At 43.4% G+C, this 144,179-nt stretch overlaps 1 long non-coding RNA gene across 2 annotated transcripts; it reads left to right on the forward strand.

Annotated features, from left to right (window-relative positions):
* The first annotated feature begins 26,865 nt into the window (after positions 1–26,865).
* LOC135057654 (uncharacterized) lies at positions 26,866–104,336 on the forward strand. Of its 2 annotated transcripts, none has more exons than XR_010244267.1 (5): positions 26,866–27,000; positions 46,670–46,881; positions 59,130–59,337; positions 95,688–95,895; positions 104,133–104,336. It is a non-coding gene; the product is annotated as an uncharacterized LOC135057654 (long non-coding RNA). The 2 variants fall into 2 exon arrangements; XR_010244268.1 differs by having other exon boundaries at positions 46,675–46,881.
* The last annotated feature ends 39,843 nt before the right edge of the window (positions 104,337–144,179 follow it).

Raw genomic sequence — 144,179 nt, forward strand, 5'->3', positions numbered from 1 at the left:
TATTATAAATCCGTTGGCATTCTCCACGGTAGGGATGGACTCTACGCCCCCATCAGGGAAAAGTTTTGTGAAGCCGATGCTAAGGAAGAAGCTCATGCATTGGGCCCATGCTTCCCGTTTTGCTGGACATACAGGTATCCAAAAAACCCTGGAGTTTATCTCTAGGTCCTATTGGTGGCCAACTCTGAAAAAGGACGTCTTGGAGTTTATTGCATCTTGCCCAAAGTGTGCCCAACATAAAGTATCCCGCCAGTCGCCTGCGGGGCAACTGGTTCCACTATCCGTTCCCCGTCGACCATGGACCCACTTGTCGATGGATTTCATTACAGACTTACCCATGTGCAACAAGTTTAATACCATCTGGGTGGTAGTTGACCGGTTCACCAAGATGGCACACTTCATTCCTCTCACCGGTCTTCCGTCAGCTTCCAAGTTGGCTCAAGTATTCATACAAGAGATCTTCCGACTCCACGGTCTTCCTGAAGAAATTATCTCAGATCGAGGAGTTCAATTCACAGCCAAATTCTGGCGAAGTTTATGTCAAGTCCTCCAAGTCAAGCTAAAGTTTTCCACGGCTTACCATCCTCAGACCAATGGTCAAACCGAGAGGGTGAATCAGGACTTGGAGGCCTTCCTCCGCATCTATGTGTCCTCCTCTCAAGATGACTGGGTTCAATTACTTCCCTGGGCCGAGTTCTGTCATAACAACCAGTATCATTCTTCATCTGCTTCAACACCATTCTTCACTAACTTTGGATTCCACCCTAAAGTCCCTGAGTTCCAACCGCTTCCAGCAACTTCTGTTCCCGCAGTGGATATCACCTTGCATCAGTTTGCCAATATCTGGAAGAGCGTACGATCAGCTCTGCTCAAGGCATCGTTCAGGTACAAGAAGTTTGCGGATAAGAAGCGTCGAGCAGTTCCTGCTCTCAAGGTGGGTGATCGGGTATGGTTATCCACGAAGAATTTGAGGTTAAGAGTTCCCAGTATGAAGTTTGCACCTCGCTATATCGGTCCTTTCAAGATTGAACAAGTCATCAATCCTGTTGCTTACAGACTTCAGTTGCCTCCCTTCTTAAAAATACCCAGGACATTCCATGTTTCCCTGTTGAAACCGCTGATCTTGAATCGGTTTCATTCCTCACTTCCTCCAAATCCGAAAGTCCAAACTCAACGAGGCGTTGAGTATGAAGTGGCCAAGATCCTGGACTCACGTCACCGTTACGGTCAACTACAGTATCTTATTGACTGGAAGGGTTACGGCCCTGAGGAACATTCATGGACCAATGCTTCTGATGTCCATGCTCCTGCCTTGGTCCGGAGATTCCATTCCAAGTTTCCTCAAAAGCCAAAGAAGTGTCCTGGGGCCACTCCTAAAGGGGGGGGTGCTGTCACGATCCGGGTATCTGGACGCCATTTCTTACCCATCAGATGCCTCCTAAGGCTGGCTCAGCGCTCCAGGACCGGATCCCATCTGTTATCCTAATGTTCACATTCCTGCATCCTCTCCTGTCTCTCTGAGACGCTGTCACAGTAACGCCTTATTACATCTGGCATGGCGTCTCCCGCGGCCTCCGCCGCCGTCCCTGAGCTTCTGCATGCAGAGTGTCAGAGTGGCGATTACGTCAGCCGCGGCCTCCGCTGTGTCCGCGTGGTTGGATGTGCACTTGTCAGCCTGGCGTCTCCTGTCTCCAGTGGCCGGCGCCGCCATTACTGTTTTCATTACCACATGGATTACAAACCAAACTTCCCTCCAAGTGTCTGCATGGGCGCAGCCATCTTGGATTCTGTCAGCTGATCATTTCCTCCAATCTGTTGTCAGTATTGTTAATCTGCATAATTGCCTAGCCAATCCCTTCCTTGCTGCAGGTATAAATACACTGTGCCTGAGCAAGGAAGGCGTCAGTGCTTTGGTTGTCAAACCTAGTTCCTGTTTGTCTCTCTCCTGTGATTGTCTTCCAGGTTCCAGCTCCTGTCTCAAGACTTCCACCATAGAGACCCGCACCAGCATTCCACCTGCGGTGTAGCCTGACTCTCCAATCCATTGTGGATTCATCTGTTTCCAGCTACAACATTACCTGCTTCCAGCTCAGCTTCCAGCAGAGTACAGCTTCCCTTAAAGGGCCGGTGTCCTTTCTACACTTTACCACTCTCCACCGGTATTATTATTTCTCCGCTCTCAAGTTCTACATTTCAGTTCATATTTCATCGCTCCCAAGTTCATTTATTATTTAACTGGTTCCAGCCAGTATCCACTCCGTGCTAACAACAGTCTGGTTCCAGCCAGTATCCACAGCAGCTGTTTTATCTCCAGCAACCCAGCTTTTCCTGGAACACCAGCTGGCACAATCCTGGGTTATCTCCATTGCTACAGTCGGGCCTGGTAAGGACTTTCCATCTAGAAGATCATAAGAACTATCTCACACTACCAGTGCCCTGTGGCTCCTGCCATCCTGTAGTACCCAGGAACTGTATTTATTCTTTGCTGACTTTTACGTTTTCTTTTACTGCTGCTGTGTTGCGGAGTTGTCATAATAAACATCATTGACTTTTTATCCAAGTTGTCGTGGTCACGCCTTCGGGCAGTTATTATTCATGCTACTTACATGTCCAGGGGTCTGATACAACCTCCCAGGTTCCGGTACATCTCAGCCCCTACAACTGAGGCTGCCTCCCGTCAGCTCAGGCCCTCAGTTGTGACAGCTGCGTCTTTTATATGGGCTAGAGTTAGGAATATAGTATCCTTATCCATAGTATCAAATTGATCTGTCAGCTCATCTGTCCAAGCTGCAATTGCGCTACCCATGCCGACGCAATCGTCGGTCTAAGCACAGCACCCGTATGAGAATAAATACCCTTTAAGGTAGTTTCTTGCCTGCGATCTGCTGGGTCTTTAAGAGCCGCTGTGTCAGGAGACGGTAGCGCCACTTTCTTGGAGAAGCGCGTCAGGGCCTTGTCCACAGTGGGGGGTAATTCCCAACTCTCCCTGTCCTGCTTAGGGAAAGGGTATGCCATAAAAATTCTTTTGGGGATCTGCGGTCTCTTATCCGGAGTCTCCCAAGCTTTTCCAAAGAACTAATTTAATTCATGAGATGTGGGAAAATTAATAATCTGTTTCTTTTCCTTAAACATGTGTACCCTTGTGTCGGGGACTGAGGGTTCATCCACAATATGCAACACATCCCTTATTGCCACAATCATACACTGAATAGTTTTAGTCACCCTAGGGTGCAATTTTACTTCGTCACAGTCGACACTGGAATCAGAATCCGTGTCGGTAGTAGTGTCTTGTGTTAAGGGACGCTTTTGAGACCCCGACGGGCCCTGTGAGTTGGTCCAATCTGAGGATTGACCGCCTGATGTCCCCCCTAAACCAGCCTTATGAAGCCTTTTATGTAAAGATGCCACACTTGCATGCAACGTATGCCACATGTCCATCCAATCAGGAGTCGGCACAACCGACGGGGACACACCACTCATTTTATAATCGTAATCTTCACTCACTGCGTCGCCAAAGTGCCCCCCTCCTCCTTTTTCCAACCTGTGAAGCTCAGCAGGGGAGAGAACAGGGAGCCAGCGTTTTCTCATGCAGCCTCTGTGGAGAAAATGGCGCTGGTTAGTGCTGAGGATCAAGCCCCGCCCACCCGACGGTGGGCTTCGGTCCCTTCATCATATATTAATAAAATGGCGGGGGTCCGCGGATTAACTGTCCTCCAGCCTAATCCACCTTATTTATGGCCAAAACGAGGTTTATTGCTGCCCAGGACGCCCCCCCCCCCTGCGCCCTGCACCCTTCAGTGCCTGCTTTGTGTGTGTGACTGGGAGCAATGGCGCGCAGCTTACCGCTGCGTGCTTACCTCATTAAGATCTGATGTCTACTGCCACCTGAAGTCTTTTCCTCAATACTCACCCGGCTTCTATCTTCGGCATCTGTGAGGAGGACGGTGGCGGCGTGGCTCCGGGACGAACCCCAGGTGAGACCTGTGTTCCAACTCCCTCTGGAGCTAATGGTGTCCAGTAGCCTAGAAGCAGTGCCCAACTTTACAAGCCAGCTCTGCTTCTCTCTCCTCGGTCCCACGATGCAGGGAGCCTGTTGCCAACAGGACTCCCTGAAAATAAAAAACCTAACAATTATTTTTCCACAGAAAACTCTGGATAGCTCTCTACAGTGCACCCATTCTCCTCTGGGCACAAGATCTAACTGAGGTCTGGAGGAGGGGCATAGAGGGAGGAGCCAGTGCACACCAATAGTCAAAGTTCTTTTTAGGTGCCCAATCTCCTGCGGAGCCCGTCTATACCCCCATGGTCCTTACGGAGTCCCCAGCATCCTCTAGGACGTAAGAGAAAGGCTGCTGACCTCTTACCATTTCACCTTCCTCTACCTGCAAAGAAAGGGAAATCCGTATCCATTCGGTCGAAAGGACTGCACCCCACAAAAATGCGTCACCAACCATTGTGAGGGAACATAGGTCAAGAAGGTAGACTTACCAGTGGTATCTGCCGAGATCAACTTAACAAAGCCATCCCCAAACCAGGTTTCACCTTCATAGGAAAGATACTCCAGCTCTTCTCGGAGTCAGCCTCAGCATTCCATTGGTGAATCCACAACGCCCTCCTAGTCGAGATCACCATGGAAGTGGCCCGTGAAAACAAGAGTCCTATTTCCCTTGTAGTCAAACGGCAGTATGCTACAATGATATAGACATGACTCAACTTAAGTTACATACAACTACTCCCCCATGCGCATGTAATGCAAGTATAATCAACATACATGCGGACACATAATTAGAGCATCACATATCTTCTTGCATATGATCCTTTGTGACAGGGCCCCGTGCAGAACAGGGGGTGACTCTCACCTTCTATCCAATGAGAAGGACAAACTTTACCTCAGCATTCATTACAAATATCCTTATATACATACATATATACCTTCCAATGCACCTATACACACATATCTATATATCTATATATTTACCTATACATATTTTTTGTCAGGAACAGCAAGGTCCCTAGTGACGTTAATACGTTCTAATGTGTATGAACAGGTACTAAATGCCAATTTTTGAGGATCTGATCAGGAAACCTTATGGACGACCTAAGAAAGATTTTCGAGTCTATCTCAAGGAGTAGTAACTGGGCAAAAATAAGATTTTAAACCTACCGGTAAATCTTTTTCTCCTAGTCCGTAGAGGATGTTGGGGACTCCGTAAGGACCATGGGGTATAGACGGGCTCCGCAGGAGACATGGGCACTAAGACTTTAGATGGGTGTGCACTGGCTCCTCCCTCTATGCCCCTCCTCCAGACCTCAGTTAGAGAACTGTGCCCAGAGGAGACAGACAGTACGAGGAAAGGATTTTTGTTAATCTAAGGGCAAGATACATACCAGCCCACACCATCCGCACCGTACAACTTGGAACATACGAACCAGTTAACAGTATGAAACAAAACAGCATCAGCCAGAGACCGATCAAAACTGTAACATAACCCTTATGTAAGCAATAACTATATACAAGTCTTGCAGAATTTAGTCCGCACTGGGACAGGCGCCCAGAATCCTCTACGGACTAAAGAAAAAGATTTACCGGTAGGTTTAAAATCTTATTTTCTCTCACGTCCTAGAGAATGCTGGGGACTCCGTGAGGACCATGGGGATTATACCAAAGCTCCAGACCGGGCGGGAGAGTGCGGATGAGTCTGCAGCACTGATTGAGCAAACATGAGGTCCTCCTCAGCCAAGGTATCAAACTTGTAGAATTTAGCAAAAGTGTTTGAGCCCGACCAAGTCGCCGCTCGGCAAAGCTGTAACGCCGAGACGCCTCGGGCAGCCGCCCAAGAAGAGCCCACCTTCCTAGTGGAATAGGCCTTTACAGAATTTGGTAACAGCAATCCAGCCGTAGAATGAGCCTGCTGAATCGTGTTACAGATCCAGCGAGCAATAGTCTGTTTAGAAGCAGGAGCACCAAGCTTGTTGGCTGCATACAGGACAAACAGTGCCTCTGTTTTCCTAACCCGAGCCGTCCTGGCTACATACATTTTTAAGGCCCTGACTACATCAAGGGACTTGGAATCCTCCAAGTCACCCGTAGCCACAGGCACCAGAATAGGTTGGTTCATTTGAAAAGATGAAACGACCTTACGCAAAAATTGAGGACGAGTCCTCAATTCTGCTCTATCCACATGGAAAATCAGATAGGAGCTCTTGTGAGACAAATCTGCCAATCCGGACACCTGCCTTGCAGATTCCAAGGCCAACAACATGACCACCTTCCAAGTGCGAAATTTTAATTCAACTGTTTGAAGAGGCTCAAACCAGTGAGATTTTAGGAACTGTAACACCACGTTATGGTCCCATGGTGCCACTGGGGGCACAAAAGGAGGCTGGATATGCAGCACTCCCTTTACAAAAGTCTGGACTTCTGGGAGAGAAGCCAATTCCTTCTGAAGAAAATTAATAGGGCCGTAATCTGTACCTTAATGGAGCCTAACTTTAGGCCCATAACCACTCCTGTCTGTAGAGAGTGGAGAAAACGGCCCAGATGGAAATCTTCAGTAGGAGCATTCTTGGCTTCACACCAAGATACATACTTCCTCCAGATGCGGTGATAATGTTTCGCCGTCACCTCCTTCCTACCCTTAATCAGTGTAGGGATGACTTCCTCCGGAATACCTTTCCCCGCTAGGATTTGGTGTTCAACCGCCATGCCGTCAAACGTAACCGTGGTAAGTCTTGGAACATGCAGGACCCCTGCTGCAACAGGTCTTCCCTGAGAGGAAGAGGCCACGGATCTTCTGTGAGCATTTCCTGAAGATCTGAATACCAGGCCCTTCGAGGCCAATCTGGAACAATGAGTATTGTCTGCACTCTTTTTCGTCTTATGATTCTCAGTATTTTTTAGATGAGCGGAAGAGGAGGGAACACATAGACCGACTGAAACACCCATGGTGTCACCAGAGCGTCCACCGCTACTGCCTGAGGGTCCCTAGACCTGGCACAATACCTCCGAAGCTTCTTGTTGAGGCGTGACGCCATCATGTCTATTTGTGGAAGTCCCCACTTACTTGTTATCTCTGCAAAAACTTCCTGATGAAGTCCCCACTCTCCTGGATGGAGATCGTGTCTGCTCAGGAAGTCTGCTTCCCAGTTGTCCACTCCCTGAATGAAGACTGCTGACAGAGCGCTTACGCGATTTTCTGTCCAGCGAAGAATCCTGGTGGCTTCCGCCATTGCCACTCTGCTCCTTGTCCCCCCTTGTCGGTTTACATGAGCCACAGCTGTGACGTTGTCTGACTGAATCAGAACCGGTAGGTCGCGAAGAAGATTCTCCGCTTATCGTAGGCCGTTGTATATGGCCCGCAATTCCAGTACGTTGATGTGTAGACAAGCCTCCTGGCTTGACCGTAGGCCCTGAAAATGTCTTCCTTGTGTGACTGCTCCCCATCCTCGGAGGCTTGCGTCCGTGGTCACCAGAACCCAGTCTTGAATGCCGAACCTGCGAGCCTCGAGAAGGTAAGCACTCTGCAGCCACCACAGGAGAGACACCCTAGCCCTGGGGGACAGGCTTATTTTCTGATGTATTTGTAGATGGGACCGCGACCACTTGTCCAAAAGGTCTCACTGAAACGTCCTTGCATGGAACCTGCCGAAGGGGATGGCCTCGTAGGTCACCACCATTTTTCCCAGTACTCCAGTGCATTGATGGACTGACACTCTTTTCGGTTTTAACAGGTCTCTGATCATGTTCTGGAGTTCCTGGGCTTTTTACATCGGGAGAAAAACCCTCTTTTGTTCCGTGTCCAGAATCATGCCTAAGAAAGATAGCCGAGTCGTTGGAACCAACTGAGACTTTGGTAGATTTAGAATCCAGCCATGCTGCTGCAGCACTCTCAGGGAGAGCGACACGCTCTTCTGCAATTGATCTCTCGATCTCGCTTTTATCAGGAGATCGTCAAAGTACGGGATAATTGTGACTCCCTGCACCATCATTTCTGCCATTACCTTGGTGAAAATCCTCGGGCCGTGGAAAGCCCAAACGGCAACGTCTGAAACTGGTAATGACAGTCCTGTACAGTGATCTCAGGTACGCCTGATGAGGGGGATATATGGGGACATGAAGGTATGCATCCTTTATGTCTAGTGACACCATAAAATCCCCCCCTTCCAAGCTGGAGATAACTGCCCGGAGCGATTCAATCTTGAATTTGAACTTTTTCAAGTACAGGTTTAGGGATTTTAGATTTAGAATGGGTCTGACCGAGCCATCCGGTTTCGGGACCACAAACAGTGTTGAATAGTACCCCTTTCCCTGTTGAACTAGGGGAACCTTGACAAACACTTGTTGTTGACACAGTTTTTGAATTGCAGCTAAAACTATGTCCCTTTCTGGGGGAGCAGCTGGTAAAGCCGATTTGAAAAATCGTTGAGGAGGCACCTATTCGAATTCCAGCTTGTAGCCTTGGGATACAATTTCCATTGCCCAAGGATCCACGTCTGACTGAACCCAGACGTGGCTGAAGAGTCTAAGACGTGCCCCCACCAGCGTGGACTCCCTCAGTGGAGCCCCAGCGTCATGCGGTGGATTTAGTAGAAGCCAGGGAGGACTTCTGCTCCTGGGAACTAGCCGTAGCAGGCATTCTTTTCCCTCTACCTTTACCTCTGGCGAGGAAGGAAGAGCCCCGACCTCTTCTGGACTTATGCGACCGAAAGGACTGCATCTGATATTGTGGTGTTTTCTTTTGCTGTGGGGGAACATAAGGTAAAAAAGTAGATTTACCCGCAGTAGCTGTGGAAACCAGGTCCGCTAGACCTTCCCCAATAAAACCTCACCCTTGTAAGGCAACACTTCCATATGTCTCTTTGAGTCGGCATCACCCGTCCATTGGCGGGTCCACAGGGCTTGACTAGCAGAAATTGCCATGGCGTTGGCTCTTGAACCTAACGGCCCAACGTCTCTTGCAGCGTCTCTCATATATAAGGCTGCGTCTTTAATGTGACCCAAGGTCAATAAAATGCTATCCCTATCTAGGGTATCAATGTCAGATGACACGTTATCTGCCGAAGCTGCTACTGCGCTACAAACCCAAGCCGACGTTATTGCCGGTCTGAGCAAGGCACCCGTATGTGCATAAATTGATTTTAAGGGAGTTTCCTGTCTGCGATCAGCAGGATCCTTGAGGGCTGCCGTGTCTGGAGACGGTAGCGCCACCCTTTTTGTACGAGCGCGTTAAAGCCTTGTCCACCCTGGGTGAGGATTCCCACCGTAACCTGTCCTGTGCAGGGAAAGGATACATCATAAGAATTCACTTGGGAATCTGCAGTTTCTTGTCTGGAGTTTCCGAAGCCTTTTCAAATAACGCGTTCAGCTCATGAGATGGGGGAAAGGTTACCTCAGGTTTCTTTTCCTTAAACATGCATACCCTCGTGTCAGGGACAGAGGGGTCATCTGTGATATGCAAAACATCTTTTATTGCAATAATCATATAATGAATACTTTTGGCCACCCTTGGGTGTAACCTCGCATCATCGTAGTCGACACTGGAGTCAGAATCCGTGTCGGTATCAGTGTCTGCTACTTGGGACAGGGGACGTTTCTGAGACCCTGGAGGGCCCTGTGATACAGCAAAAGCCATGGATTGACTCCCTGTCTGTTCTCTGGACTCTGCTTTGGCCATTCTCTTAAGACACATTTGCATTTAAAACATTCCACATAACCAGCCAATCAGGAGTCGGCGTCGCCGACGGAGACACCACAATCATCTGCTCCACCTCCTCCTTAGATGAGCCTTCCGCTTCAGACATGCCGACACACACGTACCGACACCCCCACACACTCAGGGATAGATATATATATATATATATATATATGGAGACAGTCCCCCAATAAGGCCCTTTGGAGAGACAGAGAGAGAGTATGCCAGCACACACCCAGCGCCACCGGACACTGGAATAAAATCCCAGTCAGTACAGCGCTTTTATATAAATATACTCACTGCGCCAAATAAATGTGCCCCCACCCCCCCTCGCAGGGGAGAGTCCGGGGAGCCAGCTTCTCTGCAGCGTGTTGTGGAGAAAGTAGCGCTGGTTAGTGCTGAGGAATCAAGCTCCGCCCCCTCACCGGCGGGCTTCGATCCCGCTCAAATCTTTATACTGGCGGGGTTTTTTGTAATATACTGCCTCCGCAGTATATATCTATGCCAGTGTCCCTAGAAGTTTAATAATTGCTGCCCAGGGCGCCCCCCCTGCGCCCAGCACCCATACAGTGCCGTCAGTGTGTGTGTTAATGTGGGAGCAATGGCGAGCAGCGTTACCGCTGCGCATTACCTCACAGAAGATCTGAAGTCTTCTGCCACCTTTGAAGTCTTCTTTCTTCTCATACTCACCCGGCTTCTATCTTCCAGCTCTGTGAGGACGGCAGTGCGGCTCCGGGACGAACGGCGAGGGTGAGACCTGCGTTCCGACCCTCTGGAGCAAATGGTGTCCAGTGGCCTAAGAAGCAGAGCCTATCATTTAAGTAGGTCTGCTTCTCTCCCCTCAGTCCCAAGATGCAGGGAGCCTGTTGCCAGCAGTGCTCCCTGAAAATAAAAAAACCTAACAAAAAGTATTTTTCCGAGAACCTCAGTAGAGCTCCCCTGCAGTGCTCCCGTGAACAAGCCCGTCGGTGAAACGTACATAGGGACTGACGTCATCAAGGGACGTCGTACGGCCACGTCCCCCGTTTGGAATTCGGGTGGCCGCAGCACCTTAACAGTGAGGTTACACGTAAGAGTTGTGTGGGGGAAAGTAGGAACGGGTTGGGCCGGATCTGCGGAGATGACAGAGTAACGCCGGCATCCAAAAACTGCTGGAGCAGCGACTAGTAACACTTTGGTCTATATCTTTTACAAAGTACTCACGGTCTCCATCCTCCCCCCTTTTCACTCCCCCCCCCTCCCTCCCCCTCGCCCTGCGCTGTGCGCCCACGCCTGGGGACCACCAACGGGGATTCTTGTGTATCTTGTGTCCCGCTGTATGGTGGAGGGTGTGCGAGGGGAGGCGGGAGCAGGTCGGGCCGGAACTCTGGAGGTGATTGATTGACGCCGGTATAAAAATTGGGCTGGATTTGTGACTGGTTAAACCCTGTTTAATACCCTTAAACAGATCTCCACCACGGCTTTATTCAATACGTCTCCCCATCTTTTTCCCCCACACCATATGTTAAACAATTGAGGTGCATGATTCAATATTTAAATGCACTAATATATTCTGTTTAGCATCCTCACTATTCTAAATTATTCATTGTTGTCCTCATTTAATGCACAAAAACGAAAGCATTAAAAAGGTGCATTTATTTTATATTTTATATGTTGCATATTTACGAGATACTTTGTTGTATTTGATTCATATGTTGTATATTATTTACAGCTATGTGGTTTATCTTATGTCTGAACTGCCATAGGTTCAATATACTAACTAATGAAATTCTATAATAAATTGGCAGATTTCTTGCACCTTTGTGCTAGTAAAAGACATTGCTGTACCTGCTATTCATGCTGCACATTACTTTTATATATATGTGGATTTTTCATTTTTCATATTTGTTTAAATTGAAATGAACTTGCAGATTTACTGCACCCCTTGTGCTAGCAAAGGATAACAATTGTTGGAACTAATCAGTATAACAAAGTCTGATTATACTTCCATTGTAGTATTGTGCGATGTAATGAATATAAATGATCAATTTTTGAATTAATCAGTGTATCTCATGCTGCTTTCACATCGCAAAACCTGCTTTTGAAATGGTATTTGAAACGGTTCTTAAAACGGGTCTGAGCAGTTAAACCCCTTTCACATCTCATGTTGTAACCAGTAAATTACCATTTTATTACCGTTTTGGTACCTTTCACACTGAACCCGTTTCACCCATAGAAAACAGTGGTTGTCATTATAAATGAACTTTTCTGGCCCACACATTATTAATAATTATTAATTAATTCATTATTAATAATTTGGATAGTCGTATCGATGGAACCCAGCAGCTTGAAGCATATCTTTTTATATTAGAAGGGATTAGGTACTTGGTTTGTCTTTTTTGGAGGCACAAGTATTATTTATATATTTAAAAAAATTTTTTTTTTTTTTTTAGATGGAATGGTAAAATTCAGAAAAAAAATGGCGTGGGGTCCCCCCTCCAAAGCATAACCAGCCTCGGGCTCTTCGAGCTGGTCCTGGTTCTAAAAATGCGGGGAAAAAATTGACAGGGGATCCCCCGTATTTTTAAAACCAGCACCGGGCTCTGCGCCTGGTGCAAAAAATACTGGGGACAAAAAGAGTAGGGGTCCCCCGTATTTTTTACACCAGCATCGGGCTCCACTAGCTGGACAGATAATGCCACAGCCGGGGGTCACTTTTATACAGTGCCCTGCGGCCGTGGCATTAAATATCCAACTAGTCACCCCTGGCCGGGGTACCCTGGGGGAGTGGGGACCCCTTCAATCAAGGGGTCCCCCCCCCAGCCACCCAAGGGCCAGGGGTGAAGCCCGAGGCTGTCCCCCCCATCCATTGGCTGCGGATGGGAGGCTGATAGCCTTGAGTAAAATGACAGAATATTGTTTTTTCCAATAGTACTACAAGTCCCAGCAAGCCTCCCCCGCAAGCTGGTACTTGGAGAACCACAAGTACCAGCATGCGGAGGAAAACAGGGCCCGCTGGTATCTGTAGTACTACTGGAAAAAAAATACCCAAATAAAAACAGGAGACACACACCGTGACAAGTACAACTTTATTACACACTGCCGACACACACATACTTACCTATGTTGACACGAAGCAGTCGGTCCTCTTCTCCAAGTAGAATCCACGGGTACCTGAAAATAAAAGATAATTATACTCACCTGATCCATGGTCCAGAGATAAATCCACATACTTGTCAAAAAAAGAAAACGAACACCCGACCAGCGAACTGAAAGGGGTCCCATTTTGACACATGGGACCCCTTTCCCCGAATGCAGAGAGACCCCCCCCGTGACTGCTGTCACTGAAAGGTCTCGTAAGCCAATCAGCGAGCGCAACGTCCTTGCACTCTGCTGATTGGCTCTGTGCGCGTCTGAGCTGTCAGCGCATCACACAGCTCCCTCCATTATATTCAATGGTGGGAACTTTGCGGTTAGTGGTGGGGTCACCCGCGGTCAGCGGCTGACCGCGGGTAACCCCACCGCTGACGGCAAAGTTCCCACCATTGAAAGTAATGGAGGCAGCTGTGCGATGCGCTGTCTGAGCTTAGACGCGCACAGCCAATCAGGTGAGCGCCACGGAGTAGCGCTTCCTGATTGGCTGAAGGGACCTCAGTGACAGGAGTCACGTGATGTCCCGGCATTCGGGGAAAGGGGTCTCATGTGTCAACATGGGACCCCTTTCAGTCCGGTGGTTCGGGTGTTCGTGTTTTTTTTTTTGCCAAGTACGAGGATTATCTCTGGACGTGGATTTATCTCTGGACACTGGCAGGTGAGTATAATTTTTTTCACAGGTACCCTCGGATCGTCGGAGACTGTGGCAGTCGGCGTGTCAACATAGGTAAGTATGTATGTGTGTCGGCAGTGTGTAATAAAGTTGTACTTGTCACGGTGTGTGTCTCCTGTTTTTATTTGGGTATTTTTTTTCCAGTAGTACTACAGGTACCAGTGGGCCCGGTTTTCCTCTGCATGCTGGTACTTGTGGTTCTCCAAGTACCAGCTTGCGGGGGAGGCTTGCTGGGACTTGTAGTACTATTGGAAAAAACAATATTCTGTCATTTTACTCAAGGCTATCAGCCTCCCATCCACAGCCAATGGATGGGGGGACAGCCTCGGGCTTCACCCCTGGCCCTTGGGTGGCTGGGGGGGGGGACCCCTTGATTGAATGGGTCCCCACTCCCCCAGGGGTGACTAGTTGGATATTTAATGCCACTGCCGCAGGGCACTGTATAAAAGTGACCCCCGGCTGTGGCATTATCTGTCCAGCTAGTGGAGCCCGATGCTGGTGTAAAAAATACGGGGGACCCCTACTCTTTTTGTCCCCCGTATTTTTTGCACCAGCACCAGGCGCAGAGCCCGGTGCTAGTTTTAAAAATACGGGGGATCCCCTGTCAATTTCCCCCCCGCATTTTTAGAACCAGGATCAGCTCGAAGAGCCCGAGGCTGGTTATGCTTTGGAGGGGGGACCCCACGCCATTTTTTTCCGTGTTTTTCCCGTTTAAACGTTTATAAAGCCACTCTCACATGTGTCTCCTGTGTTTTCCAAGCTGTTTCCTGGTTGTGGCTGCTGACATCACACATGGAGACAGCCTATGACCTGCTGGGGCTTGCAAATACCGTTTCAGACCCTTTCACACTGCACAGTGAAATGGGACTGAAACGGGTAGGACCCTTCTTTTTTACCGTTTCAAAATACCGGTATTTTGAAAACGGTAAATTGAAGGGGACCCTTTCACATCGCAGCTTGACCAGTTTAGGAAGCCAGTTAAAACGGCAAAATACCGGGTATAATCTGCGGTGTGAAAGGGGTAATAGTGTGCTATTTAAAGAGCCTACATAACTATGCACACTTGGGACTACTCCTTTTGTTACAAGCTTAGGAGATAGTTTTTCTTCTGCCCCACTGCTGAATTGTTACAAATTTAATATACCAACTAACTGAATTTGCAGATTCACTGCTGGAGAATTTTTCTGCAACATTGTTTCTTTCAATACTTTCATGTGAGAGATTAGGAATTTTTTCTGCTTACCTTTATTATCTAAGGTGTTTTAGGTGCTTATAATTTTGTTAATTACCACAGTGTGCCATCTCTGTTCAATTATCTTCAATGGAATCATTAGCACATGTTGATTGATTAATTAATACTCAGGATATAATATAACCAAAGTGTGTGAACTTTATTAGATTTCTTGTATATTTAATTACCACAGTGTGCCATCTCTGTTCAATTATCTTCAATGGAATCATTAGCATATGTTGATTGATTGATTAATTAATACTCAGGATATAATATAACCAAAGTGCGTGAACTTTATTAGATTTCTTGTATATTTAATTACCACAGTGTGCCATCTCTGTTCAGTTATCTTCAATGGAATCATTAGCATATGTTGATTGATTAATTAATACTCAGGATATAATATAACCAAAGTGTGTGAACTTTATTTGATTTCTTGTATATGGAAATCAGCCATAACCTTAATACTCCTATGTATATCGGTATAGGAGTATAAGAGGAGATTAGTCATATAATGTAGAATGTTATCTGTATGAATTAGTTCAATTTAATCATACATTTCTGATTATTCCCATACTTACTAGAACTTTATCTCCTCTTCTTAGCACTCTCTCATCTGGCTGACAGCTGTGCTGGCAAGGGTTCTGCCCTTATCAGCGTACATTTGGCTGTCACAACAGAAAGCAGAAGTGCTTCTTCCTTTCTTCTGCCCTATTCTTAAGTGGAAGTAGAATAATCAATTTCTGATCTACTCCATTTAAAAACTGGTAGTGGCTCTCCCTTCCAACACTCTCTCATCTGGAAAAGCCTGGGGCCAATTCATCCAGTGACGTCAGACAGCAGAAGTGGGTTCTCTCTTCCTTCATACGTCATCTTTACTATTCAAGGTCGTACTATCCTGAGAGTAGCCCGATCTTCTACCTCGGAAGCTGATAGGATAGACCTGGCTAGTACTTTGAAGGGGGACAGCTTAGGAATACCAGGCACTGTGGATATCACCAAGATGATCACTTATATTTTCATGTGAAAGCACTGGTGGAGCAGTTCTATTCTGCTTACTCTCACTTATTCTATACTTCACCTTTCTTTCTATTTCTATTTTGAATAATTAACTAGATATTTTCAAATAAATTTTGGACCATATAGGTCGATATTTTAATGGAACAGCAATAAAAGTTACGTTTTAGATCATCCATCATCATATCATTTTACTGTATATTGATTGATTATTATCACTAATTTCAATAAGAGTGCTCCCAAAAAGGATTTCTTTTGTCTTGTCCTTTCCTCATTACGTGTAGTTAAACTACAAAAAGTTTTGGGAGCACCACCAATAGATAAGGTGCTATCCAAAGATTTGGGTATTAGCACTATTTATATTGGTTATTTTCAGATTTTTCTATATTTAAATGTGGCTTTATAGTCAGAGCCGGCCATAGGCATAGGCAAACTAGGCAATTGCCTAGGGCATTTGATATGCCTAGGGGCATCAGCAGCTTCTGCTGATTAAAATGATATGTGGCATGCCTATATTCTGTGTGTAGCATTTCATATGCAGATACAGCCACAGTCTCACACAGTATATAGGCATGCTGCATATCATTTTAATCAGTAGAAGCTGCTTGTGCATCCTAGCCACATAGCAATGCAAATAAGATGCATTTTCATTAGAAAAAGGTGCCAGACGTTAGCATTGAGGCAAGATTTATGAGGACACATCTGTATCCAAGCAGAGGCAGAGGTCACAGTGTTAGTGGCAGTGTGAGTGCTGTGTGCATGTGAGTGGGTTGGTTGTGCAGTAGTGTTCAGAATATGTGTAAGGAGCATTGTGTGTCATGTAAAAATGCATTAATAATGTGCAACATATGTGTAAGGGGCACTGGGGGTCATTCCGAGTTTTTCGTTCGTTATATTTTTCTCGCAACGGAGCAATTAGTCGCTAATGCGCATGCGCAATGTCCGCAGTGCGACTGCGCCAACTAAATTTGCTATGCAGTTAGGTTTTTTACTCACGGCATTACAAGGTTTTTTCTTCGTTCTGGTGATCGTAATGTGATTGACAGGAAGTGGGTGTTTCTGGGCGGAAACTGGCCGTTTTATGGGTGTTAGCGAAAAAAACGCTACCGTTTTTGGGAAAAACGCGGGAGTGGCTGGAGAAACGGAGGAGTGTCTGGCTGAACGCTGGGTGTGTTTGTGACGTCAAACCAGGAACGAAACTGACTGAACTGATCGCAGTTGCCGAGTAAGTGTGGAGCTACTCAGAAACTGCTAAGAAGTGTCTATTCGCAATTTTGCTAATCTTTCGTTCGCAATTTTGATAAGCTAAGATTCACTCCCAGTAGGCGGTGGCTTAGCGTGTGCAAAGCTGCTAAAAGCAGCTTGCGCGCGAACAACTCGGAATGAGGGCCCCTAAGCGTGTCCTTACGTGTATAAGGGCATTAATAATGTGCGGCATATGTGTAAAAGTGTACTACTGTATGTGTGTCATTATGTGTATAGGGACTCTAATAATGTGCAGCAAATGTGTAGGGGCACTATGTGTAAAAGGGCATTAATAAAGGTTGTCATAATGTGTAAGGCGCATTATGTTTATAAGGACATTAATAATGTGTCTCATATGTGTAAGGGGCATTACTGTGTGGAATTATGTGTATAAATGCAATACTAATGTGTGGCATTATGTGTATAAGGTGCTCTACTATGTGGCGTTGCGTATAGAAAGGGCACTACTGTCGTCTAATGTGAATAAAGAGCAATATGGTGTGGTGTAATGTGAATAAGGAGCAATTCAGTGTGATGTAATGTGAATAAGGGGCTCTACTGTGAGGAGTAACGTTTATAAGGTAAAATGATACTACTGTGGGATGTAATATGAATTATGGACACTATCACATGATCAAATGTGAATGAAGTTGCAGTACTGTGTGGCATAATTGGAATTGGGGTTACTATTGTGTGGCCATGCCCCTTGCCAGCAAAAACACACCCCTTTTTGGTCTGTGCGTCAAATGTGCAAACTGTTCCTATTTAAAATATAGGGGGTGCAAACACCAAAATAAGGACTGCTATGGGTGAGGGGTGATGGTGCTGGGAAAGAGGTGCAAGGTCAGAGGCAGAACCAGCGGTGGTGCTAGGGGGCACAAGCCAAAATCTTGCCTAGGGCATCATATTGGTTAGGGCCGGCTCTGTTTATAGTACACAGCTAGTGCGGAACTGACAAACTTTTTCTTTAAGTGCATCCAGTCTACTCTGGGCACAGGATCTAACTGAGGTCTGGAGGAGGGGCATAGAGGGAGGAGCCAGTACATACTCATCTAAAGTCTTTAGAGTGCCCATGTCTCCTGTGGAGCCCGTCTATACCCCATGGTCCTTACGGAGTCCCCAGCATCCTCTAGGACGTAAGAGAAATAAAATGTTTGCGACCGTGAGGGGTCTGAGAGAAATCTATTCTATGAATATGACTCCCTCCATAAATATTATCACGTCTGTGATCGTGCCACAGACCTATATAATCATGCTATACATACATATTACATATAGGTATAGTTCTATCTGATATCACATTATCATGTCCATATCCACCCAGTCAGACAGTGTTGGTGCCGACAGGGACACCCCCCCATGTCTGTGTCTCCCATATAGTTTTCTATTGGGAAAAATATACCTCTACTGACATGTTGACATATTTACATGTACCAAGTACCATTAGGAGTCGACAGCCCCGACATAGTCATTCCCTTTGTGGCAGTGCCCTCAGCCTCAAATATGCCGACACACGTGTACCAAACACCCACCGACATTACACTGGCTATAAGGGATAGACCCCAGTACATTCTGTCATGGAAACACAGAAGGAGTTTACCAGCTAATTTCCTCCAGCGCCCATGATATAGTGTTTTTATTTCAATTTATATTACACCAAACCACTGTGCCCCACCTCGTTTTTCACTCTGATCTACACAGCAGTGTTTAGGAAGGACCAGCGTCTCTGTGAGGAGAAAATGGCGCTGGATAGAGCTGTGAGGGCTAAGCTACGCCCCCCTCACCGGCGCGCTTCAGTCCCGCTCAAATCTACATATTTATACTGGCGGGGGTCTATATTTAGTGCCTAGGCACTTTAAAATAAGATTTTACTTAGCGGTAAATCTATTTCTCGTAGTCCGTAGAGGATGCTGGGACTCTGTAAGGACCATGGGGAATAGATGGGCTCCACAGGAGATAGGGCACTTTAAGAAAGCTTTGGACTCTGGGTGTACACTGGCTCCTCCCTCTATGCCCCTCCTCCAGACCTCAGTTAGGGAAACTGTGCACAGAGGAGATGGACAGTACGAGGAAGGATTTTTGTAAATCTAAGGCGAAATCCATACCAGCCACACCAATCACACCATATAACTTGTGATAAACTTACCCAGTTAACAGTATGAACAACAACATAGCCACGGTCCAACCGAAAAACTATAACATAACCCTTATGTAAGCAATAACCATATACAAGTCTTGCAGAAGAAGTCCGCACTTGGGACGGGCGCCCAGCGTCCTCTACGGACTATGAGAAATAGATTTACCGCTAAGTAAAATCTTATTTTCTCTAACGTCCTTGAGGATGCTGGGACTCCGTTAGGACCATGGGGATTATACCAAAGCTCCCAAACGGGCGGGAGAGTGCGGATGACTCTGCAGCACCGATTGAGCAAACAGGAGGTCCTCCTTAGCCAGGGTATCAAACTTATAGAACTTTGCAAAGGTGTTTGACCCCGACCAAGTAGCTTCTCGGCACAACTGTAATGCCGAGACCCCTCGGGCAGCCGCCCAAGAAGAGCCCACCTTCCTAGTGGAATGGGCATTAACCGATTTAGGCAATGGCAATCCTGCCGTAGAATGCGCCTGCTGAATCGTGTTACAGATCCAGCGAGCAATAGTCTGCTTTGAAGCAGGAGCGCCAACCTTGTTGGCCGCATACAGAACAAACAGAGCCTCAGTCTTCCTGATCCTAGCTGTTCTGGTCACATAAATCTTCAAAGCCCTGACCACATCCAGGGACTCGGAATCTTCCAGGTCCCTTGAGTCCACAAGCACGACAATAGGTTGGTTCATATGAAAAGATGAGACCAATTTTGGCAGAAATTGAGGGCGAGTCCTCAACTCTGCCCGATCCACGTGAGAAACCAGGTATGGGCTTTTATGTGATAAAGCCACCAATTCTGAAACACGCCTTGCCAAAGCTAATGCCAACAACATGACCACTTTCCAAGTGAGGTATTTCAACTCCACTGTTTTGAGTGGTTCAAACCAAGGTGACTTGAGGAAACGTAACACCACGTTAAGATCCCAAGGCGCCACCGGAGGCACAAAGGGAGGCTGAATATGCAGCACCCCCTTCACAAAGGTCTGTACTTCAGGAATAGAGGCCAATTCTCTTTGAACGAAAATGGATAAGGCCGAAATCTGGACCTTTATGGACTCTAATTTTAGCACCAAAGTCACTCCTATTTGAAGGAAGTGAAGTAGACGGCCCAAATGGAATTCCTCCGTAGGAGCAGCTTTGGCCTCACACCAAGAAACCTATTTCCGCCATATACGGTGATAATGTTTTATCGTCACGTCTTTCCTATCCTTGATCAGGGTAGGAATGACTTCCTCCGGAATCCCTTTTTCCGCTAGGATCCGGCGTTCAACCGCCATGCCGTCAAACGCAGCAGCGGTAAGTCTTGGAACAGACAGGGCCCCTGCTGCAGCAGGTCCTGCCTTAGAGGAAGAGGCCACGGATCCCCTGCGAGCAACTCTTGCAGCTCCGGATACCAAGTCCTCCGTGGCCAATCCGGAACAATGAGTAATGTTCTGACCCTGCTTCTTCGTATTATTCTCACCAGAGCGTCTACCGCTACCGCATGAGGGTCCCTTGACCTGGCGCAATACCGCTTTAGCTTTTTGTTGAGACGGGATGCCATCATGTCGATTTGAGGCAGTCCCCAACGATCCGTGATCTGTGCGAAGACTTCTTGATGAAGTCCCACTGTCCCGGATGCAGGTCGTGCCTGCTGAGGAAGTCCGCCTCCTAGTTGTCCACCCCCGGGATGAACACAGCTGATATCGTGCTTACATGGCCTTCCGCCCAGCGTAGAATCCTGGTCGCTTCTGCCATGGCCATTCTGCTCCTTGTTCCGCCTTGGTGGTTTATATGAGCCACTGCCGTGACATTGTCTGACTGAATCAGAACCGGTTTTGTCCGAAGCAATTCCTCCACTTGACGCAGGGCGTTGTATATGGTCCTCAACTCCAGGACGTTGATGTGGAGACAAGACTCTAGGCTTGACCAGAGACCTTGGAAATTTCTTGCCAGTGTCACTGCTCCCCAGCCTCGGAGGCTTGCGTCCGTGGTCACCAGGACCCAGTCCTGAATGCCGAACCTGCGACCTTCTAGTAGGTTAGCACTGTTCAGCCACCACAGGAGAGATACCCTGGTCCTGGGAGACAGGGTGATCCTTTGATGCATTTGTAAATGGGACCCGGACCACTTGTTCAAGAGGTCCCATTGAAAAGTCCCCGCATGGAACCTGCCGAAAGGGATGGCCTCGTAGGAAGCCACCATCTTCCCCAGGACCCGCGTGCACTGATGCACTGAAACCTTTTTTTGGTTTTAATAGGTTCCTGACCATGGCTATGAGTTCCTGAACCTTTTCGATCGGAAGAAAAACCTTTTTCTGGTCTGTGTCTAGAATCAGCCCCAAAAAGGTCAGACGCGTTGTAGGGACTAGCTGGGACTTCGGTATATTGAGAATCCAGCCGTGTATCTGCAACGTCTTCATGGACAGAGACACGCTGTCCAGCAACCTCTCCCGAGATCTCGCCTTTATGAGGAGATCGTCCAAGTATGGGATAATTATGACCCCTTGCCTGCGCAGGAGCACCATCATTTCCGCCATTAGCTTGGTGAAAATTCTCGGGGCCGTGGAAATCCCAAACGCCAACGTCTGAAATTGGTAGTGACAGTCCTGCACTGCAAATCTCAGGAACGCCTGATGCGGGGGGGAATATCGGAACATGAAGGTAAGCATCCTTTATGTCCAGGGACACCATCCAATCCCCCCACTCCAGGCTGGCGATGACCGCCCTGAGTGATTCCATTTTGAACTTGAACCTCTTCAAGTACAGGTTCAGAGATTTCAGGTTTAAAACTGGTCTGACCGAACCGTCCGGTTTCGGGACCACAAACAGGGTTGAGTAATATCCCTCTCCTTGCTGGAGATGAGGAACTGTGACAATCACCTGTTGAATATACAATTATTGGATTGCTGCCAACACTAGCTCCCTCTCTGACGGGGAAGCCGGCAGAGCAGATTTGAAAAATCGGCGAGGAGGCAAGTCTTCGAATTCCAGCCTGTATCCCTGAGAAACAATCTCTAATGCCCAGGGATCCACCTGCGACTAAACCCAGACATGGCTGAAAAACCGAAGACGAGCCCCCACCAGATCTGCCTCCCCTCTGGAAGCCCCAGCGTCATGCGGTGGACTTTGCAGACGCAGGGGAGGACTTCTGCTCTTGGGAACTAGCTGTGTGCAGCTTTTTCCCCTGCCTTTCCCTCTGGCAACAAGGGATGATCCCCTTACCTACTTGTTTTTATTGGAACGAAAGGACTGCATTTGATAATGAGGTGCCTTTTTTGTATGCTGCGGGGGGACATAAGGTAAGAAATTTGACTTACCAGCCGTAGCCGTAGAGACAAGATCCGAGAGGCCATCTCCAAACAACTCCACCCCTTTGTAAGGCAAGGACTCCATATGCCGCTTTGAATCGGCATCTCCCGTCCACTGTCGGGTCCACAAGAGCCGCCTAGCAGAAATAGACATAGCATTTATTCTGGAGCTTAATAAACAAATGTCTCTCTGAGCATCCCTCATATACAAGGCAGCATCTCTGATATGCTCTATGGTCATTTGAATGGCGTCCCTATCTAAGGTGTCAATTTCAGTAGATAAGGAATCTGCCCATGCCACAAGCGCACTACAAACCCAGGCCGACGCCATAGCCGGTCGAGCAATAGTACCGGAATGATTATAAATGTGCTTTAAGGTATTTCCTGCCTGCGATCAGCAGGTTCCTTGAGGGAAGCCGTATCCTGAGAAGATAGTGCCACTTTTTTGGACAAACGTGTCAGCGCCTTGTCAACTTTTGGCGAAGATTCCCAGTGTATCCTATCAGTTTGTGGAAAAGGATACGCCATGAGAATCCTTTTGGGAACTAGTGGTCTCCTATCTGGAGATTCCCAAGCCTTTTCGCACAAGTCACTTAATTCAAATGAGGATGGAAAAGTGACTTCAGGCTTTTTCCTTTTATACATGTGTACCCTCGTGTCAGGGACAGGGGGTTCCTCAGTAATATGCAAAACCTCTTTAATGGCAATAATCATGTACCGTATACCCTTTGCCACCTTCGGCTGTAATTTTGCATCTTCATAGTCGACACTAGAGTCAGTATCTGTGTCATCGATCTGGGATATGGTGCGCTTCTGAGACCCCGAAGGACCTGGCGCCCCAGGGACAGGCATGGACTGGCTACCTGACTGATCCGTAGCGTCTGCCTTGTCTAACCTTTTATGCAATAGATCAGTGATTTTCAACCTTTTTTCACTCGCGGCACAACGACCAATATTTTAAAATTGCCAAGGCACACCATCCGTTCCCCACAGGAAAAAAACTAAAAAACACACATTGGCCCTCACAGTAATAAAAAACCCACACATACATCGGCCTACACAGAAAAAACAATCACATTGCTCCCCACATCAATCATGTTGCTCACACACAAATCAATCACATTTCTCCCCACATAAATCCTATTGCTCCCCACATGAATTATTCACATTGTTCCCCCCCATAAATCCATAAATCCTATTGCTACCCACAGGAGAAATAACATAACAAATATTAGCCCCTACCGGTCAGCTGTCCTCCCTGTCCCTCAGTGGCGGTCGGCCAGGTGTGCATGTGGGTAGGCAAAGAAAGCTGTGGATGCAGGCGGGAACTGGAAGATGTGTATGCAGGTGGGTGGGCTGGCTGGGTGGTGAGACGCGGTGGCCGTGACCTATGATATCACACTGCCGCGTCATCAAGGCACAGGTCACAGCCGGAGCATGAATGATCCTCTAACAAGAACCCGGGCCAACAGTTCACTCTGAAGGTGAGGGAAGCTGCTCTGACTCCGCGGCACACCTTGCAACTGGTCGCGGCACACTGGTTGAAAAAGCCTGCAATAGATTGACATTTGCATTCAAGACATTCAGCATATCCACCCATTCCAGTGTCTGCGTTTCCGATGGCGACCTGACATTCAAGCACTCCCCCTCCACATTAAGCGAGCCTTCCTCGTCAAACATGTCGACACACGCGTATCGACACACTTCCCACACACACAGGGAACCCCTTTCCTGAAGACAGTATCCCTGTCAAGGCCCTTTGGAGAGACAGAGAGAGAGTATGCCAGCACACACCCCAGCGCAATGACCCTGGACACCAACACAAAATGTTTTCCCCCAGCAGCGCTGTATAATATGTAAACCGCCAATTATGTGCCCCCCCCCCCCCCTCTCTTTTAAGCACCCTTTCAACGTGTAAGCAGGGGAGAGTCCGGGGAGCTTTCTCTCAGCAGTGCTGCGGAGAGAAAATGGCGCTTGTGAGTTCCGAGGGAGAAGCCCAGCCCCCTCGGCGGTTGGCTTCTGTCCCGCTCAAACTTAATAAAATATGGCGGGGGCTCTTTTATATACATGTACAGAGGCCACCTGTACATGTATATAGTCTTTTTGCCATGCTGAGGTTTATATTGCTGCCCAGGGCGCCCCCCCCACCCCCCCCTGCGCCTTGCACCCTTACAGTGACCGGAGTATGTGAGGTGTATGGGAGCAATGACACACAGCTGCAGTGCTGTGTGTTACCTCAGTGAAGCTGAAAGCTTCTGCCGACTGACGACTTCTGTCTTCTGTACTTCTAGCTCTGTGAGGAGAACGGCGGCGCGGCTCATGGGGTGGACGCCCAGTAAGAACCTGCGTTCACCCCCTCTGGAGCTAATGGTGTCCAGTAGCCGAGGAAGCAGAGCCTATCTTTGACAAGAAGGTCTGCTCCTCTCTCCTCAGTCCCTCGATGCAGGCAGGGCCGGTTCAAGGCCGCTCTGCGCCCCGGGCAGGAAACGGGGTGTGGCCTAATACAGGGGGCGTGGTCAGTTACGCCCCCTGTACATTGCTAGCGCCGCTTGAATGCTGAGCGGTGCGCGATGACGTCATCGCGAACCGCTCAGCAAAGTTACTCTCCATGAAGGGAAACTAGACGCGTAGCGTCTATTTCCCTTCACAGGAGGCGGACGGGGGACGGCAGCGGACACAGCGGGCAGCAGTGGCGGATCTTGCCACGGTGCGGCGCCCTCCGGATGGCGGCGCCCCGGGCAAAAGTCCTGCTTGCCCGTGGCAAGATCCGCTACTGGATGCAGGGAGCCTGTTGCCAGCAGTGCTCCCTGTCAAAAAGTAGTAAAAGGTAGAAAGAAATCCAAACAAAAATGCTTCTAGGCAGAGAACTCTGGAGAGCTCTCTGCAGTGCACCCATCTTGTTCTGGGCACAGTGTAAAACTGAGGTCTGGATGAGGGGCATAGAGGGAGGAGCCAGTGCACACCCAGAGTCCAAAGCTTTCTTAAAGTGCCCTATCTCCTGCGGAGCCCGTCTATTCCCCATGGTTCTTACGGAGTCCCAGCATCCTCAAGGACGTTAGCGAAATATACTTATTTGCCAGTGTAAAAACCTCAGTGTTCATGCTGCCCAGGGCGCCCCTCCTGCGCCCTGACAGTGCCGCTGTGTGTGTGGGAGCATGGCGCGCAGCGTGACCGCTGTGCGGTACCTCAACACTGAAGTCTTCTGCCGTCACTGAAGTCTACTTTTCTTCCTTTACTCACCCGGCTTCTTTCTTCAGGCTCTGCAAGGGGGGTGACGGCGTGGCTCCGGGAATGAGCAGCTAGGCGTACCAAGTGATCAACCCTCTGGAGCTAATGGTGTCCAGTAGCTTAAGAAGCAGAGCCCTTGAAATCAGAGAAGTATGTCTGCTTCTCTCCCCTCAGTCCCACGAAGCAGGGAGCCTGTTGCCAGCAGGTCTCTTTGAAAATAATAAACCTAACATAAAGTAGTTTCAGAGAAACTCAGTAGAGCTCCCCTGTGTGTGACCAGTCTTACTGGGTAAAGAATCTAAACTGGAGTCTGGAGGAGAGACAAACCAGTTCACACCCAATCAAAGTCTTAAAGTTTGCCTATGTCTCCTGCAGATCCCGTATATACCCCATGGTTATTGAAGCAACCCCAGCATCCTCTAGGACGTATGAGAAATCATAAATTATGAGGGAAGTCCAGGAGCAGAGTGTTTTGTACCTAGTGGAATGGGTCATGTTGGAGGGTCTGCATACAGAAATCTAAACAAGTACTGGACCAACATACTGCACAGGCACTATGCATCGCGCGATGGTTGTGTCTATGTTGCCTTTGTGCAAAGGACCTGGACGTGACTAAACGAGTGGGCAGGAGACAACTTCCGCCCTTACAGCTCCTTAATGTTTTCTTCATTCTCCGTTCCTTTGGGGTATTTTTGTTTCTTCTATGCAGCATTGGACACTCGCCATGCATCGGGCTCAGTGTCTCGCTTCGCTCGCCACACTTTTCTATTCCAAATAGATTGTTTGTGAGTGACATGGACCCAGGGGATTATGGGAAAGGTCCTCTGCACGAAGAGAATCTAGACGCTACCCTGCATCCAATGCTGCATAGAAGAAAAAAAAATACCCCAAAGGAACGGAGAATGAAGAAAACATTAAGGAGCTGTAAGGGCGGAAGTTGTCTCCTGCCCACTCGTTTAGTCACGTCCAGGTCATTTGCACGAAGGCAACATAGACACAACCTTGGATGCAGCGATGGCTGCAGTCACATGAGCTACTGACGTCAGACTTGTAGCTGCACGGGGGGGGGGGCGTTCCCTCTCTTCCTGTTATGTGCGTGTCACGCCGCAGTTACGTTGCCTGGAAGACAAGTTGACTAGGAAGCCAGCGTGTGACGTCAGATGGAACGTCACTTCCGTACAGTATTTAAAACGCCGTGAAGTGGCGCGCATTTTCCTACAGAAGAAATGTATACACGTGCTGCACTGCAGTAGCCGGTGACCGGAAGTAACGTAACACCCAGGAAGCGGCGTGTGAGAAGACCGATGCGAATGTTACCCGCTGCCGCCGGCACCACACCAAGGCGGCCAGGTGAGCTTATTGTGGCGCAGTGGCCGCGGAGCATGGGGTAGTTTGTCAGGTGATGCCGGTAACATGCCGTAATGCGGGAGCTGCGCACCTAGCCGCATTGTCCCAGTGACTCTGTCCCGCTGACTTTGCGTGTGTGATACGCCAGGCCCAGCGGTGTGCGGGCCGGGTGAGAGACTGCTGCTGTGTGTGTTATCACCTCCCAGTACCGCCCTCCGCATATGTCACCGCCTGTGCCGCTTTCGCCCGGGGAGACCGCCCCGGGGATGTACTAACAGCAGGGATACACGGGTTGGTTGTGTGTGTGTGGTGGGCAGTTACCACCTTCGCTTTACTTTATGTATATATATAACACTCCCCCTTACAATACAGTAACAGCACACACGTATAAAGCTGTTCCCTATAGGTAGAAATAAGCAAAGAACGTATAAGTTTGACTCCAGTGACATGATATCCATATTAATAGTTCGGGGTCTAGTCATGAAGTAGTGAAAAGAGTAGAGAAAAGGACCAGTGGAGAAGTTGCCCATGGCAACCAATCAACTTTGAAGGAAGCATTTATCAGGTACATTCTATAAAATGTAAGAGAAATGTTGATTGGTTGCCATGGGCAACTTCTCCACAGGTCTGTTTACTGTTTTCACTGCTGTATGAATAGACCCCTAAGTGCATTGTCCCATATATATATTTATATCCTGCTAAGGAGACTGTTGTGTTTGGACCAGCAATATGTAGCATGTAGACAGGACATGGCATGGGGTGCAATCTTAAATAGTAATAATGTAGACTTTATTATGAATTGTGTTAACATAGTTTTATTTTTTTCCGTTAGTGTGATGCTATTTTCAGCATAAACATGTACAGTACATTTGGAGCTGTTTTCTGTGTGTTTTCAGCTTGCTGTATGTATTTTTGTTTTGTGATGCTAACTGCATTTAAGCATATCTACGCCTTATAGCCTGACATTTATTTTGTGTATGTGTGCAGAGATATTGATATAATATGCATATAATACATAAATATGTAACATACCTTAACCGCTAAGGTGGCACTAATGTATTTGATACAACCGCAGCCAGGAGTGTGTTACCTGACCAGGTCGTATCCGGTATGTCAGTGCTACCCTGCAGCATTCCAGTATGTATTTAGGAAATCCATTATGCATAAGTGCTGTTACATCGTGCCTGGGCTCCCTGGTGAGGCAGTTCTGGTTTTAGCAATAGATGTGACCTCTTAGCATATTGATATGGTACCATGACGCTTGGCCTTCACTGGACAACAGAAGAGAGCAGTTTAGAATTGCCATAGCTATTTAGAATTGAGATTTTGGTGTAATTACAATGGGGTCAATTCTGTTCACCGACAGTTGAATAGTGCCGGGAGTTAGCTCCTAGCACTATTCAATACAGCGCCAAGTGACACCAATTGTCTGGAATTCTTCTCTCACCCCCGGGGGATGAGAGAGGAAATCCGACAAAAGTGCGGCCGGCAAGAGGCTGATTCTGTCGGGCATCAGAATCGCGTCGGGGGGTTAAGTTGGAGAATGCCTGTTCTCCCGACTATTCAACCTGGTAAGTCGGTGAGAACGGGCCTTTGCCGACTTAACATGAGCTGAATTGAATAGCGGCGGGATCCAACTCCCGGTGCTATTCAACTGTTGCTGAATAAAATTGACCCCAAGGCTCCTATTCCTTGCGTACCTCTTACTGTATGGCTGCAGCAAGAGAAACCTGTTGCTGTCTATCACCTAGTAGTAATTTATTTGTTCTAAATCAGTATAGAACACATACAAAGGCCGATATTCTATTGCTTATCATGCCCGATCTCCCGTCTAAAGTGACGGGAGATCGCGTGGATGATATTCAATTGTGTGTCTTTTTTGCTCATAGAAGTCTGGTTTTGCCGGCTAAAGCAACTAAACATTACCAAAGTGCTGGGTGCGATTGCGAAAAGTGCCATTTGTGCGCCCAAACGGGTCACTTCACACATTTCTGCATGCCACACCCGGATGATCACTTTTAACCATTAATTTAATCCCACCAGATCTTATTTTGATTCAACAATATACTTATGCAGCAAATGTCCAGCACTTGCCTATATTGACTTGCATGTGTAAAGAGGGCATAATAGACAATCAACAACTGAATTTAACTTTAAACAATTTGTGGTGTAGTTCAATATCATTGTAACAATACATCTCTGGTACTATTTCAGCGATATGCATAATATGACACGTTAGGAACAAATTGTTGAAAAAATATCAAAATCATGGAAAAAAGGTTTTATTGAAAATATATATTGAATAGTTTGACGGTATATGAGCAGATTACAGCGTAGTGATAACTGTCCTTGGTATTGAATATCTGACAGGCACTTATTTAAAAGGTTGCTTTGTGCAGAATATTGTTACTTCCACATAAAATTTGTATAATTTTTGTCCTATGTGTAGAATTTGTGCCATCAGTGGCTCGATTCAGTCTGATATCCTGTTGACATGTACAGTTCCATGTTGGTTGGTCCAGTGCATGGAAACCACTTTTGTTATATGTATGGGCTGAGCCACTTTATTGTCTGGCCCAGTCACCTGCATCTTTGCCAGTGACTTTGCTTCTCCATGAGTGGTTGGACATGCCAGGCTAATATTGGGTGCTTTGATGTATAGTAATATGATGGAAGCAGTTTCTGTGTTAGTCATATTTTATAATCATCCTTGTCTAAAGAGCAAAGGTCTCGATTCAATTCTAAGCGAGTTGAATAGTGTTGGGAATCCACTCCCAGGGCTATTCAATAGAGCTGTTACATCCGATGACGGGATTTCTTCTCGCACCCCCAGAGGAATGCAAGCAGAAATCCAACAAAAGTGCCGGTGCAATGCTGATTACTGCCCGTAGCACTGTGGAAAAATCATTGCGCTGGACACTTAAGTTAAAGAATGCTGGTTCTCCTGACAATACACCCTGTGTAGTCTGGGAGAATGGGCATTAGCCCCGGGAGCTAATTCCCGGCGCTTAGAATTGTATCGAGCCCAAAGAGATGCTTTTTCGTGCAAACCCTACATACCTTGTCTTCCATGAGGACAGAGCGAAGTTTTGCACGCAGGCTACCTTCCTACCAAAGGTTGTGTTGGCCTTTCATACAAATCAGATCAAATGGTTGGAGACAATAGTCTCAAACCAGATAAACCGGCGCTGATTAATTATGTTTCATTAAAAACCAGTGTTTCTTTAAAGCTGCTGAGTAAAAACAGCTTGCTAGGCTGCACAACAAAAAAATATTAGAACAAATGGGAATTACTCTGCGTTCAGAAACACTATAAATTATATGTGTGGTCTGTCATGAAGAATAAATGACTCAGTGAGACTTAATATATAGATTAATAGTTTTATCTAAAAATATTTACGATTGACATATAACATGTAACACAACACACAAATAGTAACAAGTTAGTAGCTATTCAGCATAAAGTATCTAGTTAGTATTAAGTAAGTAGCTAAAAGCTTATAAATAAGCACTGAAAGTTATTCTTTAGATAAGAAATATCTAAGTATTTGTAAACATATAATGGTAAAATATGGAATGTTGCACTCCTCGTAGATATTTATGATTACACTGGCGTCCCAGTGTGTTGCTGAAATGAATGTTCCGCAAATGATTCACAATAGTTAGTCTAATGAAGGCAGCATAGACTTAGATATATTTACCCACGTGTTGGTTCCTAAAAGGTTCCGTTGGCCATAATACACGTGGTATGTCTGTTGGGATGTAATTGCTGCTTGATAGTGCTGTACATAAAAGCCCCGCTGGGAGGTAAATACGTCCCTGCTCTCCCGTGAGCGCTGCCCGCTGATACACTCTACGGCTTTTTATGGGAAAAACTGTGCAGTATGATGAAGCCCTCACGGCGGAGGTCAGCCCGGACTCACCCAGCGTGTAGCAGCAAGTCCTTGCGGCGGTATATGATAGTGCTATCTGCTGGGATACTGTGTAGTCACCGGTAATATTACTGGGTGATCTGGACCTCACATCAGGGGTCAAGCAATGTTCAGCCGGGGAATAGCCGGGTGTATTTTCAGCGGTGTGCGGGAGCTGTAAGAAGAAGCGGTTAATAGTAACTGGAGAGCAATTTCAAAAGAGTGGGCGTCAACACGTTTTGTCTCCTAGCAACCGGAGACTTCTTCATAAAGGCGAGATCTCGGGAGAAGTTGCTGGACAGCGTGTCTCTGTCCATGAAGACGTTGCAAATGCACGGCTGGATTCTCAATATAAAGAAGTCCCAGCTAGTCCCTGCAACGCATCTGACCTTTTTGGGCCTGATTCTAGACACAGACCAGAAAAGGGTTTTTCTTCTGATGGAAAAGGCTCAGGAGCTCATAGCCCTGGTCAGGAACCTATTAAAGCCAAAAAAGGTTTCAGTGCATCATTGCACACGGGTTCTGGGGAAGATGGTGGCTTCATACGAGGCCATCCCCTTCTGCAGGTTCCATGCAAGGACCTTTCAATGGGACCTATTGGACAAATGGTCCGGGTCCCATTTACAAATGCATCAAAGGAACACCCTGTCTCCCAGGACCAGGGTATCTCTCCTGTGGTGGCTGAACAGTGCTCACCTACTGGAGGGTCGCAGGTTCGACATTCAGGACTGGGTCCTGGTGACCACGGACGCAAGCCTCCGAGGCTGGGGAGCAGTCACACTGGGAAGAAATTTCCAAGGTCTCTGGTCAAATCTAGAGACTTGTCTCCACATCAACGTCCTGGAGTTGAGGGTCATATACAACGCCCTACGTCAAGCGGAGGAATTGCTTTGGGACAAACCGGTTCTGATTCAGTCAGACAGTGTCACCGCAGTGGCTCGTGTAAACCGCCAGGGCGGAACAAGGAGCAGAGTGGCCATGGCAGAAGCGACCAGGATTCTACGCTGGGCGGAAGGCCATGTAAGCGCACTATCAGCAGTGTTCATCCCGGGGGTGGACAACTGGGAGGCGGACTTCCTCAGCAGGCACGACCTGCATCCGGAAGAGTGGGGACTTCATCAAGAAGTCTTCGCACAGATCACGGGTCGGTGGGGACTGCCTCAGATAGACATGATGGCATCCCGTCTCAACAAAAAGCTAAAGCGCTATTGCGCCAGGTCAAGAGACCCTCAGGCGGTAGCTGTAGACGCACTGGTGACACCTTGGGTGTTCAGATCGGTCTATGTGTTTCCTCCTCTACCTCTCATACCCAAGGTGTTGAGAATAATAAGAATAAGCAGGGTCAGAACAATCCTCATTGTTCCGGATTGGCCACGGAGGACTTGGTATCCGGAGCTGCAAGAGTTGCTCACAGAAGATCCGTGGCCTCTTCCTCTAAGGCAGGACCTGCTGCAGCAGGGGCCCTGTTTGTTCCAAGACTTACCGTGGCTGCGTTTGACGGCATTGCGGTTGAACACCGGATCCTAGTGGAAAAAGGGATTTCGGAGGAGGTCATTCCTACCCTGATCAAATCTAGGAAGGACGTGACATCGAAACATTATCGCCGTAAAAATTGCTGTGAGGCCAGAGCTGCTCCTTTGGCGGAGTTCCATTTAAGCCGTCTACTTCACTTCTTTTAAACAGGAGTGAATTTGGGCCTTAAATTAGGGTCCATTAAGGTCCAAATTTTGGCCTTATCCATTTTCTTTCAAAGAGAATTGGCCTCTCTTCCTGAAGTACAGACTTTTGTTAAGGGGGTGCTGCATATTCAGCCTCCTTTTGTACCTCCGGTGGCGCCTTGGGATCTTAACGTGGTGTTACGTTTCCTCAAGTCACCTTGGTTTGAACCACTCAAAACAGTGGAGTTGCAATACCTCACTTGGAAAGTGGTCATGTTGGCATTAGCTTTGGCAGGGCGTGTTTCAGAATTGGTGGCTTTATCACATAAAAGCCCATACCTGGTTTTTCACGTGGATCGGGCAGAGTTGAGGACTCGCCCTCAATTTCTGCCAAAAGTGGTCTCATCTTTTCATATGAACCAACCTATTGTCGTGCTTGTGGACTCAAGGGACTTGGAAGATTCCGAGTCCCTGGATGTGGTCAGGGCTTTGAAGATTTATGTGACCAGAACAGCTAGGATCAGGAAGACTGAGGCTCTGTTTGTTCTGTATGCGGCCAACAAGGTTGGCGCTCCTGCTTCAAAGCAGACTATTGCTCGCTGGATCTGTAACACGATTCAGCAGGCGCATTCTACGGCAGGATTGCCATTGCCTAAATCGGTTAATGCCCATTCCACTAGGAAGGTGGGCTCTTCTTGGGCGGCTTCCTGAGGGGTCTCGGCATTACAGTTGCGCCGAGAAGCTACTTGGTCGGGGTCAAACACCTTTGCAAAGTTCTACAAGTTTGATACCCTGGCTAAGGAGGACCTCCTGTTTGCTCAATCGGTGCTGCAGAGTCATCCGCACTCCCGCCCGTTTGGGAGGTTTGGTATAATCCCCATGGTCCTTACGGAGTCCCAGCATCCTCTAGGACGTTAGAGAAAATAGGATTTTACTTACCGGTGTTAGGGTATGTTAACCTATTCAGGTCTGGTCTATAAACTCTCTTCAGTAATCAGTCAGAATTCTGTTCCTTTTACAACCGGTTGGAGATCAATGAATGATAAGATGACACAGATTCATGTGTAACCTAAGCAAATCATAAATGACCTGCTAGGGGCCGTCATAGCTTTATTATTTATAGCTTAAATAAAATCACGCTTGCCAATACATTTTAGCCAATCAGAATATACCATGTATGTCTTGAAATACATCGATTGTCATACAATGTTCCAAGTGGCAACTAGAACAGCCTTGAAAATGGTTATTGTTTCGTTTATCAGTCTTTCGGACATAAACTCAAAAGATTTCTTTCAACATTCTTCTTAATTAGCCTTGGATATATCTGGTGTTTCTTTGTCCGCCTTGGATACATTTAATGTTGCATTGTCCTTGTACAAGTCATGCTTTAAAACAAGATATTCAGCAAATATAGTATTCTGACCAGCTCTGCAATATTTTTAAGGACACATGAACCTATTTTGTGATTAACAGTAAATATCTTAATAAATGCGAAAAAGCGTGAATCAATATATTTGCTATACTGCGGAAGCTCCTACACCATCATTTCCCCTCTTTTTGATTCCACTTTTTCTCCCTATTCTACCTACACTAGGCCTGAACTATTCCCTTTCAGTAAACCAGTTGCCTGAACTTATAGTCCAAACCTTGGGGATTACCCTTAACAACAACCAAAGGATAAGCAACTTCATTCTTCTGGCTGGAGAGTCACTGTCAGCTTCTTCGAGTGGGATGCATATAATCAGGTATCACGACTTTTCACCTTAATTTGAGGTAGGCATGGGTAGCAGCACTTGATATGGACCATCCTATCTTGGTTCAAAGGTCTTTCTCATGTCTTTTTAAATAGACCCAATCTCCTGGATTTAGCTTATGCGTAGCTGATCCTTCTGGGTCTGGAATGGAAGAAAACACTCGGCAATGGAGGTTAGTCAATGTTTTACAGACCTCCTGTACATAACCTGTTAAATCACCATGATTATGTTGTAATTGTTGTGGATAATAACCTGTTCTTGGAGCTGACCCAAACAATATTTCATATGGAGTCAGTTTACTAGGTCTCATAGGTGTGGTCCTAATATTGAACAAGACTATAGGTAGGCATTCTGGCCAAGTTCTTTTGGTTTCTGTCATCATTTTCTGTAGTTTTAGCTTAAGGTCAAAGTTCAGATGTTCCCCCTCCCCACTCGCCTGGGGACGGTAAGGCACGTGGAAGGCCTGCTGTACCCCCAAATCTTTCATTATATGCTGCATGACTTCTCCTGTGAAATGTGTACCTCTATCTGATTCTATAACCTCAGATATCCCAAATCTACATACTACTTCTGCTATCAGTTTCTTTGCAGTGGTTTTTGCTGTGGCTTTGCCTACTGGCCAGGCTTCGGCCCAGTGACTAAACATGTCCGTTGCTACTAGTACATATTCATATGGACCGCTTCGTGGCAACTGTATATAGTTGATTTGTAGTCTTTGAAATGGGTAAGAGGCTTTGGGTATAGTTCCTAGAGGTGTCTTGGTTCTTTGTCCTGGATTGCTGATTCCATAGATCCAGCATCCTGCTACAAAGTTTGTTGCAGCTTTATTGAAGCCTGGAGCTATCCAATGCTCTTGTACTCTATTCACCATGGCTTCCTTTGAATGATGTACTTGTCCATGAGCTACTTGTAACATAGGTGGAAATAGAGCTGCTGGTAGACAGTACTTTAATTCTCTTGACTTCCAAAGTCCATGTTCATCTTTTTCTGCCCCCAATCGTGTCCATTTCTCCTTTTCTCCTTGTGATGCTTGTTGTTGAATTTTGATCAACTCCTCTTCACTGGGCATTTGTTTCACATCTTGAGCTACTAAGACTTGCTCAGGTTCTTTTGATTGTAAGGCAATTCTCTTGGCTTCTGCATCTGCAAATGCATTTCCTTTAGCTTCCATGGTTTGGCTCTTAGTATGTGCTTGTACCTTGATTATGCCAATTCTTTTAGGTAGTTCCATAATCAAACTGGCATGTTTGATGGGTTTTCCATTTGCACCTTTTGAAGTCCCTACTTTTCCAAATAACAGCGTAATCCTGGGACACCCCCCAAGCATAGCGTGAGTCCGTGTAGATGTTAGCTGTCATGTTTTCAGCATGTATGCAGGCTTTGGTCATTGCTATGAGTTCTGCTTCTTGTGCTGACATTCTTGGTCCAGAATCTATGACTTCAGTTTCAGTTGTTACTGCATATCCTGTCCTTGGGGATCCATTATCATAATATCTTGATCCATCGACGAACAGGTTCATGTCTGGATTGTCCAGTGGTGTATCTTGGACATTAGGAAGAGGTAAAGTCTCTAATTCCATGAGGGCTAGGCAATCATGTGGAAATGTTTGTGTTGTATTTTCTGCGTCTGTAGCAGCATTTTCCTCCTCATCTAACGATTTACCATCATTACCATTTCCCCCTCTCCTCCCCTCTTTTGAATCGTTGATGGGAAGGAGTGTAGCTGGGTTTAGTACAGTGCATCTTGTGATGGTGACATGGGAGGCGCTTAATAGTGCTACTTCATATTTGGTAAGTCTGGCTGCAGAAAGATGCTTGCTTTTTTCTTGACTTAGTATTTCTGTTACAGCGTGCGGTACTTGTATACACAGTGGATGATCAAGCACAAGGTCTGTCACCTTTTCCCTCAGTATTGCTGCTGCTGCCACTGCTTGGACACAGGATGGTGCTCCTCTGATAATCGGATCCAGCTGGGCTGAATAGTATGCCACTGGTCTTTGTTTTGGTCCGTATTTCTGGGTGAGCACCCCTAAAGAATGCCCTCTGTTTTCATGGCAGAATAGGTTAAAAGGCTCTTTGTAATCAGGCAATCCTAATGCTGGGGCTGTTATTATTGCTTGCTTTAGTTTTCTTACTGCTTCTTCAATGGTGTCCCTGTTTTCTGCTGACGCCTCCTTTTTTGTTAATTCATATAGGGGATGCATCAGTAATGAGGCTGAGGGTATCCATTCTCTGCAATAACCAATAAGGCTCAGGAAAGCTCTGATTTCTTTAAATGTTCTTGGGGTTTTTGCTTGAGTTATTGCTTTTGTTCTTTCATCAGTAAGATGCCTTGTTCCTTGAGATATTCAGTGTCCTAAAAAGATAACTCTTTTCTGTACTAGCTGTAGTTTGGCTTTTGACACTCTGCAATCTTCTTCTGCCAAAAAGATGAGTAGTGATGCTGTTTCCTTTTTGCACTTCTCTTCTGTCTGTGCAGCAATAAGCAGATCATCGACATATTGAACTAACTGGGTGTCTGTAAAGTGCGGTCTCCATTTCTGCAGGATTAATGCCATTGCCTCTGAGAAATCTGATGGACTGGTTGCTCCCCCTTGGGGTAATCGTGTCCAACAATATTGTTTACCTTCGTGAGTGAATGTTAGAAACTTCTGGCTTTCCCATTCATCAGTAGATAATCTGTTTTTCCCTCCTTTTGAATCTTGAGATTCAACACCTTTATTGATTAATGCTAGAAAAGGGTTGCTGAGTTGAGGGTAATACATCTTCTGATGGTTACTTGTCGCACTTTGGCAGTGCTGCTTCATACATGGTCAGCCTTGCCACTGACAGGTGTTTGGTTCTTGCTTGTTGAAGCTTCTCTGTACCTGCATGTGGACCCTGGATGATAAGTTCATGATTCAGCACTATGCTTGTGCTCTTGTCCTCTTCTAGGACTACTGATTCAGCACTGTGTCTGTGCTCTTATACTCTTCTAGGACTGTTGCTGCTATCACTGCTCTGATGCCGGTAGGTGCTCTTTGATTACTGCGGTCAAGCTTGCTTGAGTTGTAGGCCACTGGTCTTCACCTCAGTCCATGATTTTGCATAAGGACTTCTATGTATGGCCTCCTTCTTTAATAGACAGGTAGTTCTAGGGCTTGAGATGAGGCAACTGCTGTTTCCAATTGTTTAATTGCTTCATTCATCTGTTGCTGTATGTAGGATGCGGACCCTCCTCCCTTTCAGTGTTGTCATACAATGCTTGCATGTAGACTGGTGCTAGAGGTATCCATGTTCTGTAGTGTCCTACTAGGCCCAGGAATGATCATCTGACTTGCTTGACACTAGTTGGCATCTTAGCTTGCAGTATAAATCTTTTCCTTCTCACTTTTGTTAGATGTTGGGTACCTTGAGTGTCCTAGGAAGATTAACTCTTGCTTGACTAGCTGCAATTTCTCCTTTTGAGGCTCTGCAGTCTTGTTCTTCCAGAAACTTCACTAAGGACACTGCCCCTTCTTGGTACTTCTTTTAGTAGTGGTGGCAATCAGCAGTTCATTCACATCCTGTATTTAGCTGTGTGTTTTGTGGATAAATCACTTGGTGATATAGCCCCTCCACAGGGCTATCCTGGTCCAGTAGTATTGCTTACTTTCTTCTACAACTGGTACTGCAGGAATGAGTCAATACTGAACTTCTGTTCTAACTTGCTTCTAAATGGCTTTTTTGTTCTTTCCTTTGATAAGTTGCTAGAAAGTTAAACTTCTGCTGGTGTGTACTGTATTCTCCTTGGATAAGCTTTAGTACATTGTGCTTCAGCAAAGTCACTGGACATGTACTCTGAGGTTAAGAACTGGGCTGGTATTGGTGACTGTAGTTCTTGCATCTCCTGTCCTTTTAAGAATTTCTGATATCATCAGTTCTTGTGGTATCTCCCTTTGCTGTCTTCTGCGTGTGCTGGCTCCAGTATTCATTAGGCACAAACGTATTTCTCCAGTGGGCAAGGTGACTGTAATCATACCTTCTGCTGTTTCCTCTGGAGACATTATGTTCACTGGGGAGTACCTGAAGAAGCTTGTACTTCATATTGGCAGAAGAAGCATCATTCATTTGTCTTCTGGAACTTTTTCTGTCTTGTTCCTTATTATTTGCTTAAACCTCGGAGCTTCTGTTGCTTTAAATCATGGCATTATCTCTGTAATCTTGCCATGTAGTACTGACCACTTGTCAGATGTCTTTCTTTGTCCTTTTTAAAGCAGACTTCCTTTAGTCTCCAAACTTTCATGCGACCTTCATATTGTTTCTCAACTTTTCTTTTTCCAATCACCTCTTTATGATTCATTCATTATTCTTCATACTTTGTCCTTTCTTTACTTGCATATTCTTTCTCACTGCTGCTGGCATGTCATCTTCTTAGTCCAAGTCCACCCAGGCTGGTGTTCAACATAATGATGTTCATGCTGGGAGTTGTTGTTCCTCTTTGTCTTACTTTTCCTGTGAGAGACAGACTTGTATAGCAGCTTGTATTTTAGGTTACATCTTTGCTTTCTTGCAGGGGTAGGGCTTAACCTCCCAATCCAGTCGTTGCAATGGCTTGATCTGTAAGTAAACGTAGAGGAATCTGGTTGTGCATAAAAACAGCTCTTGAAACCCTTGTGTCTCCTGTGGGTAAAGTCACTTTTATCGAACTGCCAGTGGTGACTGAGTACACTGTTGCCGACACGGGAGTTGCACACCCTCATATTCTATCATCTTGTGTGTCGTATAGTGACTATCATAGTAAGTTCTGATGGACTCAGTCTTCTCCTGTTTCAAGTCTGGGGCTGCTGGTGCCCTGAGTGTCTGTGCATGACACCATCTCTTAAGTCTTGTCATGTACATCTTTCCACTTTCAAACGTTCTATTTTCCTCTGTTGGAGCATCCGTTATGGCTGGGCAATCATCTACTGCATCTGCTTTTAACATGGTACTGTTTGGGCAGTTCCTGGTCCTAGTATAGCCTCACACAACTGGTGGTAGTCGACCCATGCCGGTGTCCATATGGTTTGAATTCTTTCCATATAGGCAAAAAAATGCTGCTGGATTTTTTTTCTCGGGTCTGGGGACTTGGCAACTATACTTGCGAGGTCGTTGCCATACCATGGTTTGTGGTGTTGACTGTACGATATATGGTTCGTTCGTCCTGGCTGCATTATCTGGGTTGCATATTCTCTGTACTTGTGCTGGATACAGAGAAACAGGCAATGATGACCGTCTTTCAGCATTTCTAGTTGCATAGATATCTTGGCATGGTGGTTCATGGGGTGAAATCCAGTTTCCACAATTTGGGCAGTGTTCATATCCTTCTGGAATGCAAAACTGACATACCGGACACAATCTTTCTGGAAAATATGTCACTTTATTTTGTACATTATGTACCTGGGCATGAAATGCTGTAGAGGCTGTGTCTTGATCCCTTGCTTCTCCTCTGCGCCTGATTTGCACCCTTTCGCCTATAGTTCCTGATTGTGGACAATTGTTTACTGGACTCATAGCTTGATTCCAGGTGTCCACCTATCGTTTAAACATGAGGGGAGCTTTAGGTGCCCAGTTTCTTTAGTTTGATCTTGTTGGGGTTTCTTGTGATAAAGTATCAGGACACTGGGGCATACTCTGTACACATAGCTCAGGTAAATCATTTGGGTTTTCAACCACAGATCCTTCCAAGATAGGGCTGATTATTCGCCACTCTTTTCCTGGTTCATCTCTCTTCAATTTCACTGTTAGTGAGCTTGCAGATGATTCAATTCTGTTCATACTAGGGGTACCTGGGTGTGCATGCATGTCTGGGTATAGGGGTGGGGTATAGTGTGGAGGTGCTGTTGCTGGAATCACAGGCAGTGAGTTTAACGCTGGTTGTGGTGCTATTGAGTACTCTGGTACAATGGGGAAATCAATTTCCTCATCTCTTATATTTTCTGCTTCTAATTCTTGTGCTACAGTGATCCAGATGGATACTTAATCTCTACAATTATGCTTAATTATCCAACTCTTGTTACAGAAGGCAAATGTTTTTTTTTTTTTTTTTTCTCTCGGTCTAGTGTCCCTTCTGACGGAAAACCTGCTGTTTTGTAAATTTTTCTTATTCCTTTCAGAGCTTTCCTCCCCTCCCTGTTACTAACAATATCCACGGGTTTGAACCCATCCTGATGTGGTATTTTAGTAACCCCTTATGAGGGACTTAAAATCTCCTTTCAGAGCTTTTCTCCCCTCCCTGTTACTAACAATATCCACGGGTTTGTCGGGCCCTGACATCTTTACAGACCGAGCTCCCATGCCTGGGTGAACGTGCGCGGAGCCCCTCCTGATGTGGTATTTTAGTAACCCCTTATGAGGGAATTCAAATCTCCTTGTGAGACGCTGACTCTGAAGAATCTCTTCTATCCTTGTACCTAAAGAGCTCCTTAAATCCGTCTGTGGACAAATGACTGGGGTTGTAGTGTTGTAGGAAGCTCCCTGTATTGGTGGAAAATCTGTTAGTACTGCTCCCCAAGTGAGACCTGCATAATAGATTATTTCTTCTGGATCACTGAGATGCGTCCCTAATAATATTAAGTCACTCCAAGGGTCTATACCTCTGCATATATAGACTCCTGCTTGTACCAGTACCCCTGTTGTTCCTTGTGTTCTTGGTAAACTCCCCACTATTTTTGGAATATGTTCACCTTGTGTCTCTTTCAGACAGTAGCTGTTATTTATTACTGACCCAATCCTACCCCTTAACTGTCTTGCATAGGGACATACAATATATACAGTACAATGTGTGCAGGAGAATCTAGTTACTGACACTGGTTTCATTATTCAGCAGACACCCCGACTCCCCCCCCCCCCCACCTTTTCAAAAGCATATTGGCAGAGTACATACAACAGTGCAAGGATCCAAAAACAAGGATGACAGTAAATGCTATATCTGTTATCTGTGTGCACGGCATCTGTTTGAGGCTGCACGGGCAAATGGGTCTTAGACCTGGGATTATGTGGTTCCTAGGCCAACAGGTTATGATGTTAGACCAATCATTCTCAATGTAATGTTCCAACAATTTCCTTTTTTAAAATGACAACCTATTGTACAATAAAATTCATCATAATTTTCCACATAACCAAATGAGACTTCAGTGCTTGTAATTGCCACCAATCTCGGTGCTACAGACCCTTTGTATTTTCTTAACACAACAACACAGGTACAAGATTTGCATACACCTCTTTGGTTATTTCTCAATTCAAACTGTTTATCAGCATTAGAATACACCTTGGCCATACGCCACCTTTTAAAAATGTAACATTTTTCTGGATATTTGATTAATTCCCCCTGTACACTTGTGACAAATTAGCTGAAGATATTTACCCACAATTCAACAATATGACATACAATATATATTTTACCTTAAAAAAAAATTCTTCTTCTGACTGATACTGGGCTCTTTAAGATATTCTCTGATCTTCTCGACTGGACTTTCTCAGATGCATTCAAGAAACGCTGAGCCAAGTGAGCAGGTAGAAATCTACACATTAAAGCTCACTTACCGGTTTTTGTTATCAGCGGTTCCTGAAAGATCAGAGGATTTGTTGCCAGTGGAGGAGATGCTGGAATATCCCCGGACGATGCTCCCAAAATGTTAGGGTATGTTAACCTATTCAGGTCTGGTCTATAAACTCTCTTCAGTAATCAGTCAGAATTCTGTTCCTTTTTACAACCGGTTGGAGATCAATGAATGATAAGATGACACAGATTCATGTGTAACTTAAGCAAATCATAAATGACCTGCTAGGGGCCGTCATAGCTTTATTATTTATAGCTTAAATAAAATCACGCTTGCCAATACATTTTAGCCAATCAGAATATACCATGTATGTCTTGAAATACATCGATTGTCATACAATGTTCCAAGTGGCAACTAGAACAGCCTTGAAAATGGTTATTGTTTCGTTTATCAGTCTTTTGGACATAAACTCAAAAGATTTCTTTCAACATTCTTCTCAATTAGCCTTGGATATATCTGGTGTTGCTTTGTCCGCCTTGGATACATTTAATGTTGCATTGTCCTTGTACAAGTCATGCTTTAAAACAAGATATTCAGCAAATATAGTATTCTGACCAGCTCTGCAATATTTTTAAGGACACATGAACCCATTTTGTGATTAACAGTAAATATCTTAATAAATGCGAAAAAGCGTAAATCAATATATTTGCTATACTGCGGAAGCTCCTACACCATCACCGGTAAATCTATTTCTCGTAGTCCATAGAGGATGCTGGGCGCCCGTCCCAAGCGTGGACGACTTCTGCAAGACTTGTATATAGTTATTGCTTACATAAGGGTTATGTTATAGTTTTTCGGTTGGACCGTGGCTATGTTGTTGTTCATACTGTTAACTGGGTAAGTTTATCACAAGTTATATGGTGTGATTGGTGTGGCTGGTATGGATCTCGCCCTTAGATTTACAAAAATCCTTCCTCGTACTGTCCATCTCCTCGGTGCACAGTTTCCCTAACTGAGGTCTGGAGGAGGGGCATAGAGGGAGGAGCCAGTGTACACCCAGAGTCCAAAGCTTTCTTAAAGTGCCCTATGTCCTGCGGAGCCCGTCTATTCCCCATGGTCCTTACGGAGTCCCAGCATCCTCTACGGACTACGAAAAATAGATTTACCGGTAAGTAAAATCCTATTTTTCTGCTACTATCTCACTGCTCTTCCCTCTGTTCCACACTATTAGGTAAATGTATGAAGCAGTGATAAGAGTGGAGAAGTTAACCAGTGGAGAAGTTTCCTATGGCAACCAATCAGCATTGAAGTAACATTTATAATTTGCATGCCATAAAATTATACAGAGCAGTGGATTGGTTGCCATGGGCAACTTCTCCACTTGCTCACTTCTCCACCCTTATCACTGCTTCATACATTTACCCCTATGTCCTTGCTGTTTCCTTGGTTCCACACTACCATGTCCCTGCTGTACCCACTAATCCCTGGTACTGTGTCCCTGCTGTTCCCCCTATTTCCTGTTACAATGTCACCGCTGTACCCTCTGTTCCCTGCAATTATATATCCTACTGCTTTGCCGTCTATTCCCTGCTACTCTGTCACACTGATGTTCCCTTGATTCCCCATTACTGTCACAGTACTGTTCCCTGCTACTATGTCACTGTCAATCCCTTTATTCCCTGCCACTGTCACACTACTGTGCTTTCTATTACTCATCACTGTCACATTACTGTTTCACCTATTTTCTGCTACTATGTTGCTACTTTTTCCTCTACTTCCCATTAATATACCACACTTGTGTCATAATTTGACCCAAAAATAACATGACATATTAGTGACTCTGTCAGGCATAGCTCTAGTGCCTGCGCAGACAGCAGATTGTATGTCCTGTGTACACATAAAGCTGATTGGCCGTGGGTACAGCTGGGTTGCACTGCATTCCCCGCATTGATGTTAGTTTCTAGTGCAAATTGCCACTCGGCTCAGTGGAAACTGGCTTCTCCTCCACCCCCTCCTCTGGTGCTTTGGCCGGCAGTGGGCTCTCCAGCACCAAGCAATGCTGCTACTATTCCTTGCTACTATGTAACATTACTGTGTTATGTAGTGTTCATGCTGGGCTGTTTTAGCAGGGTGCCGCACCCTGCCTGATTTTTTTAAGGGCAAAATCCGCCCTTCCCTTTCCGCGGCGCCCTGCTAGAACAGCCGCCCGCTTCCTGTCCTCCCAGCATGTAAAGCTGCCGTACAGATGCGCGCTGCATCCATTCACGCTGATAGAGCACGCTTTGGGGAATCCCGGCACCTCCGTAGGTGCTGGGCACGCCCCCAACAGTGTCGCCACCGGCCGCCCACGCCACCTGTTTTATGGTCTGTGGGCTGAACTGCACACTTTTATTACGGAAAATGATCACGCCCCCTATTTTGCGTGGCCATGTCCCTTTTTCAGCTCGCTGCGCGCACACGCTTGTGCCCTTAACAGTCCGGCACCCTAACCAAAACTTAGCGTTAACACTATTGTGTAAGCCCGGGGAATGGTTACCGTCTGACAGCAGCAAGCCACAGGGACCTGGCGGATGTTTCCAGCTGCTGCAGCAAGCTGCATGGGTATTGGAAGAGGGGTGGCAGCTATTACCGTCCATGACAGCATGGTACTTGGGGGTGGATGGTGGTGGCTGCTACAGTAGTGGGAGGGGTGTTGGGCCTCATTGCCCGCAATCAATATAAGCTCCGGCGAGAAGAGGGGTCAGGCATCAATGCCCGCGCTCAATGTAAGCTCCGGCAGGAGGGGGTTCAGGCATCACTTCCTGTGGCTGAATTTAAGCTTTGGAAGAGAGGGAGGTTTCGGGCATTTCTGCCCGGCTGTACTGGGGCAAAGAAATGATCAGTGTGTAAATGTTGAGAGTCCCATAGGTGTCAGGGGGCTAGCGGAGGTAGGCAGCCTGTCAAACAAGACAAGACGCCAGAGAGGGCTGAATTTGGAGACGTCTCCACATGAAACCCCCTGACCCGTGGCCACACAGCTGATAGGGTAAACCACAGCTACCAACCTCCACAGCCACAAGGCGCACAACACAGCCCCTCAGCAATACTAGACCATGCATACCAGCTGAAATTGGGGAAGAGGCCAGGACAGTAGGCAGTCAGCACATGCACTCTTGTGTCCATACAATGGCGACTGCAATGATAGAGGCATGCTCACGTGCGGGATCTGCTTCCTCCCTCTCTGCAAAAAATGTTTGCCAGGAAACAGAATTTGATCGCCATTGGCGACCTGGCATCCAGGATTAGTCGAGCCCTGCACTAAGTATAGCATCATGCTGTATGATGCCTACCTGATGTCACTACCATAACCAGCTTGCTTTTTTGTAAGAGTATTTATTTTTTTTATTGAAGAAAAAGAGTAGCACATATATACATAATATAAACAGTGTCACATAGTTGTCGATTCAAGTCGGCAGCAGTTAAATAGCGCCGGCAATTAGCTCCCGACGCTATTCAATTCAGCTCCAGTTAAGTCGGCGATGGCCTGTTCTCACCGACTCAATAGGTTGTTTTGTCGGGAGAACGGGCATTCTCCGACTTAACTACCCGCGGCGATGCTGATTCCTGACAGAATCAGCCTCGCGACGGCCGCGCGGCAGCAGTTTTGTCTGGTTTCTTCTCTCATCCTCCGGGGATGAGAGAAGAATTCCCGAGAATTGAGGGACACTCGTCACTGTATTACATAGTGCCGGGAGCAAACTCCCGGCGCTATTCAACTGTCGCTGAATAGAATTGACCCCATAGAGGGAAAAGCTGTATACATAGTCAATTGCCAAAATATTCAGCAAACATAAAACAAGTCAACAAAACATTAAATCTGTGATGCAATAAAAGGATCAAATAAGAAAGAACTATACGTGTATTATTATACTCTCGTCAATATAATTTTTGTAAATTTTTGAAATTTATAACTAACCTAAGGTGATCCAAAGATCCCAACTAGCTGACGTAAACCTTAACATTCAATATCAAATAAAGTATAAACCGAAAGACCAAGACTATACGCTCTGAACTGAGCATGTCTTCACATAGATAATATAGAAATGAAATATCCGGTGCTGAATAAGGAGAATCAAGCCAAAAGGACCATATTCTCTCAAACTAGAATTAGCATTATTCTGCATATAAACATATCGTTCCTTAAAAACGGTGTCATTAACAAGTGCTCTAAAAGCGGATTATGTGGGACCTTTATGTGCCATCCATCCCCTAGCAATAAACATTTTCTCTAATGCACACACATTATGAACATACATCCCCTCCCATTTGGGGGAGAGCTAGAAGCATCCACTCCAAGAACACATAATTTCGGAGTTAGTAATATTAAAGGAATACCTGTGTCCCCCATGATCGACCTGACCCCCATCCAGAATATCTGCAAAGTACTGCAGTCCCACAGCAAATGCAGAAAGGTACCCTGGGCAGCACCGCATTTAGGGCACATTGCGGAATGACCATCCCCAATCCTGCTTAGTGTCACAGGGGTCATATAGGTACGGTGGAGTATATAAAACTGGATCTGCTGAAATCGAAGAGATTTCGTAGCCGTACGAGGGTATTCCCTAGCGAGATCCCACTCTTCGTCATCCAAACAACTAACTTGCTTTTAATTGAAATCCTAATGCAGAGGTTCCCAAACTTGGCCTTCAAGGCACCCAAATGGTCAAGGTTTAAAGTATATCCAGTTCTGTAATTTGCCTTGCATCTTGGCATCATGTGATATGTAGACTTCCTGTAGAGTGTGGTGCATTTAAAATGGTCTGTTTTATATTGTTTACAGACTTACTAGTATTGTTTCCACTTCTCACTAGGGCAGCTACTCTATTGAATATTGAGGTTTTTGGGTACCAGAAGGAAAATGGTTTGCTTCATCCATTAGCAAATTTGCAAGAGGAAGCAAATGTCTTGAAACACGGAGAACAGCTGTGTGGGTGACATTAAAAGCAAGCATCAGGATCCAGTGCTGCAGACTATTTTGTCTCCGAAGCTGCCAGACTCGATGTTTATTGACTTCGGTGCACAGGTAAATATCTTTTGTATTCGTTTTAGATAACTATATTCCTTTCATATTGTAATAGTTAGTATTGCTGGGTATAACATGTTTTGATGGCTGTATTGTGCCTTGCTGCAGTTGTCAGCCCATATCCATCTTGCTTTTTCTTCATATTCTAATAGTTTGAATATCTGGTTTAAACCAATATTCAGCATCCCTACAATCTTTAGACTTAATTGCTGTTGCGCCGCTGGTTTAAGCTTGATGTGGGTATAGCATCATGCTGTGCCGTATAGTGCCATGTGGCATTGCATTGTGCTATATGGTGCCTTCCTGACATCAGTCCCATTTGCAGCTTGCTTTCATTTAAAATCCCTAATAGTTTGCATTTCAGAATGTAATGCATCTCTAAAACTATGATGTGTTACATGACATGACAATGTGCTGTGTTTGGTGCTTTCATACCATTTTAAGTCCCTATCCAGCTTCCTTCTTAATATCCTAATAGTTTGAATATCTGGGTTAATCCAGTATTCAGCATCCCTACAACCGTTAGACTTAATTGCTGCTTGCGCCTCTAGGGTGAGCTTGCCATCACCGTTAGTATAGCATCATGCTGTGCCGTATAATGCCATGCAGCATGGCATTGTGCTATATGGTGCCTTCTTGACATCCGTCCCATTTACAGCTTGCTTTCATTTAAAATCCTAATACTTTGCATTTCAGAATGTAATGCATCTCTAAAACTATGCTGTGTTGTATGGCATGGCAAAGTGCTATATTTGGTGCTTTCGTACCATTTTAAGTCCCTATCCAGCTTGCTTTTTCTTAATATCCTAATAGATTGAACATCGGTGTGAAACCAGAATTCAGCATCCCTACAACCGTTAGACTTAATTGCTGCTTGCGCCTCTAGGGTAAGCTTGCCATCACCATTAGTATAGCATCATGCTATGCCGTATAGTGCCATGCGGCATAGCATTGTGCCTTCCTGACATCTGTCCCATTTGCAGCTTGCTTTCATTTAAAATACTAATAGTTTGCATTTCAGAATGTAATAAATCTCTAACAGTATGCTGTGTTGCATGGCAATGTGCTGTATTTGGTGCTTTCGTACCATTTTAAGTCCCTATCCAGCTTCCTTCTTAATATCCCAATAGTTTGAATATCTGGGTTAAACCAGTATTCAGCATCCCTTCAACCATTAGACTTAATTGCTGCTTGTGCCTTTAGAGTAAACATGCCATCTCCATTAGTATAGCATCATGCTTTGCCGTATAATGCCATGCGGCATAGCATTGTGCTTTATGGTGCCTTCCAGACATCCGTCCCATTTGCAGCTTGTTTTCATTTAAAATCCTAATATCCTCTCTAAAATTATGCGGTGCTGTACCGTTTGCCATGGTACTGTACTGTTATGGTGCTTTTGTACCATTTTAAGTCCCTATCCAGCTTGCTTCTTCTTAATATCTTAATAGTTTGCATTTAAAAATGTAATACATCACTAAAACTATGCTGTGTTGCATGGCAATGTGCTGTATTTGGTGCTTTCGTACCATCTTAAGTCCCTATCCAGCTTTCTTTTTCTTAATATCCTATTACAGGTTGAGTATCCCATATCCATATATTCCGAAATACGGACTTTTTTGAGTGAAAGTGAAATAGTGAAACCTTTTATTTTTGATGTCTCAATGTACACAAACTTTGTTTAATACACAAAGTTCTTAAAAATATTGTATTAAATTACCTTCAGGCTGTGTATATAAGGTGTATATGTAACATAAATGCATTCTGTGCTTAGATTTAGGTCCCATCACCATGATATCTCACTATGGTATGCAATTATTCCAAAATACGGAAAAATCCCATATCCAAAGTACCTCTGGTCCCAAGCATTTTGGATAAGGGATACTCCACCTGTAGTTTGAATATCTGGGTTAAACCAGTATTCCGCATCCCTACAACCGTTATACTTAATTGCTGCTTGCGCCTCTAGGTTAAGCTTGCCATCACTATTGGTATAGCATAATGCTGTGCCGTATAATGCCATGCGGCATAGCATTGTGCTATATGGTGCCTTCCTGACATCTGTCCCATTTGCAGCTTGCTTTCATTTAAAATACTAATAGTTTGCATTTCAGAATGTAATGCATCTCTAAAACTATGCTGTGTTATATGGCATGGTACTGTGCTTTTATAGTGCTTTCGTACCATTTTAAGTCCCTATCCAGCTTGCTGCTTCTTAATATCCTAATAGTTTGCATTTCAAAATGTAATGCATCTCTAAAACTATGCTGTGTTGTATGGCATGGCAATGTGCTGTATTTGGTGCTTTTCGTACCATTTTAAGTCCCTATCCAGCTTCCTTCTTAATATCCTAATAGTTTGAATATCTGGGTTAATCCAGTATTCAGCATCCCTACAACCGTTAGACTTAATTGCTGCTTGCGCCGCTAGGGTAAGCTTGCCATCACCGTTAGTATAGCATCATGCTATGCCGTATAGTGCCATGCGGCATAGCATTGTGCTATATGGTGCCTTCCTGACATCCGTCCCATTTGCAGCTTGCTTTCATTTGAGATCCTAATAGTTTGCAATTCAGAATGTAATGCATCTCTAAAACTATGCTGTGTTGTATGGCAATGTGCTGTATTTGGTGCTTTCGTACCATTTTAAGTCCCTATCATGCTTTCTTTTTCTTAATATCCTATTAGTTTGAATATCTGGGTTAAACCAGTATTCCGCATCCCTACAACCGTTAGACTTAATTGCTGCTTGCGCCTCTAGGTTAAGCTTGCCATCACTATTGTTATAGCATCATGCTATGCCGTATAGTGCCATGCGGCATAGCATTGTGCTATATGGTGCCTTCCTGACATCTGTCCCATTTGCAGCTTGCTTTCATTTAAGATCCTAATAGATTGCCTCTCTAAAACTATGCGGTGCTGTACCGTTTGGATGGTACTGTTCTGTTATGGTGCTTTTGTACCATTTTAAGTCCCTACCCAGCTTGCTTCTTAATATCCTAATAGTTTGCATTTCAAAATGTATTGCATCTCTAAAACTATGCTGTGTTATATGGCATGGTACTGTGCTTTTATAGTACTTTCGTACCATTTTAAGTCCCTATCCAGCTTGCTGCTTCTTAATATCCTAATAGTTTGCATTTCAAAATGTAATGCATCTCTAAAACTATGCTGTGTTGTATGGCATGGCAATGTGCTGCATTTGGTGCTTTTCGTACCATTTTAAGTCTCTATCCAGCTTCCTTCTTCCTATCCTAATAGTTTGAATATCTGAGTTAATCCAGTATTCAGCATCCCTACAACCCTTAGACTTAATTGCTGCTTGCTCCTCTAGGTTAAGCTTGCCATCATTATTGGTATAGCATCATGCTGTGCCGTTTATTGCCATGCGGCATAGCATTGTGCTATATGGTGCCTCCCTGACATCCGTCCCATTTGCAGCTTGCTTTCATTTGGGATCCTAATAGTTTGCATTTCAGAATGTAATGCATCTCTAAAACTATGCTGTGTTGTATGGCAATGTGCTGTATTTGGTGCTTTCGTACCATTTTAAGTCCCTATCCAGCTTTCTTCTTAATATCCTATTAGTTTGAATATCTGGGTTAAACCAGTATTCCGCATCCCTACAACCGTTAGACTTAATTGCTGCTTGCGCCTCTAGGTTAAGCTTGCCATCACCGTTAGTATAGCATCATGCTATGCCGTATAGTGCCATGCGGCATAGCATTGTGCTATATGGTGACTTCCTGACGTCTGCCCAATTTTCAGCTTGTTTTCATTTAAAATCCTAATAGATTGCATCTCTAAAACTATGCTGTGTTGTATGGCATGGCAATGTGCTGTATTTGGTGCTTTTCGTACCATTTTAAGTCCCTATCCAGCTTCCTTCTTAGTATCCTAATAGTTTGAATATCTGGGTTAATCCAGTATTCAGCATCCCTACAACCGTTAGACTTAATTGCTGCTTGCGCTTCTAGGGTAAGCTTGCCATCACCGTTAGTATAGCATCATGCTATGCCGTATAGTGCCATGCGGTATATGGTGCCTTCCTGACATCCGTCCCATTTGCAGCTTGCTTTCATTTAGGATACTAATAGTTTGCATTTCAGAATGTAATGCAACTCTAAAACTATGCTGTGTTGCATGGCAATGTGCTGTATTTGGTGCTTTCGTACCATTTTCTCTGACGTCCTAGTGGATGCTGGGAACTCCGTAAGGACCATGGGGAATAGCGGCTCCGCAGGAGACTGGGCACAAAAAGTAAAAGCTTTAGACTAGCTGGTGTGCACTGGCTCCTCCCCCTATGACCCTCCTCCAAGCCTCAGTTAGATTTTTGTGCCCGAACGAGAAGGGTGCAAGCTAGGTGGCTCTCCTGAGCTGCTTAGAAGTAAAAGTTTAAATAGGTTTTTTATTTTCAGTGAGTCCTGCTGGCAACAGGCTCACTGCATCGTGGGACTAAGGGGAGAAGAAGTGAACTCACCTGCCTGCAGAGTGGATTGGGCTTCTTGGCTACTGGACATTAGCTCCAGAGGGACGATCACAGGTTCAGCCTGGATGGGTCCCGGAGCCGCGCCGCCAGCCCCCTTACAGAGCCAGAAGAGCGAAGAGGTCCGGAGAAAGCGGCGGCAGAAGACGTTCCTGTCTTCAAATAAGGTAGCACACAGCACTGCAGCTGTGCGCCATTGCTCTCAGCACACTTCACACTCCAGTCACTGAGGGTGCAGGGCGCTGGGGGGGGAGCGCCCTGAGACGCAATAAAATCGATATAAAAACTTATATGGCTAAAAAAATGCATCACATATAGCTCCTGGGCTATATGGATGCATTTATCCCCTGCCAGTTTCCTGAAAAAAGCGGGAGAAAAGGCCGCCGTGAAGGGGGCGGAGCCTTTCTCCTCAGCACACAAGCGTCATTTTCTTTCACAGCTCCGCTGGAAGGACGGCTCCCTGACTCTCCCCTGCAGTCCTGCACTACAGAAACAGGGTAAAACAGAGAGGGGGGCACTATTGGCAGCTAATATATAAATACAGCAGCTATAACAGGGAGTAACACTTATATAAGGTTATCCCTGTATATATATAGCGCTCTGGTGTGTGCTGGCAAACTCTCCCTCTGTCTCCCCAAAGGGCTAGTGGGGTCCTGTCCTCTATCAGAGCATTCCCTGTGTGTGTGCTGGGTGTCGGTACGATTGTGTCGACATGTATGAGGAGGAAAATGATGTGGAAGCAGAGCAATTGCCTGTGTTAGTGATGTCACCCCCTAGGGAGTCGACACCTGACTGGATGGTAGTAATTAAAGAATTACGTGACAATGTCAGCACTTTGCAAAAAACTGTTGACGACATGAGACAGCCGACAAATCAATTAGTGCCTGTTCAGGCGTCTCAGACACCGTCAGGGGCGCTAAAACGCCCGTTACCTCAGATGGTCGACACAGACCCTGACACGGATACTGAATCCAGTGTCGACGGTGACGAGACAAACGTAATGTCCAGTAGGGCCACACGTTACATGATCACGGCAATGAAAGAGGCATTGAACATTTCTGACACTACAAGTACCACAAAAAAGGGTATTATGTGGGGTGTGAAAAAACTACCAGTGGTTTTTCCTGAGTCAGATGAATTAAATGAGGTGTGTGATAAAGCGTGGGTTTCCCCCGATAAAAAACTGCTGATTTCTAATAAATTATTGGCACTATACCCTTTCCCGCCAGAGGTTAGGGCACGTTGGGAAACACCCCCTAGGGTAGATAAGGCGCTCACACGCTTATCAAGACAAGTGGCGTTACCGTCTCCTGATACGGCCGCTCTCAAGGAACCAGCTGATAGAAGGCTGGAAAATATCTTAAAAGATATATACACACATACCGGTGTTATACTGCGACCAGCGATCGCCTCAGCCTGGATGTGCAGCGCTGGAGTGGCTTGGTCGGATTCCCTGACTGAAAATATTGATACCCTGGATAGGGACAGTATATTATTAACTATAGAGCATTTAAAGGATGCATTACTATATATGCGAGATGCACAGAGGGATATTTGCACCCTGGCATCTAGAGTAAGTGCGATGTCCATTTCTGCCAGAAGAACGTTATGGACGCGACAGTGGTCAGGTGATGCGGATTCCAAACGGCATATGGAAGTATTGCCGTATAAAGGGGAGGAGTTATTTGGGGTCGGTCTATCGGACCTGGTGGCCACGGCAACGGCTGGAAAATCCACCTTTTTACCCCAGGTCACCTCTCAGCAGAAAAAGACACCGTCTTTTCAAACCCAGTCCTTTCGTCCCTATAAGGGCAAGAGGGAAAAAGGCCGCTCATTCCTGCCTCGGGGCAGAGGAAGGGGAAAAAGACTGCACCATGCAGCCTCTTCCCAAGAGCTGAAGCCCTCCCCCGCTTCTGCCAAGTCCTCAGCATGACGCTGGGGCTCTGCAAGCAGACTCGGGCACGGTGGGGGGCCGTCTCAAGAATTTCAGCGCGCAGTGGGCTCACTCGCAAGTGGACCCCTGGATCCTGCAGGTAGTATCACAGGGGTACAAATTGGAATTCGAGACGTCTCCCCCTCGCCGGTTCCTGAAGTCTGCTCTACCAACGTCTCCCTCCGACAGGGAGGCAGTATTGGAAGCTATTCACAAGCTGTATTCCCAGCAGGTGATAATCAAGGTACCCCTCCTACAACAGGGACAGGGGTATTATTCCACGCTGTTTGTGGTACCGAAGCCGGACGGCTCGGTGAGACCAATTTTAAATCTAAAATCTTTGAACACTTACATAAAAAGGTTCAAATTCAAGATGGAGTCACTCAGAGCAGTGATAGCGAACCTGGAAGAAGGGGACTATATGGTATCTCTAGACATCAAGGATGCTTATCTCCATGTCCCAATTTACCCTTCTCACCAAGGGTACCTCAGGTTTATGATACAAAACTGTCATTATCAGTTTCAGACGCTGCCGTTTGGATTGTCCACGGCACCACGGGTCTTTACCAAGGTAATGGCCGAAATGATGATTCTTCTTCGAAGAAAAGGCGTATTAATTATCCCTTACTTGGACGATCTCCTGATAAGGGCAAGGTCCAGGGAACAGTTAGAGGTCGGAGTAGCACTATCTCAGGTAGTGCTACGTCAGCACGGGTGGATTCTAAATATCCCAAAATCACAGCTGATTCCAACAACACGTCTACTGTTCCTAGGGATGATTCTGGACACAGTCCAGAAAAAGGTGTTTCTCCCGGAGGAGAAGGCCAGGGAGTTATCCGAGTTAGTCAGGAACCTCCTAAAACCAGGACAAGTGTCAGTGCATCAGTGCACGAGAGTCCTGGGAAAAATGGTGTCTTCTTACGAAGCGATTCCATTCGGAAGATTCCATGCAAGAACTTTTCAGTGGGATCTGCTGGACAAATGGTCCGGATCGCATCTTCAGATGCATCAGCGGATAACCCTATCTCCAAGGACAAGGGTATCTCTCCTGTGGTGGTTACAGAAGGCTCATCTTCTCGAGGGCCGCAGATTCGGCATTCAGGATTGGATGCTGGTAACCACGGATGCCAGCCTGAGAGGCTGGGGAGCAGTCACTCAGAGAAGAAATTTCCAGGGCTTGTGGTCAAGCATGGAAACGTCTCTTCACATAAATATCCTAGAGCTAAGGGCCATTTACAATGCCCTAAGTCAAGCAAGGCCTCTGCTTCAGGGTCAACCGGTATTGATCCAGTCGGACAACATCACGGCTGTCGCCCACGTAAACAGACAGGGCGGCACAAGAAGCAGGAGGGCAATGGCAGAAGCTGCAAGGATTCTCCGCTGGGCGGAAAATCATGTGATAGCACTGTCAGCAGGGTTCATTCCGGGGGTGGACAACTGGGAAGCAGACTTCCTCAGCAGACACGACCTCCACCCGGGGGAGTGGGGACTTCATCCAGAAGTCTTCCAAGTGATTGTAAACCGTTGGGAAAAACCAAAGGTGGACATGATGGCGTCCCGTCTCAACAAGAAACTGGACAGATATTGCGCCAGGTCAAGGGACCCTCAGGCAATAGCGGTGGACGCTCTGGTAACTCCGTGGGTGTTCCAGTCGGTATATGTGTTCCCTCCTCTTCCTCTCCTACCAAAAGTACTGAGAATCATAAGAAGGAGAGGAGTAAGAACGATACTCGTGGCTCCGGATTGGCCAAGAAGAACTTGGTACCCGGAACTGCAAGAGATGCTCACGGAGGACCCGTGGCCTCTACCTCTCAGGAAGGACCTGCTCCAGCAGGGACCATGTCTGTTCCAAGACTTACCGCGGCTGCGTTTGACGGCATGGCGGTTGAACGCCGGATCCTGAAGGAAAAAGGCATTCCAGATGAAGTCATCCCTACCCTGATCAAGGCCAGGAAGGATGTAACTGCAAAACAGTATCATCGCATTTGGCGAAAATATGTTGCGTGGTGTGAGGCCAAGAAGGCCCCTACGGAGGAATTTCAACTGGGTCGTTTCCTACATTTCCTGCAAGCAGGATTGTCTATGGGCCTAAAATTAGGATCCATTAAGGTTCAAATTTCGGCCCTGTCGATCTTCTTCCAGAAAGAACTGGCTTCACTACCTGAAGTTCAGACGTTTGTCAAAGGGGTACTGCATATACAGCCTCCTTTTGTGCCCCCAGTGGCACCTTGGGATCTCAATGTAGTTTTAGGGTTCCTAAAATCACATTGGTTTGAACCACTTGCCACAGTGGATTTGAAATATCTCACATGGAAAGTGGTAATGCTGTTGGCTCTGGCTTCAGCCAGGCGCGTATCAGAATTGGCGGCTTTATCCTATAAAAGCCCTTACCTGATATTTCATTCGGATAGGGCGGAATTGAGGACTCGTCCTCAATTTCTCCCTAAGGTGGTTTCAGCGTTTCACATGAATCAACCTATTGTGGTACCTGTGGCTACTAGGGACTTGGAGGACTCCAAGTTGCTGGACGTAGTCAGGGCCCTGAAAATATGTTTCCAGGACGGCTGGAGTCAGAAAATCTGACTCGCTGTTTATACTGTATGCACCCAACAAGCTGGGTGCTCCTGCTTCTAAGACGATTGCTCGTTGGATTTGTAGTACAATTCAACTTGCACATTCTGTGGCAGGCCTGCCACAGCCAAAATCTGTAAAAGCCCATTCCACAAGGAAGGTGGGCTCATCTTGGGCGGCTGCCCGAGGGGTCTCGGCTTTACAACTTTGCCGAGCAGCTACTTGGTCAGGGGCAAACACGTTTGCTAAGTTCTACAAATTTGATACCCTGGCTGAGGAGGACCTGGAGTTCTCTCATTCGGTGCTGCAGAGTCATCCGCACTCTCCCGCCCGTTTGGGAGCTTTGGTATAATCCCCATGGTCCTTACGGAGTTCCCAGCATCCACTAGGACGTCAGAGAAAATAAGAATTTACTTACCGATAATTCTATTTCTCATAGTCCGTAGTGGATGCTGGGCGCCCATCCCAAGTGTGGATTGTCTGCAATACTTGTATATAGTTACAAACAAATCGGGTTGTTTATTGTTGGAAGCCATCTTTTCAGAGGCTCCTACGGTTATCATACTGTTAACTGGGTTCAGATCACGAGTTGTACGGTGTGATTGGTGTGGCTGGTATGAGTCTTACCCGGGATTCAAGATCCTTCCTTATTATGTACGCTCGTCCGGGCACAGTATCTTAACTGAGGCTTGGAGGAGGGTCATAGGGGGAGGAGCCAGTGCACACCAGCTAGTCTAAAGCTTTTACTTTTTGTGCCCAGTCTCCTGCGGAGCCGCTATTCCCCATGGTCCTTACGGAGTTCCCAGCATCCACTACGGACTATGAGAAATAGAATTATCGGTAAGTAAATTCTTATTTTAAGTCCCTATCCAGCTTCCTTCTTAATATCCTAATAGTTTGAATATCTGGGTTAATCCAGTATTCCGCATCCCTACAACCGTTAGACTTAATTTCTGCTTGCGCCTCTAGGTTAAGCTTGCCGTCACTATTGGTATAGCATCATGCTGTGCCGTTTATTGCCATGCGGCATAGCATTGTGCTATATGGTGACTTCCTGACGTCTGCCCCATTTTCAGCTTGTTTTCATTTAAAATCCTAATTGCCTCTCTAAAACTATGCGGTGCTGTACCGTTTGGCATGGTACTGTACTGTTATGGTGCTTTTGTACCATTTTAAGTCCCTATCCAGCTTGCTTCTTCTTAATATCCTAATAGTTTGCATTTCAAAATGTAATGCATCTCTAAAACTATGCTGTGTTATATGGCATGGTACTGTGCTTTTATAGTACTTTCGTACCATTTTAAGTCCCTATCCAGCTTGCTGCTTCTTAATATCCTAATAGTTTGCATTTCAAAATGTAATGCATCTCTAAAACTATGCTGTGTTGTATGGCATGGCAATGTGCTGTATTTGGTGCTTTTCGTACCATTTTAAGTCCCTATCCAGCTTCCTTCTTAATATCCTAATAGTTTGAATATCTGGGTTAATCCAGTATTCCGCATCCCTACAACCGTTAGACTTAATTGCTGCTTGCTCCTCTAGGTTAAGCTTGCCATCACTATTGGTATAGCATCATGCTGTGCCGTTTATTGCCATGCTGCATAGCATTGTGCTATATGGTGCCTCCCTGACATCTGTGCCATTTGCAGCTTGCTTTCATTTGGGATCCTAATAGTTTGCATTTCAGAATGTAATGCATCTCTAAAACTATGCTGTGTTGTATGGCAATGTGCTGTATTTGGTGCTTTCGTACCATTTTAAGTCCCTATCTAGCTTTCTTTTTCTTAATATCCTATTAGTTTGAATATCTGGGTTAATCCAGCATCCCTACAACCGTTGGACTTAATTGCTGCTTGCGCCGCCAGGGTAAGCTTGCCATCACCGTTAGTATAGCATCATGCTATGCCGTATAGTGCCATGCGGCATAGCATTGTGCTATATGGTGACTTCCTGACGTCTGCCCCATTTTCAGCTTGTTTTCATATAAAATCCTAATAGATTGCCTCTCTAAAAATATGTGGTGCTGTACCGTTTGGCATGGTACTGTTATGGTGCTTTTGTACCATTTTAAGTCCCTATCCAGCTTGCTTCTTAATATCCTAATAGTTTGCATTTCAGAATGTAATGTATCTCTAAAACTGCTGTGTTGTATGGCAATGTGCTGTATTTGGTGATTTCGGACCATTTTAGGTCCCTATCCAGCTTCCTTCTTAATATCCTAATAGTTTGAATATCTAGGTTAAACCAGTATTCAGCATCCCTACAACCGTTAGACTAAATTGCAGCTTGTGCCTCTAGGGTAAGCATGTCCCTATCCAGCTTGCTTTGTCTAAATATCCTAATAGTTTGAATATCTGGGTTAATCCAGTATTCAGCATCCCTACAACCGTTAGACTTAATTGCTGCTTTTGCGCCTCTAGAGTAAGCTTGTCGTCACCGTTAGTATAGCATCATGCTGTGCCGTATAGTGCCATGCGGCATAGCATCGTGCTATATGGTGACTTCCTGACGTCTGTCCCATTTTCAGCTTGCTTTCATTTAAAATCCTAATAGTTTGCCTCTCTAAAACTATGCGGTGCTGTACCGTATGGCATGGTACTGTGCTGTTATGGTGCTTTCGTACCATTTTAAGTCCCTATCCAGCTTGCTTTTTCTTAATTGCCACTTGTGCCGGTAGGTGCAGTTGTGCCATATGGTGTGACATTGTGCTGTATGGTGCTTTCCTAACATTTGGAGTCCAATATCCAGCTTGCTCTTAATATCCAAATAGTTTTCATGTCAGAATGTACTGGTTCTCTAAAACTATGTGGTGGTGTTGGTGTGGCATGGCAATGTTCTGTATGGTGCTATCTAAAGTTTTCACTCCGATTTCTAGCTTGCTTTTACTTAATATCCTAATACAGATATTCTCAAACTTGTTTTTCAAGGCACCTTAATTATTCCAAGTTTTAAGTATATCCAGTTCTGTAAGGTGTCTTGCATTATGGCATCATGTGATATGTTGACTTCCTGTAGGGCAGAGCTGGCCAAACCAGTCCTCGAGATCTACCACAGGTGTAGTCATTACTAATTAAGATGTGCTGCATTCATTCCTAACGGACCATTCTACAGATCTCCAGGAGGCCTGGAAAAAATGAACTGTTGGTAGATCTCGAGGACCGGTTTGGCCAGCCCTGCTGTAGGGTGTTGTGCGTTTCGTTTAAAATTGTCTGTTTTATATTGTTTACAGATTTTACTTACTAGTATTTCCACTTCTCACTAGGTCAGATACTCTATTGAATGTTGAGGTGTTTGGGTACCTGAAAGAAAGTGGTTTGCTTCATCCATTAGCAAAATTGCAAGAGGAAGCCAATGTCTTGAAACATGGAATACAGCTGTGTGGGTGACATTAAAAGCAAGCATCAGAATCCAGTGCTGCAGACTATTGTCGCCGAAGCTGCCGTACTCTGTTTATTGACTTCGGTGCACAGGTAAATATCTTTAGTATTCGTTTTAGATAATTATATTCCTTTCATATTGTAATAGTTTGTATTGCTGGGTATAACATGTTTTGATGGCTATATTGTGCCTTGCTGAAGTTGTCAGCCCATTTTCAGCTTGCTGTCATTTAAAATCCTAATAGTTTGCCTTTCTAAAACTATGCGGTGCTGTACCGTATGGCATGGTACTGTGCTTTTATGGTGCTTTTGTACCATTTTAAGTCCCTATCCAGCTTCTTCATATCCTAATAGATTGAATAGATGGGTTAAACCAGTATTCAGCATCCCTACAACCGTTAGACTTAATTGCTGCTTGTGCCTCTAGGGTAAGCTTGCCATCACCGTTAGTATAGCATCATGCTATGCCGTATAGTGCCATGCAGCATAGCATTGTGCTATATGGTGACTTCCTGACGTCTGCCCCATTTTCAGCTTGTTTTCATTTAAAATCCTGATTGCCTCTCTAAAACTATGCGGTGCTGTACCGTTTGGCATGGTACTGTACTGTTATGGTGCTGTTGTACCATTTTAAGTCCCTATCCAGCTTGCTTCTTCTTAATATCCTAATAGTTTGAATATCTGGGTTAATCCAGTATTCAGCATCTCTACAACCGTTAGACTTAATTGCTGCTTGCGCCGCTAGGGTAAGCTTGCCATCACCGTTAGTATAGCATCATGCTATGCCGTATAGTGCCATGCGGCATAGCATTGTGCTATATGGTGACTTCCTGACGTCTGCCCCATTTTCAGCTTGTTTTCATATAAAATCCTAATAGATTGCCTCTCTAAAACTATGCGGTGCTGTACCGTTTGGCATGGTACTGTACTGTTATGGTGCTTTTGTACCATTTTAAGTCCCTATCCAGCTTGCTTCTTCTTAATATCCTAATAGTTTGCCGTTTGCATTTCAAAATGTAATGCATCTCTAAAACTATGCTGTGTTGTATGGCATGGCAATGTGCTGTATTTGGTGCTTTTCGTACCATTTTAAGTCCCTATCCAGCTTCCTTCTTAATATCCTAATAGTTTGAATATCTGGGTTAATCCTGTGTTCAGCATCCCTACAACCGTTAGACTTAATTGCTGCTTGCGCCTCTAGGTTAAGCTTGCCATCACCATTAGTATAGCATCATGCTATGCCGTATAGTGCCATGCGGTATAGCATTGTGCTATATGGTGCCTTCCTGACATCCGTCCCATTTGCAGCTTGCTTTCATTTAGGATACTAATAGTTTGCATTTCAGAATGTAATGCAACTCTAAAACTATGCCGTGTTGCATGGCAATGTGCTGTATTTGGTGCTTTCGTACCATTTTAAGTCCCTATCCAGCTTCCTTCTTAATATCCTAATAGTTTGAATATCTGGGTTAATCCAGTATTCCGCATCCCTACAACCGTTAGACTTAATTTCTGCTTGCGCCTCTAGGTTAAGCTTGCCATCACCATTAGTATAGCATCATGCTATGCCGTATAGTGCCATGCGGTATAGCATTGTGCTATATGGTGCCTTCCTGACATCCGTCCCATTTGCAGCTTGCTTTCATTTAGGATACTAATAGTTTGCATTTCAGAATGTAATGCAACTCTAAAACTATGCCGTGTTGCATGGCAATGTGCTGTATTTGGTGCTTTCGTACCATTTTAAGTCCCTATCCAGCTTCCTTCTTAATATCCTAATAGTTTGAATATCTGGGTTAATCCAGTATTCCGCATCCCTACAACCGTTAGACTTAATTTCTGCTTGCGCCTCTAGGTTAAGCTTGCCGTCACTATTGGTATAGCATCATGCTGTGCCGTTTATTGCCATGCGGCATAGCATTGTGCTATATGGTGACTTCCTGACGTCTGCCCCATTTTCAGCTTGTTTTCATTTAAAATCCTAATAGATTGCCTCTCTAAAACTATGCGGTGCTGTACCGTTTGGCATGGTACTGTACTGTTATGGTGCTTTTGTACCATTTTAAGTCCCTATCCTGCTTGCTTCTTCTTAATATCCTAATAGTTTGCATTTCAAAATGTAATGCATCTCTAAAACTATGCTGTGTTATATGGCATGGTACTGTGCTTTTATAGTACTTTCGTACCATTTTAAGTCCCTATCCAGCTTGCTGCTTCTTAATATTCTAATAGTTTGCATTTCAAAATGTAATGCATCTCTAAAACTATGCTGTGTTGTATGGCATGGCAATGTGCTGTATTTGGTGCTTTTCGTACCATTTTAAGTCCCTATCCAGCTTCCTTCTTAATATCCTAATAGTTTGAATATCTGGGTTAATCCAGTATTCAGCATCCCTACAACCGTTAGACTTAATTGCTGCTTGCGCCGCTAGGGTAAGCTTGCCATCACCGTTAGTATAGCATCATGCTATGCCGTATAGTGCCATGCGGCATAGCATTGTGCTATATGGTGACTTCCTGACGTCTGCCCCATTTTCAGCTTGTTTTCATTTAAAATCCTAATAGATTGCATCTCTAAAACTATGCTGTGTTGTATGGCATGGCAATGTGCTGCATTTGGTGCTTTTCGTACCATTTTAAGTCTCTATCCAGCTTCCTTCTTAATATCCTAATAGTTTGAATATCTGAGTTAATCCAGTATTCAGCATCCCTACAACCGTTAGACTTAATTGCTGCTTGCGCTTCTAGGGTAAGCTTGCCTTCACCGTTAGTATAGCATCATGTTATGCCGTATAGTGCCATGCGGTATAGCATTGTGCTATATGGTGCCTTCCTGACATCCGTCCCATTTGCAGCTTGCTTTCATTTAGGATACTAATAGTTTGCATTTCAGAATGTAATGCAACTCTAAAACTATGCTGTGTTGCATGGCAATGTGCTGTATTTGGTGCTTTCGTACCATTTTAAGTCCCTATCCAGCTTCCTTCTTAATATCCTAATAGTTTGAATATCTGGGTTAATCCAGTATTCCGCATCCCTACAACCATTAGACTTAATTTCTGCTTGCGCCTCTAGGTTAAGCCTGCCGTCACTATTGGTATAGCATCATGCTGTGCCGTTTATTGCCATTCGGCATAGCATTGTGCTATATGGTGACTTCCTGACGTCTGCCCCATTTTCAGCTTGTTTTTATTTAAAATCCTAATAGATTGCCTCTCTAAAACCATGCGGTGCTGTACCGTTTGGCATGGTACTGTACTGTTATGGTGCTTTTGTACCATTTTAAGTCCCTATCCAGCTTGCTTCTTCTTAATATCCTAATAGTTTGAATATCTTGGTTAATCCAGTATTCAGCATCCCTACAACCGTTAGACTTAATTGCTGCTTGCGCCGCTAGGGTAAGCTTGCCATCACCGTTAGTATAGCATCATGCTATGCCGTATAGTGCCATGCGGCATAGCATTGTGCTATATGGTGACTTCCTGACGTCTGCCCCATTTTCAACTTGTTTTCATTTAAAATCCTAATAGATTGCCTCTCTAAAACTATGCGGTGCTGTACCGTTTGGCATGGTACTGTACTGTTATGGTGCTTTTGTACCATTTTAAGTCCCTATCCAGCTTGCTTCTTCTTAATATCCTAATAGTTTGCATTTCAAAATGTAATGCATCTCTAAAACTATGCTGTGTTATATGGCATGGTACTGTGCTTTTATAGTACTTTCGTACCATTTTAAGTCCCTATCCAGCTTGCTGCTTCTTAATATCCTAATAGTTTGCATTTCAAAATGTAATGCATCTCTAAAACTATGCTGTGTTGTATGGCATGGCAATGTGCTGTATTTGGTGCTTTCGTACCATTTTAAGTCCCTATCCAGCTTCCTTCTTAATATCCTAATAGTTTGAATATCTGGGTTAATCCAGTATTCAGCATCCCTACAACCGTTAGACTTAATTGCTGCTTGCGCCGCTAGGGTAAGCTTGCCATCACCGTTAGTATAGCATCATGCTATGCCGTATAGTGCCATGCGGCATAGCATTGTGCTATATGGTGACTTCCTGACGTCTGCCCCATTTTCAGCTTGTTTTCATATAAAATCCTAATAGATTGCCTCTCTAAAACTATGCGGTGCTGTACCGTTTGGCATGGTACTGTACTGTTATGGTGCTTTCGTACCATTTTAAGTCCCTATCCAGCTTGCTGCTTCTTAATATCCTAATAGTTTGCATTTCAAAATGTAATGCATCTCTAAAACTATGCTGTGTTGTATGGCATGGCAATGTGCTGCATTTGGTGCTTTTCGTACCATTTTAAGTCCCTATCCAGCTTTCTTTTTCTTAATATCCTATTAGTTTGAATATCTGGGTTAATCCAATATTCCGCATCCCTACAACCGTTAGACTTAATTGCTGCTTGCTCCTCTAGGTTAAGCTTGCCATCACTATTGGTATAGCATCATGCTGTGCCGTTTATTGCCATGCGGCATAGCATTGTGCTATATGGTGCCTCCCTGACATCCATCCCATTTGCAGCTTGCTTTCATTTGGGATCCTAACAGTTAGCATTTCAGAATGTAATGCATCTCTAAAACTATGCTGTGTTGTATGGCAATGTGCTGTATTTGGTGCTTTCGTACCATTTTAAGTCCCTATCCAGCTTCCTTCTTAATATCCTAATAGTTTGAATATCTGGGTTAATCCAGTATTCAGCATCCCTACAACCGTTAGACTTAATTGCTGCTTGCGCCGCTAGGGTAAGCTTGCCATCACCGTTAGTATAGCATCATGCTATGCCGTATAGTGCCATGCGGCATAGCATTGTGCTATATGGTGACTTCCTGACGTCTGCCCCATTTTCAGCTTGTTTTCATTTAAAATCCTAATAGATTGCCTCTCTAAAACTATGCGGTGCTGTACCGTTTGGCATGGTACTGTACTGTTATAGTGCTTTTGTACCATTTTAAGTCCCTATCCAGCTTGCTTCTTCTTAATATCCTAATAGTTTGCATTTCAAAATGTAATGCATCTCTAAAACTATGCTGTTATATGGCATGGTACTGTGCTTTTATAGTACTTTCGTACCATTTTAAGTCCCTATCCAGCTTGCTGCTTCTTAATATCCTAATAGTTTGCATTTCAAAATGTAATGCATCTCTAAAACTATGCTGTTGTATGGCATGGCAATGTGCTGCATTTGGTGCTTTTCGTACCATTTTAAGTCTCTATCCAGCTTCCTTCTTAATATCCTAATAGTTTGAATATCTGGGTTAATCCAGTATTCAGCATCCCTACAACCGTTAGACTTAATTGCTGCTTGCGCCGCTAGGGTAAGCTTGCCATCACCGTTAGTATAGCATCATGCTATGCCGTATAGTGCCATGCGGCATAGCATTGTGCTATATGGTGACTTCCTGACGTCTGCCCCATTTTCAGCTTGTTTTCATTTAAAATCCTAATAGATTGCATCTCTAAAACTATGCTGTGTTGTATGGCATGGCAATGTGCTGTATTTGGTGCTTTTCGTACCATTTTAAGTCCCTATCCAGCTTCCTTCTTAATATCCTAATAGTTTGAATATCTGGGTTAATCCAGTATTCAGCATCCCTACAACCGTTAGACTTAATTGCTGCTTGCGCTTCTAGGGTAAGCTTGCCATCACCGTTAGTATAGCATCATGTTATGCCGTATAGTGCCATGCGGTATAGCATTGTGCTATATGGTGCCTTCCTGACATCCGTCCCATTTGCAGCTTGCTTTCATTTAGGATACTAATAGTTTGCATTTCAGAATGTAATGCAACTCTAAAACTATGCTGTGTTGCATGGCAATGTGCTGTATTTGGTGCCTTCGTACCATTTAAAGTCCCTATCCAGCTTTCTTTTTCTTAATATCCTATTAGTTTGAATATCTGGGTTAATCCAGTATTCCGCATCCCTACAACCGTTAGACTTAATTGCTGCTTGCTCCTCTAGGTTAAGCTTGCCATCACTATTGGTATAGCATCATGCTGTGCCGTTTATTGCCATGCGGCATAGCATTGTGCTATATGGTGCCTCCCTGACATCCATCCCATTTGCAGCTTGCTTTCATTTGGGATCCTAATAGTTTGCATTTCAGAATGTAATGCATCTCTAAAACTATGCTGTGTTGTATGGCAATGTTCTGTATTTGGTGCTTTCGTACCATTTTAAGTCCCTATCCAGCTTTCTTCTTAATATCCTATTAGTTTGAATATCTGGGTTAAACCAGTATTCCGCATCCCTACAACCGTTAGACTTAATTGCTGCTTGCGCCTCTAGGTTAAGCTTGCCATCACTGTTAGTATAGCATCATACTATGCCGTATAGTGCCATGCGGTATAGCATTGTGCTATATGGTGCCTTCCTGACATCCGTCCCATTTTCAGCTTGCTTTCATTTAGGATACTAATAGTTTGCATTTCAGAATGTAATGCAACTCTAAAACTATGCTGTGTTGCATGGCAATGTGCTGTATTTGGTGCTTTCGTACCATTTTAAGTCCCTATCCAGCTTCCTTCTTAATATCCTAATAGTTTGAATATCTGGGTTAATCCAGTATTCCGCATCCCTACAACCGTTAGACTTAATTTCTGCTTGCGCCTCTAGGTTAAGCTTGCCGTCACTATTGGTATAGCATCATGCTGTGCCGTTTATTGCCATGCGGCATAGCATTATGCTATATGGCGACTTCCTGACGTCTGCCCCATTTTCAGCTTGTTTTCATTTAAAATCCTAATAGATTGCCTCTCTAAAACCATGCGGTGCTGTACCGTTTGGCATGGTACTGTACTGTTATGGTGCTTTTGTACCATTTTAAGTCCCTATCCAGCTTGCTTCTTCTTAATATCCTAATAGTTTGCATTTCAAAATGTAATGCATCTCTAAAACTATGCTGTGTTATATGGCATGGTACTGTGCTTTTATAGTGCTTTCGTACCATTTTAAGTCCCTATCCAGCTTGCTTCTTCTTAATATCCGAATAGTTTGCATTTCAAAATGTAATGCATCTCTAAAACTATGCTGTGTTATATGGCATGGTACTGAGCTTTTATAGTGCTTTCGTACCATTTTAAGTCCCTATCCAGCTTGCTGCTTCTTAATATCCTAATAGTTTGCATTTCAAAATGTAATGCATCTCTAAAACTATGCTGTGTTGTATGGCATGGCAATGTGCTGTATTTGGTGCTTTCGTACCATTTTAAGTCCCTATCCAGCTTCCTTCTTAATATCCTAATAGTTTGAATATCTGGGTTAATCCAGTATTCAGCATCCCTACAACCGTTAGACTTAATTGCTGCTTGCGCCGCTAGGGTAAGCTTGCCATCACCGTTAGTATAGCATCATGCTATGCCGTATAGTGCCATGCGGCATAGCATTGTGCTATATGGTGACTTCCTGACGTCTGCCCCATTTTCAGCTTGTTTTCATATAAAATCCTAATAGATTGCCTCTCTAAAACTATGCGGTGCTGTACCGTTTGGCATGGTACTGTACTGTTATGGTGCTTTCGTACCATTTTAAGTCCCTATCCAGCTTGCTGCTTCTTAATATCCTAATAGTTTGCATTTCAAAATGTAATGCATCTCTAAAACTATGCTGTGTTGTATGGCATGGCAATGTGCTGCATTTGGTGCTTTTCGTACCATTTTAAGTCCCTATCCAGCTTTCTTTTTCTTAATATCCTATTAGTTTGAATATCTGGGTTAATCCAATATTCCGCATCCCTACAACCGTTAGACTTAATTGCTGCTTGCTCCTCTAGGTTAAGCTTGCCATCACTATTGGTATAGCATCATGCTGTGCCGTTTATTGCCATGCGGCATAGCATTGTGCTATATGGTGCCTCCCTGACATCCATCCCATTTGCAGCTTGCTTTCATTTGGGATCCTAACAGTTAGCATTTCAGAATGTAATGCATCTCTAAAACTATGCTGTGTTGTATGGCAATGTGCTGTATTTGGTGCTTTCGTACCATTTTAAGTCCCTATCCAGCTTCCTTCTTAATATCCTAATAGTTTGAATATCTGGGTTAATCCAGTATTCAGCATCCCTACAACCGTTAGACTTAATTGCTGCTTGCGCCGCTAGGGTAAGCTTGCCATCACCGTTAGTATAGCATCATGCTATGCCGTATAGTGCCATGCGGCATAGCATTGTGCTATATGGTGACTTCCTGACGTCTGCCCCATTTTCAGCTTGTTTTCATTTAAAATCCTAATAGATTGCCTCTCTAAAACTATGCGGTGCTGTACCGTTTGGCATGGTACTGTACTGTTATAGTGCTTTTGTACCATTTTAAGTCCCTATCCAGCTTGCTTCTTCTTAATATCCTAATAGTTTGCATTTCAAAATGTAATGCATCTCTAAAACTATGCTGTGTTATATGGCATGGTACTGTGCTTTTATAGTACTTTCGTACCATTTTAAGTCCCTATCCAGCTTGCTGCTTCTTAATATCCTAATAGTTTGCATTTCAAAATGTAATGCATCTCTAAAACTATGCTGTTGTATGGCATGGCAATGTGCTGCATTTGGTGCTTTTCGTACCATTTTAAGTCTCTATCCAGCTTCCTTCTTAATATCCTAATAGTTTGAATATCTGGGTTAATCCAGTATTCAGCATCCCTACAACCGTTAGACTTAATTGCTGCTTGCGCCGCTAGGGTAAGCTTGCCATCACCGTTAGTATAGCATCATGCTATGCCGTATAGTGCCATGCGGCATAGCATTGTGCTATATGGTGACTTCCTGACGTCTGCCCCATTTTCAGCTTGTTTTCATTTAAAATCCTAATAGATTGCATCTCTAAAACTATGCTGTGTTGTATGGCATGGCAATGTGCTGTATTTGGTGCTTTTCGTACCATTTTAAGTCCCTATCCAGCTTCCTTCTTAATATCCTAATAGTTTGAATATCTGGGTTAATCCAGTATTCAGCATCCCTACAACCGTTAGACTTAATTGCTGCTTGCGCTTCTAGGGTAAGCTTGCCATCACCGTTAGTATAGCATCATGTTATGCCGTATAGTGCCATGCGGTATAGCATTGTGCTATATGGTGCCTTCCTGACATCCGTCCCATTTGCAGCTTGCTTTCATTTAGGATACTAATAGTTTGCATTTCAGAATGTAATGCAACTCTAAAACTATGCTGTGTTGCATGGCAATGTGCTGTATTTGGTGCCTTCGTACCATTTAAAGTCCCTATCCAGCTTTCTTTTTCTTAATATCCTATTAGTTTGAATATCTGGGTTAATCCAGTATTCCGCATCCCTACAACCGTTAGACTTAATTGCTGCTTGCTCCTCTAGGTTAAGCTTGCCATCACTATTGGTATAGCATCATGCTGTGCCGTTTATTGCCATGCGGCATAGCATTGTGCTATATGGTGCCTCCCTGACATCCATCCCATTTGCAGCTTGCTTTCATTTGGGATCCTAATAGTTTGCATTTCAGAATGTAATGCATCTCTAAAACTATGCTGTGTTGTATGGCAATGTTCTGTATTTGGTGCTTTCGTACCATTTTAAGTCCCTATCCAGCTTTCTTCTTAATATCCTATTAGTTTGAATATCTGGGTTAAACCAGTATTCCGCATCCCTACAACCGTTAGACTTAATTGCTGCTTGCGCCTCTAGGTTAAGCTTGCCATCACTGTTAGTATAGCATCATACTATGCCGTATAGTGCCATGCGGTATAGCATTGTGCTATATGGTGCCTTCCTGACATCCGTCCCATTTTCAGCTTGCTTTCATTTAGGATACTAATAGTTTGCATTTCAGAATGTAATGCAACTCTAAAACTATGCTGTGTTGCATGGCAATGTGCTGTATTTGGTGCTTTCGTACCATTTTAAGTCCCTATCCAGCTTCCTTCTTAATATCCTAATAGTTTGAATATCTGGGTTAATCCAGTATTCCGCATCCCTACAACCGTTAGACTTAATTTCTGCTTGCGCCTCTAGGTTAAGCTTGCCGTCACTATTGGTATAGCATCATGCTGTGCCGTTTATTGCCATGCGGCATAGCATTATGCTATATGGCGACTTCCTGACGTCTGCCCCATTTTCAGCTTGTTTTCATTTAAAATCCTAATAGATTGCCTCTCTAAAACCATGCGGTGCTGTACCGTTTGGCATGGTACTGTACTGTTATGGTGCTTTTGTACCATTTTAAGTCCCTATCCAGCTTGCTTCTTCTTAATATCCTAATAGTTTGCATTTCAAAATGTAATGCATCTCTAAAACTATGCTGTGTTATATGGCATGGTACTGTGCTTTTATAGTGCTTTCGTACCATTTTAAGTCCCTATCCAGCTTGCTGCTTCTTAATATCCTAATAGTTTGCAGTTTGCATTTCAAAATGTAATGCATCTCTAAAACTATGCTGTGTTGTATGGCATGGCAATGTGCTGTATTTGGTGCTTTTCGTACCATTTTAAGTCCCTATCCAGCTTTCTTCTTAATATCCTAATAGTTTGAATATCTGGGTTAATCCAGTATTCAGCATCCCTACAACCGTTAGACTTAATTGCTGCTTGCGCCGCTAGGGTAAGCTTGCCATCACCGTTAGTATAGCATCATGCTATGCCGTATAGTGCCATGCGGCATAGCATTGTGCTATATGGTGACTTCCTGACGTCTGCCCCATTTTCAGCTTGTTTTCATATAAAATCCTAATAGATTGCCTCTCTAAAACTATGCGGTGCTGTACCGTTTGGCATGGTACTGTACTGTTATGGTGCTTTCGTACCATTTTAAGTCCCTATCCAGCTTGCTGCTTCTTAATATCCTAATAGTTTGCATTTCAAAATGTAATGCATCTCTAAAACTATGCTGTGTTGTATGGCATGGCAATGTGCTGCATTTGGTGCTTTTCGTACCATTTTAAGTCTCTATCCAGCTTCCTTCTTAATATCCTAATAGTTTGAATATCTGGGTTAATCCAGTATTCAGCATCCCTACAACCGGTAGACTTAATTGCTGCTTGCGCCGCTAGGGTAAGCTTGCCATCACCGTTAGTATAGCATCATGCTATGCCGTATAGTGCCATGCGGCATAGCATTGTGCTATATGGTGACTTTCTGACGTCTGCCCCATTTTCAGCTTGTTTTCATTTAAAATCCTAATAGATTGCCTCTCTAAAACTATGCGGTGCTGTACCGTTTGGCATGGTACTGTACTGTTATGGTGCTTTTGTACCATTTTAAGTCCCTATCCAGCTTGCTTCTTCTTAATATCCTAATAGTTTGCATTTCAAAATGTAATGCATCTCTAAAACTATGCTGTGTTATATGGCATGGTACTGTGCTTTTATAGTACTTTCGTACCATTTTAAGTCCCTATCCAGCTTGCTGCTTCTTAATATCCTAATAGTTTGCATTTCAAAATGTAATGCATCTCTAAAACTATGCTGTTGTATGGCATGGCAATGTGCTGCATTTGGTGCTTTTCGTACCATTTTAAGTCTCTATCCAGCTTCCTTCTTAATATCCTAATAGTTTGAATATCTGGGTTAATCCAGTATTCAGCATCCCTACAACCATTAGACTAAATTGCTGCTTGCGCCGCTAGGGTAAGCTTGCCATCACCGTTAGTATAGCATCATGCTATGCCGTATAGTGCCATGCGGCATAGCATTGTGCTATATGGTGACTTCCTGACGTCTGCCCCATTTTCAGCTTGTTTTCATTTAAAATCCTAATAGATTGCATCTCTAAAACTATGCTGTGTTGTATGGCATGGCAATGTGCTGTATTTGGTGCTTTTCGTACCATTTTAAGTCCCTATCCAGCTTCCTTCTTAATATCCTAATAGTTTGAATATCTGGGTTAATCCAGTATTCAGCATCCCTACAACCGTTAGACTTAATTGCTGCTTGCGCTTCTAGGGTAAGCTTGCCATCACCGTTAGTATAGCATCATGTTATGCCGTATAGTGCCATGCGGTATAGCATTGTGCTTTATGGTGCCTTCCTGATATCCGTCCCATTTGCAGCTTGCTTTCATTTAGGATACTAATAGTTTGCATTTCAGAATGTAATGCAACTCTAAAACTATGCTGTGTTGCATGGCAATGTGCTGTATTTGGTGCCTTCGTACCATTTAAAGTCCCTATCCAGCTTTCTTTTTCTTAATATCCTATTAGTTTGAATATCTGGGTTAATCCAGTATTCCGCATCCCTACAACCGTTAGACTTAATTGCTGCTTGCTCCTCTAGGTTAAGCTTGCCATCACTATTGGTATAGCATCATGCTGTGCCGTTTATTGCCATGCGGCATAGCATTGTGCTATATGGTGCCTCCCTGACATCCATCCCATTTGCAGCTTGCTTTCATTTGGGATCCTAATAGTTTGCATTTCAGAATGTAATGCATCTCTAAAACTATGCTGTGTTGTATGGCAATGTTCTGTATTTGGTGCTTTCGTACCATTTTAAGTCCCTATCCAGCTTTCTTCTTAATATCCTATTAGTTTGAATATCTGGGTTAAACCAGTATTCCGCATCCCTACAACCGTTAGACTTAATTTCTGCTTGCGCCTCTAGGTTAAGCTTGCCGTCACTATTGGTATAGCATCATGCTGTGCCGTTTATTGCCATGCGGCATAGCATTATGCTATATGGCGACTTCCTGACGTCTGCCCCATTTTCAGCTTGTTTTCATTTAAAATCCTAATAGATTGCCTCTCTAAAACCATGCGGTGCTGTACCGTTTGGCATGGTACTGTACTGTTATGGTGCTTTTGTACCATTTTAAGTCCCTATCCAGCTTGCTTCTTCTTAATATCCTAATAGTTTGCATTTCAAAATGTAATGCATCTCTAAAACTATGCTGTGTTATATGGCATGGTACTGTGCTTTTATAGTTCTTTCGTATCATTTTAAGTCCCTATCCAGCTTGCTGCTTCTTAATATCCTAATAGTTTGCAGTTTGCATTTCAAAATGTAATGCATCTCTAAAACTATGCTGTGTTGTATGGCATGGCAATGTGCTGTATTTGGTGCTTTTCGTACCATTTTAAGTCCCTATCCAGCTTTCTTCTTAATATCCTAATAGTTTGAATATCTGGGTTAATCCAGTATTCAGCATCCCTACAACCGTTAGACTTAATTGCTGCTTGCGCCGCTAGGGTAAGCTTGCCATCACCGTTAGTATAGCATCATGCTATGCCGTATAGTGCCATGCGGCATAGCATTGTGCTATATGGTGACTTCCTGACGTCTGCCCCATTTTCAGCTTGTTTTCATATAAAATCCTAATAGATTGCCTCTCTAAAACTATGCGGTGCTGTACCGTTTGGCATGGTACTGTACTGTTATGGTGCTTTCGTACCATTTTAAGTCCCTATCCAGCTTGCTGCTTCTTAATATCCTAATAGTTTGCATTTCAAAATGTAATGCATCTCTAAAACTATGCTGTGTTGTATGGCATGGCAATGTGCTGCATTTGGTGCTTTTCGTACCATTTTAAGTCTCTATCCAGCTTCCTTCTTAATATCCTAATAGTTTGAATATCTGAGTTAATCCAGTATTCAGCATCCCTACAACCGTTAGACTTAATTGATGCTTGCGCTTCTAGGGTAAGCTTGCCATCACCGTTAGTATAGCATCATGTTATGCCGTATAGTGCCATGCGGTATAGCATTGTGCTATATGGTGCCTTCCTGACATCCGTCCCATTTGCAGCTTGCTTTCATTTAGGATACTAATAGTTTGCATTTCAGAATGTAATGCAACTCTAAAACTATGCTGTGTTGCATGGCAATGTGCTGTATTTGGTGGTTTCGTACCATTTTAAGTCCCTATCCAGCTTTCTTTTTCTTAATATCCTATTAGTTTGAATATCTGGGTTAATCCAGTATTCCGCATCCCTACAACCGTTAGACTTAATTGCTGCTTGCTCCTCTAGGTTAAGCTTGCCATCACTATTGGTATAGCATCATGCTGTGCCGTTTATTGCCATGCGGCATAGCATTGTGCTATATGGTGCCTCCCTGACATCCATCCCATTTGCAGCTTGCTTTCATTTGGGATCCTAATAGTTTGCATTTCAGAATGTAATGCATCTCTAAAACTATGCTGTGTTGTATGGCAATGTGCTGTATTTGGTGCTTTCGTACCATTTTAAGTCCCTATCCAGCTTTCTTCTTAATATCCTATTAGTTTGAATATCTGTGTTAAACCAGTATTCCGCATCCCTACAACCGTTAGACTTAATTGCTGCTTGCGCCTCTAGGTTAAGCTTGCCATCACCGTTAGTATAGCATCATGCTATGCCGTATAGTGCCATGCGGTATAGCATTGTGCTATATGGTGCCTTCCTGACATCCGTCCCATTTGCAGCTTGCTTTCATTTAGGATACTAATAGTTTGCATTTCAGAATGTAATGCAACTCTAAAACTATGCTGTGTTGCATGGCAATGTGCTGTATTTGGTGCTTTCGTACCATTTTAAGTCCCTATCCAGCTTCCTTCTTAATATCCTAATAGTTTGAATATCTGGGTTAATCCAGTATTCCGCATCCCTACAACCGTTAGACTTAATTTCTGCTTGCGCCTCTAGGTTAAGCTTGCCGTCACTATTGGTATAGCATCATGCTGTGCCGTTTATTGCCATGCGGCATAGCATTGTGCTATATGGTGACTTCCTGACGTCTGCCCCATTTTCAGCTTGTTTTTATTTAAAATCCTAATAGATTGCCTCTCTAAAACTATGCGGTGCTGTACCGTTTGGCATGGTACTGTACTGTTATGGTGCTTTTGTACCATTTTAAGTCCCTATCCAGCTTGCTTCTTCTTAATATCCTAATAGTTTGAATATCTGGGTTAATCCAGTATTCAGCATCCCTACAACCGTTAGACTTAATTGCTGCTTGCGCCGCTAGGGTAAGCTTGCCATCACCGTTAGTATAGCATCATGCTATGCCGTATAGTGCCATGCGGCATAGCATTGTGCTATATGGTGACTTTCTGACGTCTGCCCCATTTTCAGCTTGTTTTCATTTAAAATCCTAATAGATTGCCTCTCTAAAACTATGCGGTGCTGTACCGTTTGGCATGGTACTGTACTGTTATGGTGCTTTTGTACCATTTTAAGTCCCTATCCAGCTTGCTTCTTCTTAATATCCTAATAGTTTGCATTTCAAAATGTAATGCATCTCTAAAACTATGCTGTGTTATATGGCATGGTACTGTGCTTTTATAGTACTTTCGTACCATTTTAAGTCCCTATCCAGCTTGCTGCTTCTTAATATCCTAATAGTTTGCATTTCAAAATGTAATGCATCTCTAAAACTATGCTGTGTTGTATGGCATGGCAATGTGCTGCATTTGGTGCTTTTCGTACCATTTTAAGTCTCTATCCAGCTTCCTTCTTAATATCCTAATAGTTTGAATATCTGGGTTAATCCAGTATTCAGCATCCCTACAACCGTTAGACTTAATTGCTGCTTGCGCTTCTAGGGTAAGCTTGCCATCACCGTTAGTATAGCATCATGCTATGCCGTATAGTGCCATGCGGCATAGCATTGTGCTATATGGTGACTTCCTGACGTCTGCCCCATTTTCAGCTTGTTTTCATTTAAAATCCTAATAGATTGCATCTCTAAAACTATGCTGTGTTGTATGGCATGGCAATGTGCTGTATTTGGTGATTTTCGTACCATTTTAAGTCCCTATCCAGCTTCCTTCTTAATATCCTAATAGTTTGAATATCTGGGTTAATCCAGTATTCAGCATCCCTACAACCGTTAGACTTAATTGCTGCTTGCGCTTCTAGGGTAAGCTTGCCATCACCGTTAGTATAGCATCATGTTATGCCGTATAGTGCCATGCGGTATAGCATTGTGCTATATGGTGCCTTCCTGACATCCGTCCCATTTGCAGCTTGCTTTCATTTAGGATACTAATAGTTTGCATTTCAGAATGTAATGCAACTCTAAAACTATGCTGTGTTGCATGGCAATGTGCTGTATTTGGTGCTTTCGTACCATTTTAAGTCCCTATCCAGCTTTCTTTTTCTTAATATCCTATTAGTTTGAATATCTGGGTTAATCCAGTATTCCGCATCCCTACAACCGTTAGACTTAATTGCTGCTTGCTCCTCTAGGTTAAGATTGCCATCACTATTGGTATAGCATCATGCTGTGCCGTTTATTGCCATGCGGCATAGCATTGTGCTATATGGTGCCTCCCTGACATCCATCCCATTTGCAGCTTGCTTTCATTTGGGATCCTAATAGTTTGCATTTCAGAATGTAATGCATCTCTAAAACTATGCTGTGTTGTATGGCAATGTGCTGTATTTGGTGCTTTCGTACCATTTTAAGTCCCTATCCAGCTTTCTTCTTAATATCCTATTAGTTTGAATATCTGTGTTAAACCAGTATTCCGCATCCCTACAACCGTTAGACTTAATTGCTGCTTGCGCCTCTAGGTTAAGCTTGCCATCACCGTTAGTATAGCATCATGCTATGCCGTATAGTGCCATGCGGTATAGCATTGTGCTATATGGTGCCTTCCTGACATCCGTCCCATTTGCAGCTTGCTTTCATTTAGGATACTAATAGTTTGCATTTCAGAATGTAATGCAACTCTAAAACTATGCTGTGTTGCATGGCAATGTGCTGTATTTGGTGCTTTCGTACCATTTTAAGTCCCTATCCAGCTTCCTTCTTAATATCCTAATAGTTTGAATATCTGGGTTAATCCAGTATTCCGCATCCCTACAACCGTTAGACTTAATTTCTGCTTGCGCCTCTAGGTTAAGCTTGCCGTCACTATTGGTATAGCATCATGCTGTGCCGTTTATTGCCATGCGGCATAGCATTGTGCTATATGGTGACTTCCTGACGTCTGCCCCATTTTCAGCTTGTTTTTATTTAAAATCCTAATAGATTGCCTCTCTAAAACTATGCGGTGCTGTACCGTTTGGCATGGTACTGTACTGTTATGGTGCTTTTGTACCATTTTAAGTCCCTATCCAGCTTGCTTCTTCTTAATATCCTAATAGTTTGAATATCTGGGTTAATCCAGTATTCAGCATCCCTACAACCGTTAGACTTAATTGCTGCTTGCGCTTCTAGGGTAAGCTTGCCATCACCGTTAGTATAGCATCATGCTATGCCGTATAGTGCCATGCGGCATAGCATTGTGCTATATGGTGACTTCCTGACGTCTGCCCCATTTTCAGCTTGTTTTCATTTAAAATCCTAATAGATTGCATCTCTAAAACTATGCTGTGTTGTATGGCATGGCAATGTGCTGTATTTGGTGCTTTTCGTACCATTTTAAGTCCCTATCCAGCTTCCTTCTTAATATCCTAATAGTTTGAATATCTGGGTTAATCCAGTATTCAGCATCCCTACAACCGTTAGACTTAATTGCTGCTTGCGCTTCTAGGGTAAGCTTGCCATCACCGTTAGTATAGCATCATGTTATGCCGTATAGTGCCATGCGGTATAGCATTGTGCTATATGGTGCCTTCCTGACATCCGTCCCATTTGCAGCTTGCTTTCATTTAGGATACTAATAGTTTGCATTTCAGAATGTAATGCAACTCTAAAACTATGCTGTGTTGCATGGCAATGTGCTGTATTTGGTGCCTTCGTACCATTTAAAGTCCCTATCCAGCTTTCTTTTTCTTAATATCCTATTAGTTTGAATATCTGGGTTAATCCAGTATTCCGCATCCCTACAACCGTTAGACTTAATTGCTGCTTGCTCCTCTAGGTTAAGCTTGCCATCACTATTGGTATAGCATCATGCTGTGCCGTTTATTGCCATGCGGCATAGCATTGTGCTATATGGTGCCTCCCTGACATCCATCCCATTTGCAGCTTGCTTTCATTTGGGATCCTAATAGTTTGCATTTCAGAATGTAATGCATCTCTAAAACTATGCTGTGTTGTATGGCAATGTTCTGTATTTGGTGCTTTCGTACCATTTTAAGTCCCTATCCAGCTTTCTTCTTAATATCCTATTAGTTTGAATATCTGGGTTAAACCAGTATTCCGCATCCCTACAACCGTTAGACTTAATTGCTGCTTGCGCCTCTAGGTTAAGCTTGCCATCACTGTTAGTATAGCATCATACTATGCCGTATAGTGCCATGCGGTATAGCATTGTGCTATATGGTGCCTTCCTGACATCCGTCCCATTTTCAGCTTGCTTTCATTTAGGATACTAATAGTTTGCATTTCAGAATGTAATGCAACTCTAAAACTATGCTGTGTTGCATGGCAATGTGCTGTATTTGGTGCTTTCGTACCATTTTAAGTCCCTATCCAGCTTCCTTCTTAATATCCTAATAGTTTGAATATCTGGGTTAATCCAGTATTCCGCATCCCTACAACCGTTAGACTTAATTTCTGCTTGCGCCTCTAGGTTAAGCTTGCCGTCACTATTGGTATAGCATCATGCTGTGCCGTTTATTGCCATGCGGCATAGCATTATGCTATATGGCGACTTCCTGACGTCTGCCCCATTTTCAGCTTGTTTTCATTTAAAATCCTAATAGATTGCCTCTCTAAAACCATGCGGTGCTGTACCGTTTGGCATGGTACTGTACTGTTATGGTGCTTTTGTACCATTTTAAGTCCCTATCCAGCTTGCTTCTTCTTAATATCCTAATAGTTTGCATTTCAAAATGTAATGCATCTCTAAAACTATGCTGTGTTATATGGCATGGTACTGTGCTTTTATAGTGCTTTCGTACCATTTTAAGTCCCTATCCAGCTTGCTGCTTCTTAATATCCTAATAGTTTGCAGTTTGCATTTCAAAATGTAATGCATCTCTAAAACTATGCTGTGTTGTATGGCATGGCAATGTGCTGTATTTGGTGCTTTTCGTACCATTTTAAGTCCCTATCCAGCTTTCTTCTTAATATCCTAATAGTTTGAATATCTGGGTTAATCCAGTATTCAGCATCCCTACAACCGTTAGACTTAATTGCTGCTTGCGCCGCTAGGGTAAGCTTGCCATCACCGTTAGTATAGCATCATGCTATGCCGTATAGTGCCATGCGGCATAGCATTGTGCTATATGGTGACTTCCTGACGTCTGCCCCATTTTCAGCTTGTTTTCATATAAAATCCTAATAGATTGCCTCTCTAAAACTATGCGGTGCTGTACCGTTTGGCATGGTACTGTACTGTTATGGTGCTTTCGTACCATTTTAAGTCCCTATCCAGCTTGCTGCTTCTTAATATCCTAATAGTTTGCATTTCAAAATGTAATGCATCTCTAAAACTATGCTGTGTTGTATGGCATGGCAATGTGCTGCATTTGGTGCTTTTCGTACCATTTTAAGTCTCTATCCAGCTTCCTTCTTAATATCCTAATAGTTTGAATATCTGGGTTAATCCAGTATTCAGCATCCCTACAACCGGTAGACTTAATTGCTGCTTGCGCCGCTAGGGTAAGCTTGCCATCACCGTTAGTATAGCATCATGCTATGCCGTATAGTGCCATGCGGCATAGCATTGTGCTATATGGTGACTTTCTGACGTCTGCCCCATTTTCAGCTTGTTTTCATTTAAAATCCTAATAGATTGCCTCTCTAAAACTATGCTGTGTTGTATGGCATGGCAATGTGCTGTATTTGGTGATTTTCGTACCATTTTAAGTCCCTATCCAGCTTCCTTCTTAATATCCTAATAGTTTGAATATCTGGGTTAATCCAGTATTCAGCATCCCTACAACCGTTAGACTTAATTGCTGCTTGCGCTTCTAGGGTAAGCTTGCCATCACCGTTAGTATAGCATCATGTTATGCCGTATAGTGCCATGCGGTATAGCATTGTGCTATATGGTGCCTTCCTGACATCCGTCCCATTTGCAGCTTGCTTTCATTTAGGATACTAATAGTTTGCATTTCAGAATGTAATGCAACTCTAAAACTATGCTGTGTTGCATGGCAATGTGCTGTATTTGGTGCTTTCGTACCATTTTAAGTCCCTATCCAGCTTTCTTTTTCTTAATATCCTATTAGTTTGAATATCTTGGTTAATCCAGTATTCCGCATCCCTACAACCGTTAGACTTAATTGCTGCTTGCTCCTCTAGGTTAAGATTGCCATCACTATTGGTATAGCATCATGCTGTGCCGTTTATTGCCATGCGGCATAGCATTGTGCTATATGGTGCCTCCCTGACATCCATCCCATTTGCAGCTTGCTTTCATTTGGGATCCTAATAGTTTGCATTTCAGAATGTAATGCATCTCTAAAACTATGCTGTGTTGTATGGCAATGTGCTGTATTTGGTGCTTTCGTACCATTTTAAGTCCCTATCCAGCTTTCTTCTTAATATCCTATTAGTTTGAATATCTGTGTTAAACCAGTATTCCGCATCCCTACAACCGTTAGACTTAATTGCTGCTTGCGCCTCTAGGTTAAGCTTGCCATCACCGTTAGTATAGCATCATGCTATGCCGTATAGTGCCATGCGGTATAGCATTGTGCTATATGGTGCCTTCCTGACATCCGTCCCATTTGCAGCTTGCTTTCATTTAGGATACTAATAGTTTGCATTTCAGAATGTAATGCAACTCTAAAACTATGCTGTGTTGCATGGCAATGTGCTGTATTTGGTGCTTTCGTACCATTTTAAGTCCCTATCCAGCTTCCTTCTTAATATCCTAATAGTTTGAATATCTGGGTTAATCCAGTATTCCGCATCCCTACAACCGTTAGACTTAATTTCTGCTTGCGCCTCTAGGTTAAGCTTGCCGTCACTATTGGTATAGCATCATGCTGTGCCGTTTATTGCCATGCGGCATAGCATTGTGCTATATGGTGACTTCCTGACGTCTGCCCCATTTTCAGCTTGTTTTTATTTAAAATCCTAATAGATTGCCTCTCTAAAACTATGCGGTGCTGTACCGTTTGGCATGGTACTGTACTGTTATGGTGCTTTTGTACCATTTTAAGTCCCTATCCAGCTTGCTTCTTCTTAATATCCTAATAGTTTGAATATCTGGGTTAATCCAGTATTCAGCATCCCTACAACCGTTAGACTTAATTGCTGCTTGCGCCGCTAGGGTAAGCTTGCCATCACCGTTAGTATAGCATCATGCTATGCCGTATAGTGCCATGCGGTATAGCATTGTGCTATATGGTGACTTTCTGACGTCTGCCCCATTTTCAGCTTGTTTTCATTTAAAATCCTAATAGATTGCCTCTCTAAAACTATGCGGTGCTGTACCGTTTGGCATGGTACTGTACTGTTATGGTGCTTTTGTACCATTTTAAGTCCCTATCCAGCTTGCTTCTTCTTAATATCCTAATAGTTTGCATTTCAAAATGTAATGCATCTCTAAAACTATGCTGTGTTATATGGCATGGTACTGTGCTTTTATAGTACTTTCGTACCATTTTAAGTCCCTATCCAGCTTGCTGCTTCTTAATATCCTAATAGTTTGCATTTCAAAATGTAATGCATCTCTAAAACTATGCTGTGTTGTATGGCATGGCAATGTGCTGCATTTGGTGCTTTTCGTACCATTTTAAGTCTCTATCCAGCTTCCTTCTTAATATCCTAATAGTTTGAATATCTGGGTTAATCCAGTATTCAGCATCCCTACAACCGTTAGACTTAATTGCTGCTTGCGCTTCTAGGGTAAGCTTGCCATCACCGTTAGTATAGCATCATGCTATGCCGTATAGTGCCATGCGGCATAGCATTGTGCTATATGGTGACTTCCTGACGTCTGCCCCATTTTCAGCTTGTTTTCATTTAAAATCCTAATAGATTGCATCTCTAAAACTATGCTGTGTTGTATGGCATGGCAATGTGCTGTATTTGGTGATTTTCGTACCATTTTAAGTCCCTATCCAGCTTCCTTCTTAATATCCTAATAGTTTGAATATCTGGGTTAATCCAGTATTCAGCATCCCTACAACCGTTAGACTTAATTGCTGCTTGCGCTTCTAGGGTAAGCTTGCCATCACCGTTAGTATAGCATCATGTTATGCCGTATAGTGCCATGCGGCATAGCATTGTGCTATATGGTGCCTCCCTGACATCCGTCCCATTTGCAGCTTGCTTTCATTTAGGATACTAATAGTTTGCATTTCAGAATGTAATGCAACTCTAAAACTATGCTGTGTTGCATGGCAATGTGCTGTATTTTGTGCTTTCGTACCATTTTAAGTCCCTATCCAGCTTTCTTCTTAATATCCTATTAGTTTGAATATCTGGGTTAAACCAGTATTCCGCATCCCTACAACCGTTAGACTTAATTTCTGCTTGCGCCTCTAGGTTAAGCTTGCCGTCACTATTGGTATAGCATCATGCTGTGCCGTTTATTGCCATGCGGCATAGCATTGTGCTATATGGTGACTTCCTGACGTCTGCCCCATTTTCAGCTGGTTTTCATTTAAAATCCTAATAGATTGCCTCTCTAAAACTATGCGGTGCTGTACCGTTTGGCTTGGTACTGTACTGTTATGGTGCTTTTGTACCATTTTAAGTCCCTATCCAGCTTGCTTCTTCTTAATATCCTAATAGTTTGCATTTCAAAATGTAATGCATCTCTAAAACTATGCTGTGTTATATGGCATGGTACTGTGCTTTTATAGTGCTTTCGTACCATTTTAAGTCCCTATCCAGCTTGCTGCTTCTTAATATCCTAATAGTTTGCAGTTTGCATTTCAAAATGTAATGCATCTCTAAAACTATGCTGTGTTGTATGGCATGGCAATGTGCTGTATTTGGTGCTTTTCGTACCATTTTAAGTCCCTATCCAGCTTCCTTCTTAATATCCTAATAGTTTGAATATCTGGGTTAATCCAGTATTCAGCATCCCTACAACCGTTAGACTTAATTGCTGCTTGCGCCGCTAGGGTAAGCTTGCCATCACCGTTAGTATAGCATCATGCTATGCCGTATAGTGCCATGCGGCATAGCATTGTGCTATATGGTGCCTTCCTGACATCCGTCCCATTTGCAGCTTGCTTTCATTTGGGATCCTAATAGTTTGCATTTCAGAATGTAATGCATCTCTAAAACTATGCTGTGTTGTATGGCAATGTGCTGTATTTGGTGCTTTCGTACCATTTTAAGTCCCTATCCAGCTTTCTTCTTAATATCCTATTAGTTTGAATATCTGTGTTAAACCAGTATTCCGCATCCCTACAACCGTTAGACTTAATTGCTGCTTGCGCCTCTAGGTTAAGCTTGCCATCACCGTTAGTATAGCATCATGCTATGCCGTATAGTGCCATGCGGTATAGCATTGTGCTATATGGTGCCTTCCTGACATCCGTCCCATTTGCAGCTTGCTTTCATTTAGGATACTAATAGTTTGCATTTCAGAATGTAATGCAACTCTAAAACTATGCTGTGTTGCATGGCAATGTGCTGTATTTGGTGCTTTCGTACCATTTTAAGTCCCTATCCAGCTTCCTTCTTAATATCCTAATAGTTTGAATATCTGGGTTAATCCAGTATTCCGCATCCCTACAACCGTTAGACTTAATTGCTGCTTGCGCCGCTAGGGTAAGCTTGCCATCACCGTTAGTATAGCATCATGCTATGCCGTATAGTGCCATGCGGCATAGCATTGTGCTATATGGTGACTTCCTGACGTCTGCCCCATTTTCAGCTTGTTTTCATTTAAAATCCTAATAGATTGCCTCTCTAAAACTATGCGGTGCTGTACCGTTTGGCATGGTACTGTACTGTTATGGTGATTTTGTACCATTTTAAGTCCCTATCCAGCTTGCTTCTTCTTTATATCCTAATAGTTTGAATATCTGGGTTAATCCAGTATTCAGCATCCCTACAACCGTTAGACTTAATTGCTGCTTGCGCCGCTAGGGTAAGCTTGCCATCACCGTTAGTACAGCATCATGCTATGCCGTATAGTGCCATGCGGCATAGCATTGTGCTATATGGTGACTTCCTGACGTCTGCCCCATTTTCAGCTTGTTTTCATTTAAAATCCTAATAGATTGCATCTCTGAAACTATGCTGTGTTGTATGGCATGGCAATGTGCTGTATTTGGTGCTTTTCGTACCATTTTAAGTCCCTATCCAGCTTCCTTCTTAATATCCTAATAGTTTGAATATCTGGGTTAATCCAGTATTCAGCATCCCTACAACCGTTAGACTTAATTGCTGCTTGCGCTTCTAGGGTAAGCTTGCCATCACCGTTAGTATAGCATCATGTTATGCCGTATAGTGCCATGCGGTATAGCATTGTGCTATATGGTGCCTTCCTGACATCCGTCCCATTTGCAGCTTGCTTTCATTTAGGATACTAATAGTTTGCATTTCAGAATGTAATGCAACTCTAAAACTATGCTGTGTTGCATGGCAATGTGCTGTATTTGGTGCTTTCGTACCATTTTAAGTCCCTATCCAGCTTTCATTTTCTTAATATCCTATTAGTTTGAATATCTGGGTTAATCCAGTATTCCGCATCCCTACAACCGTTAGACTTAATTGCTGCTTGCTCCTCTAGGTTAAGCTTGCCATCACTATTGGTATAGCATCATGCTGTGCCGTTTATTGCCATGCGGCATAGCATTGTGCTATATGGTGCCTCCCTGACATCCATCCCATTTGCAGCTTGCTTTCATTTGGGATCCTAATAGTTTGCATTTCAGAATGTAATGCATCTCTAAAACTATGCTGTGTTGTATGGCAATGTTCTGTATTTGGTGCTTTCGTACCATTTTAAGTCCCTATCCAGCTTCCTTCTTAATATCCTAATAGTTTGAATATCTGGGTTAATCCAGTATTCAGCATCCCTACAACCGTTAGACTTAATTGCTGCTTGCGCTTCTAGGTTAAGCTTGCCATCACCGTTAGTATAGCATCATGCTATGCCGTATAGTGCCATGCGGTATAGCATTGTGCTATATGGTGCCTTCCTGACATCCGTCCCATTTGCAGCTTGCTTTCATTTAGGATCCTAATAGTTTGCATTTCAGAATGTAATGCAACTCTAAAACTATGCTGTGTTGCATGGCAATGTGCTGTATTTGGTGCTTTCGTACAATTTTAAGTCCCTATCCAGCTTTCTTTTTCTTAATATCCTATTAGTTTGAATATCTGGGTTAATCCAGTATTCCGCATCCCTACAACCGTTAGACTTAATTGCTGCTTGCGCCACTAGGGTAAGCTTGCCATCACCGTTAGTATAGCATCATGCTATGCCGTATAGTGCCATGCGGCATAGCATTGTGCTATATGGTGACTTCCTGACGTCTGCCCCATTTTCAGCTTGTTTTCATTTAAAATCCTAATAGATTGCATCTCTAAAACTATGCTGTGTTGTATGGCATGGCAATGTGCTGTATTTGGTGCTTTTCGTACCATTTTAACTCCCTATCCAGCTTCCTTCTTAATATCCTAATAGTTTGAATATCTGGGTTAATCCAGTACTCAGCATCCCTACAACCGTTAGACTTAATTGCTGCTTGCGCTTCTAGGGTAAGCTTGCCATCACCGTTAGTATATCATCATGTTATGCCGTATAGTGCCATGCGGTATAGCATTGTGCTATATGGTGCCTTCCTGACATCCGTCCCATTTGCAGCTTGCTTTCATTTAGGATACTAATAGTTTGCATTTCAGAATGTAATGCAACTCTAAAACTATGCTGTGTTGCATGGCAATGTGCTGTATTTGGTGCTTTCGTACCATTTTAAGTCCCTATCCAGCTTCCTTCTTAATATCCTAATAGTTTGAATATCTGGGTTAATCCAGTATTCCGCATCCCTACAACCGTTAGACTTAATTGCTGCTTGCGCCGCTAGGGTAAGCTTGCCATCACCGTTAGTATAGCATCATGCTATGCCGTATAGTGCCATGCGGCATAACATTGTGCTATATGGTGACTTCCTGACGTCTGCCCCATTTTCAGCTTGTTTTCATTTAAAATCCTAATAGATTGCCTCTCTAAAACTATGCGGTGCTGTACCGTTTGGCATGGTACTGTACTGTTATGGTGCTTTCGTACCATTTCAAGTCCCTATCCAGCTTGCTGCTTCTTAATATCCTAATAGTTTGCAGTTTGCATTTCAAAATGTAATGCATTTTTAAAACTATGCTGTGTTGTATGGCATGGCAATGTGCTGTATTTGGTGCTTTTCGTACCATTTTAAGTCCCTATCCAGCTTCCTTCTTAATATCCTAATAGTTTGAATATCTGGGTTAATCCAGTATTCAGCATCCCTACAACCGTTAGACTTAATTGCTGCTTGCGCCGCTAGGGTAAGTTTGCCATCACCGTTAGTATAGCATCATGCTATGCCGTATAGTGCCATGCGGCATAGCATTGTGCTATATGGTGCCTTCCTGACATCCATCCCATTTGCAGCTTGCTTTCATTTGGGATCCTAATAGTTCGCATTTCAGAATGTAATGCAACTCTAAAACTATGCTGTGTTGCATGGCAATGTGCTGTATTTGGTGCTTTCGTACCATTTTAAGTCCCTATCCAGCTTTCTTTTTCTTAATATCCTATTAGTTTGAATATCTGGGTTAATCCAGTATTCCGCATCCCTACAACCGTTAGACTTAATTGCTGCTTGCTCCTCTAGGTTAAGCTTGCCATCACTATTGGTATAGCATCATGCTGTGCCGTTTATTGCCATGCGGCATAGCATTGTGCTATATGGTGCCTCCCTGACATCCATCCCATTTGCAGCTTGCTTTCATTTGTGATCCTAATAGTTTGCATTTCAGAATGTAATGCATCTCTAAAACTATGCTGTGTTGTATGGCAATGTGCTGTATTTGGTGCTTTTGTACCATTTTAAGTCCCTATCCAGCTTTCTTCTTAATATCCTATTAGTTTGAATATCTGGGTTAAACCAGTATTCCGCATCCCTACAACCGTTAGACTTAATTGCTGCTTGCGCCTCTAGGTTAAGCTTGCCATCACTGTTAGTATAGCATCATGCTATGCCGTATAGTGCTATGCGGTATAGCATTGTGCTATATGGTGCCTTCCTGACATCCGTCCCACTTGCAGCTTGCTTTCATTTAGGATACTAATAGTTTGCATTTCAGAATGTAATGCATCTCTAAAACTATGCTGTGTTGTATGGCAATGTGCTGTATTTGGTGCTTTTGTACCATTTTAAGTCCCTATCCAGCTTTCTTCTTAATATCCTATTAGTTTGAATATCTGGGTTAAACCAGTATTCCGCATCCCTACAACCGTTAGACTTAATTGCTGCTTGCGCCTCTAGGTTAAGCTTGCCATCACTGTTAGTATAGCATCATGCTATGCCGTATAGTGCTATGCGGTATAGCATTGTGCTATATGGTGCCTCACTGACATCCATCCCATTTGCAGCTTGCATTCATTTGGGATCCTAATAGTTTGCATTTCAGAATGTAATGCAACTCTAAAACTATGCTGTGTTGCATGGCAATGTGCTGTATTTGGTGCTTTCGTACCATTTTAAGTCCCTATCCAGCTTCCTTCTTAATATCCTATTAGTTTGAATATCTGGGTTAATCCAGTATTCCGCATCCCTACAACCGTTAGACTTAATTTCTGCTTGCGCCTCTAGGTTAAGCTTGCCGTCACTATTGGTATAGCATCATGCTGTGCCGTTTATTGCCATGCGGCATAGCATTGTGCTATATGGTGACTTCCTGACGTCTGCCCCATTTTCAGCTTGTTTTTATTTAAAATCCTAATAGATTGCCTCTCTAAAACTATGCGGTGCTGTACCGTTTGGCATGGTACTGTTATGGTGCTTTTGTACCATTTTAAGTCCCTATCCAGCTTGCTTCTTCTTAATATCCTAATAGTTTGAATATCTGGGTTAATCCAGTATTCAGCATCCCTACAACCGTTAGACTAAATTGCTGCTTGCGCCGCTAGGGTTAGCTTGCCATCACCGTTAGTATAGCATCATGCTATGCCGTATAGTGCCATGCGGCATAGCATTGTGCTATATGGTGACTTCCTGACGTCTGCCCCATTTTCAGCTTGTTTTCATTTAAAATCCTAATAGATTGCATCTCTAAAACTATGCTGTGTTGTATGGCATGGCAATGTGCTGTATTTGGTGCTTTTCGTACCATTTTAAGTCCCTATCCAGCTTCCTTCTTAATATCCTAATAGTTTGAATATCTGGGTTAATCCAGTATTCAGCATCCCTACAACCGTTAGACTTAATTGCTGCTTGCGCTTCTAGGGTAAGCTTGCCATCACTATTGGTATAGCATCATGCTGTGCCGTTTATTGCCATGCGGCATAGCATTGTGCTATATGGTGCCTCCCTGACATCCATCCCATTTGCAGCTTGCTTTCATTTGGGATCCTAATAGTTTGCATTTCAGAATGTAATGCATCTCTAAAACTATGCTGTGTTGTATGGCAATGTGCTGTATTTGGTGCTTTTGTACCATTTTAAGTCCCTATCCAGCTTTCTTCTTAATATCCTATTAGTTTGAATATCTGGGTTAAACCAGTATTCCGCATCCCTACAACCGTTAGACTTAATTTCTGCTTGCGCCTCTAGGTTAAGCTTGCCGTCACTATTGGTATAGCATCATGCTGTGCCGTTTATTGCCATGCGGCATAGCATTGTGCTATATGGTGACTTCCTGACGTCTGCCCCATTTTCAGCTTGTTTTTATTTAAAATCCTAATAGATTGCCTCTCTAAAACTATGCGGTGCTGTACCGTTTGGCATGGTACTGTTATGGTGCTTTTGTACCATTTTAAGTCCCTATCCAGCTTTCTTCTTAATATCCTATTAGTTTGAATATCTGGGTTAAACCAGTATTCCGCATCCCTACAACCGTTAGACTTAATTGCTGCTTGCGCCTCTAGGTTAAGCTTGCCATCACCGTTAGTATAGCATCATGCTATGCCGTATAGTGCCATGCGGTATAGCATTGTGCTATATGGTGCCTTCCTGACATCCGTCCCATTTGCAGCTTGCTTTCATTTAGGATACTAATAGTTTGCATTTCAGAATGTAATGCAACCCTAAAACTATGCTGTGTTGCATGGCAATGTGCTGTATTTGGTGCTTTCGTACCATTTTAAGTCCCTATCCAGCTTCCTTCTTAATATCCTAATAGTTTGAATATCTGGGTTAATCCAGTATTCCGCATCCCTACAACCGTTAGACTTAATTTCTGCTTGCGCCTCTAGGTTAAGCTTGCCGTCACTATTGGTATAGCATCATGCTGTGCCGTTTATTGCCATGCGGCATAGCATTGTGCTATATGGTGACTTCCTGACGTCTGCCCCATTTTCAGCTTGTTTTCATTTAAAATCCTAATAGATTGCCTCTCTAAAACTATGCGGTGCTGTACCGTTTGGCATGGTACTGTACTGTTATGGTGCTTTTGTACCATTTTAAGTCCCTATCCAGCTTGCTTCTTCTTAATATCCTAATAGTTTGTATTTCAAAATGTAATGCATCTCTAAAACTATGCTGTGTTATATGGCATGGTACTGTGCTTTTATAGTACTTTCGTACCATTTTAAGTCCCTATCCAGCTTGCTGCTTCTTAATATCCTAATAGTTTGCATTTCAAAATGTAATGCATCTCTAAAACTATGCTGTGTTGCATGGCAATGTGCTGTATTTGGTGCTTTCGTACCATTTTAAGTCCCTATCCAGCTTTCTTTTTCTTAATATCCTAATAGTTTGAATATCTGGGTTAATCCAGTATTCTGCATCCCTACAACCGTTAGACTTAATTGCTGCTTGCGCCTCTAGGTTAAGCTTGCCATCACTATTGGTATAGCATCATGCTGTGCCGTTTATTGCCATGCGGCATAGCATTGTGCTATATGGTGCCTTCCTGACATCCGTCCCATTTGCAGCTTGCTTTCATTTGGGATCCTAATAGTTTGCATTTCAGAATGTAATGCATCTCTAAAACTATGCTGTGTTGTATGGCAATGTGCTGTATTTGGTGCTTTCGTACCATTTTAAGTCCCTATCCAGCTTTCTTCTTAATATCCTATTAGTTTGAATATCTGGGTTAAACCAGTATTCCGCATCCCTACAACCGTTAGATTTAATTGCTGCTTGCGCCTCTAGGTTAAGCTTGCCATCACCGTTAGTATAGCATCATGCTATGCCGTATAGTGCCATGCGGCATAGCATTGTGCTATATGGTGACTTCCTGACGTCTGCCCCATTTTCAGCTTGTTTTCATTTAAAATCCTAATAGATTGCATCTCTAAAACTATGCTGTGTTGTATGGCATGGCAATGTGCTGTATTTGGTGCTTTTCATACCATTTTAAGTCCCTATACAGCTTCCTTCTTATTATCCTAATAGTTTGAATATCTGGGTTAATCCAGTATTCAGCATCCCTACAACTGTTAGACTTAATTGCTGCTTGCGCTTCTAGGGTAAGCTTGCCATCACCGTTAGTATAGCATCATGCTATGCCGTATAGTGCCATGCGGCATAGCATTGTGCTATATGGTGCCTTCCTGACATCCGTCCCATTTGCAGCTTGCTTTCATTTAGGATACTAATAGTTTGCATTTCAGAATGTAATGCATCTCTAAAACTATGCTGTGTTGTATGGCAATGTGCTGTATTTGGTGCTTTCGTACCATTTTAAGTCCCTATCCAGCTTGCTGCTTCTTAATATCCTAATAGTTTGCAGTTTGCATTTCAAAATGTAATGCATCTCAAAAACTATGCTGTGTTGCATGGCAATGTGCTGTATTTGGTGCTTTTCGTACCATTTTAAGTCCCTATCCAGCTTCCTTCTTAATATCCTAATAGTTTGAATATCTGGGTTAATCCAGTATTCAGCATCCCTACAACCGTTAGACTTAATTGCTGCTTGCGCCGCTAGGGTAAGCTTGCCATCACCGTTAGTATAGCATCATGCTATGCCGTATAGTGCCATGCGGCATAGCATTGTGCTATATGGTGACTTCCTGACTTCTGCCCCATTTTCAGCTTGTTTTCATATAAAATCCTAATAGATTGCCTCTCTAAAACTATGCGGTGCTGTACCGTTTGGCATGGTACTGTACTGTTATGGTGCTTTCGTACCATTTTAAGTCCCTATCCAGCTTGCTGCTTCTTAATATCCTAATAGTTTGCATTTCAAAATGTAATGCATCTCTAAAACTATGCTGTGTTGTATGGCATGGCAATGTGCTGTATTTGGTGCTTTTCGTACCATTTTAAGTCCCTATCCAGCTTCCTTCTTAATATCCTAATAGTTTGAATATCTGGGTTAATCCAGTATTCAGCATCCCTACAACCGGTAGACTTAATTGCTGCTTGCGCTTCTAGGGTAAACTTGCCATCACCGTTAGTATAGCATCATGCTATGCCGTATAGTGCCATGCGGCATAGCATTGTGCTATATGGTGCCTTCCTGACATCCGTCCCATTTGCAGCTTGCTTTCATTTAGGATACTAATAGTTTGCATTTCAGAATGTAATGCAACTCTAAAACTATGCTGTGTTGCATGGCAATGTGCTGTATTTGGTGCTTTCGTACCATTTTAAGTCCCTATCCAGCTTCCTTCCTAATATCCTAATAGTTTGAATATCTGGGTTAATCCAGTATTCAGCATCCCTACAACTGTTAGACTTAATTGCTGCTTGCGCCGCTAGGGTAAGCTTGCCATCACCGTTAGTATAGCATCATGCTATGCCGTATAGTGCCATGCGGCATAGCATTGTGCTATATGGTGACTTCCTGACGTCTGCCCCATTTTCAGCTTGTTTTCATTTAAAATCCTAATAGATTGCCTCTCTAAAACTATGCGGTGCTGTACCGTTTGGCATGGTACTGTACTGTTATGGTGCTTTTGTACCATTTTAAGTCCCTATCCAGCTTGCTTCTTCTTAATATCCTAATAGTTTGCATTTCAAAATGTAATGCATCTCTAAAACTATGCTGTGTTGTATGGCATGGCAATGTGCTGTATTTGGTGCTTTCCGTACCATTTTAAGTCTCTATCCAGCTTCCTTCTTAATATCCTAATAGTTTGAATATCTGGGTTAATCCAGTATTCAGCATCCCTACAACCGTTAGACTTAATTGCTGCTTGCGCCGCTAGGGTAAGCTTGCCATCACCGTTAGTATAGCATCATGCTATGCCGTATAGTGCCATGCGGCATAGCATTGTGCTATATGGTGACTTCCTGACGTCTGCCCCATTTTCAGCTTGTTTTCATTTAAATTCCTAATAGATTGCATCTCTAAAACTATGCTGTGTTGTATGGCATGGCAATGTGCTGTATTTGGTGCTTTTCGTACCATTTTAAGTCCCTATCCAGCTTCCTTCTTAATATCCTAATAGTTTGAATATCTGGGTTAATCCAGTATTCAGCATCCCTACAACCGTTAGACTTAATTGCTGCTTGCGCTTCTAGGGTAAGCTTGCCATCACCGTTAGTATAGCATCATGCTATGCCGTATAGTGCCATGCGGTATAGCATTGTGCTACATGGTGCCTTCCTGACATCCGTCCCATTTGCAGCTTGCTTTCATTTAGGATACTAATAGTTTGCATTTCAGAGTGTAATGCAACTCTAAAACTATGCTGTGTTGCATGGCAATGTGCTGTATTTGGTGCTTTTCGTACCATTTTAAGTCCCTATCCACCTTCCTTCTTAATATCCTAATAGTTTGAATATCTGGGTTAATCCAGTATTCCGCATCCCTACAACCGTTAGACTTAATTGCTGCTTGCGCCTCTAGGTTAAGCTTGCCATCACCGTTAGTATAGCATCATGCTATGCCGTATAGTGCCATGCGGCATAGCATTGTGCTATATGGTGCCTTCCTGACATCTGTCCCATTTGCAGCTTGCTTTCATTTGGGATCCTAATAGTTTGCATTTCAAAATGTAATGCATCTCTAAAACTATGCTGTGTTATATGGCATGGTACTGTACTGTTATGGTGCTTTTGTACCATTTTAAGTCCCTATCCAGCTTGCTGCTTCTTAATATCCTAATAGTTTGCATTTCAAAATGTAATGCATCTCTAAAACTATGCTGTGTTGTATGGCATGGCAATGTGCTGTATTTGGTGCTTTTCGTACCATTTAAAGTCCCTATCCAGCTTCCTTCTTAATATCCTAATAGTTTGAATATCTGGGTTAATCCAGTATTCAGCATCCCTACAACCGTTAGACTTAATTGCTGCTTGCGCCGCTAGGGTAAGCTTGCCATCACCGTCAGTATAGCATCATGCTATGCCGTATAGTGCCATGCGGCATAGCATTGTGCTATATGGTGACTTCCTGACGTCTGCCCCATTTTCAGCTTGTTTTCATTTAAAATCCTAATAGATTGCCTCTCTAAAACTATGCGGTGCTGTACCGTTTGGCATGGTACTGTACTGTTATGGTGCTTTTGTACCATTTTAAGTCCCTATCCAGATTGCTTCTTCTTAATATCCTAATAGTTTGAATATCTGGGTTAATCCAGTATTCAGCATCCCTACAACCGTTAGACTTAATTGCTGCTTGCGCCGCTAGGGTAAGCTTGCCATCACCGTTAGTATAGCATCATGCTATGCCGTATAGTGCCATGCGGCATAGCATTGTGCTATATGGTGCCTTCCTGACATCCGTCCCATTTGCAGCTTGGTTTCATTTAGGATACTAATAGTTTGCATTTCAGAATGTAATGCAACTCTAAAACTATGCTGTGTTGCATGGCAATGTGCTGTATTTGGTGCTTTCGTACCATTTTAAGTCCCTATCCAGCTTTCTTTTTCTTAATATCCTATTAGTTTGAATATCTGGGTTAATCCAGTATTCCGCATCCCTACAACCGTTAGACTTAATTGCTGCTTGCTCCTCTAGGTTAAGCTTGCCATCACTATTGGTATAGCATCATGCTGTGCCGTTTATTGCCATGCGGCATAGCATTGTGCTATATGGTGCCTCCCTGACATCCGTCCCATTTGCAGCTTGCTTTCATTTGGGATCCTAATAGTTTGCATTTCAGAATGTAATGCATCTCTAAAACTATGCTGTGTTGTATGGCAATGTGCTGTATTTGGTGCTTTCGTACCATTTTAAGTCCCTATCCAGCTTCCTTCTTAATATCCTAATAGTTTGAATATCTGGGTTAATCCAGTATTCCGCATCCCTACAACCGTTAGACTTAATTTCTGCTTGCGCCTCTAGGTTAAGCTTGCCGTCACTATTGGTATAGCATCATGCTGTGCCGTTTATTGCCATGCGGCATAGCATTGTGCTATATGGTGACTTCCTGACGTCTGCCCCATTTTCAGCTTGTTTTCATTTAAAATCCTAATAGATTGCCTCTCTAAAACTATGCGGTGCTGTACGTTTGGCATGTTACTGTACTGTTATGGTGCTTTTGTACCATTTTAAGTCCCTATCCAGCTTGCTTCTTTTTAATATCCTAATAGTTTGCATTTCAAAATGTAATGCATCTCTAAAACTATGCTGTGTTATATGGCATGGTACTGTGCTTTTATAGTACTTTCGTACCATTTTAAGTCCCTATCCAGCTTGCTGCTTCTTAATATCCTAATAGTTTGCATTTCAAAATGTAATGCATCTCTAAAACTATGCTGTGTTGTATGGCATGGCAATGTGCTGTATTTGGTGCTTTTCGTACCATTTTAAGTCCCTATCCAGCTTCCTTCTTAATATCCTAATAGTTTGAATATCTGGGTTAATCCAGTATTCAGCATCCCCACAACCGTTAGACTTAATTGCTGCTTGCGCCGCTATGGTAAGCTTGCCATCACCGTTAGTATAGCATCATGCTATGCCGTATAGTGCCATGCGGCATAGCATTGTGCTATATGGTTCCTTCCTGACATCCGTCCCATTTGCAGCTTGCTTTCATTTAGGATACTAATAGTTTGCATTTCAGAATGTAATGCATCTCTAAAACTATGTTGTGTTGCATGGCAATGTGCTGTATTTGGTGCTCTTCGTACCATTTTAAGTCCCTATCCAGCTTTCTTTTTCTTAATATCCTAATAGTTTGAATATCTGGGTTAATCCAGTATTCAGCATCCCTACAACCGTTAGACTTAATTGCTGCTTGCGCCACTAGGGTAAGCTTGCCATCACCGTTAGTATAGCATCATGCTATGCCGTATAGTGCCATGCGGCATAGCATTGTGCTATATGGTGACTTCCTGACGTCTGCCCCATTTTCAGCTTGTTTTCATATAAAATACTAATAGATTGCCTCTCTAAAACTATGTGGTGCTGTACCGTTTGGCATGGTACTGTTATGGTGCTTTTGTACCATTTTAAGTCCCTATCCAGCTTGCTTCTTAATATCCTAATAGTTTGCATTTCAGAATGTAATGTATCTCTAAAACTGCTGTGTTGTATGGCATGGCAATGTGCTGTATTTGGTGATTTCGGACCATTTTAGGTCCCTATCCAGCTTCCTTCTTAATATCCTAATAGTTTGAATATCTAGGTTAAAGCAGTATTCAGCATCCCTACAACCGTTAGACTAAATTGCAGCTTGCGCCTCTAGGGTAAGCATGTCCCTATCTAGCTTGCTTTTTCTAAATATCCTAATAGTTTGAATATCTGGGTTAATCCAGTATTCCGCATCCCTACAACCGTTAGACTTAATTTCTGCTTGCGCCTCTAGGTTAAGCTTGCCGTCACTATTGGTATAGCATCATGCTGTTCCGTTTATTGCCATGCGGCATAGCATTGTGCTATATGGTGACTTCCTGACGTCTGCCCCATTTTCAGCTTGTTTTCATTTAAAATCCTAATAGATTGCCTCTCTAAAACTATGCGGTGCTGTACCGTATGGCATGGTACTGTGCTGTTATGGTGCTTTCGTACCATTTTAAGTCCCTATCCAGCTTGCTTTTTCTTAATTGCCACTTGTGCCGGTAGGTGCAGTTGTGCCATATGGTGTGACATTGTGGTGTATGGTGCTTTCCTAACATTTGGAGTCCAATATCCAGCTTGCTCTTAATATCCAAATAGTTTTCATGTCAGAATGTACTGGTTCTCTAAAACTATGTGGTGGTGTTGGTGTGGCATGGCAATGTTCTGTATGGTGCTATCTAAAGTTTTCACTCCGATTTCTAGCTTGCTTTTACTTAATATCCTAATACAGATATTCTCAAACTTGTTTTTCAAGGCACCTTAATTATTCCAAGTTTTAAGTATATCCAGTTCTGTAAGGTGCCTTGCATTATGGCATCATGTGATATGTTGACTTCCTGTAGGGCAGAGCTGGCCAAACCAGTCCTCGAGATCTACCACAGGTGTAGTCATTACTAATTAAGATGTGCTGCATTCATTCCTAACGGACCATTCTACAGATCTCCAGGAGGCCTGGAAAAAATGAACTGTTGGTAGATCTCGAGGACCGGTTTGGACAGCCCTGCTGTAGGGTGTTGTGCGTTTCGTTTAAAATTGTCTATTTTATATTGTTTACAGATTTTACTTACTAGTATTTCCACTTCTCACTAGGTCAGATACTCTATTGAATGTTGAGGTGTTTGGGTACCTGAAAGAAAGTGGTTTGCTTCATCCATTAGCAAAATTGCAAGAGGAAGCCAATGTCTTGAAACACGGAGGACAGCTGTGTGGGTGACATTAAAAGCGAGCATCAGAATCCAGTGCTGCAGACTATTGTCGCCGAAGCTGCCGGACTCTGTTTATTGACTTCGGTGCACAGGTAAATATCTTTAGTATTCGTTTTAGATAATTATATTCCTTTCATATTGTAATAGTTTGTATTGCTGGGTATAACATGTTTTGATGGCTATATTGTGCCTTGCTGAAGTTGTCAGCCCATTTTCAGCTTGCTGTCATTTAAAATCCTAATAGATTGCATCTCTAAAACTATGCTGTGTTGGGGGGCGTGGCCACGGCAGCACAGGAGTAGGAAGCAGATCCCGGGAGCTCCCTGGATTAAACATCCTCCTGTAATATCCTGGCCCCTTTGGTGTGCCTGAATACCCTGCTTTTCTTCCCTACGCTGCAGGGCACCGGCAGGCGATTTCCCCGCTCTCCCCGGGGTCTGTACGGCCGAGGAGACATACTTCCGGATTTGCGGCCTATACCTCCTCCGGATCCCCGGCCTCAATTTTGGAGATTCCCGGCCCCACTGCTCTGGACTGCTGCTTCCAGTCATAGAGGGAACACTCTCACTTAAAGGCTGACTGATATGTAACTGGTGAGTGACTTCTACCTCCTGGGATCAAATTACACTTTGACTTCAGTTGCTGTCTTATTTTACATACTAAATAACTGCATCGCTCCTGCTCTCACCTATATTCTGGGACGCTGCCAGTACTTTCTTTTACATTTGCCTACTACTTTGGAGACCAGCTGCGGATGTGTTTCTGCTTATTACAACCCTAAAATTCACTCATTGCTGAAGTCTCCTTCTACGCTTTTGACCTGAGATTATACCGGAGTGTCTGTTACTACCTATTGTCCGTCATGGTTCGGGACGGCCAGCGCACGGCTGCGGCGAAGCTGGAGAAATTTGCCAGACAACCTAACCCACTAAACCAACGGGCCTCGCAGGCCGCTTCGCAGGGGGCCTCTCCGTCCCACTCCTACTCCCCATCTGCAACAGCTGCTGAATCCCCTAACACACCCGCAGCTCCATCTCTTCAACAAGTGCTGGAGGCAATAGCTGGATCGGAACAGCGTCTTTCAGATAAGATGGAGAAAGTGCAGTGTGATCTCTCACTGCTTCGGCAGGACGTCCAGCGCAAACGAGAGAGAGTGGGAGAGGCAGAAACCCGTGTCTCGAACCTGGAGGATATGTGCGGTCCTATGAAACAATCTATTTCCACGGTAACCCAGCAAGTAACATCCCTTCAATCCAAATTACTAGACATGGAGGGTCGGCTGCGTAGAAATAATGTGCGATTTGTGGGCCTGCCGGAGAAGGAGGGCGGCTCCCAGCCTGAGGTCTTCCTGGAGTCATGGCTTAAGGAACTGTACGGCGCTGAATCCTTCACGACACAGTTTACGGTGGAGCGTGCACACCGGATACCATCTCGTCCTCTACCTCCTGGCGCCCCTCCGCGCACCTTCATCGCCAAATTTCTGCATTATAAGGACCGTGACTCGGTCCTCCGGTTGGGACGCACAAAAGGCCCCCTTACCAGAAACGGGGTTACCGTGTCTGCTTTTCCTGATTTTGCCGCGGAAGTCCAGAAGGATCGAGCCCAGTTTATGCCTATCAAGAGGCGCCTCAGAGACCTGAACGTCTCCTACTCTATGCTATTCCCCTCCCGACTCCGGGTGGTAGCGGACGGGGAAACCAAATTCTTCAATTCCCCTAGAGAGGCGGCCCAATGGCTGGACAGATATGCTCCGGGAGCGCGCCAGATGGCCCCGGATTGAGGCCCTGCACTGTCTAATGATCGGTTGGGACCACCAGAGGCATCTACCCATTGTCCAGGGAGCCCCCCCTTGGCGTTGGTGGCTCAGGACTTTTCTTTCTCTTGATCGCTTGACTTTGGTTAAGGGTTTTGTTTAGTATTTAGCCCTTGAGAGATAGAAACGATAGTTTGGGATTTAAGTATGCCGAAGTTAGGGGTGGTATACGGGGAGGGGGGGGGGAGTTCAGCGAACAGCTTGTTGCTGTGCCTTACACAAGTTTTTTTCTTTCTATAGTTTATTTTTCTCATGCTTAAATTTGTTTTGGAGTACATTCATTTTGATGTGGAAGGTATGTCTGATGCATTGGATACTGTCGATTAAGAATCAGGGATTGAGTAGTATAGCACTGTTATTACCCTCACTAACAATTTCCAGGAATATTCGCTGGACTGTATTTTTAGGTTACTACATAGAATATTACCAGATCTATGGCTAATTTGAAATTTCTGACATGGAATGTTCGAGGTTTAAATAATAAGATAAAGCGTTCCTTAGTATTAACTACACTTCGGAAATATGGCCCGGATGTTGCATGTCTTTGCGAGACTCACTTGGAGGGGAATAGGTTACTGTCACTTAGAAGACCCTGGGTGGGCTGGGCCAATCACGCTTCTCACTCCTCTTCCTCCAGGGGTGTGTCAATCCTGATAAAGAAATCGGTCCAATTTGAGCTGGTATCGGTCAAGACTGACAAATACGGTCGATTTGTGTTCCTTGAATGTAGACTAAGTTCCCAACCCTACTACATACTGGTGGTTTATATCCCCCCCCCCATTCTCGTACGATGTACTACAGCAAGCCGCTTCATTCATAGCCTCCTCTCCGGACACCCCGGTAATCTGCTTGGGTGACTTTAACAATGTCATGAATTTAGCTTTAGACAGATGGCGCTCTCCGCAGGCTGCTGGGGTCCGCTCTAGTCCTACTAAATTTGCTGATTTTCTGAATAATTTGCAGTGGGTGGATGTGTGGAGAGCTCGGCACCCTACGACTAGACAGTTTTCATGCTTCTCTGGCACGCATGGTTCGTTCTCCAGGATCGATCTGACCCTACTCTCCCCCGTTCTTCTCCCTAGGGTGGTTGACGTCCAATACGAGGCCCGGGGTATATCTGATCACTCCCCTATGGTGTTGACTCTCGCTATGGTGAGCCAGAGGGGTCAATCTTATTGGAAACTGCATCCTTCCTGGCTGCTGCAAATAGGTGACTGCTCTGACCAGGTGACTCAGTGGGAAGGATACTTTACTGACAATGTAGGCTCGGCCCCCGGAACAGTGGTTTGGGATTCATTTAAGGCATTCCTAAGGGGAACGTATATTGGACGTATTTCTGCCCTCAAAATGTCCTGCAGGGAGAGAGAGCGAGCCCTTGAGAGTGACGCCAGGGATTTGGAATCTAGATACTTGGTGGATGGCACCCCTGCGCTGAAGGTACGCTGGCTGGCGGCCCAGTCGGCATGGGTGGCTCATCTGTCTGATATAAACTCGCGCTCGCTTCTATTTCAGGCTACTAATATTTACATGCAGGGCGATAGGCCAGGTGGCCTGTTGGCTCGATTGGTGCACAGTGACCGCCCAGGTTCTACAATTGCTCAGATGACCGGTAGCGATGGCGCCCTTGTGAACACCACGCCGGAAATTGCGCAGCTATTCCGCTCCTACTATGCTGAGGTCTACAGTTCACAACTGGTAGACTCGACATCAGACCTCTCCGCTTATTTAAGTAATATTCCCCTACCCACACTCCCCCCGGAGGCCTCTGAGATGCTGGAGACACCCTTGACTCTGGAAGAGGTAACGGCGGCTATTGGCTTGTCTCCCAGCGGCAAGGCACCGGGCTATGACGGCATCCCCTCAGAGGTATACAAGACCCACATTGATTTCTTCGGTCCTAGGCTTCACGCCCTGTATTCTGATATTTTTGTTAATGATCAACTTCCCCCCTCTATGGCGGAGGCGATTATTATAGTGATCCCGAAGCCCGGAAAAGACCCTAGATCCCCAGAATCCTATAGACCGATATTGATTCCCACTGACGCTAAGATCCTGGCAAAGATTTTAGCAGTTCGACTCAACACCGTAATTACTTCCATTATCCACTCCGACCAGACCGGCTTTATGCCAGGGATGTCCACTTCTATTAACCTACGTAGATTATATACCATCTTACAAATCCCATATGACTTCCCCTCTGACTCGGTAGTGGTCTCACTGGATGCCGCCAAGGCATTTGACAGTATCGAGTGGTCCTATCTATGGGAGGTCATGACAGCTATGGGTTTCGGGCCTAATTTTATAAAATGGATTAAATTGCTTTATCAGCACCCGACTGCCAGGATCTCAGTGAATGGCTATCTCTCCCTCGTTCCGCCTGTTTCGCGGGACCAGGCAGGGATGTCCTCTGTCCCCAACCTTGTTTGCCCTGGCCATCGAACCCTTGGCCTGTCTAATAAGGTCCCACCCAGGCGTGGTGGGCATTCATACCGGCCCTCGTGAGGATAGGATTGCCCTTTACGCTGACGACATGCTGTTGTTTCTGCAGGATTACACCAGGTCTATGCCTACAGTGTTGCAATTGATTGAGGAGTTCGGTGTATATTCAGGCCTTCATATTAACTGGTCTAAGTCCTCTATTATGCCTGTGATTGGCCCCCCCCCCTGCTGCTCCTAAAATCTCCCTGCCGCTATGTTGGACGGCGAAATTTAAATATCTTGGGATTCAGGTAACCAATGACCCCTCTGACTTTACACCTTTGATCCTTGATCCGATCATGCAACAAATAACTCGTAAATCCAAGACTTGGTGTAAGCTTCCATTGACTGTATCTGGCAGGGTCAGCCTCGTAAAAATGATAATACTACCTAAGATTCTATATGTGGTTCTGCAATCCCCTGTATATATTCATCCATCCTTCTTTAGAAAATTGAATAGTGTCCTGTCTTCTTTAATATGGGCTAGCAAACGTCCTAGAATACAACTGAACACTCTCACCAGGCTGCGCAGCGACGGAGGTCTGGCCTTGCCAAACTTTCAGATGTACTACTATGCCGCTCAGCTGTCTCATATTAGTGCATGGGTGCAGGATACTGGCGTCACTTCTCTACACTGGGTATTTATACAATGCTACTTCCCCGACTTATCCCCCCTGCAGGTGTTGCTGAGTGGGAGCTTGGCCCGGTTCCTCCCTCCTCTTATATACCAAGCCATGAAGGTGTGGCAGGCACTAAAAATTCTTTTGAAATTTGATGGATTGGACCCGGACACCCCCCTCTGGTATTCTAAATGGCTCCCTGAACTGTATGCGCTCGAGGGGAGGGAAGTTTGGGCCCCTAAATCAGTGATTTCCATAAATCACCTTTATATGGATAATACGCTCAAATCCTTCCAACAACTAAAAGATGAGTTTAATTTGCCTAACTCCTATTTTTTTAGATACCTCCAGCTCAGACATGCCTTGCAGTCCCAATTCGCCAATTCCCCCCCTAAAATTATACCATTTCCCATTAAGACCTTTGTAAGTATGCTGGGTCGAGTTAAGATGATTTCCCATGCTTATGGTTATCTACTCGCCAAACTCCATATAGATCCTTTGACACGTCTCCGTGTCAAATGGGAGCAGGATCTGGGCCCCATAGATGAAGAGAACTGGACCCTTGCTTTGGAAACTCCGTGCACGGTTACCAAATCCATCAGGTATCAACAGATACAATACTTCCTTTTGCATAGAATATATATGACCCCGGCCAGACTGGCCAAATTCGGGACGGGTCGTGTGGGTGACTGCCCTAAGTGTGGGATGACTGCAGGTACTTTTTGGCACCTCATTTGGGATTGTCCGGTGTTGCGGGCTTTCTGGGCGGGGGTCGGATCGATTCTGGGGAACACAGGGGTGGACGAGGCCATGCTTACTCCGCAATTTTGCATCCTGGGAATGGGTAGCTCTGACTTTGTGTCTGGTCCAGAGGGCCTATATGCTCGCAACATATGTGCAATGGCGAAGGTAAGCATTGCGAGGCTATGGATGGCCCCTAAGGGCCCTACACTCCCCGCTCTTAAGGCACTAATAAACGACACTGTTTTTAAGGAACGATACATTTATATGAAACACAATGCCTCCGCTAAATTTGAAAGAATTTGGTCTCCATGGCTGGAATCCATATACTCCGTCCCAGACCCTACAACTTAATGGTGATAGGGTTACTAACAGGTCCTGGATTTGCCAAGTTATGATCTTCTAGGGCCATCGGCTTCCCTCTCACCCAATGGGTTGTGAATGAGAGAGTGGCTCTGTGCCCATCTGGACAGGGTAGGATTTAGAGTGCTAGTATCCCCCAATGCGTCCTCTTCCCCATAATGTTTTTTGTCTCTTTGTTTTTTTAATTTTTTTATTTCTGGGGTTCTCTGTGTTTGGTTTCTGATTGTTTTCTTCTCTTTTAAAGGGTTTTACTCGGACGGATTGTCCGTAAGAGTTATATTTGAGGGGGGGGGGGGAAACAAAACAAAGTATAATGTGATTTCATGAATACTAGAGTGTACGGATAATGCAAAATAATGGTATATATAACTGTACATTCCTATGCGCCTATGAGCAAATTACATAGTTTGAAAAGAAGTCGAAAGTGAATGCTGTTCCCCGATGAGGACATGTCATTACGTGTTTAATGTGTTCCTGTTATGCAATGTCTGTATGCAAACTACTCTCCTTCGAAATAAAAATACTTTATTTAAAAAAAAAAAACTATGCTGTGTTGCATGGCAATGTGCTGTATTTGGTGCTTTTCGTACCATTTTAAGTCCCTATCCAGCTTCCTTCTTAATATCCTAATAGTTTGAATATCTGGGTTAATCCAGTATTCAGCATCCCTACAACCGTTAGACTTAATTGCTGCTTGCGCTTCTAGGGTAAGCTTGCCATCACCGTTAGTATAGCATCATGTTATGCCGTATAGTGCCATGCGGTATAGCATTGTGCTATATGGCACCTTCCTGACATCCGTCCCATTTGCAGCTTGCTTTCATTTAGGATACTAATAGTTTGCATTTCAGAATGTAATGCAACTCTAAAACTATGCTGTGTTGCATGGCAATGTGCTGTATTTGGTGCTTTTCGTACCATTTTAAGTCCCTATCCAGCTTTCTTTTTCTTAATATCCTAATAGTTTGAATATCTGGGTTAATCCAGTATTCAGCATCCCTACAACCGTTAGACTTAATTGCTGCTTGCGCCACTAGGGTAAGCTTGCCATCACCGTTAGTATAGCATCATGCTATGCCGTATAGTGCCATGCGGCATAGCATTGTGCTATATGGTGACTTCCTGACGTCTGCCCCATTTTCAGCTTGTTTTCATATAAAATACTAATAGATTGCCTCTCTAAAACTATGTGGTGCTGTACCGTTTGGCATGGTACTGTTATGGTGCTTTTGTACCATTTTAAGTCCCTATCCAGCTTGCTTCTTAATATCCTAATAGTTTGCATTTCAGAATGTAATGTATCTCTAAAACTGCTGTGTTGTATGGCATGGCAATGTGCTGTATTTGGTGATTTCGGACCATTTTAGGTCCCTATCCAGCTTCCTTCTTAATATCCTAATAGTTTGAATATCTAGGTTAAACCAGTATTCAGCATCCCTACAACCGTTAGACTTAATTGCTGCTTGCGCCTCTAGAGTAAGCTTGTCGTCACCGTTAGTATAGCATCATGCTGTGCCCGTATAGTGCCATGCGGCATAGCATCGTGCTATATGGTGACTTCCTGACGTCTGTCCCATTTTCAGCTTGCTTTCATTTAAAATCCTAATAGTTTGCCTCTCTAAAACTATGCGGTGCTGTACCGTATGGCATGGTACTGTGCTGTTATGGTGCTTTCGTACCATTTTAAGTCCCTATCCAGCTTGCTTTTTCTTAATTGCCACTTGTGCCGGTAGGTGCAGTTGTGCCATATGGTGTGACATTGTGCTGTATGGTGCTTTCCTAACATTTGGAGTCCAATATCCAGCTTGCTCTTAATATCCAAATAGTTTTCATGTCAGAATGTACTGGTTCTCTAAAACTATGTGGTGGTGTTGGTGTGGCATGGCAATGTTCTGTATGGTGCTATCTAAAGTTTTCACTCCGATTTCTAGCTTGCTTTTACTTAATATCCTAATACAGATATTCTCAAACTTGTTTTTCAAGGCACCTTAATTATTCCAAGTTTTAAGTATATCCAGTTCTGTAAGGTGCCTTGCATTATGGCATCATGTGATATGTTGACTTCCTGTAGGGCAGAGCTGGCCAAACCAGTCCTCGAGATCTACCACAGGTGTAGTCATTACTAATTAAGATGTGCTGCATTCATTCCTAACGGACCATTCTACAGATCTCCAGGAGGCCTGGAAAACATGAACTGTTGGTAGATCTCGAGGACCGGTTTGGCCAGCCCTGCTGTAGGGTGTTGTGCGTTTCGTTTAAAATTGTTTTATATTGTTTACAGATTTTACTTACTAGTATTTCCACTTCTCACTAGGTCAGATACTCTATTGAATGTTGAGGTGTTTGGGTACCTGAAAGAAAGTGGTTTGCTTCATCCATTAGCAAAATTGCAAGAGGAAGCCAATGTCTTGAAACACGGAGGACAGCTGTGTGGGTGACATTAAAAGCGAGCATCAGAATCCAGTGCTGCAGACTATTGTCGCCGAAGCTGCCGGACTCTGTTTATTGACTTCGGTGCACAGGTAAATATCTTTAGTATTCGTTTTAGATAATTATATTCCTTTCATATTGTAATAGTTTGTATTGCTGGGTATAACATGTTTTGATGGCTATATTGTGCCTTGCTGAAGTTGTCAGCCCATTTTCAGCTTGCTGTCATTTAAAATCCTAATAGTTTGCCTTTCTAAAACTATGCGGTGCTGTACCGTATGGCATGGTACTGTGCTTTTATGGTGCTTTTGTACCATTTTAAGTCCCTATCCAGCTTCTTCATATCCTAATAGATTGAATAGATGGGTTAAACCAGTATTCAGCATCCCTACAACCGTTAGACTTAATTGCTGCTTGTGCCTCTAGGGTAAGCTTGCCATCACCGTTCGTATAGCATCATGCTATGCCGTATAGTGCCATGCGGCATAGCATTGTGCTATATGGTGACTTCCTGACGTCTGCCCCATTTTCAGCTTGTTTTCATTTAAAATCCTAATAGATTGCATCTCTAAAACTATGCTGTGTTGTATGGCATGGCAATGTGCTGTATTTGGTGCTTTTCGTACCATTTTAAGTCCCTATCCAGCTTCCTTCTTAATATCCTAATAGTTTGAATATCTGGGTTAATCCAGTATTCCGCATCCCTACAACCGTTAGACTTAATTTCTGCTTGCGCCTCTAGGTTAAGCTTGCCGTCACTATTGGTATAGCATCATGCTGTGCCGTTTATTACCATGCGGCATAGCATTGTGCTATATGGTGACTTCCTGACGTCTGCCCCATTTTCAGCTTGTTTTCATTTAAAATCCTAATAGATTGCATCTCTAAAACTATGCTGTGTTGTATGGCATGGCAATGTGCTGTATTTGGTGCTTTTCGTACCATTTTAAGTCCCTATCCAGCTTCCTTCTTAATATCCTAATAGTTTGAATATCTGGGTTAATCCAGTATTCAGCATCCCTACAACCGTTAAACTTAATTGCTGCTTGCGCCGCTAGGGTAAGCTTGCCATCACCGTTAGTATAGCATCATGCTATGCCGTATAGTGCCATGCTGCATAGCATTGTGCTATATGGTGCCTTCCTGACATCCGTCCCATTTGCAGCTTTCTTTCATTTAGGATACTAATAGTTTGCATTTCAGAATGTAATGCAACTCTAAAACTATGCTGTGTTGCATGGCAATGTGCTGTATTTGGTGCTTTCGTACCATTTTAAGTCCCTATCCAGCTTTCTTTTTCTTAATATCCTATTAGTTTGAATATCTGGGTTAATCCAGTATTCCGCATCCCTACAACCGTTAGACTTAATTGCTGCTTGCGCCTCTAGGTAAGCTTGCCATCACCGTTAGTATAGCATCATGCTATGCCGTATAGTGCCATGCGGCATAGCATTGTGCTATATGGTGACTTCCTGACGTCTGCCCCATTTTCAGCTTGTTTTCATTTAAAATCCTAATAGATTGCATCTCTAAAACTATGCTGTGTTGTATGGCATGGCAATGTGCTGTATTTGGTGCTTTTCGTACCATTTTAAGTCCCTATCCAGCTTCCTTCTTAATATCCTAATAGTTTGAATATCTGGGTTAATCCAGTATTCAGCATCCCTACAACCGTTAGGCTTAATTGCTGCTTGCGCTTCTAGGGTAAGCTTGCCATCACCGTTAGTATAGCATCATGCTATGCCGTATAGTGCCATGCGGTATAGCATTGTGCTATATGGTGCCTTCCTGACATCCGTCCCATTTGCAGCTTGCTTTCATTTGGGATCCTAATAGTTTGCATTTCAGAATGTAATGCATCTCTAAAACTATGCTGTGTTGTATGGCAATGTGCTGTATTTGGTGCTTTCGTACCATTTTAAGTCCCTATCCAGCTTTCTTTTTCTTAATATCCTATTAGTTTGAATATCTGGGTTAAACCAGTATTCCGCATCCCTACAACCGTTAGACTTAATTGCTGCTTGCGCCTCTAGGTTAAGCTTGCCGTCACCGTTAGTATAGCATCATGCTATGCCGTATAGTGCCATGCGGCATAGCATTGTGCTATATGGTGACTTCCTGACGTCTGCCCCATTTTCAGCTTGTTTTCATTTAAAATCCTAATAGATTGCCTCTCTAAAACTATGCGGTGCTGTACCGTTTGGCATGGTACTGTACTGTTATGGTGCTTTTGGTACCATTTTAAGTCCCTATCCAGCTTGCTGCTTCTTAATATCCTAATAGTTTGCATTTCAAAATGTAATGCATCTCTAAAACTATGCTGTGTTATATGGCATGGTACTGTACTGTTATGGTGCTTTTGTACCATTTTAAGTCCCTATCCAGCTTGCTGCTTCTTAATATCCTAATAGTTTGCATTTCAAAATGTAATGCATCTCTAAAACTATGCTGTGTTGTATGGCATGGTACTGTACTGTTATGGTGCTTTTGTACCATTTTAAGTCCCTATCCAGATTGCTTCTTCTTAATATCCTAATAGTTAGAATATCTGGGTTAATCCAGTATTCCGCATCCCTACAACCGTTAGACTTAATTGCTGCTTGCGCCTCTAGGTTAAGCTTGCCGTCACTATTGGTATAGCATCATGCTGTGCCGTTTATTGCCATGCGGCATAGCATTGTGCTATATGGTGACTTCCTGACGTCTGCCCCATTTTCAGCTTGTTTTCATTTAAAATACTAATAGATTGCCTCTCTAAAACTATGCGGTGCTGTACCGTTTGGCATGGTACTGTACTGTTATGGTGCTTTTGTACCATTTTAAGTCCCTATCCAGCTTGCTTCTTCTTAATATCCTAATAGTTTGCATTTCAAAATGTAATGCATCTCTAAAACTATGCTGTGTTATATGGCATGGTACTGTGCTTTTATAGTGCTTTCGTACCATTTTAAGTCCCTATCCAGCTTGCTGCTTCTTAATATCCTAATAGTTTGCATTTCAAAATGTAATGCATCTCTAAAACTATGCTGTGTTGTATGGCATGGCAATGTGCTGTATTTGGTGCTTTTCGTACCATTTTAAGTCCCTATCCAGCTTCCTTCTTAATATCCTAATAGTTTGAATATCTGGGTTAATCCAGTATTCAGCATCCCTACAACCGTTAAACTTAATTGCTGCTTGCGCCGCTAGGGTAAGCTTGCCATCACCGTTAGTATAGCATCATGCTATGCCGTATAGTGCCATGCTGCATAGCATTGTGCTATATGGTGCCTTCCTGACATCCGTCCCATTTGCAGCTTTCTTTCATTTAGGATACTAATAGTTTGCATTTCAGAATGTAATGCAACTCTAAAACTATGCTGTGTTGCATGGCAATGTGCTGTATTTGGTGCTTTCGTACCATTTTAAGTCCCTATCCAGCTTTCTTTTTCTTAATATCCTATTAGTTTGAATATCTGGGTTAAACCAGTATTCCGCATCCCTACAACCGTTAGACTTAATTGCTGCTTGCGCCTCTAGGTTAAGCTTACCATCACCGTTAGTATAGCATCATGCTATGCCGTATAGTGCCATGCGGCATAGCATTGTGCTATATGGTGACTTCCTGACGTCTGCCCCATTTTCAGCTTGTTTTCATTTAAAATCCTAATAGATTGCATCTCTAAAACTATGCTGTGTTGTATGGCATGGCAATGTGCTGTATTTGGTGCTTTCGTACCATTTTAAGTCCCTATCCAGCTTTCTTCTTAATATCCTATTAGTTTGAATATCTGGGTTAAACCAGTATTCCGCATCCCTACAACCGTTAGACTTAATTGCTGCTTGCGCTTCTAGGGTAAGCTTGCCATCACCGTTAGTATAGCATCATGCTATGCCGTATAGTGCCATGCGGCATAGCATTGTGCTATATGGTGCCTTCCTGACACCTGTCCCATTTGCAGCTTGCTTTCATTTAGGATACTAATAGTTTGCATTTCAGAATGTAATGCAACTCTAAAACTATGCTGTGTTGCATGGCAATGTGCTGTATTTGGTGCTTTCGTACCATTTTAAGTCCCTATCCAGCTTCCTTCTTAATATCCTAATAGTTTGAATATCTGGGTTAATCCAGTATTCCGCATCCCTACAACCGTTAGACTTAATTGCTGCTTGCGCCTCTAGGTTAAGCTTGCCATCACCGTTAGTATAGCATCATGCTATGCCGTATAGTGCCATGCGGCATAGCATTGTGGTATATGGTGACTTCCTGACGTCTGCCCCATTTTCAGCTTGTTTTCATTTAAAATCCTAATAGATTGCCTCTCTAAAACTATGCGGTGCTGTACCGTTTGGCATGGTACTGTACTGTTATGGTGCTTTTGTACCATTTTAAGTCCCTATCCAGCTTGCTTCTTCTTAATATCCTAATAGTTTGCATTTCAAAATGTAATGCATCTCTAAAACTATGCTGTGTTATATGGCATGGTACTGTACTGTTATGGTGCTTTTGTACCATTTTAAGTCCCTATCCAGCTTGCTGCTTCTTAATATCCTAATAGTTTGCATTTCAAAATGTAATGCATCTCTAAAACTATGCTGTGTTGTATGGCATGGCAATGTGCTGTGTTTGGTGCTTTTCGTACCATTTTAAGTCCCTATCCAGCTTCCTTCTTAATATCCTAATAGTTTGAATATCTGGGTTAATCCAGTATTCCGCATCCCTACAACCGTTAGACTTAATTTCTGCTTGCGCCTCTAGGTTAAGCTTGCCGTCACTATTGGTATAGCATCATGCTGTGCCGTTTATTACCATGCGGCATAGCATTGTGCTATATGGTGACTTCCTGACGTCTGCCCCATTTTCAGCTTGTTTTCATTTAAAATCCTAATAGATTGCATCTCTAAAACTATGCTGTGTTGTATGGCATGGCAATGTGCTGTATTTGGTGCTTTTCGTACCATTTTAAGTCCCTATCCAGCTTCCTTCTTAATATCCTAATAGTTTGAATATCTGGGTTAATCCAGTATTCAGCATCCCTACAACCGTTAAACTTAATTGCTGCTTGCGCCGCTAGGGTAAGCTTGCCATCACCGTTAGTATAGCATCATGCTATGCCGTATAGTGCCATGCTGCATAGCATTGTGCTATATGGTGCCTTCCTGACATCAGTCCCATTTGCAGCTTTCTTTCATTTAGGATACTAATAGTTTGCATTTCAGAATGTAATGCAACTCTAAAACTATGCTGTGTTGCATGGCAATGTGCTGTATTTGGTGCTTTCGTACTATTTTAAGTCCCTATCCAGCTTTCTTTTTCTTAATATCCTATTAGTTTGAATATCTGGGTTAATCCAGTATTCCGCATCCCTACAACCGTTAGGGTAAGCTTGCCATCACCGTTAGTATAGCATCATGCTATGCCGTATAGTGCCATGTGGCATAGCATTGTGCTATATGGTGCCTTCCTGACATCCGTCCCATTTGCAGCTTGCTTTCATTTAGGATACTAATAGTTTGCATTTCAGAATGTAATGCAACTCTAAAACTATGCTGTGTTGCATGGCAATGTGCTGTATTTGGTGCTTTCGTACCATTTTAAGTCCCTATCCAGCTTCCTTCTTAATATCCTAATAGTTTGAATATCTGGGTTAATCCAGTATTCAGCATCCCTACAACCGTTAGACTTAATTGCTGCTTGCGCCGCTAGGGTAAGCTTGCCATCACCGTTAGTATAGCATCATGCTATGCCGTATAGTGCCATGCGGCATAGCATTGTGCTATATGGTGACTTCCTGACATCTGCCCCATTTTCAGCTTGTTTTCATTTAAAATCCTAATAGATTGCCTCTCTAAAACTATGCGGTGCTGTACCGTTTGGCATGGTACTGTACTGTTATGTTGCTTTTGTACCATTTTAAGTCCCTATCCAGCTTGCTTCTTCTTAATATCCTAATAGTTTGCATTTCAAAATGTAATGCATCTCTAAAACTATGCTGTGTTATATGGCATGGTACTGTACTGTTATGGTGCTTTTGTACCATTTTAAGTCCCTATCCAGCTTGCTGCTTCTTAATATCCTAATAGTTTGCATTTCAAAATGTAATGCATCTCTAAAACTATGCTGTGTTGTATGGCATGGCAATGTGCTGTGTTTGGTGCTTTTCGTACCATTTTAAGTCCCTATCCAGCTTCCTTCTTAATATCCTAATAGTTTGAATATCTGGGTTAATCCTGTATTCAGCATCCCTACAACCGTTAGACTTAATTGCTGTTTGCGCTTCTAGGGTAAGCTTGCCATCACCGTTAGTATAGCATCATGTTATGCCGTATAGTGCCATGCGGTATAGCATTGTGCTATATGGTGCCTTCCTGACATCCGTCCCATTTGCAGCTTGCTTTCATTTAGGATACTAATAGTTTGCATTTCAGAATGTAATGCAACTCTAAAACTATGCTGTGTTGCATGGCAATGTGCTGTATTTGGTGCTTTCGTACCATTTTAAGTCCCTATCCAGCTTCCTTCTTAATATCCTAATAGTTTGAATATCTGGGTTAATCCTGTATTCAGCATCCCTACAACCGTTAGACTTAATTGCTGTTTGCGCTTCTAGGGTAAGCTTGCCATCACCGTTAGTATAGCATCATGTTATGCCGTATAGTGCCATGCGGTATAGCATTGTGCTATATGGTGCCTTCCTGACATCCGTCCCATTTGCAGCTTGCTTTCATTTAGGATACTAATAGTTTGCATTTCAGAATGTAATGCAACTCTAAAACTATGCTGTGTTGCATGGCAATGTGCTGTATTTGGTGCTTTCGTACCATTTTAAGTCCCTATCCAGCTTCCTTCTTAATATCCTAATAGTTTGAATATCTTGGTTAATCCAGTATTCAGCATCCCTACAACCGTTAGACTTAATTGCTGCTTGCGCCGCTAGGGTAAGCTTGCGATCACCGTTAGTATAGCATCATGCTATGCCGTATAGTGCCATGCGGCATAGCATTGTGCTATATGGTGCCTTCCTGACATCCGTCCCATTTGCAGCTTGCATTCATTTGAGATCCTAATAGTTTGCATTTCAGAATGTAATGCATCTCTAAAACTATGCTGTGTTGTATGGCAATGTGCTGTATTTGGTGCTTTCGTACCATTTTAAGTCCCTATCCAGCTTTCTTTTTCTTAATATCCTATTAGTTTGAATATCTGGGTTAATCCAGTATTCTGCATCCCTACAACCGTTAGACTTAATTGCTGCTTGCGCCTCTAGGTTAAGCTTGCCATCACTATTGGTATAGCATCATGCTGTGCCGTTTATTGCCATGCGGCATAGCATTGTGCTATATGGTGCCTCCCTGACATCCATCCCATTTGCAGCTTGCTTTCATTTGGGATCCTAATAGTTTGCATTTCAGAATGTAATGCATCTCTAAAACTATGCTGTGTTGTATGGCAATGTGCTGTATTTGGTGCTTTCGTACCATTTTAAGTCCCTATCCAGCTTTCTTTTTCTTAATATCCTATTAGTTTGAATATCTGGGTTAATCCAGTATTCTGCATCCCTACAACCGTTAGACTTAATTGCTGCTTGCGCCTCTAGGTTAAGCTTGCCATCACTATTGGTATAGCATCATGCTGTGCCGTTTATTGCCATGCGGCATAGCATTGTGCTATATGGTGCCTCCCTGACATCCGTCCCATTTGCAGCTTGCTTTCATTTGGGATCCTAATAGTTTGCATTTCAGAATGTAATGCATCTCTAAAACTATGCTGTGTTGTATGGCAATGTGCTGTATTTGGTGCTTTCGTACCATTTTAAGTCCCTATCCAGCTTTCTTCTTAATATCCTATTAGTTTGAATATCTGGGTTAAACCAGTATTCCGCATCCCTACAACCGTTAGACTTAATTGCTGCTTGCGCCTCTAGGGTAAGCTTGCCATCACCGTTAGTATAGCATCATGCTATGCCGTATAGTGCCATGCGGCATAGCATTGTGCTATATGGTGACTTCCTGACGTCTGCCCCATTTTCAGCTTGTTTTCATTTAAAATCTTAATAGATTGCCTCTCTAAAACTATGCGGTGCTGTACCGTTTGGCATGGTACTGTACTGTTATGTTGCTTTTGTACCATTTTAAGTCCCTATCCAGCTTGCTTCTTCTTAATATCCTAATAGTTTGCATTTCAAAATGTAATGCATCTCTAAAACTATGCTGTGTTATATGGCATGGTACTGTGCTTTTATAGTACTTTCGTACCATTTTAAGTCCCTATCCAGCTTGCTGCTTCTTAATATCCTAATAGTTTGCATTTCAAAATGTAATGCATCTCTAAAACTATGCTGTGTTGTATGGCATGGCAATGTGCTGTATTTGGTGCTTTTCGTACCATTTTAAGTCCCTATCCAGCTTCCTTCTTAATATCCTAATAGTTTGAATATCTGGGTTAATCCAGTATTTAGCATCCCTACAACCGTTAGACTTAATTGCTGCTTGCGCCGCTAGGGTAAGCTTGCCAACACCGTTAGTATAGCATCATGCTATGCCGTATAGTGCCATGCGGCATAGCATTGTGCTATATGGTGACTTCCTGACGTCTGCCCCATTTTCAGCTTGCTTTCATTTAGGATACTAATAGTTTGCATTTCAGAATGTAATGCAACTCTAAAACTATGCTGTGTTGCATGGCAATGTGCTGTATTTGGTGCTTTTCGTACCATTTTAAGTCCCTATCCAGCTTCCTTCTTAATATCCTAATAGTTTGAATATCTGGGTTAATCCAGTATTCAGCATCCCTACAACCGTTAGACTTAATTGCTGCTTGCTCCTCTAGGTTAAGCTTGCCATCACCGTTAGTATAGCATCATGCTATGCCGTATAGTGCCATGCGGCATAGCATTGTGCTATATGGTGACTTCCTGACGTCTGCCCCATTTTCAGCTTGTTTTCATTTAAAATCCTAATAGATTGCATCTCTAAAACTATGCTGTGTTGTATGGCATGGCAATGTGCTGTATTTGGTGCTTTTCGTACCATTTTTAGTCCCTATCCAGCTTCCTTCTTAATATCCTAATAGTTTGAATATCTGGGTTAATCCAGTATTCAGCATCCCTACAACCGTTAGACTTAATTGCTGTTTGCGCTTCTAGGGTAAGCTTGCCATCACCGTTAGTATAGCATCATGTTATGCCGTATAGTGCCATGCGGTATAGCATTGTGCTATATGGTGCCTTCCTGACATCCGTCCCATTTGCAGCTTGCTTTCATTTAGGATACTAATAGTTTGCATTTCAGAATGTAATGCAACTCTAAAACTATGCTGTGTTGCATGGCAATGTGCTGTATTTGGTGCTTTCGTACCATTTTAAGTCCCTATCCAGCTTCCTTCTTAATATCCTAATAGTTTGAATATCTGGGTTAATCCAGTATTCCGCATCCCTACAACCATTAGACTTAATTTCTGCTTGCGCCTCTAGGTTAAGCTTGCCGTCACTATTGGTATAGCATCATGCTGTGCCGTTTATTGCCATGCGGCATAGCATTGTGCTATATGGTGACTTCCTGACGTCTGCCCCATTTTCAGCTTGTTTTCATTTAAAATCTTAATAGATTGCCTCTCTAAAACTATGCGGTGCTGTACCGTTTGGCATGGTACTGTACTGTTATGGTGCTTTTGTACCATTTTAAGTCCCTATCCAGCTTGCTTCTTCTTAATATCCTAATAGTTTGCATTTCAAAATGTAATGCATCTCTAAAACTATGCTGTGTTATATGGCATGGTACTGTGCTTTTATAGTACTTTCGTACCATTTTAAGTCCCTATCCAGCTTGCTGCTTCTTAATATCCTAATAGTTTGCATTTCAAAATGTAATGCATCTCTAAAACTATGCTGTGTTGTATGGCATGGCAATGTGCTGCATTTGGTGCTTTTCGTACCATTTTAAGTCTCTATCCAGCTTCCTTCTTAATATCCTAATAGTTTGAATATCTGGGTTAATCCAGTATTCAGCATCCCTACAACCGTTAGACTTAATTGCTGCTTGCGCCGCTAGGGTAAGCTTGCCATCACCGTTAGTATAGCATCATGCTATGCCGTATAGTGCCATGCGGCATAGCATTGTGCTATATGGTGACTTCCTGACGTCTGCCCCATTTTCAGCTTGTTTTCATTTAAAATCCTAATAGATTGCCTCTCTAAAACTATGCGTGCTGTACCGTTTGGCATGGTACTGTACTGTTATGGTGCTTTTGTACCATTTTAAGTCCCTATCCAGATTGCTTCTTCTTAATATCCTAATAGTTTGCATTTCAAAATGTAATGCATCTCTAAAACTATGCTGTGTTGCATGGCAATGTGCTGTATTTGGTGCTTTCGTACCATTTTAAGTCCCTATCCAGCTTTCTTTTTCTTAATATCCTATTAGTTTGAATATCTGGGTTAATCCAGTATTCCGCATCCCTACAACCGTTAGACTTAATTGCTGCTTGCTCCTCTAGGTTAAGCTTGCCATCACTATTGGTATAGCATCATGCTGTGCCGTTTATTGCCATGTGGCATAGCATTGTGCTATATGGTGCCTCCCTGACATCCATCCCATTTGCAGCTTGCTTTCATTTGGGATCCTAATAGTTTGCATTTCAGAATGTAATGCATCTCTAAAACTATGCTGTGTTGTATGGCAATGTGCTGTATTTGGTGCTTTCGTACCATTTTAAGTCCCTATCCAGCTTTCTTTTTCTTAATATCCTATTAGTTTGAATATCTGGGTTAATCCAGTATTCCGCATCCCTACAACCGTTAGACTTAATTGCTGCTTGCGCCTCTAGGTTAAGCTTGCCATCACCGTTAGTATAGCATCATGCTATGCCGTATAGTGCCATGCGGCATAGCATTGTGCTATATGGTGACTTCCTCACGTCTGCCCCATTTTCAGCTTGTTTTCATTTAAAATCCTAATAGATTGCCTCTCTAAAACTATGCGGTGCTGTACCGTTTGGCATGGTACTGTACTGTTATGGTGCTTTTGTACCATTTTAAGTCCCTATCCAGCTTGCTGCTTCTTAATATCCTAATAGTTTGCATTTCAAAATGTAATGCATCTCTAAAACTATGCTGTGTTATATGGCATGGTACTGTACTGTTATGGTGCTTTTGTACCATTTTAAGTCCCTATCCAGCTTGCTGCTTCTTAATATCCTAATAGTTTGCATTTCAAAATGTAATGCATCTCTAAAACTATGCTGTGTTGTATGGCATGGTACTGTACTGTTATGGTGCTTTTGTACCATTTTAAGTCCCTATCCAGATTGCTTCTTCTTAATATCCTAATAGTTAGAATATCTGGGTTAATCCAGTATTCCGCATCCCTACAACCGTTAGACTTAATTGCTGCTTGCGCTTCTAGGGTAAGCTTGCCATCACCGTTAGTATAGCATCATGCTATGCCGTATAGTGCCATGCGGTATAGCATTGTGCTATATGGTGCCTTCCTGACATCCGTCCCATTTGCAGCTTGCTTTCATTTAGGATACTAATAGTTTGCATTTCAGAATGTAATGCAACTCTAAAACTATGCTGTGTTGCATGGCAATGTGCTGTATTTGGTGCTTTTCGTACCATTTTAAGTCCCTATCCACCTTCCTTCTTAATATCCTATTAGTTTGAATATCTGGGTTAATCCAGTATTCTGCATCCATACAACCGTTAGACTTAATTGCTGCTTGCTCCTCTAGGTTAAGCTTGCCATCACTATTGGTATAGCATCATGCTGTGCCGTTTATTGCCATGCGGCATAGCATTGTGCTATATGGTGCCTCCCTGACATCCGTCCCATTTGCAGCTTGCTTTCATTTGGGATCCTAATAGTTTGCATTTCAGAATGTAATGCATCTCTAAAACTATGCTGTGTTGTATGGCAATGTGCTGTATTTGGTGCTTTCGTACCATTTTAAGTCCCTATCCAGCTTTCTTCTTAATATCCTATTAGTTTGAATATCTGGGTTAAACCAGTATTCCGCATCCCTACAACCGTTAGACTTAATTGCTGCTTGCGCCTCTAGGTTAAGCTTGCCATCACCGTTAGTATAGCATCATGCTATGCCGTATAGTGCCATGCGGCATAGCATTGTGCTATATGGTGACTTCCTGACGTCTGCCCCATTTTCAGCTTGTTTTCATTTAAAATCCTAATAGATTGCATCTCTAAAACTATGCTGTGTTGTATGGCATGGCAATGTGCTGTATTTGGTGCTTTTCGTACCATTTTAAGTCCCTATCCAGCTTCCTTCTTAATATCCTAATAGTTTGAATATCTGGGTTAATCCAGTATTCAGCATCCCTACAACCGTTAGACTTAATTGCTGCTTGCGCTTCTAGGGTAAGCTTGCCATCACCGTTAGTATAGCATCATGCTATGCCGTATAGTGCCATGCGGCATAGCATTGTGCTATATGGTGCCTTCCTGACATCCGTCCCATTTGCAGCTTGCTTTCATTTAGGATACTAATAGTTTGCATTTCAGAATGTAATGCAACTCTAAAACTATGCTGTGTTGCATGGCAATGTGCTGTATTTGGTGCTTTCGTACCATTTTAAGTCCCTATCCAGCTTCCTTCTTAATATCCTAATAGTTTGAATATCTGGGTTAATCCAGTATTCCGCATCCCTACAACCGTTAGACTTAATTGCTGCTTGCGCCTCTAGGTTAAGCTTGCCATCACCGTTAGTATAGCATCATGCTATGCCGTATAGTGCCATGCGGCATAGCATTGTGCTATATGGTGACTTCCTGACGTCTGCCCCATTTTCAGCTTGTTTTCATTTAAAATCCTAATAGATTGCCTCTCTAAAACTATGCGGTGCTGTACCGTTTGGCATGGTACTGTACTGTTATGGTGCTTATGTACCATTTTAAGTCCCTATCCAGATTGCTGCTTCTTAATATCCTAATAGTTTGCATTTCAAAATGTAATGCATCTCTAAAACTATGCTGTGTTATATGGCATGGTACTGTGCTTTTATAGTGCTTTCGTACCATTTTAAGTCCCTATCCAGCTTGCTGCTTCTTAATATCCTAATAGTTTGCATTTCAAAATGTAATGCATCTCTAAAACTATGCTGTGTTGTATGGCATGGCAATGTGCTGTATTTGGTGCTTTTCGTACCATTTTAAGTCCCTATCCAGCTTCCTTCTTAATATCCTAATAGTTTGAATATCTGGGTTAATCCAGTATTCAGCATCCCTACAACCGTTAGACTTAATTGCTGCTTGCGCCGCTAGGGTAAACTTGCCATCACCGTTAGTATAGCATCATGCTATGCCGTATAGTGCCATGCGGCATAGCATTGTGCTATATGGTGCCTTCCTGACATCCGTCCCATTTGCAGCTTGCTTTCATTTAGGATACTAATAGTTTGCATTTCAGAATGTAATGCAACTCTAAAACTATGCTGTGTTGCATGGCAATGTGCTGTATTTGGTGCTTTCGTACCATTTTAAGTCCCTATCCAGCTTCCTTCTTAATATCCTAATAGTTTGAATATCTGGGTTAATCCTGTGTTCAGCATCCCTACAACCGTTAGACTTAATTGCTGCTTGCTCCTCTAGGTTAAGCTTGCCATCACCGTTAGTATAGCATCATGCTATGCCGTATAGTGCCATGCGGCATAGCATTGTGCTATATGGTGACTTCCTGACGTCTGCCCCATTTTCAGCTTGTTTTCATTTAAAATCCTAATAGATTGCCTCTCTAAAACTATGCGGTGCTGTACCGTTTGGCATGGTACTGTACTGTTATGGTGCTTTTGTACCATTTTAAGTCCCTATCCAGATTGCTTCTTCTTAATATCCTAATAGTTTGCATTTCAAAATGTAATGCATCTCTAAAACTATGCTGTGTTGCATGGCAATGTGCTGTATTTGGTGCTTTCGTAACATTTTAAGTCCCTATCCAGCTTTCTTTTTCTTAATATCCTATTAGTTTGAATATCTGGGTTAATCCAGTATTCCGCATCCCTACAACCGTTAGACTTAATTGCTGCTTGCTCCTCTAGGTTAAGCTTGCCATCACTATTGGTATAGCATCATGCTGTGCCGTTTATTGCCATGTGGCATAGCATTGTGCTATATGGTGCCTCCCTGACATCCATCCCATTTGCAGCTTGCTTTCATTTGGGATCCTAATAGTTTGCATTTCAGAATGTAATGCATCTCTAAAACTATGCTGTGTTGTATGGCAATGTGCTGTATTTGGTGCTTTCGTACCATTTTAAGTCCCTATCCAGCTTTCTTTTTCTTAATATCCTATTAGTTTGAATATCTGGGTTAATCCAGTATTCCGCATCCCTACAACCGTTAGACTTAATTGCTGCTTGCGCCTCTAGGTTAAGCTTGCCATCACCGTTAGTATAGCATCATGCTATGCCGTATAGTGCCATGCGGCATAGCATTGTGCTATATGGTGACTTCCTGACGTCTGCCCCATTTTCAGCTTGTTTTCATTTAAAATCCTAATAGATTGCCTCTCTAAAACTATGCGGTGCTGTACCGTTTGGCATGGTACTGTACTGTTATGGTGCTTTTGTACCATTTTAAGTCCCTATCCAGCTTGCTGCTTCTTAATATCCTAATAGTTTGCATTTCAAAATGTAATGCATCTCTAAAACTATGCTGTGTTATATGGCATGGTACTGTACTGTTATGGTGCTTTTGTACCATTTTAAGTCCCTATCCAGCTTGCTGCTTCTTAATATCCTAATAGTTTGCATTTCAAAATGTAATGCATCTCTAAAACTATGCTGTGTTGTATGGCATGGTACTGTACTGTTATGGTGCTTTTGTACCATTTTAAGTCCCTATCCAGATTGCTTCTTCTTAATATCCTAATAGTTAGAATATCTGGGTTAATCCAGTATTCCGCATCCCTACAACCGTTAGACTTAATTGCTGCTTGCGCTTCTAGGGTAAGCTTGCCATCACTGTTAGTATAGCATCATGCTATGCCGTATAGTGCCATGCGGTATAGCATTGTGCTATATGGTGCCTTCCTGACATCCGTCCCATTTGCAGCTTGCTTTCATTTAGGATACTAATAGTTTGCATTTCAGAATGTAATGCAACTCTAAAACTATGCTGTGTTGCATGGCAATGTGCTGTATTTGGGGCTTTTCGTACCATTTTAAGTCCCTATCCACCTTCCTTCTTAATATCCTATTAGTTTGAATATCTGGGTTAAACCAGTATTCCGCATCCCTACAACCGTTAGACTTAATTGCTGCTTGCGCCTCTAGGTTAAGCTTGCCATCACCGTTAGTATAGCATCATGCTATGCCGTATAGTGCCATGCGGCATAGCATTGTGCTATATGGTGACTTCCTGACGTCTGCCCCATTTTCAGCTTGTTTTCATTTAAAATCCTAATAGATTGCATCTCTAAAACTATGCTGTGTTGTATGGCATGGCAATGTGCTGTATTTGGTGCTTTTCGTACCATTTTAAGTCCCTATCCAGCTTCCTTCTTAATATCCTAATAGTTTGAATATCTGGGTTAATCCAGTATTCAGCATCCCTACAACCGTTAGACTTAATTGCTGCTTGCGCTTCTAGGGTAAGCTTGCCATCACCGTTAGTATAGCATCATGCTATGCCGTATAGTGCCATGCGGCATATTATTGTGCTATATGGTGCCTTCCTGACATCCGTCCCATTTGCAGCTTGCTTTCATTTAGGATACTAATAGTTTGCATTTCAGAATGTAATGCAACTCTAAAACTATGCTGTGTTGCATGGCAATGTGCTGTATTTAGTGCTTTCGTACCATTTTAAGTCCCTATCCAGCTTCCTTCTTAATATCCTAATAGTTTGAATATCTGGGTTAATCCTGTGTTCAGCATCCCTACAACCGTTAGACTTAATTGCTGCTTGCTCCTCTAGGTTAAGCTTGCCATCACCGTTAGTATAGCATCATGCTATGCCGTATAGTGCCATGCGGCATAGCATTGTGCTATATGGTGACTTCCTGACGTCTGCCCCATTTTCAGCTTGTTTTCATTTAAAATCCTAATAGATTGCCTCTCTAAAACTATGCGGTGCTGTACCGTTTGGCATGGTACTGTACTGTTATGGTGCTTTTGTACCATTTTAAGTCCCTATCCAGATTGCTTCTTCTTAATATCCTAATAGTTTGCATTTCAAAATGTAATGCATCTCTAAAACTATGCTGTGTTGCATGGCAATGTGCTGTATTTGGTGCTTTCGTAACATTTTAAGTCCCTATCCAGCTTTCTTTTTCTTAATATCCTATTAGTTTGAATATCTGGGTTAATCCAGTATTCCGCATCCCTACAACCGTTAGACTTAATTGCTGCTTGCTCCTCTAGGTTAAGCTTGCCATCACTATTGGTATAGCATCATGCTGTGCCGTTTATTGCCATGTGGCATAGCATTGTGCTATATGGTGCCTCCCTGACATCCATCCCATTTGCAGCTTGCTTTCATTTGGGATCCTAATAGTTTGCATTTCAGAATGTAATGCATCTCTAAAACTATGCTGTGTTGTATGGCAATGTGCTGTATTTGGTGCTTTCGTACCATTTTAAGTCCCTATCCAGCTTTCTTTTTCTTAATATCCTATTAGTTTGAATATCTGGGTTAATCCAGTATTCCGCATCCCTACAACCGTTAGACTTAATTGCTGCTTGCGCCTCTAGGTTAAGCTTGCCATCACCGTTAGTATAGCATCATGCTATGCCGTATAGTGCCATGCGGCATAGCATTGTGCTATATGGTGACTTCCTGACGTCTGCCCCATTTTCAGCTTGTTTTCATTTAAAATCCTAATAGATTGCCTCTCTAAAACTATGCGGTGCTGTACCGTTTGGCATGGTACTGTACTGTTATGGTGCTTTTGTACCATTTTAAGTCCCTATCCAGCTTGCTGCTTCTTAATATCCTAATAGTTTGCATTTCAAAATGTAATGCATCTCTAAAACTATGCTGTGTTATATGGCATGGTACTGTACTGTTATGGTGCTTTTGTACCATTTTAAGTCCCTATCCAGCTTGCTGCTTCTTAATATCCTAATAGTTTGCATTTCAAAATGTAATGCATCTCTAAAACTATGCTGTGTTGTATGGCATGGTACTGTACTGTTATGGTGCTTTTGTACCATTTTAAGTCCCTATCCAGCTTGCTTCTTCTTAATATCCTAATAGTTTGCATTTCAAAATGTAATGCATCTCTAAAACTATGCTGTGTTATATGGCATGGTACTGTGCTTTTATAGTGCTTTCGTACCATTTCTCTATCGTCCTAGTGGATGCTGGGGTTCCTGAAAGGACCATGGGGAATAGCGGCTCCGCAGGAGACAGGGCACAAAAAGTAAAGCTTTTCCAGATCAGGTGGTGTGCACTGGCTCCTCCCCCTATGACCCTCCTCCAGACTCCAGTTAGATTTTTGTGCCCGGCCGAGAAGGGTGCAATCTAGGTGGCTCTCCTAAAGAGCTGCTTAGAAAAAGTTTAGCTAGGTTTTTTATTTTACAGTGATTCCTGCTGGCAACAGGATCACTGCAGCGAGGGACTGAGGGGAGAAGGAGTCAACTCACCTGCGTGCAGGATGGATTGGCTTCTTGGCTACTGGACATCAAGCTCCAGAGGGACGATCACAGGTACAGCCTGGATGGTCACCGGAGCCGCGCCGCCGGCCCCCTTGCAGATGCTGAAGTCAGAAGAGGTCCAGAATCGGCGGCTGAAGACTCCTGCAGTCTTCTAAAGGTAGCGCACAGCACTGCAGCTGTGCGCCATTTTCCTCTCAGCACACTTCACACGCGGTCACTGAGGGTGCAGGGCGCTGGGGGGGGGCGCCCTGGGAGGCAAATGTAACCTATATAAAGGCTAAAAATACCTCACATATAGCCCCTAGAGGCTATATGGAGATATTTAACCCCTGCCTGATTTCTCTAAATAGCGGGAGACGAGCCTGCCAGAAAAGGGGCGGGGCCTATCTCCTCAGCACACGGCGCCATTTCCTCTCACAGCTCCGCTGGTCAGGACGGCTCCCAAGTCTCTCCCCTGCACTGCACTACAGAAACAGGGTAAAACAGAGAGGGGGGGGCAAATTTATGGCGATATTTTGATATAACAAAGCAGCTATAAGGGAGCACTTATTATAAGGCTATCCCTGATATATATATAGCGCTTTTGGTGTGTGCTGGCAAACTCTCCCTCTGTCTCCCCAAAGGGCTAGTGGGTCCTGTCTTCGTTAGGAGCATTCCCTGTGTGTCTGCTGTGTGTCGGTACGTGTGTGTCGACATGTATGAGGACGATATTGGTGTGGAGGCGGAGCAATTGCCAAATATGAGGATGTCACCCCCTAGGGAGTCGACACCAGAATGGATGCCTTTATTTATGGAACTACGGGATAGTGTCAACACGCTAAAGCAGTCGTTTGACGACATGAGGCGGCCGGACAATCAATTAGTGCCTGTCCAGGCGACTCAAACACCGTCAGGGGCTGTGAAACGCCCTTTGCCTCAGTCGGTCGACACAGACCCAGACACAGGCACTGACTCCAGTGGTGACGGTGACGAATCAACCGTATTTTCCAGTAGGGCCACACGTTATATGATTTTGGCAATGAAGGAGGCGTTACATTTAGCTGATACTACAGGTACCACTAAACAGGGTATTATGTGGGGTGTGAAAAAACTACCTATAGTTTTTCCTGAATCAGAAGAATTAAATGACGTGTGTAATGAAGCGTGGGTTGCCCCTGATAAAAAGCTGATAATTTCAAAGAAATTATTGGCATTATACCCTTTCCCGCCAGAGGTTAGGGAGCGCTGGGAAACACCTCCTAGGGTGGACAAGGCGCTAACACGCTTATCTAAACAAGTGGCGTTACCCTCTCCTGAGACGGCCGCACTTAAAGATCCATCAGATAGGAGGATGGAAAATATCCAAAAAAGTATATACACACATGCAGGTGTTATACTACGACCAGCTGTAGCGACTGCCTGGATGTGCAGTGCTGGGGTAGTTTGGTCAGAGTCCCTGATTGAAAATATTGATACCCTGGACAGGGACAATATTTTACTGTCGTTAGAACAAATAAAGGATGCATTTCTTTATATGCGTGATGCACAGAGGGATATCTGCACACTGGCATCACGGGTAAGTGCTATGTCCATTTCGGCCAGAAGAGCTTTATGGACGCGACAGTGGACAGGCGATGCGGATTCAAAACGGCATATGGAAGTTTTGCCGTATAAAGGGGAGGAGTTATTTGGAGTCGGTCTATCAGATTTGGTGGCCACGGCTACAGCCGGGAAATCCACCTTTCTACCTCAAGTCACTCCCCAACATAAAAAGGCACCGACTTTTCAACCGCAGCCCTTTCGTTCCTTTAAAAATAAGAGAGCAAAGGGCTATTCATATCTGCCACGAGGCAGAGGTCGAGGGAAGAGACAGCAACACGCAGCTCCTTCCCAGGAACAGAAGCCCTCCCCGGCTTCTACAAAAGCCTCAGCATGACGCTGGGGCTTCTCAAGCGGACTCGGGGACGGTGGGCGGTCGTCTCAAAAATTACAGCGCGCAGTGGGCTCACTCGCAGGTAGATCCCTGGATCCTGCAGATAATATCTCAAGGGTACAGGTTGGAATTAGAGACAGATCCACCTCGCCGTTTCCTGAAGTCTGCTTTACCAACGTCCCCCTCCGAAAGGGAGACGGTTTTGGAAGCCATTCACAAGCTGTACTCTCAGCAGGTGATAGTCAAGGTACCTCTTCTACAACAAGGGAAGGGGTATTATTCCACTCTTTTTGTGGTACCGAAGCCGGATGGCTCGGTAAGGCCTATTCTAAATCTGAAGTCCTTGAACCTGTACATAAAGAAGTTCAAGTTCAAGATGGAGTCACTCAGAGCAGTGATAGCGAACCTGGAAGAGGGGGACTTTATGGTATCCTTGGACATCAAGGATGCGTATCTCCACGTTCCAATTTACCCCTCACACCAGGGGTACCTCAGGTTCGTTGTACAAAACTGTCACTATCAGTTTCAGACGCTGCCGTTCGGATTGTCCACGGCACCTCGGATCTTTACAAAGGTAATGGCCGAGATGATGATTCTTCTTCGAAGAAAAGGCATATTAATTATCCCATACTTGGACGATCTCCTAATAAGGGCAAGGTCCAGAGAACAGCTAGAGATGGGATTAGCACTGTCTCAAGAAGTGCTAAAACAGCACGGGTGGATTCTGAATATTCCAAAATCCCAGTTAATGCCGACAACTCGGCTGCTGTTCCTAGGGATGATTCTGGACACGGTTCAGAAAAAGGTTTTTCTCCCGGAGGAAAAAGCCAAGGAGTTATCCGAGCTTGTCAGGAACCTCCTAAAACCAGGAAAGGTGTCTGTACATCAATGCACAAGAGTCCTGGGAAAAATGGTGGCTTCTTACGAAGCAATTCCATTCGGCAGATTCCACGCAAGAATTTTCCAAAGGGATCTGTTGGACAAATGGTCAGGGTCGCATCTTCAGATGCACCTACGGATAACCCTGTCTCCAAGGACAAGGGTGTCTCTTCTGTGGTGGTTGCAGAGTCCTCATCTATTGGAGGGCCGCAGATTCGGCATACAGGATTGGATCCTGGTGACCACGGACGCCAGCCTGAGAGGCTGGGGAGCAGTCACACAAGGAAGAAACTTCCAGGGAGTATGGACGAGTCTGGAAACGTCTCTTCACATAAACATTCTGGAACTAAGAGCAATATACAATGCTCTAAGCCAGGCAGAACCTCTGCTTCAGGGAAAACCGGTGTTGATCCAGTCGGACAACATCACGGCAGTCGCCCATGTGAACAGACAGGGCGGCACAAGAAGCAGGAGTGCAATGGCAGAAGCTGCAAGGATTCTTCGCTGGGCAGAGAATCATGTGATAGCACTGTCAGCAGTGTTCATCCCGGGAGTGGACAACTGGGAAGCAGACTTCCTCAGCAGACACGATCTTCACCCGGGAGAGTGGGGACTTCATCCAGAAGTCTTCCACATGCTGGTAACCCGTTGGGAAAGACCAATGGTGGACATGATGGCGTCTCGCCTCAACAAAAAACTGGACAGGTATTGCGCCAGGTCAAGAGATCCGCAGGCAATAGCTGTGGACGCGCTGGTAACGCCTTGGGTGTACCAGTCGGTGTATGTGTTTCCTCCTCTGCCTCTCATACCAAAAGTATTGAGAATTATACGGCAAAGAGGCGTAAGAACGATACTAGTGGTTCCGGATTGGCCAAGAAGGACTTGGTACCCGGAACTTCAAGAGATGATCACGGAAGATCCGTGGCCTCTACCTCTAAGGAGGGACTTGCTTCAGCAGGGTCCCTGTCTGTTTCAAGACTTACCGCGGCTGCGTTTGACGGCATGGCGGTTGAACGCCGGATCCTAAAGGAAAAAGGCATGCCGGAAGAAGTCATTCCTACTTTGATTAAAGCAAGGAAGGAAGTAACCGTGCAACATTATCACAGAATTTGGCGAAAATATGTTGCGTGGTGCGAAGATCGGAGTGCTCCGACGGAGGAATTTCAACTGGGTCGTTTCCTACATTTCCTGCAATCAGGATTGTCTATGGGTCTCAAATTGGGATCTATTAAGGTTCAAATTTCGGCCCTGTCGATTTTCTTTCAAAAAGAATTGGCTTCAGTCCCTGAAGTCCAGACCTTTGTTAAGGGAGTGCTGCATATACAGCCTCCTGTGGTGCCTCCAGTGGCACCGTGGGATCTCAATGTGGTTTTGGACTTTCTAAAATCTCATTGGTTTGAACCACTAAAAAAGGTGGATTTAAAATATCTCACATGGAAAGTGACCATGCTTCTAGCCCTGGCTTCTGCCAGGAGAGTATCAGAATTGGCAGCTTTATCTTACAAAAGCCCATATCTGATTTTCCATTCGGACAGGGCAGAACTGCGGACTCGTCCGCATTTTCTCCCTAAGGTGGTGTCAGCATTTCATCTGAACCAGCCTATTGTAGTGCCTGCGGCTACAAGTGACTTGGAGGACTCCAAGTTACTGGACGTTGTCAGAGCATTAAAAATATATATTGCAAGGACAGCTGGAGTCAGAAAATCTGACTCGTTGTTTATATTGTATGCACCCAACAAGATGGGTGCTCCTGCGTCTAAGCAGACGATTGCTCGTTGGATCTGTAGCACAATCCAACTTGCACATTCTGTGGCAGGCCTGCCACAGCCTAAATCTGTAAAGGCCCACTCCACAAGGAAGGTGGGCTCATCTTGGGCGGCTGCCCGAGGGGTCTCGGCATTACAACTTTGCCGAGCAGCTACGTGGTCAGGGGAGAACACGTTTGTAAAATTTTACAAATTTGATACTCTGGCTAAGGAGGACCTGGAGTTCTCTCATTCGGTGCTGCAGAGTCATCCGCACTCTCCCGCCCGTTTGGGAGCTTTGGTATAATCCCCATGGTCCTTTCAGGAACCCCAGCATCCACTAGGACGATAGAGAAAATAAGATTTTACTTACCGATAAATCTATTTCTCGGAGTCCGTAGTGGATGCTGGGCGCCCATCCCAAGTGCGGATTATCTGCATAAATTGTACATAGTTATTGTTAACTAATTCGGGTTATTGTTGAAGGAAGCCATCTTTCAGAGGCTCCGCTGTTATCATACTGTTAACTGGGTTTAGATCACAGGTTGTACGGTGTGATTGGTGTGGCTGGTATGAGTCTTACCCGGGATTCAAAATCCTCCCTTATTGTGTACGCTCGTCCGGGCACAGTACCTAACTGGAGTCTGGAGGAGGGTCATAGGGGGAGGAGCCAGTGCACACCACCTGATCTGGAAAAGCTTTACTTTTTGTGCCCTGTCTCCTGCGGAGCCGCTATTCCCCATGGTCCTTTCAGGAACCCCAGCATCCACTACGGACTCCGAGAAATAGATTTATCGGTAAGTAAAATCTTATTTTTAAGTCCCTATCCAGCTTGCTGCTTCTTAATATCCTAATAGTTTGCATTTCAAAATGTAATGCATCTCTAAAACTATGCTGTGTTGTATGGCATGGCAATGTGCTGTATTTGGTGCTTTTCGTACCATTTTAAGTCCCTATCCAGCTTCCTGCTTAATATCCTAATAGTTTGAATATCTGGGTTAATCCAGTATTCAGCATCCCTACAACTGTTAGACTTAATTGCAGCTTGCGCCGCTAGGGTAAGCTTGCCATCACCGTATAGTGCTATGCGGCATATCATTGTGCTATATGGTGCCTTCCTGACATCCGTCCCATTTGCAGCTTGCATTCATTTGAGATCCTAATAGTTTGCATTTCAGAATGTAATGCATCTCTAAAACTATGCTGTGTTGTATGGCAATGTGCTGTATTTGGTGCTTTCGTACCATTTTAAGTCCCTATCCAGCTTTCTTTTACTTAATATCCTATTAGTTTGAATATCTGGGTTAATCCAGTATTCTGCATCCCTACAACCGTTAGACTTAATTGCTGCTTGCGCCTCTAGGTTAAGCTTGCCATCACTATTGGTATAGCATCATGCTGTGCCGTTTATTGCCATGCGGCATAGCATTGTGCTATATGGTGCCTTCCTGACATCCGTCCCATTTGCAGCTTGCTTTCATTTGGGATCCTAATAGTTTGCATTTCAGAATGTAATGCATCTCTAAAACTATGCTGTGTTGTATGGCAATGTGCTGTATTTGGTGCTTTCGTACCATTTTAAGTCCCTATCCAGCTTTCTTCTTAATATCCTATTAGTTTGAATATCTGGGTTAAACCAGTATTCCGCATCCCTACAACCGTTAGATTTAATTGCTGCTTGCGCTTCTAGGTTAAGCTTGCCATCACCGTTAGTATAGCATCATGCTATGCCGTATAGTGCCATGCGGCATAGCATTGTGGTATATGGTGACTTCCTGACGTCTGCCCCATTTTCAGCTTGTTTTCATTTAAAATCCTAATAGATTGCATCTCTAAAACTATGCTGTGTTGTATGGCAATGTGCTGTATTTGGTGCTTTTCATACCATTTTAAGTCCCTATCCAGCTTCCTTCTTAATATCCTAATAGTTTGAATATCTGGGTTAATCCAGTATTCAGCATCCCTACAACCGTTAGACTTAATTGCTGCTTGCGCCGCTAGGGTAAGCTTGCCATCACCGTTAGTATAGCATCATGCTATGCCGTATAGTGCCATGCGGCATAGCATTGTGCTATATGGTGCCTTCCTGACATCCGTCCCATTTGCAGCTTGCTTTTATTTAGGATACTAATAGTTTGCATTTCAGAATGTAATGCAACTCTAAAACTATGCTGTGTTGCATGGCAATGTGCTGTATTTGGTGCTTTCGTACCATTTTAAGTCCCTATCCAGCTTTCTTTTTCTTAATATCCTATTAGTTTGAATATCTGGGTTAATCCAGTATTCCGCATCCCTACAACCGTTAGGGTAAGCTTGCCATCACCGTTAGTATAGCATCATGCTATGCCGTATAGTGCCATGTGGCATAGCATTGTGCTATATGGTGCCTTCCTGACATCCGTCCCATTTGCAGCTTGCTTTCATTTAGGATACTAATAGTTTGCATTTCAGAATGTAATGCAACTCTAAAACTATGCTGTGTTGCATGGCAATGTGCTGTATTTGGTGCTTTCGTACCATTTTAAGTCCCTATCCAGCTTCCTTCTTAATATCCTAATAGTTTGAATATCTGGGTTAATCCAGTATTCAGCATCCCTACAACCGTTAGACTTAATTGCTGCTTGCGCCGCTAGGGTAAGCTTGCCATCACCGTTAGTATAGCATCATGCTATGCCGTATAGTGCCATGCGGCATAGCATTGTGCTATATGGTGACTTCCTGACATCTGCCCCATTTTCAGCTTGTTTTCATTTAAAATCCTAATAGATTGCCTCTCTAAAACTATGCGGTGCTGTACCGTTTGGCATGGTACTGTACTGTTATGGTGCTTTTGTACCATTTTAAGTCCCTATCCAGCTTGCTTCTTCTTAATATCCTAATAGTTTGCATTTCAAAATGTAATGCATCTCTAAAACTATGCTGTGTTATATGGCATGGTACTGTACTGTTATGGTGCTTTTGTACCATTTTAAGTCCCTATCCAGCTTGCTGCTTCTTAATATCCTAATAGTTTGCATTTCAAAATGTAATGCATCTCTAAAACTATGCTGTGTTGCATGGCAATGTGCTGTATTTGGTGCTTTTCGTACCATTTTAAGTCCCTATCCAGCTTCCTTCTTAATATCCTAATAGTTTGAATATCTGGGTTAATCCAGTATTCCGCATCCCTACAACCGTTAGACTTAATTGCTGCTTGCTCCTCTAGGTTAAGCTTGCCATCACTATTGGTATAGCATCATGCTGTGCCGTTTATTGCCATGCGGCATAGCATTGTGCTATATGGTGCCTCCCTGACATCCATCCCATTTGCAGCTTGCTTTCATTTGGGATCCTAATAGTTTGCATTTCAGAATGTAATGCATCTCTAAAACTATGCTGTGTTGTATGGCAATGTGCTGTATTTGGTGCTTTCGTACCATTTTAAGTCCCTATCCAGCTTTCTTCTTAATATCCTAATAGTTTGAATATCTGGGTTAATCCAGTATTCAGCATCCCTACAACCGTTAGACTTAATTGCTGCTTGCACCGCTAGGGTAAGCTTGCCATCACCGTTAGTATAGCATCATGCTATGCCGTATAGTGCCATGCGGTATAGCATTGTGCTATATGGTGACTTCCTGACGTCTGCCCCATTTTCAGCTTGTTTTCATTTAAAATCCTAATAGATTGCATCTCTAAAACTATGCTGTGTTGTATGGCATGGCAATGTGCTGTATTTGGTGCTTTTCGTACCATTTTAAGTCCCTATCCAGCTTCCTTCTTAATATCCTAATAGTTTGAATATCTGGGTTAATCCAGTATTCAGCATCCCTACAACCTTTAGACTTAATTGCTGCTTGCTCCTCTAGGTTAAGCTTGCCATCACCGTTAGTATAGCATCATGTTATGCCGTATAGTGCCATGCGGTATAGCATTGTGCTATATGGTGCCTTCCTGACATCCGTCCCATTTGCAGCTTGCTTTCATTTAGGATACTAATAGTTTGCATTTCAGAATGTAATGCATCTCTAAAACTATGCTGTGTTGTATGGCATGGCAATGTGCTGTATTTGGTGCTTTTCGTACCATTTTAAGTCCCTATCCAGCTTCCTTCTTAATATCCTAATAGTTTGAATATCTGGGTTAATCCTGTATTCAGCATCCCTACAACCGTTAGACTTAATTGCTGCTTGCTCCTCTAGGTTAAGCTTGCCATCACCGTTAGTATAGCATCATGCTATGCCGTATAGTGCCATGCGGCATAGCATTGTGCTATATGGTGACTTCCTGACGTCTGCCCCATTTTCAGCTTGTTTTCATTTAAAATCCTAATAGATTGCCTCTCTAAAACTATGCGGTGCTGTACCGTTTGGCATGGTACTGTACTGTTATGGTGCTTTTGTACCATTTTAAGTCCCTATCCAGATTGCTTCTTCTTAATATCCTAATAGTTTGCATTTCAAAATGTAATGCATCTCTAAAACTATGCTGTGTTGCATGGCAATGTGCTGTATTTGGTGCTTTTCGTACCATTTTAAGTCCCTATCCAGCTTCCTTCTTAATATCCTAATAGTTTGAATATCTGGGTTAATCCAGTATTCCGCATCCCTACAACCGTTAGACTTAATTGCTGCTTGCTCCTCTAGGTTAAGCTTGCCATCACTATTGGTATAGCATCATGCTGTGCCGTTTATTGCCATGCGGCATAGCATTGTGCTATATGGTGCCTCCCTGACATCCATCCCATTTGCAGCTTGCTTTCATTTGGGATCCTAATAGTTTGCATTTCAGAATGTAATGCATCTCTAAAACTATGCTGTGTTGTATGGCAATGTGCTGTATTTGGTGCTTTCGTACCATTTTAAGTCCCTATCCAGCTTTCTTCTTAATATCCTATTAGTTTGAATATCTGGGTTAATCCAGTATTCAGCATCCCTACAACCGTTAGACTTAATTGCTGCTTGCGCCGCTAGGGTAAGCTTGCCATCACCGTTAGTATAGCATCATGCTATGCCGTATAGTGCCATGCGGCATAGCATTGTGCTATATGGTGACTTCCTGACGTCTGCCCCATTTTCAGCTTGTTTTCATTTAAAATCCTAATAGATTGCATCTCTAAAACTATGCTGTGTTGTATGGCATGGCAATGTGCTGTATTTGGTGCTTTCGTACCATTTTAAGTCCCTATCCAGCTTCCTTCTTAATATCCTAATAGTTTGAATATCTGGGTTAATCCAGTATTCAGCATCCCTACAACCGTTAGACTTAATTGCTGCTTGCGCCGCTAGGGTACGCTTGCCATCACTATTGGTATAGCATCATGCTGTGCCGTTTATTGCCATGCGGCATAGCATTGTGCTATATGGTGACTTCCTGACGTCTGCCCCATTTTCAGCTTGTTTTCATATAAAATCCTAATAGATTGCCTCTCTAAAACTATGCGGTGCTGTACCGTTTGGCATGGTACTGTACTGTTATGGTGCTTTTGTACCATTTTAAGTCCCTATCCAGCTTGCTTCTTCTTAATATCCTAATAGTTTGCATTTCAAAATGTAATGCATCTCTAAAACTATGCTGTGTTGTATGGCATGGCAATGTGCTGTATTTGGTGCTTTTCGTACCATTTTAAGTCCCTATCCAGCTTCCTTCTTAATATCCTAATAGTTTGAATATCTGGGTTAATCCAGTATTCAGCATCCCTACAACCGTTAGACTTAATTGCTGCTTGCGCCGCTAGGGTAAGCTTGCCAACACCGTTAGTATAGCATCATGCTATGCCGTATAGTGCCATGCGGCATAGCATTGTGCTATATGGTGACTTCCTGACGTCTGCCCCATTTTCAGCTTGCTTTCATTTAGGATACTAATAGTTTGCATTTCAGAATGTAATGCAACTCTAAAACTATGCTGTGTTGCATGGCAATGTGCTGTATTTGGTGCTTTTCGTACCATTTTAAGTCCCTATCCAGCTTCCTTCTTAATATCCTAATAGTTTGAATATCTGGGTTAATCCAGTATTCAGCATCCCTACAACCGTTAGACTTAATTGCTGCTTGCACCGCTAGGGTAAGCTTGCCATCACCGTTAGTATAGCATCATGCTATGCCGTATAGTGCCATGCGGCATAGCATTGTGCTATATGGTGACTTCCTGACGTCTGCCCCATTTTCAGCTTGTTTTCATTTAAAATCCTAATAGATTGCATCTCTAAAACTATGCTGTGTTGTATGGCATGGCAATGTGCTGTATTTGGTGCTTTCGTACCATTTTAAGTCCCTATCCAGCTTCCTTCTTAATATCCTAATAGTTTGAATATCTGGGTTAATCCAGTATTCCGCATCCCTACAACCGTTAGACTTAATTGCTGCTTGCTCCTCTAGGTTAAGCTTGCCATCACTATTGGTATAGCATCATGCTGTGCCGTTTATTGCCATGCGGCATAGCATTGTGCTATATGGTGCCTCCCTGACATCCATCCCATTTGCAGCTTGCTTTCATTTGGAATCCTAATAGTTTGCATTTCAGAATGTAATGCATCTCTAAAACTATGCTGTGTTGTATGGCAATGTGCTGTATTTGGTGCTTTCGTACCATTTTAAGTCCCTATCCAGCTTTCTTCTTAATATCCTATTAGTTTGAATATCTGGGTTAATCCAGTATTCAGCATCCCTACAACCGTTATACTTAATTGCTGCTTGCGCCGCTAGGGTAAGCTTGCCATCACCGTTAGTTTAGCATCATGCTATGCCGTATAGTGCCATGCGGTATAGCATTGTGCTATATGGTGCCTTCCTGACATCCGTCCCATTTGCAGCTTGCTTTCATTTAGGATACTAATAGTTTGCATTTCAGAATGTAATGCAACTCTAAAACTATGCTGTGTTGCATGGCAATGTGCTGTATTTGGTGCTTTCGTACCATTTTAAGTCCCTATCCAGCTTCCTTCTTAATATCCTAATAGTTTGAATATCTGGGTTAATCCAGTATTCCGCATCCCTACAACCATTAGACTTAATTTCTGCTTGCGCCTCTAGGTTAAGCTTGCCGTCACTATTGGTATAGCATCATGCTGTGCCGTTTATTGCCATGCGGCATAGCATTGTGCTATATGGTGACTTCCTGACGTCTGCTCCATTTTCAGCTTGTTTTCATTTAAAATCTTAATAGATTGCCTCTCTAAAACTATGCGGTGCTGTACCGTTTGGCATGGTACTGTACTGTTATGGTGCTTTTGTACCATTTTAAGTCCCTATCCAGCTTGCTTCTTCTTAATATCCTAATAGTTTGCATTTCAAAATGTAATGCATCTCTAAAACTATGCTGTGTTATATGGCATGGTACTGTGCTTTTATAGTACTTTCGTACCATTTTAAGTCCCTATCCAGCTTGCTGCTTCTTAATATCCTAATAGTTTGCATTTCAAAATGTAATGCATCTCTAAAACTATGCTGTGTTGTATGGCATGGCAATGTGCTGCATTTGGTGCTTTTCGTACCATTTTAAGTCTCTATCCAGCTTCCTTCTTAATATCCTAATAGTTTGAATATCTGGGTTAATCCAGTATTCAGCATCCCTACAACCGTTAGACTTAATTGCTGCTTGCGCCGCTAGGGTAAGCTTGCCATCACCGTTAGTATAGCATCATGCTATGCCGTATAGTGCCATGCGGCATAGCATTGTGCTATATGGTGACTTCCTGACGTCTGCCCCATTTTCAGCTTGTTTTCATTTAAAATCCTAATAGATTGCATCTCTAAAACTATGCTGTGTTGTATGGCATGGCAATGTGCTGTATTTGGTGCTTTTCGTACCATTTTAAGTCCCTATCCAGCTTCCTTCTTAATATCCTAATAGTTTGAATATCTGGGTTAATCCAGTATTCAGCATCCCTACAACCTTTAGACTTAATTGCTGCTTGCTCCTCTAGGTTAAGCTTGCCATCACCGTTAGTATAGCATCATGCTATGCCGTATAGTGCCATGCGGTATAGCATTGTGCTATATGGTGCCTTCCTGACATCCGTCCCATTTGCAGCTTGCTTTCATTTAGGATACTAATAGTTTGCATTTCAGAATGTAATGCATCTCTAAAACTATGCTGTGTTGTATGGCATGGCAATGTGCTGTATTTGGTGCTTTTCGTACCATTTTAAGTCCCTATCCAGCTTCCTTCTTAATATCCTAATAGTTTGAATATCTGGGTTAATCCTGTTTTCAGCATCCCTACAACCGTTAGACTTAATTGCTGCTTGCTCCTCTAGGTTAAGCTTGCCATCACCGTTAGTATAGCATCATGCTATGCCGTATAGTGCCATGCGGTATAGCATTGTGCTATATGGTGCCTTCCTGACATCCGTCCCATTTGCAGCTTGCTTTCATTTAGGATACTAATAGTTTGCATTTCAGAATGTAATGCAACTCTAAAACTATGCTGTGTTGCATGGCAATGTGCTGTATTTGGTGCTTTCGTACCATTTTAAGTCCCTATCCAGCTTCCTTCTTAATATCCTAATAGTTTGAATATCTGGGTTAATCCAGTATTCCGCATCCCTACAACCGTTAGACTTAATTTCTGCTTGCGCCTCTAGGTTAAGCTTGCCGTCACTATTGGTATAGCATCATGCTGTGCCGTTTATTGCCATGCGGCATAGCATTGTGCTATATGGTGACTTCCTGACGTCTGCCCCATTTTCAGCTTGTTTTCATTTAAAATCCTAATAGATTGCCTCTCTAAAACTATGCGGTGCTGTACCGTTTGGCATGGTACTGTACTGTTATGGTGCTTTTGTACCATTTTAAGTCCCTATCCAGATTGCTTCTTCTTAATATCCTAATAGTTTGCATTTCAAAATGTAATGCATCTCTAAAACTATGCTGTGTTGCATGGCAATGTGCTGTATTTGGTGCTTTCGTACCATTTTAAGTCCCTATCCAGCTTTCTTTTTCTTAATATCCTATTAGTTTGAATATCTGGGTTAATCCAGTATTCCGCATCCCTACAACCGTTAGACTTAATTGCTGCTTGCTCCTCTAGGTTAAGCTTGCCATCACTATTGGTATAGCATCATGCTGTGCCGTTTATTGCCATGCGGCATAGCATTGTGCCTCCCTGACATCCATCCCATTTGCAGCTTGCTTTCATTTGGTATCCTAATAGTTTGCATTTCAGAATGTAATGCATCTCTAAAACTATGCTGTGTTGTATGGCAATGTGCTGTATTTGGTGCTTTCGTACCATTTTAAGTCCCTATCCAGCTTTCTTCTTAATATCCTATTAGTTTGAATATCTGGGTTAATCCAGTATTCCGCATCCCTACAACCATTAGACTTAATTTCTGCTTGCGCCTCTAGGTTAAGCTTGCCGTCACTATTGGTATAGCATCATGCTGTGCCGTTTATTGCCATGCGGCATAGCATTGTGCTATATGGTGACTTCCTGACGTCTGCCCCATTTTCAGCTTGTTTTCATTTAAAATCTTAATAGATTGCCTCTCTAAAACTATGCGGTGCTGTACCGTTTGGCATGGTACTGTACTGTTATGGTGCTTTTGTACCATTTTAAGTCCCTATCCAGCTTGCTTCTTCTTAATATCCTAATAGTTTGCATTTCAAAATGTAATGCATCTCTAAAACTATGCTGTGTTATATGGCATGGTACTGTGCTTTCGTACCATTTTAAGTCCCTATCCAGCTTGCTGCTTCTTAATATCCTAATAGTTTGCATTTCAAATTGTAATGCATCTCTAAAACTATGCTGTGTTGTATGGCAATGTGCTGTATTTGGTGCTTTCGTACCATTTTAAGTCCCTATCCAGCTTTCTTTTTCTTAATATCCTATTAGTTTGAATATCTGGGTTAATCCAGTATTCAGCATCCCTACAACCGTTAGACTTAATTGCGGTTTGTGCCGCTAGGGTAAGCTTGCCATCACCGTTAGTATAGCATCATGCTATGCCGTATAGTGCCATGCGGCATAGCATTGTGCTATATGGTGACTTCCTGACATCCGTCCCATTTGCAGCTTGCTTTCATTTAGGATACTAATAGTTTGCATTTCAGAATGTAATGCATCTCTAAAACTATGCTGTGTTGTATGGCATGGCAATGTGCTGTATTTGGGGCTTTTCGTACCATTTTAAGTCCCTATCCAGCTTCCTTCTTAATATCCTAATAGTTTGAATATCTGGGTTTATCCAGTATTCAGCATCCCTACAACCTTTAGACTTAATTGCTGCTTGCTCCTCTAGGTTAAGCTTGCCATCACCGTTAGTATAGCATCATGCTATGCCGTATAGTGCCATGCGGTATAGCATTGTGCTATATGGTGCCTTCCTGACATCCGTCCCATTTGCAGCTTGCTTTCATTTAGGATACTAATAGTTTGCATTTCAGAATGTAATGCATCTCTAAAACTATGCTGTGTTGTATGGCATGGCAATGTGCTGTATTTGGTGCTTTTCGTACCATTTTAAGTCCCTATCCAGCTTCCTTCTTAATATCCTAATAGTTTGAATATCTGGGTTAATCCTGTATTCAGCATCCCTACAACCGTTAGACTTAATTGCTGCTTGCTCCTCTAGGTTAAGCTTGCCATCACCGTTAGTATAGCATCATGCTATGCCGTATAGTGCCATGCGGCATAGCATTGTGCTATATGGTGACTTCCTGACGTCTGCCCCATTTTCAGCTTGTTTTCATTTAAAATCCTAATAGATTGCCTCTCTAAAACTATGCGGTGCTGTACCGTTTGGCATGGTACTGTACTGTTATGGTGCTTTTGTACCATTTTAAGTCCCTATCCAGATTGCTTCTTCTTAATATCCTAATAGTTTGCATTTCAAAATGTAATGCATCTCTAAAACTATGCTGTGTTGCATGGCAATGTGCTGTATTTGGTGCTTTCGTACCATTTTAAGTCCCTATCCAGCTTTCTTTTTCTTAATATCCTATTAGTTTGAATATCTGGGTTAATCCAGTATTCCGCATCCCTACAACCGTTAGACTTAATTGCTGCTTGCTCCTCTAGGTTAAGCTTGCCATCACTATTGGTATAGCATCATGCTGTGCCGTTTATTGCCATGCGGCATAGCATTGTGCTATATGGTGCCTCCCTGACATCCATCCCATTTGCAGCTTGCTTTCATTTGGGATCCTAATAGTTTGCATTTCAGAATGTAATGCATCTCTAAAACTATGCTGTGTTGTATGGCAATGTGCTGTATTTGGTGCTTTCGTACCATTTTAAGTCCCTATCCAGCTTTCTTCTTAATATCCTATTAGTTTGAATATCTGGGTTAATCCAGTATTCAGCATCCCTACAACCGTTAGACTTAATTGCTGCTTGCGCCGCTAGGGTAAGCTTGCCATCACCGTTAGTATAGCATCATGCTATGCCGTATAGTGCCATGCGGCATAGCATTGTGCTATATGGTGACTTCCTGACGTCTGCCCCATTTTCAGCTTGTTTTCATTTAAAATCCTAATAGATTGCATCTCTAAAACTATGCTGTGTTGTATGGCATGGCAATGTGCTGTATTTGGTGCTTTTCGTACCATTTTAAGTCCCTATCCAGCTTTCTTCTTAATATCCTATTAGTTTGAATATCTGGGTTAATCCAGTATTCAGCATCCCTACAACCGTTAGACTTAATTGCTGCTTGCGCCGCTAGGGTAAGCTTGCCATCACCGTTAGTATAGCATCATGCTATGCCGTATAGTGCCATGCGGTATAGCATTGTGCTATATGGTGCCTTCCTGACAATCCGTCCCATTTGCAGCTTGCTTTCATTTAGGATACTAATAGTTTGCATTTCAGAATGTAATGCAACTCTAAAACTATGCTGTGTTGCATGGCAATGTGCTGTATTTGGTGCTTTCGTACCATTTTAAGTCCCTATCCAGCTTCCTTCTTAATATCCTAATAGTTTGAATATCTGGGTTAATCCAGTATTCCGCATCCCTACAACCATTAGACTTAATTTCTGCTTGCGCCTCTAGGTTAAGCTTGCCGTCACTATTGGTATAGCATCATGCTGTGCCGTTTATTGCCATGCGGCATAGCATTGTGCTATATGGTGACTTCCTGACGTCTGCCCCATTTTCAGCTTGTTTTCATTTAAAATCTTAATAGATTGCCTCTCTAAAACTATGCGGTGCTGTACCGTTTGGCATGGTACTGTACTGTTATGGTGCTTTTGTACCATTTTAAGTCCCTATCCAGCTTGCTTCTTCTTAATATCCTAATAGTTTGCATTTCAAAATGTAATGCATCTCTAAAACTATGCTGTGTTATATGGCATGGTACTGTGCTTTCGTACCATTTTAAGTCCCTATCCAGCTTGCTGCTTCTTAATATCCTAATAGTTTGCATTTCAAATTGTAATGCATCTCTAAAACTATGCTGTGTTGTATGGCAATGTGCTGTATTTGGTGCTTTCGTACCATTTTAAGTCCCTATCCAGCTTTCTTTTTCTTAATATCCTATTAGTTTGAATATCTGGGTTAATCCAGTATTCAGCATCCCTACAACCGTTAGACTTAATTGCGGCTTGTGCCGCTAGGGTAAGCTTGCCATCACCGTTAGTATAGCATCATGCTATGCCGTATAGTGCCATGCGGCATAGCATTGTGCTATATGGTGACTTCCTGACGTCTGCCCCATTTTCAGCTTGTTTTCATTTAAAATCCTAATAGATTGCCTCTCTAAAACTATGCGGTGCTGTACCGTTTGGCATGGTACTGTACTGTTATGGTGCTTTTGTACCATTTTAAGTCCCTATCCAGCTTGCTTCTTCTTAATATCCTAATAGTTTGCATTTCAAAATGTAATGCATCTCTAAAACTATGCTGTGTTATATGGCATGGTACTGTGCTTTTATAGTACTTTCGTACCATTTTAAGTCCCTATCCAGTTTGCTGCTTCTTAATATCCTAATAGTTTGCATTTCAAAATGTAATGCATCTCTAAAACTATGCTGTGTTATATGGCATGGTACTGTGCTTTTATAGTACTTTCGTACCATTTTAAGTCCCTATCCAGCTTGCTGCTTCTTAATATCCTAATAGTTTGCATTTCAGAATGTAATGCAACTCTAAAACTATGCTGTGTTGCATGGCAATGTGCTGTATTTGGTGCTTTCGTACCATTTTAAGTCCCTATCCAGCTTCCTTCTTAATATGCTAATAGTTTGAATATCTGGGTTAATCCAGTATTCAGCATCCCTACAACCGTTAGACTTAATTTCTGCTTGCGCCTCTAGGTTAAGCTTGCCGTCACTATTGGTATAGCATCATGCTGTGCCGTTTATTGCCATGCGGCATAGCATTGTGCTATATGGTGACTTCCTGACGTCTGCCCCATTTTCAGCTTGTTTTCATTTAAAATCTTAATAGATTGCCTCTCTAAAACTATGCGGTGCTGTACCGTTTGGCATGGTACTGTACTGTTATGGTGCTTTTGTACCATTTTAAGTCCCATTTCAAAATGTAATGCATCTCTAAAACTATGCTGTGTTGTATGGCATGGCAATGTGCTGTATTTGGTGCTTTTCGTACCATTTTAAGTCCCTATCCAGCTTCCTTCTTAATATCCTAATAGTTTGAATATCTGGGTTAATCCAGTATTCAGCATCCCTACAACCGTTAGACTTAATTGCTGCTTGCGCCGCTAGGGTAAGCTTGCCATCACCATTAGTATAGCATCATGCTATGCCGTATAGTGCCATGTGGCATAGCATTGTGCTATATGGTGCCTTCCTGACATCCGTCCCATTTGCAGCTTGCTTTCATTTGGGATCCTAATAGTTTGCATTTCAGAATGTAATGCATCTCTAAAACTATGCTGTGTTGTGTGGCAATGTGCTGTATTTGGTGCTTTCGTACCATTTTAAGTCCCTATCCAGCTTTCTTTTTCTTAATATCCTATTAGTTTGAATATCTGGGTTAATCCAGTATTCCGCATCCCTACAACCGTTAGACTTAATTGCTGCCTGCGCCGCTAGGGTAAACTTGCCATCACCGTTAGTATAGCATCATGCTATGCCGTATAGTGCCATGCGGCATAGCATTGTGCTATATGGTGCCTTCCTGACATCCGTCCCATTTGCAGCTTGCTTTCATTTAGGATACTAATAGTTTGCATTTCAGAATGTAATGCAACTCTAAAACTATGCTGTGATGCATGGCAATGTGCTGTATTTGGTGCTTTCGTACCATTTTAAGTCCCTATCCAGCTTCCTTCTTAATATCCTAATAGTTTGAATATCTGGGTTAATCCAGTATTCCGCATCCCTACAACCGTTAGACTTAATTTCTGCTTGCGCCTCTAGGTTAAGCTTGCCGTCACTATTGGTATAGCATCATGCTGTGCCGTTTATTGCCATGCGGCATAGCATTGTGCTATATGGTGACTTCCTGACATCCGTCCCATTTTCAGCTTGTTTTCATTTAAAATCCTAATAGATTGCCTCTCTAAAACTATGCGGTGCTGTACCGTTTGGCATGGTACTGTACTGTTATGGTGCTTTTGTACCATTTTAAGTCCCATTTCAAAATGTAATGCATCTCTAAAACTATGCTGTGTTGTATGGCATGGCAATGTGCTGTATTTGGTGCTTTTCGTACCATTTTAAGTCCCTATCCAGCTTTCTTCTTAATATCCTAATAGTTTGAATATCTGGGTTAATCCAGTATTCCGCATCCCTACAACCGTTAGACTTAATTTCTACTTGCGCCTCTAGGTTAAGCTTGCCGTCACTATTGGTATAGCATCATGCTGTGCCGTTTATTGCCATGCGGCATAGCATTGTGCTATATGGTGACTTCCTGACATCCGTCCCATTTTCAGCTTGTTTTCATTTAAAATCCTAATAGATTGCCTCTCTAAAACTATGCGGTGCTGTACCGTTTGGCATGGTACTGTACTGTTATGGTGCTTTTGTACCATTTTAAGTCCCTATCCAGCTTGCTTCTTCTTAATATCCTAATAGTTTGCATTTCAAAATGTAATGCATCTCTAAAACTATGCTGTGTTATATGGCATGGTACTGTGCTTTCGTACCATTTTAAGTCCCTATCCAGCTTGCTGCTTCTTAATATCCTAATAGTTTGCATTTCAAATTGTAATGCATCTCTAAAACTATGCTGTGTTGTATGGCATGGCAATGTGCTGTATTTGGTGCTTTTCGTACCATTTTAAGTCCCTATCCAGCTTCCTTCCTAATATCCTAATAGTTTGAATATCTGGGTTAATCCAGTATTCAGCATCCCTACAACCGTTAGACTTAATTGCGGCTTGTGCCGCTAGGGTAAGCTTGCCATCACCGTTAGTATAGCATCATGCTATGCCGTATAGTGCCATGCGGCATAGCATTGTGCTATATGGTGACTTCCTGACGTCTGCCCCATTTTCAGCTTGTTTTCATTTAAAATCCTAATAGATTGCCTCTCTAAAACTATGCGGTGCTGTACCGTTTGGCATGGTACTGTACTGTTATGGTGCTTTTGTACCATTTTAAGTCCCTATCCAGCTTGCTTCTTCTTAATATCCTAATAGTTTGCATTTCAAAATGTAATGCATCTCTAAAACTATGCTGTGTTATATGGCATGGTACTGTGCTTTTATAGTACTTTCGTACCATTTTAAGTCCCTATCCAGTTTGCTGCTTCTTAATATCCTAATAGTTTGCATTTCAAAATGTAATGCATCTCTAAAACTATGCTGTGTTATATGGCATGGTACTGTGCTTTTATAGTACTTTCGTACCATTTTAAGTCCCTATCCAGCTTGCTGCTTCTTAATATCCTAATAGTTTGCATTTCAGAATGTAATGCAACTCTAAAACTATGCTGTGTTGCATGGCAATGTGCTGTATTTGGTGCTTTCGTACCATTTTAAGTCCCTATCCAGCTTCCTTCTTAATATGCTAATAGTTTGAATATCTGGGTTAATCCAGTATTCCGCATCCCTACAACCGTTAGACTTAATTTCTGCTTGCGCCTCTAGGTTAAGCTTGCCGTCACTATTGGTATAGCATCATGCTGTGCCGTTTATTGCCATGCGGCATAGCATTGTGCTATATGGTGACTTCCTGACGTCTGCCCCATTTTCAGCTTGTTTTCATTTAAAATCTTAATAGATTGCCTCTCTAAAACTATGCGGTGCTGTACCGTTTGGCATGGTACTGTACTGTTATGGTGCTTTTGTACCATTTTAAGTCCCATTTCAAAATGTAATGCATCTCTAAAACTATGCTGTGTTGTATGGCATGGCAATGTGCTGTATTTGGTGCTTTTCGTACCATTTTAAGTCCCTATCCAGCTTCCTTCTTAATATCCTAATAGTTTGAATATCTGGGTTAATCCAGTATTCAGCATCCCTACAACCGTTAGACTTAATTTCTGCTTGCGCCTCTAGGTTAAGCTTGCCATCACCATTAGTATAGCATCATGCTATGCCGTATAGTGCCATGCGGCATAGCATTGTGCTATATGGTGACTTCCTGACGTCTGCCCCATTTTCAGCTTGTTTTCATTTAAAATCCTAATAGATTGCATCTCTAAAACTATGCTGTGTTGTATGGCATGGCAATGTGCTGTATTTGGTGCTTTTCGTACCATTTTAAGTCCCTATCCAGCTTTCTTCTTAATATCCTAATAGTTTGAATATCTGGGTTAATCCAGTATTCCGCATCCCTACAACCGTTAGACTTAATTTCTACTTGCGCCTCTAGGTTAAGCTTGCCGTCACTATTGGTATAGCATCATGCTGTGCCGTTTATTACCATGCGGCATAGCATTGTGCTATATGGTGACTTCCTGACATCCGTCCCATTTTCAGCTTGTTTTCATTTAAAATCCTAATAGATTGCCTCTCTAAAACTATGCGGTGCTGTACCGTTTGGCATGGTACTGTACTGTTATGGTGCTTTTGTACCATTTTAAGTCCCATTTCAAAATGTAATACATCTCTAAAACTATGCTGTTTTGTATGGCATGGCAATGTGCTGTATTTGGTGCTTTTCGTACCATTTTAAGTCCCTATCCAGCTTCCTTCTTAATATCCTAATAGTTTGAATATCTGGGTTAATCCAGTATTCAGCATCCCTACAACCGTTAGACTTAATTGCTGCTTGCGCCGCTAGGGTAAGCTTGCCATCACCGTTAGTATAGCGTCATGCTATGCCGTATAGTGCCATGCGGCATAGCATTGTGCTATATGGTGCCTTCCTGACATCCGTCCCATTTGCAGCTTGCATTCATTTGAGATCCTAATAGTTTGCATTTCAGAATGTAATGCATCTCTAAAACTATGCTGTGTTGTATGGCAATGTGCTGTATTTGGTGCTTTCGTACCATTTTAAGTCCCTATCCAGCTTTCTTTTTCTTAATATCCTATTAGTTTGAATATCTGGGTTAATCCAGTATTCAGCATCCCTACAACCGTTAGACTTAATTGCGGCTTGTGCCGCTAGGGTAAGCTTGCCATCACCGTTAGTATAGCATCATGCTATGCCGTATAGTGCCATGCGGCATAGCATTGTGTTATATGGTGACTTCCTGACGTCTGCCCCATTTTCAGCTTGTTTTCATTTAAAATCCTAATAGATTGCCTCTCTAAAACTATGCGGTGCTGTACCGTTTGGCATGGTACTGTACTGTTATGGTGCTTTTGTACCATTTTAAGTCCCTATCCAGCTTGCTTCTTCTTAATATCCTAATAGTTTGCATTTCAAAATGTAATGCATCTCTAAAACTATGCTGTGTTATATGGCATGGTACTGTGCTTTCGTACCATTTTAAGTCCCTATCCAGCTTGCTGCTTCTTAA

This window comes from Pseudophryne corroboree, chromosome 3, assembly GCF_028390025.1.
Source record: "Pseudophryne corroboree isolate aPseCor3 chromosome 3, aPseCor3.hap2, whole genome shotgun sequence".
Lineage (NCBI taxonomy): Eukaryota > Metazoa > Chordata > Amphibia > Anura > Myobatrachidae > Pseudophryne > Pseudophryne corroboree.